Consider the following 140,869-nt stretch of genomic DNA (forward strand, 5'->3'; position numbering starts at 1 on the left):
AAATTATATGACGATTATGATGTATAACACAATTCCGTTCCGACTTTACGTCATTTTTCCCGTTGCATGCATCCTGCTCCCGTTGAGTCATGAGATTTTTCTACCAATCTTAATTAATGTGTATGAAGATGAGGTTAATCTGCACCGGAAGTGGAGGCGGTCCTTGTGCTTTTGTGGGGATGCGAAATATTTGGTGAGAAGGGTGAAGGCGACCAGAATTTTAAGGGTGTATTGTGCCGTGTTAGAGTTTAACTTTTATTTTTTGAAAAACTCGACAAAGTTGAGGTACCAGTATGCAATTTTGAATTATACGATATCTGCGGTGTTATCAGTTAAAGAATAAATGGGAGAATGATGGATTAAGTGCAGTGCAGTTTTTTAAGCAAATTTTGTCCCGTGTTTTTTAAAAATATTTAGTCGAAATAGTGCAGCAGGGTTTCACATAAATAACCATCGCAGTTTCTTGATTCAAAGAACTTTGACAAAATACAGTATTTAAAAACAATAGAAGTTTTCTGATTTTGGGGCAAATTTTGTAAAATGAAAATACTTTAAACAACAGTCATCTTGCTTATCTTCTTTCGTGTGTACATACATACCCTAAAAAATTCCACACAGTAGTTTTAATTTCAGAATGTCGCACGGACGCATTTTGTTTATCCTGAAAATGCTAAAAAATTGTAGTGAAATAAAAAAAATTGTGTGAAAGACTTGTTTTGTGTGAAATTCATGTCATGGCGAGAGGCATGCAAAGTGAGATGATGGTCGTCGTCGATTTGCGAAGTACTTTATCCGTGCTTCTCTTCAGCTCGTGATCCTCGGTGGTATCCCCACCAGGGAATAAATCTTGCTCGCACCCGTCCATAAGCGGTGCGAGCAAGCTATGGGCCAGTGCGAGCAACATTTATTCCCTGATCCCCACACAAAACTTGCATTGAAGCCCACAGATTTTATGGTTCATGGGAAAAAGTTCTTATCTCCGTGTGGTTAATTAACTTGGAATTTACATTATATTTTTACATGATTATTTTTTAGGAAATATATATCCTTGCATAATGTGCACAATTTAAATTTATGTATATATGTAGTTGCTACTGTATGAATGCATATATTAAAAAGTATTTAAATTCATTCAACGCTAATTCCAGATTATGGTAAAATTTCGGTCGTATCCGGATAAAATTGTGGTGTGGTAATAAACGGTAGATTGACTAATTGGATGGCACGACTATTCTGTAGTTTGTTGGGTAGAAATTTTCATGCGTAACAAACTTTTATTTACATGCAAATGTACAAAACGGGTTACTTTTGGAAAATACATACATATGTACGTCGATTTTCTGGATAACTGCATATCTGTGTGGAACAGCCCACAACAGGATTTGCATAAATTTTGCAACGTTAATTTTCGGCGATACCGTGTCTTCCATATGTAACACTTGTCCCTCACAAACGAGATAAATTAGGTATGCAAGTAACTATTCTGCCAATAATCGAGAGACAGTAAGTCATTGCATGCATTGTAATTTGACGAACAAAAAACAAGTGTTACAATTTAAGCGTACATATTTTTAGAAAACGGAGTTATGTATGTATATAAAAGTCGAAAAGTAGTTTAAACTCTACTATTCTATTCTTAATTAGCCTAATGTGTCTTTCCGGAATTCATTATGCACGTTTAAAAAATCTAATATGTAGCAGCCAGCTACAATTATGCAGCACATCTCGATAAGATTCTTGTAATAAGGCTTCGTATGTGCTACAGACTTATTTAACAGGAAAATAAGTATTTCTAAAAATATGTGACTGTTACTTCAAAGGTTAATTGCCAATAAAGTTTTTATTTATTTATGTACATAATATGTACATACCTACATATACATACATCCATATATATCTATAGCTCTCCTTGAACTAGCACAAACATATTGTTCAGTTTACCATTGGCTAATATGATTTTCTACGGTGTTATAAACAAGTTAAATTGCATTAAATTCAAAGTCATATTTTTAAAATTTCACTACAAGAGTTAACCCTAGTATTTAAGTTAAAACCGGAAATTACAAAAGCTCAGTGTGTAATTGCATATCCAGTTTGGTGGAGCTTTAGCGAGTTATGTAAATATGTAGATACGTAGTCACGATATCAAAAATTGCTAAAGTCATAAATAATTACGTAATACACTTGAAGGACCGTGCACATTGTATGTGATCTATTTTTGGAAAATTTTGACCCATATTTATCCCCTCTAATTGTACCAATACCCGGCTATTTACTGCATAATTTATTAGCGGGATATCTTAACTAATCTAATACCCTTACATATCTCAAATACATACTACTTGCTCAGCCACCTTAATCAGATTTTAAAAAAATATTTGAATACGAAAAATCTACTTATATCTTGCGCCTCAAACTCCAGGCCTGGCAGATGCTCACTGTCTTTACAAATCATTATACAACCGCCCATACATGTTGAACCCAAAATAAACATATAAAACATCGCATTACAGCGTTTGAACAAGTTTCGTCCCGACTATTAAATACTTGCATCACAGTTCCTGAATTAAAGGAGTTTTGGCAAAAATATTTTTTTAAAAATTGAAATTTTTTGATAAAATTATTTAGTACAGATATTCGTAATGGTTATCACAAATTTAATGTGGCTTTCTTTGGATCGCTTTAAATTTTTGTTCCACTTTATGCCCACCAATCCAATCGAGTATGACGCTAAAAATAGAAAATTTGAGTTTAATCGAATCTCACTTAAAATGTGGCCGTACGTTTGTTCAATTGTTATCGTGTTTCTCTCCACTTTTGCGCCTTGCATGGTTCTCGCCATTTTCAGTTATTTGGCTTGATACACATTCCCTTAGCCAACGTCTTGGTGTTACTCGTAGTCATTCTGGTTAGTGGGATTTGCCTTCTGGCAGAGCTACTCGCAGCCATCCTGGGATACAAATTAGTTGGATTGATAACCCATGTCATCGAGAGGGATAAACAGCGAGAAAAATGTGGTAAGTCTGTGGCACCTGCAAACATACATACATATTTGCATACACACGTAAAAACCCGGTGTTAATCGTCACCAAACGGTGTGCATAGGTGACTTCACCGTACGTAACAATTGGTTTCACCTAATGGCGGTAAAATTAACGCCAGCCAGTGACAATTTGTCCTCATGCGGGTAAGATTTATCACTATGCGGTGAGAAACATTATCAAAATTTTATGAAGTCATACATATGTACCAAGTACCCGCAAAAGAACTGTTATAAGAAAAACTCATTGTAGCGAGCCCAGTTTATTGAATTTCGAAAAAATAAGTACATAAGTGAAAAGCCAATGAAATTTCGTATAAGAAATATTATTCACTTTTCAAAATGTCAATCTTTTAAGGCGACACGAGCCAGGAGTCTTGGTATCCACCACTCGATCGGAGTACGCATGCGTTCCAGGGGAGATTGGGCTCATTTCTTGACCGTTGAATTTTTTGTGGATTCCAAACTTGTGTGGGGTTTAGCACACACATCTAGCTCCAGTTTGGATAATATTTCATAGTTCAGAAGCCCAAGCTTCTGCGACAGTGAATTTTTTTCTTGATCCGAAATGGAGTCAGGAATTTGGGATTTCAACTACCCAATTACCATCTTGACCACTTGAGCAGGACCTGAGCCCTGCTTGAATGTCACTTCGCTCTTTTTTAACAGGTTATGGTTCACGGGTGTCACAATTCACTTGAAAACTGAAAAAAATAATTTTTGATACCAAATTTCACCCCCAGAGTAAGAAAATTCACTTTTTCGACCCAGTCCAACTTATGTCCAATAAAAAACTTGTAAAACCGGAATGGTAAGTACGATGAACATTTTCGAAATTTTTACGAATAGTCTAGACTGGTGGGGTGTAGAAACGGGATTTTTGCTATTTTATTTGGCATCACCCATAAAGTTTGGCTCATTTGTTGAAAATATCCGTTTCCATTTTTCAAACGCGTACCGCATGATCAACGCCCGGGTTCTGTCGGGCCTGTTTTTCCTTGCCGTGTAGTTAGTGGGTATTTCTCTTCATATCTTGATGGGATAAGTCCAAGGTCCAGTTTATGGGCCCGGGAAATGGTTTTACTTGATCCATTCATTTACGAGGGAAATTTTCTTAGGGCTCGGCATTGATTTTGGTGAATCCAGCTTTTTCGCGCCTTGGTGAATTTTGGTGACCTTTTTGGCTGTTCCCTTCCACTCCTTTTGCGGTCGTCGACGCTGCCAGTGTCACTGCATCATTTTATGGTACGGTCGACCATCTTGCAATCAATTCCGATTTTTATTGAACAATTTAAAATTGTCGATTTTTTATGTTCACTAAAATGTTGCTGACAAATTGAAACAGGCCATGTTCGCTGCTCTATCATTTTGACACCTTGGGTCACAAAAATTTTTGAAATATGGTTTCTGACGGACAATTGCATGGAGATTTCAATAAAAAATAGTACAACTTTCTAAAAAAATTGGTTTGCCTGCTTAATTTACCCGGGAAATCTTATAACAGAACTTTAGCGGGTACTAGGTATATGCACACTACGCGGTAATGATTAACACCGGGTTTTTAAGAGTGTACATTTTCGAACAGCAGATGGTACACATTTCATGAATCGATGATAAGTATTATGACGATTCACTGCAAAAATGAGTCGTAAAATTTGCTACCGATATGATAAAACTTTTACACCAAGCTATTACCATACGGTATAGCTAATGAATACCACCTTGGTAGAGTTATATATTACATAATACCGCTTGGTATTATTTTAATGATGGATTTCTAAGAGTGTAATTTTATAGATACTAAAAGAAGTGATTTTCTGGGAATCGCACTGATCTCCGTCGTTACAACGTTCGGCCTCTACCCATACGTTACATCCGCGTTCTTACTGAATTCCGAACTCGACCCGCTGTTCCAATTTCAGCAATTCCTTACACAATACTGGACACAGACAGGCAATTTTCCCCTTCTAACATTTGTCATCATGACCATCCTTCGACCATCAATAACATTAATCGCATTCCTCCAAACATGCCGCTTCTTCGCAATTTTTTTCTCCGCTGGGGCAATAGGATCTCTTTTAATCCTGGATAATATCACTAATATGGATCGTGTTTCATACAAATTCTGGATAATCACTTATGCTCGTGAAATCCTGCATAATCACGCCATAATGCAAATTTTGTTACAATGGTCGTCTGACATTTTACATTCACTCGTAGCAATTATACAGTTTGCCGGGTTTATATCCGTCCCGTTTAATTACATGACGCTTAAAATGTATAATTCGATACCGTTCCGACTCTACGTCGCTTTACCCGTGGCGTGTATTCTGCTCCCGTTGAGTCATCAGATCTTGTTACCGATTTTAATTAGTGTTTATGAGGATGAAGTTAAGCTACACCGGAAGTGGAAGCGTGCCTTGTGCTTTTCTTCAGATACGAAATATTTGGCGAGGAGGGTTAAGGCTACCAGAATTTTAAGGGTGTATTGTGGACTGTTGGAGTATAACTTTTACTTTCTAAAGCGGTTGACAAAGTTGAAATATCAGTATACGATTTTGAACTATACGATATCTGCTTTGTTATCGGGAAGGAACTACAAATTGTATGAAATGTTTAATAAATACAGTATTTAGTTCTGTTAATAATTTATTGACACGCTATGTAATACATTCAATGTATTACATTGTAGGTACATATGTACACATATTGGTGTCCGGTATTCTTTTAAATATTTCCCTACATATGTAGTAATTCTAATTAAGAAATTTATTACATATATGTATGTTTCATTTCAAAATGTAAATATACTTAGAATTGCGAGAAATCTAATAAATGATTTTCTAGCTAATGTAGTGCATATATTAAGTAATTGATAAATTAATAAATACATACAACTAAAGCAGCAAAAATTTGTTGTAAGTTTCGCCTACTTCGATTTTTTGTCATCTACTTTATTCCGATCTTTTTTATTGAACAAATGGTCTTCTTCCTTAGAAATCAGGTTCGACTAATACCAGAAATCTTGTTTGAAATCCTTCCGTAAGTAAGTACTTAGGTTGGTATTTATTTTACTTATCCGTTTTAGACGGTAAATATTATTTATAGTCTTACACCATGCATTACTAAATATGCATATATATGTATGTATGTATCTAGATAAGAATCATGTAGTAAGGCTACTGCGTAATGTAAATAGTACAAACAATTTCTTTACTGCATATAAATATACATATTTTTAGCAATACCCGACTGTTACATTACATATGTATCTCATATTTAAATAGGTCAATTACCAATCAAAGCTTTTCCCTTCTAGCCAACTTGTGCAGAATACCATTACATACACAGGGCCGTACCGTGAAATGGCCAGGCCTGGTATGAGCTTAAGTACCGGGCCCTTGCATAAGTTCAATATACATATGTATTCGATATGTAGTCGTTTTCGCACCATATTCTAGAACGCAATAATATTCTACGGGTATCAAGAGTGCACTATTTTGCCAGTTCTATGGAAAAATAGTGAAAATTTATTGCGTTTTTAACTCAGCCATATTTTTGAAAATATCGGTGGGACGGCGAAAATTCAATTATGAACACTTTAGTTGCAACTAAGGTGTTCATAATTTATTTATCGATAAATGCGCGAATATGACATACTTTTCGGCATCCTTTCCCACCACCCTAAATAGAGCCCAATTAGGTCTAACGCTGACCTCATATGCAGGTCAAACCAAGCCGAGCGCATGGGCTCTAAGCGCACATGCGCTCCATCCTCTGAGTCAACGACCCTTGGGGACATGTTTTATATAGTATTCATTTAAATTTTATTTTTTATAGTTTTTTAAACTTTATTTTCTTATATTTATTTTCAAATTACCATAAAATATGCAAAATATTCCCGTACTTTTTTAGGTTTTAAGGTGCGTTTTTAATTAGGCACCGACTTAAATTTAGAAACATCCCGAAATTCATTCTCACAGTGCAATTGTTTTAGCGCCTTCGACAATTTTATATCTCTAACAACCAGTTTTTTAATTTCGTAATCATTTGGTTAGACGGGGATAACTTTTACCCGATTTTGATCTGACAAATGTTTACCTGTTTTTTTTACGGAAATAAGCTGACCATATTTAGGAATTTTTTAAAAATTACTAATTTTAAAATCAAGTTACAATTAGGGATGCACCGAGTACTCGGCCTGTATTTTCACTACTCGGACTCGGCCGAGTATTTTCTCAATTTTGTTGGTCATTTTAACAAATTATTGTGTCCATGAAACTGATTTCAAGAAGTTTTCCTGCATTTTTGGTTTTACAAAACAAACTTCGTAACATTTTTGCGTATTTTAAGTCGAAATTCATCAGCGACGACGATATTAAGGATTTTTTTATAAACTGCACTAGCAATGGATATCACCAAACGTATTCTCACCGATAATAAGTATCTTCAAAATTAGCTAGAATACGCTGGGAAGTGTCCATTGTTATTAGATGTTGCCCGATTGTTATGTATTACTCGGTACTCGGCCGAATACTCGTTTCAGGAATTTCCGAGTACTCGGGACTCGGCCGAGTCTTATTTTTCACCACTCGGTGCATCCCTAGTTACAATTGGGAAAGTTACAACGCATTGAAAACCTCGGATTTTCGCTGAAAAGAAACATATTTAATAATTTCGTCACATGCAAAAAACGCACATTCAAAAAATCGCAAAAATACGTATCAGCTTATCTTTCTGTGAGCAAATAGTATTTGCCAAATACATAATTTAAAATTAGTTCGCTAGTTCATAGCTTGAAACATGGTTTTCGCTTAGTTGACAAGTTCAAAAACCCTTTTCTATTAAGTACCTTTCTATCTATCATAAACGTTTGGAAAACTGCCAACTACATACATTTGGAATTAGTGAAAATGCAGGTCCGGAAACTCAATTCCAGTTAATTCTTAGAAGACGTATTTTTGATTTCTTGACAAATTCGAAAACGTACAGTATTTTGAAAATCCTACGTTCTGGCTGAAAATAGTTTTAAAATTTCATCCAGCTGTAAGAATAAAAGACATACAATTGTAAACATTTGGACCTGAAACAGGCACACTATATATGTTCACAAGCAGTCTGGTTCAAGTGCCGGGGGATTGGAACTTAGTACCTGGGAAACGTCACCCAAAAGTTCCGATTCCCTGGACTTTTTACTTATGCAAGTTACAGGGAAACGGAACCCACTTGTCGCAGGATTTAGCGGGTTTCGATTCCCCGGTACCCTATTAGACAAAAGTTACCATTCCCCGGAACCCAAGATTTTTTTTCGATTTTTCATAAATTGGATATATTTCAGGAAAAAAAATTTATTGGCTCAAATTAACCTCCCACAAATGAGGAAAATTGGATAAAAAAAATTAGAATTTTTTATAGTCGCGGAGGTTCCTAAAATCACAAATTTCTGACAAATTTGAGGAGCGGCAAGCTCAAAAAGGTACGGGGAATCGTCACCCAACAATTATTTTCTGGGAAAAATACGATTGAAATCAGTTTCATGGACACAATAATTTGTTAAAATGACCAACAAAATTGAGAAAATACTCGGCCGAGTCCGAGTAGTGAAAATACAGGCCGAGTACTCGGTGCATCCCTAATTGTAACTTGATTTTAAAATTAGTAATTTTTAAAAAATTCCTAAATATGGTCAGCTTATTTCCGTAAAAAAAACAGGTAAACATTTGTCAGATCAAAATCGGGTAAAAGTTATCCCCGTCTAACCAAATGATTACGAAATTAAAAAACTGGTTGTTAGAGATATAAAGCTAGCGACCCGCCCCGGGCCCTTGCGGGCCCCGGGCCTGGTATTTGGTACCACCATATACCACTGTTGTTACGGTACTGTACATACACAATAAAATTGGCGTTCTTCTGCGTTGTAGATAAGCACTGTTGATAAGCATAACTGTTTGGATTTTACATAAGGAAGTATTGTAGTGATGTTTGTATATACGTATTTATGCATAGATATGAAAATATGTATATTTGTTTGTTTTCGGACTTCAATATTTCGCATTTTTTTTTACTTTCACTACAAGGCTACCCTAGAATTTAAGTTTATTGTATGTATCTAACTAAAATTAAATACATACGTAAACTCCATAATTATACATACATATGTATGTGTGTACATACAGCAAAGCCAACAGTTTGTGGCAGTTTTATCGAGTTATACATACATACGACATATTATTTATCCTTGATATTTATCAAGAAATAATGCATCCAAGGATATATTACTGATATTTAGTAAATATGTAAGCGTATGTTCGATAAGATTTATAGCTATGAATTATTTATTTAAGTGACCCTGCATAACGTGGAGGGATCGATAAGCTTTTCTTTATTTTTAGTCTATATTCTTACCCCACAAAATTTTACGTACATACTTTAAACGGATATCAACTTATTCATGTACATGTTCGTCAGTTCGTCTCCTTGAAAATACTTTCGTTTTTAAATCGCAAAAATTTTCAGCAATTAGCTCACAATATATTTAATCATGATAAGTCATGTTACATAACTACCATATAATTAAGTAAATATGTAGCTTTGATAGTTTCAACCGAGATAAGAGATAATATTACAAATTTCTCTCAGTATTTATTTATTACGTGGGCGAAATGCACTGCAGTTTTTGCCCGTAAATACAATCACGACTTTAGGGTGAGATCAAATCATAGAAATATTCTAGTACATATTTTTCCAAAAACTATTTATAAAGTTCCCACTTAAACTAAAATCTGTCATGGTGGTGACACCATTAATGTGGCGATCTTTGGATCGCTTCACATTTTTCTTTCGTTTCATGTTCACCAATCCGATTGAGTATAACGCAAAAAAGAGAAAGTTTGAATTTAATCAAGTATCACGTAAAATGTGGCCTTATTGCTGTTCAGTTGTTATTTTGTTTCTTTCAAACATCGTGCCTTGCTTGGCCCTCGGCATGCTCAAGTTATTCGGCTTGTTGCACCTCCCTTTAGCTAACGCCATGTTGTTACTTGTGGTGCTGTTGATTAGCGGGGTTTGTCTAACGGCGGAACTGATCTCTGCGCTGATCGGGTATAAATTACTCGGAATGATTAACTATGCAATCGAGTGGGACAAACTGGGAGGAAATTCGGGTAAGTGATACAGATAGTTACTGTTCGTCCATTATTATTAGTCGCAAAAGTCCGATAATTTTTCTGAGAAGTTATTTGGCCATATATTTATTACTCAAACAAGTTCGTCATGTTTTTGACAGCGAAACTGTTAAGACTAAAAAAGAGGATGGTTTCCAAATTTGTGTTCATAAAATTTAATTTTACCTGCCAGGTAACCTTGTAGAATTTTATGCGACTAATAATATTTACTGGATGAAAAGTAATTTTGATTCAAGCCAGTTTTATTACAACCAAACCTTAGTACACGATTATAACAGCTGGTTTTCCTCTTTTAAGCAAGCCTCACCTAAGTTTTTTTAAATAATTTTTTTATCCTAATTGCATATATTAATCATGTCCTAATTATATTTAGCCGCAAAAGGAACTGACATTCTAGGCCCAGTACTTAACGTCGTTGCTGCAACGTTCGGCCTCTACCCGTATCTTGCATCTGCATTTCTCCTTCTTTCCGAAATGGATCCAATCTTCCAATTTCTACAATTTACTACCCAAAATTGGACATCTATCGCCAATTTCCCCGTCTTAAAATTTCTTACCTTAACCATCCTTCGCCCCATACTAACACTAATCTCAATGCTTCAAATTTGCCGCTTCTTCGCAATATTTTTCTGCGGCTCGGCCGTCGGATGTACTTCACTCGTGGACAACATTACGCAAATGGACCGTATCTCAAACAGATTTTGGATACAGAGTTATGCCCGCGAAATTCTACGTAGTCATGCCGCAATTCAAATTTTGTTACATTGGTCGTCCGCCGTGTTAAACTCACTCGTCGCAATTTTTCAATTTGCGGGATTTATTTCTGTCCCGTTTAACTATATGACGCTAAAGATGTATAATTTAGTACCGTTTCGACTGTACGTTGCTTTTCCGGTTGTGTGCATTCTCCTCCCGATGAGTCATCAGATATTGTTACCGATATTAATTAGTGTGTATGAGGGGGAAGTAAATTTGCATAAGAAGTGGAGGCGATCCCTATGTTTTTGTGGGGATACGAGATATTTGATGAGAAGGGTGAAAGCGACCAAAATTTTAAGAGTTTATTGTGGTCTGTCAGATTTTAACTTTTATTTTCTGAAAAAGTCGACAAAGTTGAAATATCAGTATACAATTTTGAGCTATACGATATCAGCTTTGCTATCAGGCAAGGGTTGAGATACTATTTATTTTCCCCCGCACCTCGGACGCTAGGTTAATATGTAGAGCATAACATAAAATTACATTACATCATATATCTATTTGCATACACATTTTATATTATGTGGTAATGATTATAGATATACAGACAAGTAATTAGTAAAAATATTTATTGTATTAAAATATTGGAGTTATATGCAATTATGGTATTATGTTGTATACAATTATTTCAACAATTCTTTCGAAGTCTTCTTAATGGATTAATTAAGAAGATGAATTAATAAGTGTTTAACTAGCCAATTATACAGGCAAACTTATCGAAATATGTATGTACCTCTTGTGAACTACTCTCAACGGAACTAACGGCCGATTAAGTAACAAAATAAATTTGCTTAATTTTTGTATGTTGTCAATAAAAACTCATACATTATCCTTAACAATTTTATACAAGCATATTCGATCAGGGAGAAAATAATCTGGATTAAATAAACCATTTTAGAGAAACCAATGTATAAAACATATGATGGTAAAATCATTTGTGTCAGTGAATACGTTTACTTTCATTCACGATTAGAGTCAGACTCTCGGCCACATACAAATTAATTGGTATACTGACAGTATACGCACCTATATAACTATATACGAGTATACGGTATGCTCGTATTCGTATCTAATAATGCCTTAAGCTTTTAAGGATTTGGAAATGACATCAACAAGTTCAACGTGTTGTCAAACACACTAGCAAAGAATTCCGCCTTATAGCTTTCCTCAATACGGAACAATCTAGTCGTCGAAATGCCACATTCCAGGCCCCATTTCGGTATCGAGGCAGCAATCTTTCTCTCCTCAGATTTTCTTACCCTATCCGACCTCAAGTTGAAGAGACCATCCTTCCACTTCGTGTGCACACTGATGAACGCAGGGAGCAAAAAATATACCAGCAAGGTCACTATTGCAGAACCGTACGGAGCAACTAGGTATACGACGAGCGGCATCTTTCCGTACATTTTGACCGTGACGTAGTTAAATCCAGAGATCACTATGAGCCAAATAACGATCAAAATTGATACAATTGTCATAACGATTTTTTGCCCTATCGTTCCCACAATTTGCATTTATCTGTAGTTCGAGGCCACATTTTTGAATTGACGCGGTGTCGTGGTGGCTAGATTTGCCACGAGAATGGTGATCCTCTCCCAGGTCAGGAATATCGCTCCGGAGATAGAGGCTGTTAGCATGACCATTTGGCTGCTTTCTAGTAGTCCGACGGTCATGGTTATGAAGCTCACGCCTCTCACGGTCCATCGCAGGATCCCGTTTTTTGTAAGGTATATCCCCAAGTATTCTCTAATCATGATACTGTGCGGACAAAGGTCTACCATCATTCCCAAGGCGGAGTAGAAACCGGAGAGGTAGATCAAATGGTATTGAAGCTTCCACATTGTGATAAGAATATTGTACTGAGGGATTGCTTTCCGGACGTGTGGGAGTGATTCTATAAGGTTTGGTAATAAAATTTGGTTTTACCGTGTATGCATGTATCACAATTAAGTATCAAAATTTTAAAATTATCGTCTTTCGTGTTGATTCATACTTCCACCTGATAAATAGCAACCAAAGTGGAGTTTTCGTTTTTGTTTGTGAAAAAAATGATTTTTTTTTACAAAAAAAACACGAAAATCCACTTGTTAAAAAATTCTAAAAGATCCAGTTTTTACTATCGAGTTGTCCTCAAAATACCAAAGAAATATTCTGTCATTATTTTAACTTGGGTAATTTTTGTATACTTCGTCAGCAAAGGCAAATTAAGTACTGCACAAATATGAGCAAGTAGTTGAGACGGTATTGTCGAGAATTAAATTTAACTTGACCCGGACATATTTATTGTCTAACCATTTAATAGCCGACGTTCCAAAGATACCAGATTTGCCACGAGTTCCACCAATTCTGACGCCCAATACGACGACGTCATCACCGTTAAAAAGATGGCGCTCACTATAAGGCTTCCAAGTACCGGAAAGAAGGACACCATCCAAGCCGTGTTACTGCCATAAAGATATTGCCGCCTGAGAAGAACAGCCGCTAGTGCGAGGTTCATCACCATGACGACAATGCATACGTTAAACCAGTAAAATTTACAGGAGCCGGATACTTTGTGGATGAGATGTTTTTTGTCGCTGTCCCAAGCCAGGGGACGCCGTTCGAAGTACGGCTTATCATAGGTGGAAGAATACACGTCGAGAATCTGGATGGACAGCAGGGGGAATTTCTTCTGTTTAGAATTTTTGTTCATGGTTTTAAATATTTTTAAAATTCAGTGTTTTGTTTCTGCTTAGTGATTCCTAACATTTTTCGATATGTCGAAGGACTTTTGTTGTAAAAATCTGGATTTTATGCAATACGCATACTTTTTAGCAGAGTCAAGCTTGCGCCTGTATACATTGAGATTACCGACAAAATGGTTAGCTGAATATATCGGCTACAGCATGTAATCGTAACACATTTATATAGAGAATCAATTTCTCATTAGTGAGTAAACAAGTCAGTCAAAAAATATTAATCAAGGTAAGGTTGGGCGAATTGAAATTTTTGTCAACTTTGTTTACTCATACTGTTTGATTAAGAGCTTCCTATAGAATAGGTAAAACTTGTATGTAGCAAACATAATATCAATATTCTTGTGAATATTCATAACGATTCGTGACTATGTACGTACATGTGCAATAAATTGAAAGAATTGCTACCTAATTACACATGAAAATTTATATAATGGTCATATGTATGTAGGTACACTATAAGAAATCCGGTGATAAGCGTGACTCTGGTGATCTGGGTTTTTGCCGTAGTGTGCTTCCGTGGTGATTGAGTATCACCGAGCTGGTGGCGGGTTATTTCCATGCAGTGGTCTAGCTGTCACCGAGCGGTGACGTATTCCGATAGTCACATATAGTCACTGGCCGGTGGTAAAATTTCTAAGAGTGTAATAACTTTGTCATTCCACGTGCCCTAATTTTATAAAACTTTTTATCCTAGAGTTCTTAATAACAACGACCTCAAAACAATTGACGTAAACAATTTAAAGACTTTTTTAGTAGATTGAAATATATTTGCCTATTCGGTAACTCTAAAACCTATGATACGTAAGGTTATTATTTATCTTTACCTAGGATGTACATATGTATGTATGTAACATCATTTGCCGAATTGTACCCAATTCCATCATGACTCATTTTCAACTTGAATTTTTATTTATTTAAGGCCCCACGACATGCGAGTTTTGAGCTTGAATTTTTGTGCCTCGACTTTCCCTATTTTAATGTATTTATTCAAATGCGGATATTGAAACCTATTCGTCGCCGTGCATTTTTTTTACGAAATGGAGGTTTTATGTAACGTATTCAAAAATCGATAATTTTTAGGTTTTTTTCAGCCTCTGTTTCAACCAATTTATTCCACCTATTTTTTTCATGAGCAATTATTTGATTTTGGTTTACTATTTTAGTCTATTTTATTCTATTCACTTAAGGAAGAAAAAATTCTAGCTTTGCAGACCTATGAGTTCTAGATGTTTTGACGCAATAACGTTTTTATTTCATAAAGACGCACGACGATGAACAGGTTTCAAAATCCACATTGTATACGTGGAAAAAGAGAAAGGTGAGATGAAAGTTTGAGCTCAAAACTCGTAACGTTAATTTAACTGCGCATGCTAATGAAAACTTGCAAGTCAGTAAGTTAACCCTTCTCGTCACAAAGCATTTGATTTAATACTGGAATTAATGGAATGGTTATTTTCACATGTTATAAATAACTTTTATTCAACTCACGACAACTTATTTCGTATCGAAACTCATTTAGCAAACTTGTGAAGATCAAGATTTTTTCGTCATAAGGGGATTCGTAAAATATGAAATCTCGACAATCTCGAAAATTCACTGAAAACACCTATTTTGGTATTGTCGCCACGTATTTCTTTAATTTTCATTGCTAGCCTAAGAACATGCCCAATTGCTGGGTAAATGCCGTGATTGAAATACCATAGTTTTTACGATATCTCACAAAACTTCGCAAGTTATGTTGCTATTCTCAATTTGCGAAATACGCCAAGTTAACGTGACTACGCTATGTATGAAGTAATGTGTATATCTATGAGATGAATTAATAGTGTTTGACTCGTCAATTACATAAGTTATGCATCAATTATTTCGACCGAATTAAATAGCCGCTACTTAAGTAGCTACGTAAATAAATAAAATTATTCACTTAGCTATTCCTCTAATTGCATATTGTTAAATAATCTTATACAATGAAATTCTATCCAGGATAAAATAATCCCGATAAATCGAGTACACGGGATAAGTCTCCAATTCAAGCATCTGAAAGTGGAAAATTATTTACCATTAAGCTCACCAGTCCTAATAAGTTTTCTGCACGTATTTACATATTTATATTTACCGTTATGTTGTCAAGATGAGAGACGAAATCAGAAAGCTCGATAACCTGGTGTGGTCCAGCCTTTGCATCGATGTAGATGCTAAGCATGTTATTCCCCGTGTGGACATTTATTCTCGGTTCGTTCATCGGATTAGGTGGCGATGAGAAAGAAAGCCCAACTTTTAGTAGCTTTTCCAACGGTAATTTTGTATATCGCAAGTTGTCATAGCTGAAAAGTAGTTGCACTGTGTAAATATAAATACATATCGATGAGGGCGTTACGCTTGCATTGATATCCTTAGTATCGCAAGATACATTGGTACAAAGTTTACAAAAAAATTAGGGTTCAAGCTTCGTAAAAATCGTAACCTTAATAACGCGATTTTCGATGACAAAATCTTACGACAGATAAAAATTTTCATAACCTTCGAAACTTATTTTACGACACGATAAGTACGATAAGAATAGATAAGAACACGAAGGAATAATGAATACACTCAAAACAAAAATTTGTCAAATTAACACCGCCGGTGTTAATATATGACTTAACCGCCTTGGTTACAATTGTGAGTCCGAGTTGTAGCGAAATCTTTTCCGTCCAGTCATAATATTATAACTACCAGTATCAAAATCATCATAACTCGGATTCAAAATTGTAACCAAGGCGGTTAAGTCATATATTGACACCGGCGGTGTTGATTTGACAAGTTTTTGTTTTGAGTGTACCCTCAATATGAAAGAATGAGAGAAACAAGTGAACTCGCCGGAAACTTACCCGCATCCCATCCAAAATCCTTTAGCTCCCGGAAATAAGGTTGGATTAAGCGTAACATTTCCTACATTACATGAGAAATTCCCGACTTCGCTGTATACATAATTTTGGGAGGGCTGCCATCCATTCATATTTTCCGCGGTGTCGGTCACAGTGACATAATTTGGCTGACCAATTCTATCTGGGATCGGGGTAGGAGGTGTCAGCTTCTTGTATAGGACTAATTTGTCCATGGCAGAAAAATGCGAGTTGTAGTAGGTAGACGTTGCCTCAATTTTCTAAATACATACATAAATATAAACACAAATTGTCAACGATAAGACAATTCACGAAGAGAACATTCACATATTATTACCTTAACCCTATCAGGAACTACTCTTTGGGCAAAGTCGAGAGCTTGACTAATTCCATTGCTACTATGGAAGGTATGGCCGAATCTTCCCCTGAGCTGAAATGACGGATATGTTCCATAGGTTTTCGCGTCGATTTCATCGAATTAAATAAAAGAAATTGCAAATGATATAGTGGATACAAGGATAAATGTAACATAACATGTTTTTAATTATGTGCAACCACACCCCCTATAAAAATATAGGAAGAAAATTTGAAAAAATGAGTAAGGCAATGTGCATCCTGTAGCACAAGAGTTAGACCTATACTTGTATTTACCATTTGACTTCCCCCTTGAATACGAACATTTTAATGCATCAAGAGTTTCAAAATTCGAAAATTTGCGGTTTTTTGACCTACACATAAATCCTTAAAAAACTCACGGTCCCAGCGTTTCCCTTCGGGCAACCAGAGGCCAGATTTTTCTACTTGGGAAGAGCTACATTTTCAGCTTTTGTTGCCCGAAGGGAAACGCTGGGACCGTGAGTTATTTGGGGTCAAAGTTTCTGAGGGAGTGGCTTATACGGCAAGTGCCGTAACAAACGAGGGCTAATGGTATACTAACATTTAATTTTTTTGTATTTTGATAAGCCAACGTTTAAGTAACCCAGTATAGTTAATTAAATGAGACGCATGATTGAGTGAGCCTGACAAAGTGCGACGGATACGGCACTGACGCGCGAATCAGCGCTATGGTGGTGGATACCCACCAGGACCCGAGTTTAACACTTTCTCTTGCGAAATATGGAAAATGCTTTTGTGGAACGCTTGGTCTGGTTCCCCTCCCCTGTCAAGTTCCACCATCAAGGACATACTGTAGTAATTCGGACGACTGAAATACTCGTCGAAACCGAATTTGATCAAGATTTCGTTCTCTTTCCGCTCATAAGTCATTCTGCACGTGGTGAAGCCATCCGGCAGCCAATAACCGGTACCGTTTTGAGGCAAATTGGGAATTGTGGTCCCGTTGAATTCCACAGATCCAGCGTCCTCGACGTACCTACAATATCGGGTCGTCCACCCGTTTTCAACCATATTCTGTGCCACATCGGTCACCTCTATCTATGACTGAAATTAGTTAAAAAATGTACTATTTAATGCCAAATTCAATAATCAATACTAATTTCGAACAGAAATCAAATAAAAAATACCAAATTAAAAACTAAAAATCTTATATGGACAAGGTTATACACTCTTAGAAATCCAGTATTACCAAACGGTACGGTATTTATACATACATACTAACATTTTACGGGAAAGTAAGACGTTGGTAATAATAGCTCCTTATGAAAGTTTTGCCATATCAAATTATCACATTTGTAGATACATATGGACCGGTATAATTCTAGCAACTTTAATTCCGAGAAATAAATTCCTACCGGACTAGACCAGATTTCGAACAATGCACTCACCGGTTTCGTCATCCGACGTAATAATGGTTTCGCTAGTGGTTATGAACTCAGCGATGAGGATGATGAAACTTATCTTCACTTTAAGCTTCATCTTGTAGGGTACAAATTTAGTGGCCGTGCTATTCAATTCTATTGTGGAACAGGAATCAACCGTAAATTTGCTGTATCCAGCTTAAATACAGTCTGGTGGCCCACCAGTGGTGGGTTATGAGATTTTACGATTTGATACTCCTGAAGATGATAAGTACCATACTCATTCCCGTAAAGTAATCATGGTTTATAACTACGTTTTTTCGGTAAATGAATCATGATGTTTTTACGAAAATGCGCAGTTACGCAAACATTATTCTGTGCAGTATTGGATGCACATATTCCAACCCGACAAACGTATATACATATTTACATAATTTGTTTTTATGTAACTATTTAAAGTAAATACGTGCCGTATTAAAACGATAAATGAGCTAATCACTTTTATCGTGAGTTAGATAGTGTCGGAGAGATATCAATACAACTGTTACCGCCGGGCGGCCTAATTTATTTTTCCAGGAATGCAAACGTTCTGGTGTGTGAAGATTATTTCCGTTGTCCATCAGTATGAACTTAATGCCGTCGTACCTCATACATATTTATATGTATAAATGTTTATGTGTAGCTATGTAAAAATCTGCTTCTGCATGCAATAAATGCATAATGACTCCTGATAATGCATACTCCATTTATAGTCGCTATTATAGTTCGCTGAAGACCGGATGTTTATGAAGAACCAGGCTAGTAATTTCATAGGGTGTGATTTTTAATGTTAAGACCACAATGATATTTCTAAGCAGCTCAGTTCGTGGTTATTCAAATCGAATGATATTATGCATAGTGGTGAGTGATATCACTACCAGTTTTGGTGGGAAGTTTGGGCTGAATAAGTTTGGAATTACCGGAGATATGGAGGAATGCATGAAAAGTAGGTGAGCCAAAATGATAAGACCACCTTAGAATTTCAATTCTCACTCATTCCTCCGTTAGTTCAGACGCTAAAACTAAACTAATTCCACGATGGGAAGGTAAAATCATTCAAGTACTGCAACTTGACGCCCAGGAAAAAACCGTAAGGGAGCTTTCAAGACGTTTTTCCCAATTTAAAACGGTCATTCATCATTATATCACACAAGGCGCAAATTACGGGACCAGAAAAATTGGTACGTGTCCAGAAGTCACACCTGGACCTGACAAACGGTGAACTATGAAGTTTGCCTGCGGTGAATAGCCATTAGCCCGAGATATAATGCACATTTTCAATGACAAACTCTCCGGTTGCACATTTTGACGCGTTTTATGGAACTTTCCTTGCCTTAAGTGGTACAAAAAAAGTCAATCAGCCACCACCAGCGAATATGCATAAGCGGGCGAGACCTGAATTTGGTCGATAGCATACTTTTTCGGATAGGCAGTTGCATAAGGATTGTTACAATTCATAATAAACCATCGCCGATCAGCTACTTTAATTGTGTACATTATTACAAGAAGGCAGTGTAGCATAGACGTGTGACTAACGGTTTAAAATTTGGTATTAAGTCTTTGTAACAATTTTCCGTCTGTCGATGCTTGAAATATGAAGGTTCTTATCGCAGATCGTGCCAATAAAACTTGTGCCCGGCAGGTCCGGCAAAATTACATTTCTATTTACCAGTGAAGATGACCTTACGTCCCCGTTTTCCAGGAAATATGTTTTCGAGCAAATTAAGGTGTCGCCCGCTGATGAATATTCGTTAGTAGTGGTTTACCGAACTACGCATACAACTTAAGGCAAGGAGAGTTCCATAAAACGCGCCGAAATGTGCTAATGGAAATTTTGTCATTTGAAATTTGCACTATTTCTCGGGTGAATGGCAATTCAACTCAAGAAAACTTCACAATTTACCGTTTGTCAGGTCCGGTGTGACTTCTGGACACATACCAATTTTTCTAGTCCAGTAATTTGCGCCTAGTTTGATATAATGATGAATGACCGTTTTTAATTGGGAAAAACGTCTTGAAAGCTCCCTTACGGTTTTTTCCTGGGCGTCAAGTTGCAGTACTTGAATGATTTTACCTTCCCATCGTGGAATTAGTTTAGTTTTAGCGTCTGAACTAACGGAGGAATGAGTGAGAATTGAAATTCTAAGGTGGTCTTATCATTTTGGCTCACCTACTTTTCATGCATTCCTCCATATCTCCGGTAATTCCAAACTTATTCAGCCCAAACTTCCCACCAAAACTGGTAGTGATATCACTCACCACTATGCATAATATCATTCGATTCGAATAACCACGAACTGAGCTGCTTAGAAATATCATAGTGGTCTTATCATTAAAAATCACACCCTACGATCCGACCGGATTAATGGACCATGTACATTGTACAGTAACGTTGATCCGATCAGGAATTAGGATCGGATCGGATCTTATCCATATTCTAAGAAATGACATGATATTAGCTAAAAATACGATCCGGATCGGATCAACCAACACTATGAGAAATGGTCAAAACTGAACTGTTATTTTGCTTTGGTAAGGATATGTTTCCACTTACCCAGTCTATTCAGATAAAGTGTTACTGGTATTAACGCGTAGAACGCTTTTATTTTTGGAAATTTAAATTTCGCTATTATTTCATTGGAAAGCCAGTTAAATTTTGAATAGAAAACATGTGTCACACTTCAAACTTTGATCCCCTTGTGCTGACAAACTTTTGAAGACGCGAACGCCAAGGACCCACCCCGGCACGAACGAAATTTATTGACAAATTGTCACATTCCCGGGTAAGAAATTTTTTCTGACCTTGACGCATATACGGGGTTAAGAACACACCTTTTCCTCGACTTTAATCAATATTTGGTGTTGACATCGATTTCGGTTCGAAAATGCTAGGTCAAACCTAAAGTAGAAATAAAGTCAGAAATATGGATTTCAATCCAGTTTTTCACGAAGTTTGAGATATTTATTTGTGTAGAGCCCTGCGCTAAGGTCAGCGGCTTTACACCCAATATGGACTGGTTAAGGGGGTGTTCCCTCTTCACCATGACGTTAACCATATATTTTTTAAACTATCTCCACTCCTTAATCGAGGAAATTTTGTGATTTTTCCCCAATTCCGCCGATTTCCGCTAAAAATCATGAATGGTTGCCGATAAGATGATATTTGAACCTTAATTTTGTAATTTGCTAACCCTTAAGATTATATAATGTAAAACTAGCTAGTTTTTGGTTCAGAAATTTATCCGTCGTAAAGAAATTCTCATCGATAAATAGAGATTTTTTTTGTTTTTTTCCCGTGCCGATTGAGGAAGGAGTTAATTTTTTTGAGCCTAGCGTCTTTCCGCGGATGGGTGACCGTGTGGTACTTACTGTAAGCTTGAAGGCCCTTGTGTGTGGGTCATTTTTCAGTACTCTTCTGATAGCTGAAGTTAGAAAGTCATTTGTATGGTCAAAGTTTTTGCCGTCCGACGAAGATTTTGTGATATTCTGACGTCAAAAGCTTTGGATATCACTGGAGTCCTCCATGACCTTTGACCACCGAAACTTTTATACCATAGATAGGCACTGTCTCTAGGGATACTTTAATAGTTTAGGTAACCAGATCGTAGCTGTTACTGAATTGCCAAACTACTCAAATTTTGTGATTTTTCTTCTCACGAAAAAAGTAAAAAATTACTGTCGCGCGCGCATGGTAAAGCTCCTCCATCTTTTGACATAGTGAGGTCAGCTAAAAGCGGTTGACATCGATGATAGCCATTGAATGAACGTACAAAATTCAACTTACCTTTTAATTTTATCTTATCGGGTTGAAAAGTACGGGACGAGTAACACTTTATATGAATAGACTAGGTATAAAAAAACTCGGATTTGCACATTTTCATTTTTAATAGTTTCAAATGAAATCCAAGAACAATGAAAAAAGAAACCAAATTTATTTATAAACATATCTACTCAATTACTTCATCTTAAGGCTTAAATCATACCGATATTACCAAAGTAACCGTATAATAAAGCAAATGCGACATGAACAATATTCTCGAACTTTTCTTTAAATAAAAGAAGGGTCCAATCTCAATCCTCAACACTTTACAACTGATCACCTCCTTCCGATAGGATACCGGCAGTTCCTGATTTTTCCAATATCGGATAAAATTCTTGGATTTTGCAGTCACATTCGTAGCCATCGGAAATGCCGAATGGGCTGCAAAGATTATTCCAAGAAATGCACCAGCTCCAAAAATTTTGAAAATTATTGGCACTTTAGGGCTCATTTTGACCACCATATACCCCAAGATTGAAGAGACAGCCAATGAAGTCATTAGCCAAAGGGGAAGGGCATACTGAGACAACCGATTTTGTACCCCGTTCAAAATTTGAAGCTGGCGGTAATTCCGTAAATACAGAGGGAATCGCGCGATACGTCCCACTTTCCTGAAAATTAGCACGGTTCCGACCAAAGTTGCAAAATTGGGGGTGTTTGCCTCCGAAAAACCGGTCAGGCCGTTTCCCCCGATCCAGTCCGTAACCCGGGTATCTCGAGACTTAAACATTTCCGGGTTTGTCATCGATTTTAAGCAATGCTGAATCGGGATAAGTGCATTGGACATGTAGACGTTGAAACTTAAGATAATAATCATTCCGTGCAAGACGACAAAGGAGGATAAAATCATTCTAAGCGGTACTTTCCAAAATGTTGGGATTAAATGGACGTCCTTAAACAAAAGTAGGTGGGATCAATGTCTTGAAGCAGGAGGGGCACCAGGAGACTGCTGATAAAACCAATCAATGGTGCTGGAACACATGCATTCAAAAGGAGTCCGAAGACATCGGATTTATCGAGATTAACCTCTGTAAAAACAAATAATTGAAATAGTTAAAACGTGACAAAAAAGCTTTAATTACACTTTTAGAAATTTGGTAAAGTCAGGCAGGTATTAATTTCTCGGTATTAAAATTGCTACCATTTGGTATTAAAATTACACCGGTCCGTAAAATTTGTTGCTGATATTGTAGAACTTGTTAGAGAGAATGTCAACTTGGGAAAGGCGTAAGGAGGTGAGCCAAAAGCTCAGTTGAACCGAGTTTCGTGCTCGGTTAAACTAATCCTTAGCTGAACGAGCAGAGCCTTTCAGAGTCGAGGTTTTTCGAGGTTTTGGCGAGCCAAACTTGTTTGAGTCGAGCTCGAGCGAACCGAGCTTTTAGCTCGCCTCTACTTAATACTGCATTTCGAAGAGCTTAATTCTAAAAACATTTATTTAGCCTACCTGCAGAATTTTGCAGAATTTGCATATTGTTCATAATAAAACACAACTCGTCCACGTGGAAAATGTACGTAACGGCGCAGGATACTCCGAAACTTTGAAATATGATATATCCCAATAAAAGCAAGACACGTGCCGCTGAAAAGTCGGGATCTTTGTTGTAAATTAGTAGCTGTCGGATGATAATGCCGATAAAACTCGTGGCCGAGATTGTAAGCAGGGTGGACATTAAGTACCACGGAACGAGTCGTATAAATCGCCCGGTTGGTCGTGTCGTCCAGTTTGTTCGATTCCACGTAATGTATTGTGGGTAGAGGGTTTCACTCAGGGTTACATATCGTTTTAAGGCATTGTACGGGGTCAGAGATGTCCGCAGGGATTCCGTTATTCTACCAATTGATGGATATTTCTTTACAAGTTCTTGGAATGAAGGAGTTCGAAGAAGGCGGGCTTTTTTCATGTTGAATTTGTACAACATCTTGACAAAGGACAGATGCAGTTTAATTTTTATATAAATATATATAAATTTGTATAAATCTAAGGACTAGCGCATTTGTACGCAGAAATAAATTTCAACCCGTACACATCAAGTGTTTACTTGATGCAACTAGTGCAACTCAAGTAGTAAAACAATAAAACCTTCCAAAGTTTGTACAAATACGTCAATATATCAAAGGTTTTTTGAAATTAATTATACAAATTTTGAAAAGATAAAGTATCCAAGCTCAATTTGCTAGATTATTGAGCATTAAATATATGTGTAGCCAAAAGTTGAGATGAGTGCATGTGTGATAGCTTAAATGAGAATCATGTTCTGGAAATGCTTACGAATCCTAACTTTGACAAATATGTATCACCGCACCAGCCGCCACTGTAGATGGTCAAAGTAATCCAATTTTAATTAATTGGAGTCATTATGCTTTCATGAAAGGCGAAACGATAGTTTAATATGTACGTGCATATGCATTTAGTCTATTTGTGCCCTTGAATTTGGATTAGCTGCGCATTTAATAAACTCAATTAAGTTTTAAAGTTCAGAAGTTTAATCATGCATAAAACCTTGGCACGACATGCAATCAGTTTTCTTAATTAGGTAAATGTAAGGAATGTAGGATCACCGACTTCGGCCCGAACAGGAACGCGGGGGGACCCGTAAATGTACTTGAGGTTCCCTATCGGTGATTCCCGTTTACCGGGAAAACCGACAAGGAAATATGGAAAGTTCTGTTCTAAGTATGTACATACATATTTGCACAAGTCACTGACTTCAAGTTAGTGCCAAGTACACTACACTTTCCGTTCGTAACGTCAATCGAAAGGATTCCAATTTAAAGTTACCCCGCTTTGGAATTAAATGCCCATTGACGACAAGGCCAAAGATCTGTGGTTTAGAGGCTGGTCGGGGCGGACAAAGGAAAGGGGGGAAGGTAATGAGTTATCGTGTCATTCCTGTACCGAAATATTTATACCAAAGGATACTGACAGTCTGGTTCAAGTGCCGGGGAATTGGAACTTAGTACCTGGGAAACGTCACCCAAAAGTTCCGATTCCCTGGACTTTTTACTTATGCAAGTTACAGGGAAACGGAACCCACTTGTCGCAGGATTTAGCGGGCCTCGATTCCCCGGTACCCTCTTACGCAAAAGTTACGATTCCCCGGAACCCAAGATTTTTCTTTAATTTCTCATAAATTGAATAAATTTCCTAAGAAAATTTAAGTTATCTTAAATTTACCTCCCACCAATGAAGAACATTGGATAAAAAATTAGAATTTTTTATAGTGGCGAAGGTTCCTATAAGCTATGCGGTAAAACCGCTGAAAACTCTATTTTTTCAATAATATATTATGGGCAAATTAGAAAGAGAGAAAAAGTACAAAACAAGATGCAGTACCCATTATTTGAAACTAATATTTCGGGGAGAAAATAGGAGCATATCAGAGGGCCGGAATTTGCCAAATTCGCATTCGCCATCTGTACCAGTCGTCGGGCAAAGTGACCTCTCATTTGCTCCTATTTTCTCCCCGAAATATTAGTTTCAAATAATGGGTACTGCATCTTGTTTTGTACTTTTTCTCTCTTTCTAATTTGCCCATAATATATTATTGAAAAAATAGAGTTTTCAGCGGTTTTACCGCATAGCTTATTTAATTCTTTTCATCTTATCTGATTTATGCCAGCCTTGTGTATGCCAAAAATTAAATTAAAGTTATTATTGTCAACGTCGTTAGGTTGACTGTTCCAAATTTCACCAGTACGATGTAACTTTTTAACATATCTATTTTTATCAACCTTTCTGCGCTTTTGTGGTTTTTTCGGCATTTTTCACACGATTCAGATATGTTAAGCTCGGATTTTATTTCCGTATAAATTTGTAATCACATGTGAAATTCAACTCGTAGACTGGGCGGACTGAATTTCGCGCGCCAGTGGGTACCGTGAGACTTGGCTTTATTTACAGTTAAAAATATAAGAAAAGTATAAATCCCTAACACCACATAATATATAATCAATTAGTATAAAGTAACTTAGAAGTAAAGATAAAGGAAATACAATTAATATAGTACATATGTATGTATGTATGTCTTTATTAATATAGTACATATAATGGTCATGTTCACTTTTGACTTTCATGGTTTAGAAATGGTCCAGAATTCATGTATATCTCACATATAAAATTGTGAAGCATAAATTTTTGCACAACACTCATGATCCTATCCATATTAGATTATACCATCTAAGGTAGTACACGTAACCTTATGAAAAATTAAAATTTCAAACCGTTTAAAAAATCGCGCCATAACTCAGAAACCATGACCGAATTCAAAAAAGTATGTCCTCTGAGGGTCATAAGTTGGACCCTCTCCTACATAATTTTCTTAAGGTCCAAGTCTCTAAAACGTAACGCTTTGGCTGTAGGTCCGCGAACAAATTGACACTTTTAATCACGAAAAATCACACAAATTCGAACTTTGCTCCAAACTGAAGCCTTAATCAAAAAAAAGTTTCAAACTAACGTTGTAGCTGAAGTACTTCTGGACATATTTGTAATTGCATGTATGTCTCTATCATGCACCCAACCCATTTGGGGTAGCTTTTAAGATTTTTGGCGCGAAAAAACGTATTAACGTTGATATCTTTGGTATGGTTCGAGATACTGTAATTCTGAGAAATGTCATTTTAAAGCTCGGTGAGATGTATCCAACGCCGCTTAGTTGAAACCTGTAGGTCAAAACGTTTCGCCATACGAGCGCCCGACATTCTCCATAAGAATTAGGAACAACATACTATATGTTTCTCATATAGCGCGAACTGCCTCACAATGCCCCACATTGCAAGACAGTTGCACTTCATGGGGAAAAAATAGAAAAATCACAAATATCTGACAAATTTGAGGAGCGGCAAGCTCAAAAAGGTACGGGGAATCGTCACCCAACAATTATTTTCTTGGAAAAATACGATTATTTTACAGTTATTGTTACAATTATTAGCTTACTATTATGTTACAATTATTTTTCCGTAAAAAAACTCCAGCCTTGAAATTTTTACATTTTTAGCTCCAACTCCTAAATTTACCATATTTTTTCCCAATAAAAAATCTGATGTGTTTGTTTCTACACCCAACTTTTCTACCTCTTTACATATTACATCAATTTCATTATCATGCGACTCTGAGTCCATTACGACGTCCGTATCAGGATCGTCTCCTTCTACAATTACATATTCAACAATACCATCATCACATTCAATACTCTCACCCTCGACAGTTATAATTTCAAAATTAGAATTTGCATTACATTCAACATCACAAATCATATTTTCAATTGACATACTGTTATCATTTACAATCTTATCAGATAAACATATTTTAATTAAATCCTCCTGCTGACTTTTCGACCAAGTATACGAACAATTAACAATATTACACAATTCTTTAACCGATTTTGGTAATTTCAACAATAACAATTTTAACTGGTGTACAAGTAACAAACTTTTTACTCTTTGATCATTGTCTTTGGCAGTTTGCATACGCCACTCAAATAATTTAACAAACAATGGAAATCTATCCCTTATAATTGATTTTTCATCACCTTGTGCCAAACTTAACAGCTCATTATATTCAGAATGAAGACTTAATTTACGTCTTGGAAAAACATATGACTTAAAACACATACTTTTTGACTCTCCCAAGTGAAACCACTTATAATCGAAACTTGATTTAAGCACATTCCATGCTCTTAACACATAATATGCATCTTTTCGCGCATATTCCAGAGCTTCTAATGGTAATGGTCGTAGTGACCACGGGAAAAACTGAAACGTTTTGTCTAACTGAACATTAAGTAAATGTGTAACTACTTGATTTAAATTTTGTTTTTCTAAATACCCATGTGCATGCATACTAATTGATTGAATGTCTATAATTCCAACACAATTAATGTCAAAATCTCGCTGTAATGCATAAATATCGTGTTCCGAAAATACTACTTTAACCTTATAAAAACTAATTAATTTTGACCTGGATACCATTTAAAAACGGAATTAAAAATGGTTTCTATTGCATTTGGGGGCGGATTTACTGGGGGGCAGAATACCATTGAGACCGACTTGTGGGGCGGTGATAAAATCAGTTGGGGACTGAATTAATGCAAACCGATTTTGAATATTCTACTGATGCAGTTATGATTTATTAGAGACCTAGAACTGATTCGACAACAAAAATTAGAACATAATACATTTTTAACATGAAATTGCAACTGAACCAAATGAACACACGATACTAATTTTGATAAAAAGATCGGATTTGATTTTGATAGTACTACATAAATAAACTAAACGAATAAATCGTCATCATTCATGTCATCAATTTGATGACACTGATTTTGGGATGCATTTTATATTTTAAACAAGTTATTAACTATAATTTTGTCCTTCAGTGTTCTGTGACTTGTTCCGACCGGTGGTGACACTATTGCGAATATATTAGCTAAAGAGAACGTTGTGATAATTTTAAAAAATATGAACTGTATCATATTTACAACATGATACAGGTCAGAGGTCAACGCCGACCAATTTATTAGCGGCGCCAATGTTGGATAATTTTTCGGGGGCGCGGCGTGACCTCTGATGCACTTCCTCCGAGTTCCTCCCCCCACTACAACTACAACTCTAAACTCTAAAAAAATTAGTTCAGGCTTGAAGAAAAACCAACGACAAATAAGGAGGAAAGAATGGAACTGAGAAAATTTTCTCGGTCATTTTATTTTTATTTTTTCCTACACCTTATTGATGTAGCCCGGTCTCAACGGAATTCTGTAACCATACACCTTATTGGTGGAATCCGTCGCCAACGAGAAAAAGTTGGCCTACACCTTATTGGTGTAGTCCGTCGCTAAGGCGAAAAATTTGGCCTGCACCTTATTGGTGTAGTCCGTCGCCAAGAGATCGAAATCGCCCTCCACCTTATTGGTGGAATCCGTTTTTAAAAGGTTAACAATATTCGGATTGACAAAAATTGGTTCCAACAACAGTTTAACAAATGGAAAAGTTAAATACGGATCGATTACAAAATCAATTTCGTGAGTAGAAATTTGAATAAGCGCTGTACAATCATGATAGAACAAAGTAGAATCAAACTCAAGATCAACTCCAATTTCAACCTCCTGACTCAAAATATTACACATGTCAATAAATTCATTCTCATTATGTACATACATTAAGCGACGATCCTCGACGAAATCAAATACGGTGACCATGTGAGTTGATAATTTCCATTCGAAAACGGTGTCGATGAAACGATGCGGACTTCCGACGAATCTCTCCATATTGTTAAGACGTTTGCGGTACTCGATGTACTCCGGATGACGCGGTGGATGACGAACGATTCCATACTGCTGAGTAAACGAGTTTTTTGCTTCAAAAAATTGTTTTGCACGAGAAAACTTTGTGGGAGTGCGTGGACACTTCCCGCAAGAGGAGGACTGTCCTGTGACGTTCTCCTGTGAACTGAAATTTAATGAAACGAAACGAAATATCTACCTATCTATATTATAATTTCCAAAAGTCCGTCCCGTGGAATTTTCCGTGACATCCCTGCATTCTGATTGGCTGTTGAAATTCTGGCTCCACCAATCAGGGTTATAATTTCGGTTATGATTTCGGTTATGATTTAGGTTATCACTTCGGTTATGATTTCGGTTATGATTTAGGTTATGATTTAGGTTATGATTTCGGTTATGATTTAGGTTATGATTTCGGTTATAATTTAGGTTATCACTTCGGTTATGATTTAGGTTATGATTTAGGTTATGATTTCGGTTATGATTTAGGTTATGATTTCGGTTATGATTTAGGTTATCACTTCGGTTATGATTTAGGTTATGATTTAGGTTATGATTTAGGTTATGATTTCGGTTATGATTTAGGTTATGATTTCGGTTATAATTTAGGTTATCACTTCGGTTATGATTTAGGTTATGATTTAGGTTATGATTTCGGTTATGATTTAGGTTATGATTTCGGTTATGATTTAGGTTATCACTTCGGTTATGATTTAGGTTATGATTTCGGTTATGATTTCGGTTATGATTTAGGTTATGATTTCGGTTATGATTTCGTTATGATTTGGATTATGATTTAGGTTATGATTTGGGTTATGATTTAGGTTATGAAAATAAACCGTCGTAAACGCACATAAGGAAGTAGCTTCAGACTCACTTCACCCCAACCAGTACTACGACATCGCGGGAACACTTAATTTTGCAATATTTCATCTGTAGATTCAATTTCAGTGAAAATCCCATTTTACCCCAGAACGCACCCGCAAGCACCAGGGGGTGTGGCACAACTTGGGAGCACTTAATATCACTATTTCACCTATATGTTGAATTTTTGGTAAAATCTGATTTTGCCCCAAACACACCCCCTGGAGGCAAGGGAGTGTAGCACAACTCGGAAACACTTAATTTGACTCTATTTCACCCATGGATTAACCTTTTAAAAACGGATTCCACCAATAAGGTGGAGGGCGATTTCGATCTCTTGGCGACGGACTACACCAATAAGGTGTAGGCCAAATTTTTCGCCTTAGCGACGGACTACACCAATAAGGTGCAGGTCAAATTTTTCGCCTTAGCGACGGACTACACCAATAAGGTGCAGGCCAAATTTTTCGCCTTAGCGACGGACTACACCAATAAGGTGTAGGCCAACTTTTTCTCGTTGGCGACGGATTCCACCAATAAGGTGTATGGTTACAGAATTCCGTTGAGACCGGGCTACATCAATAAGGTGTAGGAAAAAATAAAAATAAAATGACCGAGAAAATTTTCTCAGTTCCATTCTTTCCTCCTTATTTGTCGTTGGTTTTTCTTCAAGCCTGAACTAATTTTTTTAGAGTTTAGAGTTGTAGTTGTAGTGGGGGGAGGAACTCGGAGGAAGTGCATCAGAGGTCACGCCGCGCCCCCGAAAAATTATCCAACATTGGCGCCGCTAATAAATTGGTCGGCGTTGACCTCTGACCTGTATCATGTTGTAAATATGATACAGTTCATATTTTTTAAAATTATCACAACGTTCTCTTTAGCTAATATATTCGCAATAGTGTCACCACCGGTCGGAACAAGTCACAGAACACTGAAGGACAAAATTATAGTTAATAACTTGTTTAAAATATAAAATGCATCCCAAAATCAGTGTCATCAAATTGATGACATGAATGATGACGATTTATTCGTTTAGTTTATTTATGTAGTACTATCAAAATCAAATCCGATCTTTTTATCAAAATTAGTATCGTGTGTTCATTTGGTTCAGTTGCAATTTCATGTTAAAAATGTATTATGTTCTAATTTTTGTTGTCGAATCAGTTCTAGGTCTCTAATAAATCATAACTGCATCAGTAGAATATTCAAAATCGGTTTGCATTAATTCAGTCCCCAACTGATTTTATCACCGCCCCACAAGTCGGTCTCAATGGTATTCTGCCCCCCAGTAAATCCGCCCCCAAATGCAATAGAAACCATTTTTAATTCCGTTTTTAAATGGTATCCAGGTCAAAATTAATTAGTTTTTATAAGGTTAAATTGCACTAAAAATCTCATTTTGACCCGACCACACCCCCTGGCGTCAAGGGCGGTGGTCCGGGTGACCACAAAAGATGATATGATCCTCCCCGTAGGGTCACATGGATGATGCCGCAAACCGATTTCGATTATCTCAATCCGTTCTACCGTTATCCTGCTGACGGACGGACGGACAGACAGACAGACAAAGTTTTCGCATAAAGTGGCTGAAGCTACTTAATAATTATGTAATGAAATTATAATATAGGTAAATAGATACATGAATATTTAAGACGCATAATATTCACCACACAACCAGGATATACATAAGTACGTAATTGCGCACAAGCTGGACAATGGTCTTCCTCTACGAATCTTTCATTACCTAATACGTGTATATACATTCATGTATATACATATATTGTTTGTTTTTTAGTGTGGAAGTATAATTATGTTGCTACGTAAATGCAATTAAACTGTCGGACATAACGGTGACAAAATCATATTCGAGCAAATTAGGAAACATTTTACCCCAAAACCGCGCTGGACGTTGATTCTCAGGATCTATTGTTTTCCATCTCCTCTGCCAGTCGTAATCTACTCTTTCGACTCGCATCATCTGCTTCTCCTCTCGATACTTTTTTTGTAAATAATTTGTATATTTTTATGTAAATATGTCTTTTGTCGAAGATAACTTAAGTGTGGTGTCGTCATCTTCGGTACGTAAACATAAGTCTCGCAATATTGTCGTTACATTTGAGCACAAATCGGATAAGATTGCAATGACGTTTGAATGGATTATGGAGAATTATCAGGTCGCACATAAGCTTGCCGGGCTTGCAAATTTACCACCGTGTAAGAACCTTACTAATTTTTTATGAATTCGCTATACACGTAATAAGCAGCTTGCTAAATTAAACCCTTTTAACATACTAATTAAATATATATCAATTTTAGGGAAAGTCTGCCTGTACGGAATCCTGGATATTACGTCACGAAATTCGATCTCAAATTGGGGTGAACTTTGCAGAGTTAAGTCACAACAACTTCAAAATTGGAGCAACCAATCAGGCGTGGGAAACGCCTGGCGTGGATCGACGAACATTAATAACTTTGTCAGAACGTTTAGTAATTTGTTCGTCACAGGAACATTCAAAGGTCACCCAACAAGTGGAGCGATCAAAGCATTTTCTTGTTTTCTGGTAGCAGCCTTAGTGGGTAATTAATATGGTTTTCGTATATTATAACTATGAGTGTAATTATTCTTTGCGTATTGAACTATTATGATAACATTGTGATTTTATGAAACGAAAAAATGAAAATGGCATTTGCATATTTGCAGATTCTAAGCTTGGGACAGGTGGAGAAACTTTAGTGGAATCTAATCGCCTCGCCTTTCTTTTTGAAAACAACGCATCGCTGAAGGAAGCTATCGATTTTTGGAAATTATGTTGGCCTCAGGTAGCGGAAATTTGGTCAAGTTATCGACCACAGCTGCCCGGAATATTCGCCGGATACAGATTTTCCCTTCCAAACATTCCAACGGTTGATAACCACTACCGTGGGTTATTTAAAATCAGCACAGTTGAACAGTTGAATTCGAAAATGGTAATTTAATATTTACGAAGTACTCCGTTTCACTAAAAGTGTACAAAAAATCCAAATAGTTTACATTTTTATACAGTGGCCATTCGAAACCTGGAAGAAATTGAGCAAGATGCCGGTAAAGATGACACACGTAAGGATCCTCTTGGTGTTTGTCACATAAACCTGGCCATTTCAAGCATCGACAAGGTGCAAAAGTTACGTGAACAGAGGAAGATACGCTTGCAAGAGGAAATGGATGAGCTCGACTCGGAATTGCATTCAATGGAAGATCGAAAGGACGATCTTCACGTTCGTGCTGACAATAATTGCCTATATTACAAAATGGTCGGAATGATGGCTGAATCATTCTGTAAGCAAAAGAATCATGAATCTATTTCGATGACTATACATGGCGAAGCTTTGCTTCATTGGATTTCTCAGAAATTGGACGTCAAGGTATGGTAACTGTTATGAACTTATGAAATAGTACAACCCTTCTAAATGTTAAAGAAAAAAACGAATGAAGACCTCTTACAAACAAATATACCTAGAATAATTTGTGCTCAGATTCCAAAAGGAGTGCCCATTATTGATGATGAATTCTTCCAAGGAAGCATGTACACACCACCGGATCCTGATAACAGTGATGATGACAGCCAGGATCCTCAACAACCACCCGAAACTCTGAGTATAGTTCCATTCCAACGGGGAAGCAATTCGAAGACAAATCAAGCATTCTCCGATGGACATGTTATCGTCGACAATATCGATCAAGGAATTTCAAATAAGGAATATGCAAAAGTTTTGGCCAAGGGTGAAAAGTCAGCCACCAAGAGAAAGTCTTCACCTCCGTCACTAGAAGAAATTTTTGTTGATTTCGAATTGGATAAAATGGTTTCAGCAATTCACGATAAATTCGATACGCTGAATTCTGCTAGCCGTTCCGCAGATACTGAATTGGATTAGTTTAGTTCTAAACTACTGAATGAGATATGTGTACGTTTCTAAACAAATTTTTGTGTCCATAATTTACTTTATATTGTTAATCCGTTTTTTAATTATCGAGTTGTATGCATGTATGTATATAAGTTTAATTACTAAACTCTTTCGGGCGCAACTAACATAGAGTTACGTGATATAATGTATATGCTGTTGAAATATTATGTAAGTATCGAGTTTTATAATGTTTATACTTGAGTTGTATGCCCGCAAATTAAATCGTACATGTGTAATTCCCAATTTCTAATCTGCATGCGCATTACCTTGGCTTCTCAACTCATGATTATTATATTTGTTTATTAGCAATTTGTTGATCAGTTTTTTTCACAATTATTTAATATCAAATAATTCTAATCTTACATATTTAGCTATATTTAACTAATCCATTTTGCATATACTGTAATGCCTTTTTACAAATCTTTACCAATGCTAAAAAGTCTCCCCATTGAGTTTATTATGAAGGAAAGTGATCGAATTTATACACATATGTTATATACACTCAATGTTAAAGTAAGCTATAGAAAAGTGAATTAACTTATGAAGCAACTATGTAATAATTAATATATAATATGTATATGTACATATCACCATGGACGCCAACTTCTGCTCAATAAACTACTCCGCCATTTTACCTTAGTTCACATTCACATGGATTTTGAGTCTTTTCTGATTACTAAATATATTTTTCTTAACTTTTAACAATTTTTACGAAAAAATACTCCCTGTAACTGGTAAATATTGTATTTAACAGCGATGTACTATTATTATTATTACATTGATTGGAATTCAATTGACTTAAATAATTCGTATTTAAGAGTCTTACTTATAAAACACACCATTTTATAAAAAAGTCATTACTACATTATACATTTCTCAATAATTTAATTGCAATCTTAATATTTTTGCTATTATTTTATTTATATATTTCTGTAGCCTGGGGAAACATTACGAAACCGGTCGCCAGTGAAAAATTATTCCAATAAACAAACATTTACATTAGTTTGAAGTGTTTTATTTCATTCAAAAGGTAGTTAACATATTGATTAAACTGTTTACATACTTATCCCGGCCTTCCAACGCCCGATTTCTTTACCTTGTTGATTTGATTTTTTACATACTTATATATATTACGTACGACATACTTTGCTTTTACGCAATGTTTATGGCGAGCAGCTCCTCCTTTTAAAATTCAAACCATAATCACATTTCTTAAGTTAAAGCGTTGCTGTGCATTTTATTGGAGCATGCGATTAACCTTATAAAAACTAATTAATTTTGACCTGGATACCATTTAAAAACGGAATTAAAAATGGTTTCTATTGCTCTTGAGGGCGGACTTTCTGGGGTGCAAAATACCATTGAGACCGAGTTGTGGGGCGGTGATAAAATCAGTTGGGGACTGAATTAATGCAAACCGATTTTGAATATTCTGCTTATGCAGTTTTGATTTATTACGAACCAAGAACTGATTCGCGAACAATAATTAGAACATTATACACTTTTTGAACATGAAATTTCAATTATAAATCAACAATATAACTGAGCCAAATGGCACACACTATAAATTTTTGATATGACAGTGGGATTTGATTTTCATAGTAGTACAACAATTAACTAAACGAACAGTAAATCATCATCATTGATGACATTACTATCATGATTTTGGGATGCATTATATATTTCAAAGAAGTTATTGTAATCGTAATGTGGTGAATTTTGTCCAGTGTTCTGTGACTCGTTGCGATCCGCTAGTGGCACTACTTGCTGCGATACCTGCTGCTGCGATAACTGGAACTATTTGTGAATACACTACATAAATTCTCAGCAAAGATAAACAGCATGTTCTCGACTTACCATTTCGTCATGATAAAATTTGAAACAGTTGAAGACGCTGCTACCAATGCACAAACGTTTCTCGCAAGCAAGGCACTTGAACTGCGTAATCGTCCTCTTCCCCAATTTTGTTTTGCAGTGGAAACAATCGGATTTGCTTGGGTAACCGTTTTCTTTCATAACTCGTTCTGGAATATGCATATTCGCTAAGGGTACTGAGACACGGCTTTGGGAAGGTCTTCCTCTTGGCTTCCGTGCTACGGGGAACTTCGTGAGAATGTTGTGGATTATTGATTTGACGAACGCTTCGTAATTAAGACGGCGGAATCCAACTTGATCGTTTTGGGTCGTATTGTACATAATCATTGAATTATATACCGAGAGCTCGACCAAATAAAATGCGACCTTTTTATACCACTTGTATGACTTGCGGAGACTTTGGTTGGGTTTTATCGTTTTGTCGACATTGTCCACCCCACCCATGGTCTTGTTGTAGAGTAAAACTGTATCTGGCTTCATTCGTTGGTTGTTGGGGTTGGTGGAGGGCCATTCCGTCATTCCATGGGGCATGAAAGTGTTGAGGATAAGCACTTCCCGCCTGTCCTGCCATCTTGTATGTACAAAGAGGTTCTAAATTTTTGAAAAAAACAATAAATAGAAATATTTCACCAACCTTTCTATCAAAACGTCTCCATCACTAAAGGTTTCAACCTCTCCTTTTCTGAGTTTTCGAGTCATCCTTGCACCTCTTGGAATTCCTTTCCGTCTTTTTTGTACAGTCCCCAAAACATACGTGAGACGATCTTTCAACATCCTTGCTAATTTGAGGCTGTGGAACCAGTTATCGATTATGATGCGACGACCAGCATCTAAGTATGGCTGCAAAAGAGTCAGAACGGCGGCTCCCCCGAATCCAACAAGAGAAATCCACGAGCGGTCAGTTATCTGCGTGCTCTTGCCTTGATATGGAAGAACATCGAGAACAAATTGCATTGCGCTATCCACGACGAGGAACAACTTCACTCCAAATCTTGACCTTTTTTTCGGGTTATATTGTTTAAAGGATAACCTGCCTTTAAATGGAATTAAACTTTCGTCTATACATAGAACTTTTCCGGCATGAATTGCGCGTTGAAAATTCATCAGCAGGTCGGTCATAAAACTTCCGAGTTTAATGAAGCGATCTTGGCTGGTTTGTGGCACGGTTGCATTATTTACGAAGTGGAGAGCTCTCAAAATGGATATAAATCTAGTACAGAATGAAAAATGTGTGATAAATGCATATATTGATATGTACATATTTATATAAGATTACCTATCTCGACTCATGACAGAAGGAAAAAATGTGGTCGAAACTAAGGGGTCTGTGGACCAGTATTCTTTATAAGATGATTTTTTAACAAGCGTCATGGCCAAAATAAGAGATAGAAAGCGCCAGATATCAGCAGCAGTGACTGGGGTCCAACCAATAAATGCACGGGGAGAGGTTCGCTTCACTTGCTCAGCGTATCTGTTCGACTCCATAGCTATCTTTTCGACCATGGAGTCATCAATGAATTTTCTGAGAATGTCTAGAGATGTTCCAAAGTGGTGGCGAAAATCATCCTTGATTTGATCATCTGGACCTTGGAAATTATGCACGGGTGGACGAAATTCTTCATCCCAGTTTATGGTTTCATCCTAATAAGTAGAGCAAGGTCATAATCCGAGGAATGGTCACAAACGAAAAGAATATTAAACCTCGTCAATATCGCTGTCAGACTCGTCCTCAGCTTCAAAATCATTTTCTGAAGCAGCGTCGTAGTAGAGGTCGTCGTCATCACCTTCCGATATTTGCATAGCCATGATTTCGTAAAGTTGAGAGTACCTGTTGAAACGTGAAATACATTTGAGTCGATATTCGAGGAATATTTAACATTTATGCACATACATACATATTACAACAAAATATACAACACTTACTGGATATTTTCCTATCTTTTCTGGAATTTTGGCTGGCTGTATGTTCAGCACGATGCAATTACTCCCCCAATTACAGCTCTCCCCTCAAAAATTGCAGTTCAAGCGTGAAGAAAGTCCAACGATAAATAAGGAGGAAAGAATGGAGCAGCTGAGAAAATTTTCTCCGTCACTTTATTTTTATTTTTTTCCTACACCTTATTGATGTAGCCCGGTCTCAACGGAATTCTGTAACCATACACCTTATTGGTGGAATCCGTCGTCAACGAGAAAAAGTTGGCCTACACCTTATTGGTGTAGTCCGTCGCCAAGAGATCGAAATCGCCCTCCACCTTATTGGTGGAATCCGTTTTTAAAAGGTTAAGGAGTAAAGGTAATTCAACTGCGTTTGGATTATTTCTAAATGATTATTAATCCTTCATGCCAATCTTTAATCCACTAAGTACGATCAATTAGTCACGTATTTCTATGAAAAAACTATAACAAATTGTTTGAAAGTATTATTATACCAGGCGTAAATTTAGTTTGATACTAAAGAATATTTATTTCTGATAATAACAGCACGTCGGAATAATTAGTCATGTCGAAGCACTTATTAGCGCCTGCCATCAAACTTGCTGACCGATATTGCACGCGTTGCGGATTTAAAATAGAAGACCAACAACATCTTCGTCATGGTAACTAGCTTCAACTGTATTAATGTACTCTAAGGTAGTATACTTTATGAAAAGTATATAATTTTACAGCGGTTTGCCCAAATACAGTCTGGGGTAGGAGGATCCGGCTTGACATCGGGAGCTATGACAAGAACGGCTATGGTCGATGCAAAGGATGTATTAGCATTATGCACAGTACGTTTTGTTTCCCGAAATATCCAAGCTATAATAGTTTCATGTTAGATATTTTACATTACCTTTGGCTCTTCTATAGCGGTGGATTTGTTCTGCGAACATTGTGGACTGACAAACGAATTACGAGTTGAAAGAAATCAGAACCTCAAATTGAAGCGACAATTGGAGGACAAGGAGGAATTAATTTTATTACAAGCAAAGAAAATCCAGGAATTAGAAGAATTGCCACGAACAATCAGAAACACTGAGCCATTATTAGGAAATCTACCACTTGGATTACCGCAGGCCACATCAGCAGTTGAAGAACTATTCAAACGCACCGATTTAGATGACGACAACTTTGTGAGTGAGGTGTCAGCATTAGAGGAAGGTATGTTGCGCACCAGCCCAACAGATTCTCATAAACGAATTCATGGTGATGAGAGGACTGAGTGCTATGAAGATCACTGTGAATGTGGTTATGGAACAACAGAGGATGAAGATGATATTCACGAGTAATTAGTTGTAGTCTCATATGATTCATGGCCCTTGTGGGTCAAAAAACATGCTATCGCCATGCATGGACAAATCAGAATGCACGAAGGAGTTTCCAAAGGAATTTCAAGAGGTTACAGTGGCTAATTTAAACGGCTATCCAAGGTATCGACGACGGGACAATGGAATATCCACTACAGTGGGAAGGCACGAAGTAAATAATCTTTGGGTTGTCCCCTACAATCCATACCTTCTATTAAAATACAATTGTCATATAAATGTTGAAGTTTGCGCAAGCATCAAAAGCGTCAAATACCTCTATAAATACGTCTACAAGGGATACGATTGTGCCAGAATTGTTGTAAAGGAAGGAAATGTTCAGCATAACGAAGTCGAATCATTCTTGGAATCTCGATGGGTGGGTGCAGCTGAAGGGGCATGGCGTATTTTTGGGTTCAATATGCACAAACAGTCTTATACCATTGTTCGACTGCAAGTGCATTTGGAGGACTTTCAGAGTATCGTTTTCGACCCTGAGAAACTAGCCGATGAAATCCTCGAAGTAGGTGCTAGACGAACTACTTTGTCAGCTTGGTTCGATCTTAATACAATAGATGAAAGCGCCAGGGAGCTACTTTATACCGAGATCCCAGAACATTACCGATTTGTTAAGGGGAAGTGGATAAAGCGCATACAAGCAGGAAACAATGTTATTGGCAGAATGTATGCCGTAAACACGAAAGATTCTGAAAGGTAGTATACATAGACTTAATTTACCTTGCCTAAAGTTCTAATCAAATTATTCATCTAAACTAATCAATGTATATAAATGTAGGTACTACCTGAGATTATTACTGCTTCATGTTCGCGGTGCAACATCATACGATGATATTAGAACCGTTGACGGAATACTATGCCAAAATTTTCAAGATACGGCAAAGAAATATGGTTTGCTAAACGACGACTCAGTTTGGTTGCTGACTCTAGAAGAAGCTGCAGTTGCAAGTATGCCAAAACAAATGAGAGAACTGTTTGCCTTAATCTGTGTGTTTGGTCTCCCTAATGACGTCAACACCCTCTGGATGAACTTCAAGCAATCGCTGTGTGAAGACTTTGCCCATCGAAATAACCATGAAAATTTAGCCTTGACCGAAGTCGAAAGCGTATTACGGCTTCACGGAAAGCGATGCATTGAAATCGGCCTACCAGCACCAATTTGGGTCCCAGTGGATTTTATATACGACTTTGATGTTTCTGCTGAGGCATCCCGTGGAATGGAACTGGTGTGCTCTTTGAACGAGAAGCAGCACGAATCATTTTCTGTCATCTGGGACGCTATTTCGGACGCCGCCCTAACATCAAAATGCTTCTTTCTTGATGGTCCGGGTGGAACAGGAAAAACTTTCGTTTATGAGACTTTGATTGCGTCCCTTCGTGGGGAAGGAAAATTGGTGCTCCCCGTTGCTTCAACTGGAATAGCTGCGAATCTCCTTCCAAATGGTAGAACATATCACTCCCAATATAAATTGCCAGTTCCTTTAGTGGAAACATCTGTATCCGATATTCGTCTAACTTCTCAAGATGCTCAGAACTTGCGAGAGGCGAGTTTACTAATTTGGGATGAATCAACAATGGCCCCATCGCATGCCTTGAATGCTGTCGATCGCCTTCTAAGGGAACTTATGAACAATGAAATACCATTCGGTGGTAAAGTCCTGCTACTCGGAGGGGACTTTCGCCAATGTTTGCCCGTTGTCGTGCACGGAACTAAAGCTGGAATAATCGAAGTATGTCTAAAGTCTTCACGACAATGGAAGGAGTTTAGGTTTTTGAATCTTACCGAAAATGTTAGATCAGTTGATCCTGAATACAGCAAGTGGATATTGTCAATCGGCGACGGAACATTGACAAATGCCGACAATCTTCCGGACGACATAGTTGAAATTCGACAGGACTTGATTTCCTCTGGCAATATTGTTGAAGAAATTTATGGAAAATCACTCTCAGCTACAACAATTCATCAATTCACTAATAGAACTATTTTGTCACCAAAGAATGAACATGTCGATGGGATTAACGCGAAAGTCCTGGATATCTTGCAAGGGGATATAGTGACATGTGAGTAGGGTTGCCGCGGGTAACGGGTCGGGTACCCGTTACCCGCATACCCGCACGATTCTTGCGGGTACCCGTTATCTGCGGGTAGTGAGAACTACCCGCACGGGTAACGGGTAGTTCAGTTTTTATTTAATTTTGGACATAAATCAGTTCACAAAGAAAGGTAGCATCAAGTTAGTCTATTTACCAACAACAGAGTCAGTTTATTGTCTATGCATTTCAAAATTTGTCATTTGCCAGCAATTAGAGTTTGTAACGAGCGTGTCTTTTCGGAAGCCTACGGCAGCCTCAAACACTTTTTGCGTTCAGATAATTTAGAGAAATTATTGTTTCTCAAGCAGAATTCATCCTTTCTTAAATATCGGTACTAATTTGGCTTGTATTTCTGCGTATTTATGTAACACTGACGATATCTTAATTTTTTCGGGTGAAAATCGTCGATAATATTGAAGGCAAAATTGGAGGCAATTTTTTAAAATGAAAACTGAATTTAAATCAAAATTTCAAAAAATCAAACTACCAATGGAAGCTTTTCTCAAGCTACACCAGGATTGTTAAGCGAGTTATATCAAAAAGATAAGTCAAAATTAGAAATCACGTGATTCTTATCTTTCGCTGACTAGTCACTTTGAAGCAAAATGTCGCTGCAAAGTTCAATTTTTAGGTAAATGTTCTTTTTTTTCTTCACTGGACGTAAACCATGCTGGACTTTGACCTGCCCTCCCCCACATAGTTTTCTTCAAAGGGGCCATTCACTGGAAAGATAAGTGTATGTAATTCCTAATTGCTGGCTTGATTTTTTGATACAGCTCGCTAAGAAACCCGGTGTAGCTTCAAAAAGGTTCCATTGTAAGAAAAATGTTATGTATTAAATGGAAATAAATAATGACATCTACCTAGCAAATTACGGTATGCGTTACTTGCTTCACGTTATCTCAAACTACATATCAACCCAAATGAGCAAATAATTGATTAAGCCAAATTTATTCCGAAGCTTGGTTGGGTTTTAGCTTAATTCTCATAACGGGTAGCGGGTAACGGGTACCCGCACAGGTACCCGTGCGGGTACGGGTAGTTGGACTGCGGGTAACGGGTCGGGTAACGGGCAGCATTTTTGCTACCCGCGGCAACCCTAAATGTGACCAAGATGTCAATAACTATCCTATTGAATTTCTAAATGGGCTAAATCCATCGGGAATGCCTCCACATTCTCTTCATCTGAAAGTTGGTGCTATTATCATGCTCCTCAGAAACCTTAACACAAAGAGAGGTCTGTGCAATGGCACGCGCCTGATCGTAAAGGAGTTGAAGCCGAATTTAATTATTGCAGAAGTTATATCCGGAACAGCAAATGGTCGTTTCGTCTTCATTCCTCGAATTGACTTGGCACATATAACTCCGGATCTTCCATTTGTGCTTCACCGGCGACAATTTCCTGTCAAATTAGCCTTTGCGATGACTATCAACAAATCTCAAGGGCAGACCTTCGACAAAGTAGGACTTCATCTACCGGAACCAGTATTCTAACACGGACAGTTATATGTTGCGGTATCAAGGGCACGTCGATCTTCTGATGTAAAAATTAATATCATCACCGGTTCAAAACAAGGCAAACTTCTTGAAAATTGTGATAAAATGTTTACCGTCAATGTTTTTTACAAGGAGGTATTAAGGAATTAATGCCAAACTTAGTTTGTATTTGTAGTTAAAAACCATGCTGCACGAGTTAAACTAAGAGTTAAGAGAAAATAAACGATTTTTCAGATTACGTTGTTAAACAGACCTATTATCATTTTAATGTATTTCAAGCTGTCTGTAGGGTTATTAGTTCAATGCTTAGGCCCGTCTTGCGACGGGCTTATTTGCTAGTACTTTATAATTAACAACTTTTCGAGCTCTTAACTGTCTTGTTACAGAGACTTTAGGTTTTAAATTCTTTTGAACTGTACGCGGCGGTATAATTTCCTTTTTAACCGGTGTACATATGGTTTTAAATCAGAAATGTGTCTCTTCGGTATTAATGCCGACTCTACGTCAATTATATATGTATCACCATACTTTTCAAGGATTTGAAACGGACCCAACCATTTTGCTAAAAATTTCTTCGAAATATTTCTAGATGCATCAGAAAGTTGATGATTTCGGATCCAAACTTTCTCTCCGACTTTAAATTGAACATCACGATGTTTTAAATCAAAATACTGATTATTTTTATTATGAGCACGTTCTACGTTAACTTTAACGAACGAAATAACGAGAGAATAACGAGAGAATAACGAGAGAAATAACGAAAGAACGAGTTCTGCGGCTAATTTCTCTATATCAACATTCTGAGGACTTATCTGCAATGCCCTATCTATCGGAAATGCAATTTCACGACCTAAATTCAATAATGCGGGTGAAACTCCCGTTGTATCATTTACCATGCTTCTCAACACGAGTGCAAATTTTTGAATGTGAACATCCCAACTAGAATGACCCCCTTCAATATATGTAGCTATCATTCTAACTAAATCTTGATTTGTGCGCTCAGAACGATTTGGATTTGGGTGATAAGCAGATAATGTGGCATGGCGAATACCCCACTCTTTACACATAACTTTCATATTGCGATTAACGAAATGTGACCCATTATCACTAATAATGGTCTTTGGTGCACCGAATCTACAAAAAATTTGATTTTCCAACACATTGACTACATTTTTACTGGTCTCAACTGTCATTGGGAAAAGTTCTACCTAACTTGATAACTGATCAACGATAACTAAACAAAATTTATTACGGCGATACCGACTAGCTGGATATGGACCAATGAAATCAATGAAAATATTTTCAAATACTGCGTTCGCTTGACGAACATTTCCTAATAACCCTTTCGATTTTGATCTTTCAACTTTATACTCTTGACATTTCTGACAGCTTTTAACATATTCATGAATATCCTTATTCATACCATCCCAGAAAAACCTACGTTTTATTGCTAATTGTGTTTTACGAACACCCATGTGACCCGCTTCAGTGGCATCATGGAACAAGTTTAAAATTTCTCCTCTCAAGGAAATTGGTAAGACTGGAACCAACATAAAATCTGAAGGTTCTGTGAGCGTGTGAGCTCTGAAATTATCATTTGACAAAACTGATACTGAATTTGAAAGTTGATTGGGTGAGCAAACCCTACCGTTAGATGGACCTGGATTTCTCGCTACATCTTCCTGTGATGACCCCGACGAAACCACTTCATTTTGAACAATTCTATTTAATGGACCCGCATTCTCCGCTACAAATGTACTCGGCAGAATCGCTACATTTCTGCTATTCTGAGCAGTTTTATTCCGGAAATTTAAAATTCTACGGTGTAAAATACCGTCTTGCATGCAATAATTCACCAAAATATTTCTCTCCTTATGCGACAAAACTATATGAGACGAATCTTCCATGGCCAGTGGAGGATTTGTGAGTTTACCCACAATTGAAATGACGTCTGGATCTTGATTTTGAGCAATTTTTAACCTTTCTAAAAACCCCTTTGCAACAAATGCAGTGAAAATTGGAGTATAACAATCTCTAGCCCCATCGAGGTGATCAAGCTCTTCTGGAGTAGGAGAAACAGGTGCTCTCGACAGACAATCAGCTACAACATTATGAGTACCCTTAATATGCATGATTTTACAACCCCATTCTTCAATTTCATGCGACCAACGTGTAAGACGACGATTTTTATGCTGTGTCTTTAAATATGATAATGCATCGTTATCCGTGAGACCTGTGAACTCTTCTCCCCACAGAAAATCTCTAAACTTATTTATTGCCCATACTATTGCAAGACATTCTTTATCAGGAGTACTAAGACGCTTTTCTGGCGGTGTGAGGCTCTTACTAGCAAAATAAACGACTCTTTCGAACCCATCTATTATTTGAATTAAGACAGCCCCTAAACCAACATCACGCGCATCTGTACGAATGTATAACGGATAATTGTAATCTACTCCTAAGAACTACGTCTTCACAAAGTGCCAATTTCAATGCTTGAAACGCTTTCTCCTGCTATAATCCCCATTTAAATGTAACCCCTTTCTTTAAGAGTTTATACAAAGGAGAAGCAATTAATGCGAAATTTTTAATGAATGAAGAATACCATACACACATGCCAAGAAAACGAAGTAATTTCTTGACTGTGGTTGGTTTCGGAAATTCAGTAATAGCCCTAATCTTTTCTGGTTGCATTTTAATACCAGTTTGCGTAATAACATGACCCAAAAATGAAATATCTCTCTTTGCAAAGCGTGATTTCTCTAAATTTATGCTTAAATTCGCTTCAGCTAATCTTTCAAGAACTAATCTCAAATGAATCAAATGCTCTTCAAAATTACGTGAAAAAATTATAATGTCATCGTAATAAATAAAACAAAATTAGTACAAAAACCCATGTAAAACGTTATGACCCAAAGAAACAAATGTCATTGGAGCGTTTTTTAACCCAAACGGCATAGCTAACCATTCATACAAAGAAGCATTAGCATAGAATGCAGTTTTAGGAATACTATCAGGATGTAAAGGAATTTGCCAAAATCCCGATTTTGCATCGATAACAGTATAAAACCCTCCAGTAGGTAATAATCTAAGAATCAAGTTTGCTTCTGGCATCGGACGTGCATTTTTGACCGTAATTGAATTCGACATTTTATAATTAATTGTCATTCGAAACGTACCATTTGCTTTTGGACGAAGTACAATGTTTGCCCCATACGGAGATTTTGAAGGACGAATTAGACCATATTTCAACAACTCCTGTATTTGCCTATCAATTTCCTCTGCATATTTAGGTGGATACCAACGCGGTGTTTCAGCAAAAACTGGATGATCAGGAGCTTCGATTTTATGGACTGCAAAACCTGTACGCCCTATTGTTCCGTCTTTTCTAGCAACTGTTGGAAACTCATCTAACAAAGCTTGAATTCTACCTTCTTCTGAATTTGGATCAAAACTAGGATTATTTTGAAGATTAAAAAGAATGGTACCCTCTGCACTTCCTAGAGGATAATATACACCTGGTGCCTCTTTAAAAGAAAACCTTCTCTCACTATATTCAGGATTAATGCCATGAAAAAATATGATATCCTGTCCAATAATAAAATCACAGAGTAAATTCTCTGCTACTTGAAATTTATGCTCAAACAATTTATGACCAATCTTAATTTTTAAATTAATACAACCAACAATTTTTAATTCCGAATTGTTTCCACATTTAATTGAAATTTCTGACTTTTCGAATTCCCTATTAATTTTACGCGCAGATTTCGAATTAATTAACGAATAACTAGAACCACTGTCCAAAATTGCTTTAAAAATAGAATTAAATTCACCAACTGTATAAAATTCTATTGTAGGGATGGGAGGTTTCCTTAATGTTGGGAGAAGCCTCGGTTGGAGGATTCGTAGGTTCTCCCCTGGTAGTTTAAATTATCATTTGAGAAATTTGAACTACTAGGATTTGCATTAAACTGATTCGAATTAAAAGGATTTTGATTAAAATTCGTCATGATAATTTCGCTAACAATGAGAATTGTTATCGATGCCAGGCTCCCAGACCTGGTGGTCAGTTGTCATTCATCATACAGATACATTTATTATATGTAATTAATAACTACAACATACCATCTATTTCTTCTAGGGAGAGGTAATAGCGGCTGGCCTGGGGGTCGCGGAGGATATGTGTACGTTAGCAAAATACATGACTTATCACAATTATTTGTTTAATTTTCCACTTTTAAAATCCAGTGACCGCGGTAGAGGTGGCCGAGTAGGTGGGGGCGGAGATCGTGGCCGTGGATATGTGTATGTTTTCAAAATAATTATGTAGCTTATTTATTTATATACCACAATTATTTCTGATCAATTAATTTCCTACTTTTACAATGCAGAGATCGTTGTGGTTCTCGAGGAGGCGGATTTCGTGGTGGTAGCCGCGTCGCACATGGACCCCCCACCTGGACTCGTACTCCCCTCCTAACCTACACAGCCGCCGACCTGCCTCGTATCGACGCCACTTTCGGCGGCGTTGGATGGGCCGACTACCCCTTCACTTCTAAAGAAGACGTCGTCCTCCAAACCTACACGGGTCCAAAACCCATCCTCGCCTCCGAGATAATTCCCGTCTCCGTGAACCACTTTCCCCTCAAGAATTTCAAACTCCCCAACAACATTTACCACTATGAAGTCGCTATGGAACGCGTCCGACGTGACCCCGGCGGGGGTGACGATACTTCTAAAAAAGCGGCCCCTCTGAAGCAACAACAACCTCCTCCCACAAAACGAGGAGGTACTCAACCTCTTCCCGATGGTGGCGCTAGTGACACCGCCGCCTTGCCCCCGCGTTGCCTCCCCAAACCCATCCCCCCACTAATCCTTACCGTCCTGCTTCAGCGCATCCAAGAATCCTCACGTCACTACGGCATCGTCTCCGACCTCTCGAACAACATCTATTCGACCCAACGCCTCGAACTATTAGGCGTTCCATGGGTGCATCGCATCTCCATGAAGGATGTGGATCAAACCATCCTTCAAGAAGAGGACGATGGCGAAATCACCGTAAAAATTACCCCCGACCGGACAAATTGTAAATTTATCAAATTTACAAAATTTCATCCAAAGTAAATTTCTATTTGCGAATTATTCCAACTTAAAAAATGTTTAATTTGTAATCAGGCAATGCTCCCAGGCCTTTATAACGTTGTAAAACTCGTAAATTCTGCAACTTTTACACATATTTGCAAGGAAAATTATGTAGCTTGGATTTGGTAAACTTTCCTAGATCAATGACCTTTTTATTTTGTAAAAATTTGTAAAATCATGTCATAAAACTCACGGATTTTACGAGTTACCAAGGACTGCATGAATTACCTCGCTTTATTAGCTCACCCTGCGAAGCATGAGAGCTATTGAATTCCGCTTGTCCGTCCGTCCGTCTGTCTGTGTGTTCACGAGTTTTTTGCATCAATTGATGCTAATTAATAATCCCCTTGACCATTATTGGATACGTTAGGCGCACCATTGGTATCGAACAATCCGTGGCGCAAATGGTGCGAATTAATTGTGCAAATGGATCGATAAAGGACTACAATTTTGGAATAGGTAGCACCGTTGGTATTGAACAGTTGGTTATCCAAGCTGATGCGAAACAATTGGATGAGCATCAGTTGATACTCACTAGAATGGATCAGGTCCATTTTTTAATAAATTAATAGCACCGTTGGTATCTAACAATCGGTAACACAAAATGATGCGAAATAATTGGGTTAATTCATGCAAAACGCACCAATGGTACAGAATAGCCGGGAGAATTTATTATATAATTTTGACACAAATTTTTTGAAATTTTATTTGACCCACCACGGTTAATCTCCAACAGTGGTGCAAAATACTTTGCCATCTTCCTCGTTTTTCTGCATCATTGATGCATAATTGCATAATAATTATTGATCTATTTTATGCCTCGTTTTTCTGCACCATTGATGCATAATTGCATAATAATTATTGATCTATTTTATGCTTCGTTTTTATGCACCACTGGTGCATAATTGCTTAAAAATTATTGATCTATTTTGTTGAACTACTATAATTTTGCACCCAAGGTGCAAAGGTGCCAGGTAATTATATATTACAGGGTGAGCTACTTCTAACGTTACTACGGTTTATTGTTACTCACAAACATTATAGTTCCTGTAAAATTATCAAAGGTCAAATTATGTAATTAGTCAATATGTTTTCGCTAAAAATAATTAATTGTAATTTCATTGCAATTGCAAGAAAAACTAAATAAAATCTTGTATATTGAATGACAAAATGTCTATTTCGGATCACGATTGTATCGATAAACGCTTCAAAATTACCTGTTCATGTTCTTTGGGTATACGATGACCTCCCAGACTAATCAAACTTATATTTGGATTTTTTAAAATCTCAATCGCGTCATTGTATCCCACTTTACCACGTTGGTAAATTTTTGCCGCTGTTGTATCAGAGTCTTCAGCGTTAGATGATGTCGTCGTCTCTCTTTCTCCTCTGGAATCGCTTTCGCTTTGTTCACTTACTGTTGTTGTATTTCCAGACTGATTTAGTGGGTGGTCCCCACTACCTGAATCGCCCATGGTAAAAACTTCAATTTCCTGACACTTTTTTCAGTTTTGTTGTTTAATTTTAAACGAAAAGACTCAGGCCTACAGAGGAGGTAAGAATATTATGACTGATGTGAAACTTAAATACGTATGCACTAGCAATAATTGTATGCATGAAATTTTGCTTCATAGTCTTTTTATTTCAATAACAAATAAATTCCATTGCATGTCACTAATTCTCATTGATGAGTTCCAAATGAGCATAGTGCAACCTCATGCAATTATTAATGCAAATAGTAATATGATTCCTTCGTGTGACTCGTACATATTATGACTCGTATATTATGCTCGACAGAAATATGTATGAAATTGTTTTAACATGCAAATTTTTATTGTCATACATAACTCAACATATTACTTTTTATTTATATAAACTTATATAGATATTACTCCAATTTTAGAAGAATTTAAGCAATAATATTTTGTGCAGTATCCTACAGAAAAATCATAAATGTGTATTTAATTTTAATTCAAATTGTTCTAAAAATACAAAAAAATTAGATGAATCACGCGTCGCATCTTAATTGTTTATGTATTACAAATTGTCTACGAATTATAAAGACCGTATCAGATGATTGCGTTGCATATTGATGAAACTGTCAAAAAGTCCAAATTAGATAGATAGATTTATTTCTCATTTGATATGGCCGAGGCCCTCATCATTACAAGTTTGCTTGTTCAGAAGTAATTACTAATTAAACAATTAATTAGATCAAAATTTTCGAAACTAATTACTAATTGCTAACTAATTAGAAAGCCCTGCGTGGCAATCATCTCAATAATGATGCCCAGCACGCGAGAGAGATAATGAACACCACGCCAGAGATGAGGGGGATAATTTTGGCAGTATTACTTTTGCACGTACTTATTTATTAAATATGTGGTTAACCACCAAACATGGGAATTCTTCCCAAAAATGGCATGCAATTCCAACTTTTTATTTTTCGATCTTCCTTGCACCACCCACTCCGTGTCCGTGGAGAGACCACGGATAACAAAAATTTTCATGCATCCTGACATAAGTAATTCATACCCATTAATGACTTCGCGACATTTATTTGGACACATCCTATGGTGTCCTTAGAGTCCATGCAAATCTTCTCAGGATTGATTGGTCTCGGTACCTCGACCTCAAACAGGACGGGATAAGTGAACTTAAACTTCATTTCTGCGGGTCTGTGCTGTGTAAATGCCATTATCAGGTGATCACTGCTTAAAATCTCAGGAAATATCCAGGTTCCCGAGATCACCCATGGCTGGAGCTATAAGAGCACGCTTAATTAGAGAGCAGAGACAAAGTATCAGGACACTTGGTAGTTTCAATAGGAAAGTGGTGAAAAATGGTCGTAGGAATCTGAAATTTTTATAGAATATGCTACATATATCCAGCCACACCTGACAAAAATTTCATACGTTTTCCTGGAACAATAAATTTCCTACATAAGTTCAAAGCGAGGAAGTCGAGAAACGATTTTTTTGTAAGTACCAAAATTTGAGTTACAAAGACTCGGAGAAGACCTGACTACATTTCAAGGAAGAAAGGTCTGGCCGTGAAAAAATTAAAACATACACAAAAAAGTATGGAGAATCCGAAAATGTCAACTTCAAAAAGCCACCACAAGAAAAAATCACCATACTGACCCCTTGAAAATGAAAAACGATTAAGTTTATTTTTGGAAAATGCCGCTCCACGTTTGTGTCTGATGCGGCCATGAAGTCGAAGATTAATCCAAACTATGCGCATCATATGAAGGCTCCTAAGTTGTGGGTCAAAGCGTATTCAACAAAATCTGCAGCAAAGAATACGGAATGTCAAGAAAAAAATGATGAACACAAGCCCTTCCAAATTTTACAACAAAATTTCACCAAAACATTTGGCAGTTGGCGACGAGTCTTACGTCTTCAAAAACGTGACATAAACTCCGGGAAGGCAATTTTTTCATGGGAAATATATGTCTCAACTGAAAACCGAAGAGAAATAAAAATGTTTTTCAAAATTTATGAAGAAATCTTAGGTTTGGCAGGCGTTGGGCCAATTTTGGCATTTTTCGGACCCTTCAGTTCAAAAGGGCTGTGAGAACGCACAGGTTTATTTTCAGAAAAATGTGATAGGCCGTCGGATTCCTTTCATCATGGAGTACAATAAATTATAAATTGCAATTTTTTGGTCCGACCTTGAACCAATCTACAATGCAACAACTACCAACAACCAAGGAAGAAATCGAAAAAAATTCAGTTTGACGTTGAAAAATGAAAGTCTCACATTCAACACTTATTATAGCCCAATAAAAAAAATTGGGATATATGTAAGAAGACATACTCCCAGCTTTGTGAAACAGTCGAAATTTAAAGAAAATTTTGGTTACGGAGGGAGAAAATTAACAATGAAGTTGCAAAGTCTTCCGAAAAAGCATAAATGGCGGGCGCGACGAAAAATACTAAAAACAAAGTGGGTAATGTATTAAGGTCTCGTTTCTTCACGAATCCCTAACGTTAGTAATGTTTACAACATCATACAAAAAATTGAGATTTCAAAAAATCATTTTTGACCATTTTGAGGCCGAATTACCTATTGTCCTGATACTTTTTCTCTGCTCTCTAATACCTATACATATATATATATCACAACTATGGCACTAAATATATTAAATTACACTTACCAAACTCAAGATCAATAGTTTGATATTCATGATGGATGGCTGATAGATCGATGATTGATTAATGGATGACAAATGATAAATGAATGAGATTTTTAATTCTATTCTGAGTTAAGTTCCTGGTATAGAAACCCTATTATGGGAACGCCTTGTCCGGCCGTACTCTAATTATTAAATGCATTCGAATTTCAAATTTCCAAATGCGGTTTTCGCCAACGTGTTTATAATTTTCTAAATACGGTACATTTCGAAGATGGGTGGCATAGGTCATAAGGTCACGACGCCGCGGTGATGACGTCAACGGTTGAAGGTGAATAATTTTTTTGTTTCAACCGCTTTCGAGTGAGGATTTCAGTAATTCACATCATTCCGATTTATGATGACCCTACGACCGTTAGATGATGACACATGTCGATTGCGACATTTATTATTATTATTTATTTAATTTGTTTCGACCGTTTTAGACATATTTTGGGGTGGGGATTTAAATAATCGACATAATTGCGCCGGTAAACGACCCCATGACCTTTTGGTGTGGGTCAAACGTCGGAATTTTGCGTGCGTAGTGTCAATCGAAAGTTGCAGTCGAATAATTCCAACCTACGCAGGGTTGAATTTCGTAGCAGGACGAAATGTGACGTGGGCGTGTGGATGTGATAAGGACACACTTCCTTGTAGCTTCGCCGTATTGCTACATTTCGTTTGCAACGGTTTATTTATTATAAAGTTAATAATAAAGTAGTGATTAAAGTTTGTCACTGACCCACTATTGAGCAAAATTGTGCTTATTCTGTACTTTTACGAATTATAAGACTATATGTGCCACAAAGAGTGATCATGCATTAAATCAATAAAACCAATTCTATAATTTGAATGATGAATAGCAAATAACTTTAAACAAAACGACAAGTTAATGAGAAAGATTTTGTTAAACGAGTCAACTGTTTGATGAGTTATCGTAATTATTATGAGCACACATTGAATATTTACATATGTTGGTATGTATGAATATATTCAATCATTATTCTGGAGATGGGGTGACAAATGTGCAAGACATTTGTGCATACGATAAATGTGTAGCCTGACAAATATGCAGCCCGATAAATTTGCAAATGATAAATGTGCAACCAATAAACCGTAGAAGTAGCTCACTCTGTCATAATGATATAGATATAACTTTGCACCCAAGGTGCGTAATGTAATAAGCCGACAATATAAATCATAATTGTTACATATTCTTGCACCAATAAAAATGCATAAAAACGGAAGAAAAATTAAAAGCGCCGGATAAGATTGCACCAGTTGTGCAGCCTTAGCGACCCAATTGCATTTCCCAATTTCGAAAACTGTATGTCAAAATTGTATTGTTATTTCTCCTGGATATTCTGCACTGTTGGTGCGTTTTGCATCCCTTCCACCAATTACTTTGCATCATTTTGTATCACCGGTGTTTAGAAGCCAACGGTGTTATTAATTTGATCAAAACTGGAACAGGGGTAGTCTAATTAGCATCAATTAGTACAAAAAATACATAATTTTGCACCAATAGTGTAGAATTAGCTGACAAAATAAATATCTAATTTTGACATAGTTTTGATTTTTCTCGCGACGCAATGAAATCGTGGTGTCAAATTTTTGTATTTATTTTTCCAATTATCCGGCAGTTTTGGTGCATTTTGCAACGATTCTCCCAATTATTTCGCATCACTTCGGATAACCGATTGTTCGATACTAACGGTGCTACTTATTCCGAAATTGTAGCCCTTTCTCAATCAACTTTCCCAATTGATTTGCACCATTTGCGTTCGGACTGTTCAATACCAATGGTGCGACTAAACAATTCTATAATGGACAAGGGGATTATTAATTAGCATCAATTGATGTAAAAAACTCGTCAACAGACAGACGGACAGACGGACGGACACGAGGAATTCAATAGCTCTCATGCTACGCAGGGCGAGCTAATAAACGTGTAGAAAATTTTCAAATAAATAGTGCAACATACCTCGATATAATTTAATCAGCAGTATTAAGTTATTGTTAATTTAATTAATATTTTGCTAAACTATATATTTACTGTGCATAAATTTTCCAACATCTTGCCTACAGCATTTCAACTTTTCATGATTTTTTCTTAAACTAGGTCTCACCTTGGCAAAAAATCGAATCTACTTGAATTTGTAAATTTAATGCCACCCTGCAGCTTCATGCAAAATTTCAATGTTGCACAACCGCTTAGTAAAACTGGTGGCGGTAACCCTACTGGGTCAACCCAGGCGACAAATATGACCTATTTCGTAAAGTTTCTATTGTATAGGCTGAAATTATGTATGTAAATGTATATAAAAATTTTAAACTTCAGTGAAATACTTCGGGATTTCTTTGTCATTTTTAATTTTGTCCCAGAGGGGTGTCACTAAATTTAACACTGCATAAATGTGGAAATTTTATGGAACTTTTATTACAAAATTGAAAGGGGTCAACCTCTTTATAATGATAATTAGTAATAATGCATTTATCGGCTGCACATTTGTCATTTGCACAAATGTCTTTGCACATTTGTCGGGCAACCATTCTGGATGATGAACATTTTGATACGAGTGTATATAGATTATACGAATGTGGCATCCGGATGACACTCACAATAGTTTGTTTTGCATGACACAAATTGTCACGCAAATTTGACTATGATTCAAATGATTCAAATTAAATTGGGGAGATTAGACTGTGCATTGGTCATCCCAGGTATGAGTACAGACTACAATATGGGAAAAACATTATGTGACCCATTATATTATAAAGACCATCCAAAAAGAATTTAAACATTTTGTACTACTTTATTTTGTAAAATTTCGACGATATGACCGGTATGCAGGTATACCTCCTTTACAAAAGTGGCCTAGAAACTGCACAAAGGTTCATACACACCATAACACACCACTGTCTCTTAAAATGCACAGTCATCAATGTCGTTTCCCCAATTCATGCTGGACATTATAATGTGGATATAAACTTATCTGAATAACCTGCGTATCTTTATTAACCAATGCATGCAATACCAAGCAAATACATCCGAATCATACAAAATACAACATTATATTACTAGCAATTCTGAAAAATTGTATTTGTTCACTAAACCTACCTTTGAATTTGATAGTTTCATTCTACGGGCATACATTTCTGCAAAACTTTGTCCAACATAATGTGATGCAGAGAGACGAACAAACCGGTTGTATATGCAAATCCTAGCTTTGCTTAAAAGATATGAAGGGTCCTTCATCAAAAGCTACTATCTATCAACCTATACGATTGTTTAGTCTATATTTTTAAACCAAGCATAGATGTGATTAATGCCTGGCACTAAAGTTGACACAACAAGGGATCACATCTTCGTGTTCGGCAATTTCCAATATCTCGACGCCGAACTCTTATGGCCTGAAGAACTCTGAATTCATGTCGACGTTATCAAACATTTTTGGTGAATGTGGAACGGGCTAACCACTCAAAAATCACTTACAATTATATGAAAATCAATAAATAGCTAACAGCGCATAAAATTAACAGTCAACAGTAATAATTATAACTTAATAAAACCTATCAGTACAGCTTAGCTTAGCCCGAACTAGGGGTGATTAGTAAACCCATGTTTGTCAGTAGTGTTCTATAAAATTATGTGCTACTATTTTGCACTAATTCTTGTACCAATCCTTCGTATTATTAATACTAGGCTCCAAGTTCTAAAAAAATATTTATTATCCATTCCCCTTGACTTCTACTTCCCAGTGGAGGTCACCCTAGTGCCCCTGGTTAATTTTTGGTTAATTTTTGTTCATATTTGACCTCATATTATTTCATGATAAAGCAAAATTTCAGCTTCTTACGGCAATTTCTAAAAATCGGTATGGGTCCCCCCATAGGGTCGCCCTAGATAAAAATTCTACCAATTTCCTGTCATATTCTTCCACTAGGACCCAAAAGCAACCTCTCCACCAAATTTCAGCTCGAAATAAAGATTTTGAAAAATCAGTATGGGTCACCCGCTAGGGTCCCTCAAGATGAAAATTTTTCCAATTTCACTTCATATTCTTTCATTAAATACCATTAGCAACCTCCGTGCAAAATTTCAGCTTTCTACGACAATTTTGAAATTTTGGTGCATAAGACCCCACCCACTCCGATGACCCCCACCGGTCAACCACATGACCGATTTGGCCCATCTTCGAACTCGTTTCCTAACTTTGTCCAATATACATATAAAATTTCAAGTCAATCGGTCAACTCGTTCGAGAGTTATCGAAAGATAGACAGACGGACGGACGGACATGACGATTACATAAGCCCTGGTTCGGGCTAAAAAGTATAACATACTGATCAAGATTTAATTAATAGCCTCAACTTATATCACCTTCACCCACGGTCACCCCGTGACTTTTTTAACCTCACTTATTTGAACCCACGGTCAACTTACATGACCTTACGGTCACTTATATGACCACACGGGCAACTTATTTGACTATACGGTCACTTATTTGACCCCACGGTCAACTTATCTAACTATACGGTCACCCACGGTCACTTATATGACCACACGGTCAACTTCTTTGACTATACAGTCACTTCTTTGACCCCACGGTCAACTTATCTAACTATACGGTCACCCACGGTCACTTATATGACCACACGGTCAACTTCTTTGACTATACAGTCACTTCTTTGACCCCACGGTCAACTTATCTAACTATACGGTCACTTATTTGACCCCACGGTCAACTTATCTAACTATACGGTCACTTATTTGACCCCACGGTCAACTTATCTAACTATACGGTCACCCACGGTCACTTATTTGACCCCACGGTCAACTTATTGGACTATACGGTCACTTATATTGAACCACGGTCAAATTTCTGTAATCCACGGCCACGGTCCGTGGCCGTATTGGCCGTGCATTTTATTATCTCCCGCAATGTAGCTACATAATGTAGGCTACATTGCATAAAATATTTACTTAAGACGCCATGCACATGCACAACAAAAACATACCCTGGTTTGCGTGCATTCATCCTTCTTCAACAAAGGAAAATTACATGCATCTGATGAATCAACGTGTTGCGTCACGCAACTTGCGTGGTAGATTCACAACATTAATGTTAAATAGTGAACAGGTGATTTGGTTGACGTCTTAATTGGGGCTACTTTTCTTTATTAATTTTCTGTCCAGCCCTTTGTGTACCTGTTAATTGGTACTATAGTGTTCTACATTTTCTGCAAATAATTCAAATAACCTTAAAGCAAACTAATGCAAACATTTCACTTTTAACGACACACTTGATCAATTCCAAATTCCTTTTCCTATCTCTTAGAATTAACATTACAGCGATACCTGTATGCTTACGGGTGCTAATTTGGTCCTAAAATGACCACGGACAAAACATCAAAGGTACATAAGTCATATTTCTGGCGTGTCGAACTAATTCAATTTAATTTAAAAATTCTGTCCAATAAATTTACAGGATCTCGAGCTAACCATTCGTCAATTGTTGAACAAACTCAGTCACTCCAATTTCGACGAGGTTTTGCAAGACTTTACGAGCATAAATGCCAATGATATCAATCACGTGGCAAGTCTCGTCGTTGACATTATGCTGAGTAAGGTGGACCGGAATCCATGGAGGGCCAGCGTATTTGCACGATTGGTAAATGCACAAAGTATGCTAATAAATTTCGGAATTTTTTTCCCACGTTAAAATCATTTCAGATATCCAAATGGCGTCGTCCTAAGTTGAGAAAAGTAATCGTGAAGCGATGCAAGGCAGAATTCCTACTATATGCCAGCATATTTGCCAATAATATGGACACGTTTAAAAGATTGGGGGATAGCTTGGAGTCCACTGATATGAGCACATTCAAGGCAATTGTTCGACTACTTGGGGAATTGTACAACTGTCACGCATTAAGCAATAAGAAAATTATGAATTGTGTCGATGTTGTTTTACGTAAGTACATACATATTTAGAATTTCAACATAATTGTTACAGTTTGTTCAGAATGATTTATACATATTTCTATGCATGAATTAAGAGAGGTACGATGATTTGAACGTGACGATCCTGTGCATCTTGATAAGGACGATTGGACGAAAGTTGGATAAGACAGTTAGAGAATTTAGCGAAGAAATGAAATTGAAGAAGGGTAAAAAACGATTGAAAAAGAAATTCATACAACGTGTCGAACACCTGTTTGAGGCCCTGGCTTCTCGAAGGAATAGTCGATCTTTGTCTTCAAGTTCAAAAACTGATCTCGAGGTTAAAAATATGTAACGATACATACATAATTCATCAAAATTAGACTTTAGCTAAAATTGAGTTGAATTTTTAGGAGATTTTGCAACTTCGAAAGAACAGTTGGAAAACGGGGGAAGTTTCAAGCACTTCAAGATCAGGAAATAACGCAAATTATGTGTATTTGGCGAGTGACCAGGTAAATTTAAGTTTCCATTTTCATATTAATCCGGATTAAATTTATAAATACGCTCTAAAATTGTCTATAATTTCAGGATGTCGAATTAACCATTCGACAAATGCTGAACAAGCTCAGCCATTCCAATTTCGACCAGGTTTTGCAAGAGTTTACAACCTATCACTACTTAAATGGCGGCGAGGTTAACCTGATAAGTCTCATCGTTGATATTATAATGAAGAAAGTGGTCAAGAAACCCACGTCGGCCGGGGTTTTTGCAAGAATGGTGCATATTTACATCTTGCGATAAGCTTCTGCAAATTATTAACTTTTTAAACTAATTTTCTTCTCTTATCAGATATCCATTAGTGATCGTTCATCCGAATTGAGAAAAAGAATCTTGGACCGATGTCAATTCGAATTCCACTCAATTGTTGCCGATGTGGATAAGATTAATGAATCGGAAGATAATTTATTAGATAACGATGGAATTTCAGAAGAATTTGACAAAACCAAGTCAGAATGTATTAAACGAAGTGGAGGTCAGATTCGACTAATTGGAGAGCTGTACAACTACGAAATACTCAGCCAAAGAACAATCATGCGGTGTGTCACCGTTCTTTCAAGTAAGTTGAGCTTCAATTTTTTTTAAATTGTGAGTGATAGTTAATTATGGAAAATTAATATAAATATTTTTGTGCATTAAGAGAGGCACGATGATGTAAGCGTGGCGATTCTTTGCGCCCTGATAACAACGATTGGTCTCAAGTTGGATAAGGCAGTCAATCAATTTAAGGAAGATAAACAAACGAGCCTAAACTTTTCAAAATTGAAGGATGACGCAGAATTCGTGCACTGGATTGAAACCCTGTTTCGAGACCTGGATGATCAACTTACTAGTGGATGTTTTTCGTCGCTAAATTCGGAAACTGCAATCGAGGTTGGTAGCTGCGACTGTAAATCTGTAAAAATTAATCCATGGTCGAAATTAAAGTATGAATATTTCTTTAGGAAATTTTGCAAGTTCGAGAGAACAATTGGAAAACTGAAGACGCTCTGACGACTTCAAAATTAAGCGATAACGTAAATTTGGACTTGGCGAATGACGTGGTAAGTTTTCAATTTGATGTGAAAAATCCGTACTAAATACATAAAAAGATAATATAGGAGCATAAAATGTTGTTAATTTTCTATTTAACAATTATTTCCTAGAAACTTGTACCTAAATTTGCCATTGTTTAATTTCAGGATTTCCCGAGACTGTGTAATAATGATTTGGAGTCGAGTAATATTCCAAAAACTTCAAGCCGAATGTCCACATCGTCAAATTCTACTTCAGATGCATTCTTCGGAGAGGGAGATGTACATGCTGCATTTTTATTGAGATTTTTGCAAATAATTGAAACCGTATTTTTTGCAGGATTTTGTATCCAAACGATTTGCAGAATTGACCGATGTCATGTCTTCCGTAAAATTGAGGGCTTACTTGGCTACAGAAAAGGAGGAGGGATTCGACCCCATGAAAGCGCAACTAGAAAACTCGAGAGATTCGATATCTTGTTGGAGAGGAAAATCCAACGTGGTAATTTTTCATGTCAAGAATTTTTCCATATTCATATTCATGGGACGTTCACGTACGCATATATGTACAGATTCGTGGGGGGGCAAATGCAGGACCTCCCCGAAGTGTTAGTTCAATCGAAAACGGCGAAATTGAAGCTTCGTTGCCATCATCGTCATCTTCTCCGCCCCAGCTCAAGTATTTATCCATGTACACAAATTACGACAGAATGCTTACACAGATGCCTCCCGAAGTCGTGGAAGATATAAACATGGAAATTTCTGCGATTATCTACCAGCGATTCAAATATTACAAAGAACGCGAGAGCTTTTCTAGGAGCCAAAACGAATTTGAAAACGACATGTTTACGTACAATAGTTGAGATACAGACTAAATTTCAAGGTTTGGAAATTTAGTGCACCACCATCAAAATACAAAGGATAGGAGTCGCGTACCTTATTTAAGTGGAACATATCTAATTTTCTGTGATATTGATTTAGGTAAATAGTCCCATGTGAAATTGCATGATACCCTTATTAAATAATATTTATGAATGAATGAATCAATATTTATTGGTATCCTTTTTGAGGCCGCTTACGGGCCCATGAAGGTACAGTCGTATACAAGCGTATGTCAAGTTAACATGAGTTCATAAAATGTTAATTGCATAAGTAATAAATGTTTAGAATTCCAGTGTAGATTTGAAAATTAAATTGAGAATTGGTGTAAGGGACCGTTCACAAATTACGTAACGCAGGAGGGAGGGGTCTAGGGCTCCAATGATATCGTGCCTACGCTACACATGTTAAAAGAGAAGGGGGTCTAGAAAATCGCAATTTTTGTGTTACGTAATTTATGGACGGCTCCTAAGATATTAAATAATATTTGTTGCATAAACTCCACCTAGCAAGATGAATTTTTTACGTAACTCGATTTCCGGTAATAGCCAAAACTCTGGCCGTAAACAATTAAACATGCATACGTACAAAAACCAAATGTGACAGTCTCCATTAATGTCCTGAATGTACATATGTACATATGAGGTAGTTTGACTCCAAGGCCACATTTACGCCCGCCCCAGGCCCCTCAAAGAAGCCAAATAACACGAAGTTGGCGATTCTACTTGATCTAAACTATTAAGAGCTGGTAATTCGGATGTTACCACTATTTAAATGCGTAAAATGCGTAAAAATATGCAAATGCACTATGCGAAATATGTCCAAATTATCACTCAAAATTTCCCGAGCACATTTCTGATGATGCATATTTTTGCATATGTATTCCAAGCTCATTCAAATGAGGTGGCACGCACAAATAATTCCACAGTATGTACACTCTAAATACATGCAATAAGTTTACATCTCCAGGTATTGATTTTTTTACGTAGTAAATAGAATGCTTTATTTCTGAGCGGTAAATAATTTTTCATTACTTCCCATCATATTTACTACCTAAGCCATAAAACTCATTATTAAGATACCGGGTAGAACCATTAAGATAATTCAGCCATAATGATAATGATATTATACCAGTTTTCAAAGAGTGTACATACCTATTTACTAGAGAAAGGCCATGCATATTTAAAAACAAGTTTTCTCTTGATTTCTCAATGAAATCGTTAAGTAATTCATGTATTTTCCAAGTTTGACAGGTAAGCCTCCTGTAAGTATCCTGCGTGGGGAGTCGTTAGCTAATTTGAGACACGTGTAGGATACACGTGTCGTGTAAGAATTCTAAAAAAGCATACATTCAGAATCAGCATTATCACATTACATATTTCGTCGGCATGTCAAATACTAAATGACCTCAGTAAGTCACCAAATTCCTTCAATTAAACTCGTTTAGCCCACAGTTCTCCATTGAAATAAATAAATTTCCGAGGAAACATAAATTCTTTATTGTATTTAAATATGCCCACCATTTTCGACTACTTGCCCCTAATCCGCGCCCAGTTTTTCATCAAGAACCTCTTTTTCTGCAACTTTATCACCTGGTCGGTTAAAAAGCATCAATTGTCCCAGTGTTTTGGGCCAATTTAAAGTACACGTTGCCCCTCATCTTCAACACGACGCAATGTGCGATCGTCCTGGCGCGAATGCGCTCACTGATTTACAACGGTCCCAAAACCGTCTTCTTCACCCAGATCATTTCATGCTGTCTCTCTCTCAGCAATATTGGCCACTGGGCGATGGGTCTGGCATGCAGGATAAAGTCGGCCGAAATCGCGGCCTACTTTAACGGAATATTGGTGACGCATGCGCAGTATGGTAAATTACCACTTCCGACCCGACGAGGAGCTAAACTCGGCCTACTACGGGACATCGTTTCGACCGGGAAACGAATGCCGGGCGATGTTGCTCGCGGTGAAATGGGTCGGTTTGCCCTCTGCATTGGGATATTCACCATGATCGTGCCGACCATCTTGTTAAACTTGTTGGTTCTCATGTTGCCCTGCGCAATGCCGCACCTGCTTCGATCTACTTTCCCAGATTGTGCGGCAGAATTCGTGTGGGACTGGGGCATGGGGAAAAATTGGGCTTGGGCGGTGACCCTGGTGGACATGTTTTCTTCGGGGTATGGAATGTGTCTAGCCTGTGTTGCGGAACCGTTCGTGTTTCATTGCGGGGTAACCTGTGTGGCGGATCATTTGAAAAGGTAGACGCTGAAGAGTTGGATGTTTAGGTAGAGGGATTTACTTGTACAGAGTAGACTAGGGTAAAGTCGGACAGAGTTTGGGGTACATTGAGACCGAATTTAGTTGAAGTGTCTTTCGCCTCGAATTCTTTCAACGAAAATTTTTTAACGCCGTATCGACTGTCCATAATTATCCATATTTCCTTGTTTAAATCTGATCATGTTTTCTCGGAGTAACTCCCTATACCTAAATTTACAACTCTGTGGCTGGCTAAATTTGAGATATGACTTGGGGATGGGAAATGAGAGAATATTGATTTTATGCTAATTTTTTTTCTTTCAGAACTCGAAATTCCCTCAACCTGCAATCAATCCTGGCTTACCGACAGGCCCAAATTCTAACCACCGCGGTCAACAATATCAACCAGGTGGGAAACCTACCCATTATGATCACCGACCTGACCTGGGTGGGCGTCACGTGTTTGTACGCCGTCATCCCGCACAATTCCAAACTCTCCGTTCCCGCCTTCCTCATCGCCATCGTTCTCGGGATTGACTGCACGGTAGTCACGTCCTTCATTCTTTACAAGGCGGGAGCAGACCTGCACCAGCTTTCGCGGGATATCCTGCAAAATTGGCGGGGTCGAAAACGTATGATGCGGGATGGCTACTTGAGAAGGATGAAGGCGTCCTGTAACGCGCTAAAAATCAGGATAGGAAGTTCAGGAAATTTCATCGAGAAGGCGACCCCACTCATCATATTTCAGTTTAGTATGGAGCAAGTAGCCAGCCTGTTGTTAATTTCGGTTAAACAAGAGAGAAATTTGCATGCGTAAAATTGGTCTCGCACATTTGGACGTATGTAATGCACCCGACCATAATAAATACTATGTACTATGTATGTAGTTACAAATATATATACTTCAGAAGTTGAAATGCTTTCATGTATTATATATTTATTACCAATTCGGTGCATCGTACATGCATATGTACATTATGTATACATGGGTAACTCGCTCAAGTTTTAATTAATTTTTGTCCAGCCTTTGTCTTAAAAGTATGTATGCATTATGCATTCATGTACTTGCATATGTATGTACATGAATATATGGTACATACATTTTTGTAAGTATTTAGGGAATATGTACATAGGAATTCATAGGATGATGCATACATGCATTATGTATGATACATAATGCATGTATGTACATACCTGTATCGGTTTATTTGCTATGAATTTACACCTGCAATAGACAATGCTTCATACTTCATATCATACAATGTAAACCGGTACATATGTTACATACGTATGACAAACAGGTGAAAATCTTACTCTCTTCGTAAATGTGTACAGGTGCTTTTTATATACATACATATGAATGTACATCTGTAAGTCTGTCATCTGTAGCTCTGCTCAATGAAAATTCTTTCATAACAAATAAATTCTTTTGTCCACAAATTATCCGACGAAACGTTTGCTCAAAGTTTAAAATTTCGGTGTTAACAGTGTCGCCAGTTTTGATACCATTTTCAATTAATAATGAGAATACCTGTAGTATTAAATTCATAGGAATAATTATGTACATCGTTGTTGAGATTTTACATACCTACATAGGTCAAATTCAAATTCAAATGTACATACATAAGTCAAATTCTCAAATAAAGTGTGTACTTACACAACGTTGTTCTTAATTCGCTAACTTAAAATGGCCACAAACGCGATGACCGAGGTAAGTACACACATACATACATGGCTAGATTTTAGTTAACTGTGGATACAATTGAATAGTTAATGTCCTAAATTTACATGAAATATGTATGTGACAATAAAAATTCTCTTTACTTAATTTCAGGATATTGAGTTAACAATTCGTAAACTGTTTAACAAACTCAAGCCCGAGACTTTCGAGCAGGTCTTGAAAGACTTTACAAACATAGAACTAAACGGAAAGGATAACTTGATCGGGTTCATCGTCGACATTGTTATGAACAAAGTGGTCACAAAGTCGAACACGATGAAGGCCGACTTATTTGCAAAATTGGTAAATACAATTTTTGCGAAATTGTAGCAACATTTTCTATCATTTTAAACCCCATTTCTTTTTTCAGATATCCAGACATGATAAATCATTCAAATTGAAAAAGGAAATCCTAGCTAGATGTCAGGCCGAATTTAAACTGGGCATTGAAAATGCGGAAGAAATTAAAATGTCGGAACATAATTTGAAAGTATTTCAAGACGTGGATGACCTGACAGCAGAATTGGACAGATTCAAGTTCAAATCTATTAAATGCAGTGTAGCAAATGTTCAACTAATTGGAGAATTTTATAACTACGATGTGGCCGGAACTGGAGCAATAATGGAGTGCGTGGACGCTCTATTAAGTAAGTTTCCATTAGTAATTGCTTAATTAAGAGCATACTCGACACAGTTAATTGAAGAGAATGAGGCAATTCACGTAACCATTAGTAACATTGCAAATTTTGCAAAATAATTTTACAAAATGTTGCGAACTAAAAAGACGCCTCTCTTGATTTCATTAAGCTTGCAAAAATTTGTAAGCGAGAAAGCTAGAAAATTTTTCTGAGATATATTTAGAAAATTTTTGTAAAAGCTTGTAAGTTTACAGAATTTACGGAGTTTACAAGGTTACCCAGGACTGCGAAAAATGCCTCAATTATTAAATGCATTTTATGAATCTGAAGTTAGGAACGATGAAGTAAGCGTGACAATCCTTTGCGCCCTGATGAAGACGATTGGGCCCAAGTTGTACGCGATAATGGAATTGTTGAAGAAGGATGAAGAAAAACCGACCAAAGTAAATTTGCCAAAGATGAAAGAAGATGCAAAATTCTTAACTTGGGTTGCAAAAGTGTTTGCAAACCTTCATACTCGAAGTTATAGTGGGTGGTATTTGTCTTTAAGTTCGGAAGCTGCGGTTGAGGTCAGTATTAAACTCGAAAAGTGTGAGATACCGTGTTTGATCAAAATTTTGTTTAATTTTTAAGGAAATTTTGAAACTTCAAGAGAAAAAATGGAAAACAGAAGAAATTATAAGTACTCCTCCGGTAATAACAGCTCAAATGCCGGTAGTAAATTCGACGATACCCAACAATGGTGCGGTAAGTGCTCAAAATTAATATGACATTGCTGTACAAAAAATAAGTTAAATTGACGAAATATTTTCTAGGATTTTTTGCCAATCTTAAAGCAACGAAAGATTGATGCCGATGTCGTCAAATTTCTAACACAACTAAATTCCATCAATGCTCCACAAATAGCTCAACAATTTTCCAGTCAACCTATGGATTGGTATACTGAACGAATCGTTTCCATAATTTACACCATGTTCGACATGAGCGTTGATTCGTTAAGAAAAAAGTCATACCCAAAATCATGTGCAAATTTGGTGAGAAAATTGTTAGAAATGTACATATGCAAATATATTTCACGAGCATGGAATATAAACATGACTCTTTTTCATTGCCAGGTTCAAATTTTGTGTTGCCAATCTTACCGAGCATCAAGAATTTTTCGAAAAAGTCTTACACCATTATGTCAGATGGAGATAAAACACCACAAATCTTACGCAATTTGGTTGAAGAGTAGAGAGGACAACTTAATAAACCAGCAGTCTTCCGATCATCTACTCCGCGAGCAACTTGAAGATACAATTTCGCTTGGAAGGAAACGATTCCGTGGAAATGTAATGTTCATCGGAGAGTTATTTAACCTCGGAATTTTAACGTATCTATTTGTCAAAGATACAGTGGAAGAACTGATGAGTGAGAAAAATTTGTGCATGTGAACATTAAGGCAATTCACGAAGTCTTTGGTAACATCCTATTGTCTTTGTGCATGCATACCTAGGTGCAAAATTAAAAATTCCGTTAATTTAGAAACTTTTATAAAATTTTAAAAATATTTCCAGGGAAAAAAATAAGCTTACCAATTCTTGCAGACTTACTCAGATTAAAGGAGCATTTTTATTTCGCAAAAGTTGTACCTACTGCGAGACTGCGTGAATTGTGTAACCGTCTTAATTATGACCTGTTTATTCTTTTAAGGTTCGAGGGATGATGGAAACCTGGAAAGTCTTTGCATGCTGTTGAAAACTACGGGGGAGAAAATGCACAAAACAAGTGCAAAATGCACGCCAAAAATGTTTAAATCGATGGCGATTTTGGCGAATAGCGGTCAAGTATCGGTCGCCATGAAGACTGTGATAATGGTTTGTGCACTTATTTTTACCCGACTTTATATATATAAATATAAATTGAGTAAATAGAGGTCTCTATTAGAGGATGACCCGACAATCGGGTAAAATTTGTTCAACGTTGGTAACATTTTACCCAATTTTTGTGTCATCCTCTACTTTATTCAGACTTACATAAATTTTACGCAACTTCATTAAGAATATGTATATAAGTGTGTCTATCTTGATCTAGAAATTGGGCGGTACTATATATAAAATTTCTCTATTTCAGGATGTGGTAAATCTAAGTGCCAAAAACTGGGAATCAACAAGTAACATTTCAAAAAGTCCAAGCGTAATATCCATATCGTCTAGTTCTACTTCGGGAGTGTTACTGCAAAACGTTTGTCATTTTGTATTTAGTTTTTGATCGAAATTTGTAAATAATGAGGAATATTTTTTAGGATGTCACGAAAGAACTTGGAAAATTAACCTTGGCCATGTCTTCAATGTCAGTTTCAAAACCTAGTCCTGTTCTAGAAAATAAAGAGAAGGAGTTTGAATTAATCAGAACTCAACTAGAAAAATCGGTAGATATGATGTCATCTTCAAATGGGGAATCCAATATGGTAATTTTTGTTAATGGATAAAATCCGCGTTTTGGATTTATCTCGGTCTATTCGTGGTTCGCTACAACACCAAAAATATTTTTCCATTTTGAAAATTAAATGTTTTCTGGATTCTAAATTAGGTAAACTATCCGAAATCCAGAATAGTGTTAACTTGATAAAGTAAAGTTTATCTAATTTATAATTTAGCGACATTTATTTTTTCAAAAGGGTAACATTATTTTTCAGAATGAACAGTGTAATGATCTTCATGCGTAACTAACGTTTTTTCTGCAGATTCAAGGAGTAACTAGTGGAGCTTCGGGAACTTCCCGAAGTGTAAATTCGATCGAAAATAATAGAAAAATTGAAGTTTCCTTCCCACCATCGTGTCCACCTCAACCTCAGCTCAAATATTTATCGATGTACACAAATTACGACAGAATGCTGAAGCAGATGCCTCCCGACGTCGTGGAAGATATAAACATGGAAATTTCTACGATTATCTACCAGCGATTCAAACATCAAAAAGAGCTCGAGAGCTTTTTTTCAGCTGACCAAAATGACTTTGAAAATGATATGTTCACAATTATTTAAATCTATTGTGCACGAGAAACCGGGTACACGAATGTAAATGCAACCTTATTCGTCTTGTGCTTAACATTATGTTAATAACCGTGCTAAATTTCGTGTGATATTGACTGCCTTACATAAATAAATCGTTACCCTTAAATTTTTAATTCACAGGAACACATATATACAGTCAAGAGCAAAACTTTACGACATATGGAAGAGACTTTTGGGACATGTTATTCAAATGGGGAATTAAAGGCCGTAAAGTTTTGCACCGCGTACCTTTCCGAATAATTTTTTTAACGCTGTGATATAATTTTTATTGAATAAAGCGTGCAAAAGTAGGGGGTGACGTGGTAAATTATTTTTGTCGCCGAATTTTTTTCAAGGAACTACAAAGAATTGAAAGAATTAATTTTGGAAGAGACTTTTGGGACAGCCATAAGCACAATGTGTTGTCCCAAAAGTCTCTTCCAAAATTAATTCTTTCAATTCCTTGTAGTTCCTTGAAAAAAATTCGGCGACAAAAATAATCTACCACGTCACCCCCTACTTTTGCACGCTTTATTCAATAAAATTATATCACAGCGTTAAAAAAATTATTCGGAAAGGTACGCGGTGCAAAACTTTACGGCCTTTAATTCCCCATTTGAATAACATGTCCCAAAAGTCTCTTCCATATGTCGTAAAGTTTTGCTCTTGACTGTACTTCGTGCGTTTTTTAATCTAAATCTTTCATTTTACCTCCATCCACAATAAAGTAAATATATATTTTGCTAATATTTTAAATTAAAACATTATTTACATGTCTCATCTTTCTCTTTGAACAATCTATTTGTCTGCATATATGTGCATGTATCTATGTATCTGCAACAAGCTGGCGAAATGTCGAGTGGCGATGACATAACATATATGTATGTATTCCAAATGCTATGCATAATGTATCTAATATAAACCAATATAATTGTCTGGTCATCAAATTTTTAAAATTTAATTTTTGTTTTTTTGCGAAACTTTTTCTTTGCATCAATATGTATATACATACCTACGTATTTATTTAAATGTTTTTTAAAACATAAAAAGCTGTATGCAATTCGACTGCTCCAAATGCTTACTTTGGATGTGTGTCGCATTTCATTGAAGTTGTAACGTTTTTCTGAGGTGAGGAAAGTAACCAAGGGCTACCCTCACGACAGAAAAGCACATGGTTACGGCGAAGCCAAGGTATGCTTTCAAGACAGGGTCCTAAAACTTCTGTCAACGCTACAGCTTGAACGGTTGAATTTAGTGAAAAATTGTTGAAACAAAAAAATCAGACAATTACAAAATCTAGTGTCTTTTCATCTTTCTCGTTACAAAAGTCTAATATTACAAGAATTTTAGCACCTTGGAAAATTTAAAATGAACCCCAAATTCAATTTTGCCATGCAATGATCATGCCAGTAGCTGATTTTAGCGTGCGGGCATCAGGGTTTCGTTTTTCCCGTCAAAAACGATTTTTTACCACGGCAGGTGGGAAAAAGTGGTAAAAACCGGGAAAAACGGTTTTTACCGTCCAAAATGGGAAATATGGCTGCCCATGTATTTAGTTATGGGGAAAGCTATCTTCTTTAATAATCAATATTTCCGGAATTGGACTTCATATTCGTCATCTCCACGAATTTCTGAAAATTTTGATATGTAATACGGGCACTTTTGATCAGTTATAATTATTTTTCCAATTTTCCCATATGAATACATGTTAATTTTAGAGATTGTTCGAATTCAACCGTATTACCAACTAATTTTCTCAGAATTCGATGGAGAATACGAATATGAAGTCAAATTTTGAAAATCTCAAGTTTTAAAGAAGTTGTTTCGGATTGCCCCAAAACCAGAGTTTTTCCCATTTCTTCCATTTTTCCCATTTCCCACCCATTTTGGGTGGGTGGTAAAAATGCCTTTTTCCCACTTTTTCCCGCTGCCCTGGTCAATTTGGTTTTTACCAATCGAAACCCTGGCGGGCATTGATTGCGCATCATTTAAGATACGTTCGAGAAAAATCGGTTGAAAAATGAGAAAGTTTTGGTGGTGGTATCTGCAGCCACTTACGCTGCTTAAAAGACTTTTCATAACTGCACCTAGCTGGTTGCTATTGGTACCCAATAAAAAAATTCCCACCCAAAAACCAGAAAATAAAACTACATTTAAAAAACAGCATTCTTCGGTGAGGGTGCGACTAAAAACTTTAAAACAAGAGTATTGAGCAAATTTTAAAATTTAATATTACCAACTTTTGCCTCACCGTGGGCCCAAATTGATTTTGTATTTAAGTAAATGCTCACGGTGAGGCAAAAGTTGGTAATATTAAATTTTAAAATTTGCTCAATACTCTTGTTTTAAAGTTTTTAGTCGCACCCTCACCGAAGAATGCTGTTTTTTAAATGTAGTTTTATTACATACATACACAGATACTTATCGGCGAGCTCATCTCAGCATGACGATAAATATTCTCTAACAATCGTGTAAGCAGCTAATTAATAGTCACACCTACAAGGTACACAAATTACACAAAGTGTGTCCTCATTATTCTTCAAGTCTAAATATTTCATCAGTTTGATGGGCTTAATTCTTCGATTTAACATTACATGCAATCTATGCGAATTACAAAAAATACTTGGACAAAACATATTTTCCCCGATTCTTTCACTTTCTCCAAATCGACTCGATCATGCTTCCTACATTTTACCATTTTTTCCATTTTCCCTAAACTTTCACCCGGACATGGAGCGTGCCAAAAACCAACTGCACAAAAATCAACTACAAATCAATTGCATACCTTCCGTTTCCCTCTGGTATTTCCGAGTCTCACAATTTTTCGGATTTTTCCCCCTTTCCATAAACCCCTCCAAAATTTCGGAACCATATATTGAAATATTTTCCTTGTCCCCGATTTTCCGTACTTTACCCTCAATCTATATCCTAATTTTAATCGGGCTCGCAATATTTCCATTCTTCGTAGTGGAAGCAGACATTTCCCGATTTGAAATTTTTTCAAACTCTTTCCACTCCGTGGGACGAGATTCTTTCCGCATCATAAATTTTTTGGGGGTAACGTTCGGAAATTTATCGCCAATGTTGGCAAGAGTCGATGTGCTGTTTCAGCGCGGAAAATTTGTCCAATTTTGGCATAATTTTACTCAAATGTGGGATCAATTTGAGTCCAGAGGAATCACAAATTCGGAAAGATTGGAAATTTATTTAAGGAGAAGGCTTATCGGTCACGTAATTGTGAATGGATTTTGTGCCGTGTTAGCAATTTTCGGTGCGATCCGGTACGGCGGATGGGATGGAAATTTCGAAAATATTTCGGTCACAAGTGTGCTACTTGTTGGCCTGGATGTCGTGCAAAATTTTACCGCTGTGGGGCAAGCATTTGGGTTGACGCTGCTCATATTTTTCACTCAAGTTTATAACCATTGTTTGGACGGGATATTGGACAAAGTAGGAAAATTAAATGTTCCCGAATTTGTGAACCTTTATAAACTCCTGGACGACCAAGTGGTCGAATTTAATGACGTTTTTAATCAGAAAATAATCCTGGAAGTTTTTTATAACATGGTTCTCCTCCTGTTTTTTGGATATTTTACGATTCTGTTTTATAAAATGGGAGAAATTATGTATGTCTTGTTTAACCTTTATAATGTGGTCGTGTTGTTCGTGTGGTTTTTCTGGTTGGGGAAATTGTGTGGCGATATTACGGTGAAAAGTGGGCGGATCGGGAAATTTTTGATGTATCAGAGTTGCTTAAGGAGTGGAGATTATCATGGATTTGGGAATTGTTGTGGTGGGGACAAGGTAAGGAAAAAAAATGAGTGTAAATTTTTTGGTGGATAAAATAAGGGAACGCCCATTTATTAAAATGCAAATAGGAGTGAGTAAGATAAGCGATCCAAAACCGAGCACGCACAATTTTAATTACGTTATTTATGGACGTCCCTTAAACGAATTTTAAAATTATTTTTTTTAAATTTTATTCCTATTTTAGATTAAATTGTTGGCCGCATCGATACAAAATGGTCCCTTGGTTGTGGAATGCTGCTTGTTTGAAGTCAATCTAAAATTGCTGGTTTCGGTAAGAGAAAAATTTGTGGTGATTTATAGTAATTCATAAATTGATTGAAATGGATGCTCTTGAATTTTCAGGTTGTTGCAACAGTTACAATGTATCTTATCATAATTGTACAATTTTTGTTGGTGGATATTTCGCAGTGAATAATGCAAGGAAAAATAAAGTGTTTTAAATTTCGATTGAAGATCTACAATGATACTTAAAGTATCATGCTTTACCCAAGTTAGACGATTTTGAGTAAAAAAGAATGGGGTCTCTTTATGGATATATGTATAACTAAATACGCAAATTTTAAGCTGTCTTGCAATAAAGTCGTTGGAGTGCGAAAAACAATATTTCAGTGATCACATCCAAAATGTGTGCAGAATAAATCGAAAATTTGTTGGCCAAGTTGCTATTATTAATTTGGCCGTAAATGCATAATATGCAGCCGGAGTATATTTTGTTACCTACATAAGACAATCATATATGTAATTAGCTTTCCTTTCATGTGGTTTATCTGCATACAAATTCAAATGCGTAGATACAAATTCATGTTTTCTGCACATTAAAAACGTTGTATGTAATCACTGCTATTAAACCAGATCTAAAGAGATGAAAGGTAATTATTGATGGGATGAGATGAAGATGAGTTTACACATGAACCATTTTTTGCCCCACCCACCCACACACACAATGTCCAAATTTGAGTCGCAGATTACATGCAAGCATGTATCAACAACAAGATCTTCCAAATCTTGTGTAATACAAATAGAAGCTTTTCTCTATACACGATAAACGCATATGTACGTATGTATGTATGTGTCATTTAAAATGCATTATGTTTAAACAACTTTGCCACTTATCCTTAAAGTAACAAAGTAAGTTTCCGTTTTGCAAGAAATGTTGTTCTTAAGTTGGACTTGGCTGTAAGGGTTAAATTCATATTTATTGATTTATTCTTCGTATTCAATGGTAAAGAACTTGTTAGACATTGTGATCACTATAATATACGCTATACAAATTTATAGTCAATATGTGAAGGATTGACCTTGACCTCTCTCAAATTTAGCACATGCTTTATGCGCGGTCTCCTATTTTATTTTAATACTGTATTATTTACAGAATATGTTGATCTTTGTCTTGGAGAAGCATATTAAACTTATTTAACAGTCTCATGCTTGATCCTGTCCTCGTAGACGTTAACTCCCATTGCGTTCATCGGACTCCAATCAACTTTTCGGATGGGGACGAATAATCCATATTTTTGCTGGCAGCGGAAATATCTATTAAAAAATAAGCATGTATTTGTCAAATGAGTAATTAGAAAAATTGGCGACAAGGTTTGTCCTCACTCTTGTCCTTCCACACTGCCATCATTCTTTCCCTGTGGATAAAACAGCTCCACGCCGGCCCAACATCCTGAAATAATTGATCTCAAATTATGCAATTTTAATTCTAATTAAAAATTAATGAGGCAATTCACGCAGTTTTTTGTACCTCTTAAAATCCGTACGTTTTGTAAAACTATTTTATATTTACAAACATTGCAAATTAAAAAGAATCCCTTGATCGGAGTAAGTTTATCAAAATCTGTGAGCTAATCTTCGTCACAAATATTCGTAACATTTTGTTCACGTTTGTATGATAAGTTGGCAGAATTTACGGATTTTACAAAGTTACTAAGAAATTTTACCTTGTGCAAATTTCACGTCTCCAACGTATCGCAAAATCCCTGTTTTCGCCTCACCAACCTGACTCCGAACAATGACACGATTTCCAACTTTGGGATGAGTATCAGGAGGAAATATATTCGGGCTTCCCTCCCGACTTGACTGCGGCGATGGCGTTCTTCGGAACATGTTGAAATTTAATGGTCGATACCTCCTCCTGCACAAATGGTAAATATTTCTCTGATGTGGTGGAAAGTGTAGCTAATCGATTAAATACGACGCTGATTTGATTTTAAAATGTCATCATATTCACCTTTCTACCCACACGGGTAGAAATGTTTAAAGCACGGGTGGGATGTCCATGCTTTTGACGGGGAGAGTGAATAATGTGCAATTTTTTGTGGGTGAAAGCCTTAATTGGACATTAAGGTAAAAAATCTGGCTAATAAATGTCGATAATTATTGAGTGGTTACATTACATGAATGGTTGAGTTGAGACAGGTATTTATTCAGTGAGCCAATCGGTGTGGGTTTAGCGTGCATGGTTTTAAGATCAGTTTAAGTAAGTTATGTAATTTTGGGTGGTATTCGTAACTGCATGACTTGATCGCATCCTTGATTAATTGTGGACCTTGGGGGTCGTGCATGAAGCACATGATTAAGCATATGGTTAAGATCTTATCCTGTATGGAAAATATTCATTGCTCAACGGATACTCATATACCATTAAGCATTCTTAGATACTTTATCGCTCAAATCCTTTATGCATCGCCGCTTGGATATTGTTTTCTTACAAAGAATAACAATGCTGGGTGGGCAGCTAAATTATTTTTAATTATCACGCTGAATAATTAATGCAGGATTTAGTAAAACATTAAATTCATGCATAAAATTAAATTGTTAGCCTTGTAACCCATTCAAATGCGCAATTTTAAGGTGGTAGATATGTGTGCATGTATGTATATTTAAATCATAGATCGTGCATATTGCTCATAAAGATTTATTAATAGTCACTTGGTACAAATGCATCCTATTGATCTCTTGTTAATTTTAGCATGATTCGCATTTACGTATTTGTTCCAGGGGAACATGTATACATGTATGTACATATACATGTATATATATGTGGGTCAAAATTATTTCTAAAAATGAATAAGTATGTAGGTACAAGTTTAACGATTAAATGGCATGAAAATACTATCTAAAGCGATCTAATACAGGCTCATTCCATCATCATTCGTGTACACGAATGATGATATAATATACATATTACAGAGGGTGTCCCATTTATCTGTGCGATGATTGAGCAATTTGTCTAACTTATAACCAGACATTTTTTAAATGGAAGACTTGCTGGATATAACGGCCCTTGTTCTTAGCTTTAATGATAAATCTAAATCGCTTTTTACCCGATAAAAATACTTCCAGGGACTTTTCTAGGCTGTCTTTCTTCCACTCATTATTTGGAGCGTTTCAAAGTACGTGAAAATCCGTAAATCGTCGAATGTAAAAATTATCATTCCACGATGAAAAATCCGAAATAATCCCATCGGTCAATGTCTGATGACTACCCAGGGACGCCTTGATTTTTTATGACTGCAGAACTAAAATTATCGTCGTCCGTTTTTGCGCACTGGTGAGATTTCTCTACAGTTAGCGGAAAAAAGTTTGTTGTTTCTGAATGCGTCGACTGCGTAGGTCATTTGTGTTATAATATTTACCCAATTAATTTTAATGGCTCTCTTGATAAGAAGTGTCCACATATTGTAAGTGTCAGGACGTTTAGGCCTGCAGAAACTGAATGCATGAATCCAATCTAATGAAATTTTTGTACAATACTAATGATGAGCATACCGAAGTTTTTCAATCTTTATGTGGTTCAAATACACCGTCCCTACCTTTGTAGCGAAGACTTTGTCGCGCACCTAGCGCTTTGCCACCCGTTTCACCAACGTCTATGACGAATTTCTCTATAACCCGCTGATATTTTTCCAAATTTTTTGGTGTCCTTTTTTTATGAGAGTATTACTTCTTAAGTAATGCCCAAAATCTTTTAATGTTTCGACAATGAAGTACTTTTGGAGCGCTGTCTTTCTTATCGACGAAATCAACTTTTTTTCCTCCATTGTACTCAATCACTATTTTGGCATTCTACCACGTAGCCATATTCGACCAAAATAAAACGTGTTTATTTTTGATAGAGGGGGTCAATCTCCTGATGATACACTCTTTGAAATAAATCCAAAAGTTCACATTCTTGCAGGAGGCGAATCGATTTGAGACGCTCCCATTTTTGTCGATTTCCAACCATTTTATGTTTCATTGGAAATTTTGTTTGGTTTTAAATTGATATTTCGAACGAACGTCATTTTTACCTCTACATGAGTAGAACTTTATACGATTGACGCTTCGAGGTCAACGGGGCAGTAGTTTTAACAATTCACGACATCAAACTTCGGGGAGTCAGTTTTCAGAGGTGGGCAAGATCATTATCTCAGATAGCAGATCAAGATCAAAGATCAAGATATTATCTTGATCTTTGATCTTCGGCTGGCGCTTTTGATCTTGATCTTGATCTTGATCTAGTTCGGTAAGATCTTTTATCTTGATCTTGATCTTCAAGGTCAAGATCAAAACCCCAAATATGAAAAGTAGCATTTTGAAACATTGATAATTTCTAAAAAAAATAACGCCTTGGTCGGTCAATTACTCAAATTGCATTCAAGCAAATGAAAAACACTCGTACGAGATTTATGTTTTTAACTGATTAATAGAACCAGTTCTTCAAACGCCGATGTATTTCATACATGCGAATATTATTATCCCGTCAACAATTTGGGTCAAATTGTGACGACCTGGTACTTCAACTATTGCTTAATTTACCAAGAAATATAAGGGTAACTTAGAACATCACAGCAAAAGTTTTGTGAAGTATTATATAACTATACGAAAAAATTCTAACGACGTTGATGCTGTCAACTTTGAATAACTAAAATTCGTTAGACAACCAATTTTGGTTACTTATTTAGTATTAGTAGCGTGCACAATGCACACAACGTAGATTACATATAATTGAATTTATCGGTTTATGTATAAAAAATATTTGCAACATAGCTGGAATTTATTTGATCTTGTGATCTTGATCTTGGATTTGATCTTGATGTTGGATTTGATCTTGATCTTTTATCTTTAGCATTCGGCAGATTTATCTTTATCTTGATCTTTATTTTATAGGACGCAAAAATTGATCTTGATCTTTTATCTTGATCTTCGAAAACTTTGATCTTGCCCACCTCTGTCAGTTTTAACATTTTCTCAACAAGTTTTTCACAAATAGCTTTGGCCCCTCCTTATTTATCTTGATTGTACTTTGGCGCGGTTTTAGTGTTATGCGTTTTGAAGCTTATCTTATTGGCATTGATCCTGCGAAGATAGGTTTTTGAAATTTTTAGTTGTCTGGGTGGAAACCTCACGGATATGTTGGTGTTGCATCAAAAAGATTTTTTCACGTTTCGCGTGAGTATGTCGGTGTCCTGGCGGACAGGTTGACAAGGCCAAATTTTATAATTTGCATTTTCACGATCCTTAGATAGGTCTAATGCATGACTGATTTTGTCCGGCCCATCCCTTGAACAATGAAGTGGTGCTGAGCCCTTTTCCGATCCGAGAAATACACTTTTTTGACGGAGTGGCAAACTAGTTTTTCCATTTCCTCTAAATTTTGTGCTGTCATTTTTGAACGAAAAGAGATAATCAAATTCTGTTTTCGGTTTTAGAAAGCTTATCAAATTTTACCAATTTTTACGCCATTTTACATATCCCAAATTAATTTTGAAGTAGTAGAAAAGATAGGGGGAATCTTGACACGTTCAATATGTGGACACTTTATAGTTGAGTTATTGTAATCTAACAGTTGGACCGTGTTGCATTGGAATGGGTTAAGTCAGCCAATCGAATTTTAAGCTTTTTCAGGCGTTCAGCAATGGGTAGTTTCTCGGCAGTGACGATGATGTTAGGCTCTTAGATTGACCTTGTACATGCCTATAAGGCATCATTCTATAAACTAATTGCAAATTCATTCCATGACAACACAATTTAAGCTCTTTTTATAACGCTTCCCGTGGAAAGACTGGAAAAGCCTTTCACTAGCAGCTTTACATCATCTGAGCATCGTGGGGGTCCCTATCAAATTAAGTTTCCGAAAAAAAACCACAAAACTATTTTTTGAGTTGCTCTACTCGATTTTGACAACAAATTTGAATTTTATTGTCCCGCCATTGAGCCCCGGTGTCTCAAACTTTCACACAGATAAATGGGACACCCTGTAAACTTCATGTTACATGTAAATACTTTATGTATCATAATTGGGAAAATAAACAAGCTGCTATTACTGTTAAATTTGTGATTGCATGCACAAATGAAAGTTTTTGTTTTTTCGGATCATCATCGTAGATATCTATCCTTCTGTCATCTGAGTGCTAATCCTGTTAAAAATGCAGTATCTTCTCAAGCCCTTGAGCGCATTTGGAGCTGAAATCTAAATTTCCACCGTCGTGATAAGTATCCTTTCGGGCGAGGTGCTCAATTCTGGTCCATCTTAAGTTTCGAATTTCGTCCAGAAAATTATGTTCATTCGGCTCAACTGGCGTATTCTGGTAAAGTTAATGATTCAAATTTTAAATCCGACGCAAAGTAATACTGAAATGAAATATTGAGGAAATTCACGCAGTCATTGGTAACTTGTCAAATCAGGTAGTTTTGCATAATAATTTTGCATAGTAATTTTACAGAGTTTTACAAATAAAGAGACCCCCTTGATCTGAGTAAGTCTATAAAAATGTGTATCCTTAGAAATATATTAGTAAAATCTTGTAAAACTTTGCAAGTTTACAGGATTTAAGGATTTTACTATGGATTGGGTGATTTTTTTTATACATTTGCATACTTATTTACCACTTTTTCGGCACTTCCTCTGTACACTTGGTACAATAATATGGCATGGACAAGTTTCCAAAAGCTGAACTCGGGCCAGGTTTCCGGTACGAAGTGGATATAAGCTTGGCTAGTCTCCCACATCATAAAGTCCGAGAGTCGCAGATTGCCCCCGGTTCGAATCAGCATGTCGACCGGACTCATGTCAACGAGATGCTGGGCCTGCGCGATCAAGTATTCGGAGGGGCGTAGATTGTCCATAATTTCATCCTTGCTGTCGGGGAAGGCATTTAAACTCTGTAAAATTCCTTGACGCCCTAAATTAAAATTTTGATGATTCAAGATTTTTGTGGCACAGACAAATTCTGTAGTGAAAACTTTTTTGAACTTTTGTTGAAATTCAACACTTTGCGCAAAATTTCCAAGTCTAAAGCCCTTTAGAGAACATAGACTACGTTAACAAAAAGGTGGGTGGGTGGTTTACATATTATGTATAACCGCTAGAAATCTTGCTAAATATATGTTCATATATGTATACAACGCTGCAAACGAAATGTAGCAAATGGGTGAAAACGCATAGAATATGACTTCCAATAAGTAACTTATATAAAACGGTCGAAACATAAACTTCCAAATTTGCGATCTTTAACCTCCTCAACACAATCACGAGGTAATCATGTCAAAACTATTTATGAAATCCTCGCCCCAAACTCTTTGTAAACCAGTCAAAACAAAAAAAAATCGAGATTTCTGACCGTGGCGCCGGGACCCTACATATAACCTAAACCACCCTTGCCTGAAGATAACTCCAAAAATGAGAAACGTGTATGTATGTTGGTGAAACCCATATGTCGAAATTCGCATCTGGGCTTCATAACCTTATCCTGGATAACGTCGTGGTCTTATCTGTCTGGCAAATAGTCAGAGTGATAAGACATTCCCATAAAATGGAATCAGAAATCGCGTGTGTACCCGTATATGCCACCGCCATATTGAATCGATAAGGTTTGAAATGTCTCGTCTTGATCATCAAATGAGCCATGCGATGTTGCAGTTTGACTGGGAGGAGACCCTCCCAATTTCCTATGACCTGGAAGCTGGTGTCCATAATCGTTCCGGCGTCTCTGGGACAATTTTCCGAAAAATTTTAAGAATGCGAAACAAACATGGGAAATATCTATTTACAGGAACATACACTTGTTTCATTAGGTTTGTACACATTATGAAAATAAGCTCCATCAAATCATCCACTTCTTCTTTGGCCCGTTTAAAATTCTCGATTGAAAAGAGGAACACCGTCAACTCTTAAATGTTTAATATTCTCTGGCACTGTTGCAACTTGTGGAGGGTGGTAACCCTAAAATGCAAGGATGTATGTACTCTAAATCCTCGCAGGATTAAGTTTTTAAGGAAATTGAGAATTCTGAGAGACTACGCTCCTGTCAGTCTCGGAAGAATTTTAATTATGCTGACGGGGAGTTTGAAACTGACAGGAGCGTAGTGTCTTAGAATTCTCAATTTCTGTAAAAGTTCAATCCTGCGTGGGTTTAGAGTACACTCTTCGAAATATATAATTCAAGTAATACCAAGCGGTATTATGTACATATGTATGACTCTATAAAAATGTGATAGATAAATAATACTGTATAGTAACAAGCCGGTATTACAGGTATATAAACACTCTAAACAAAGTTGAGCAAAGCTGGTTGAGTAAAATGAAGTTGATCAAATTTTGCTCAACTTTGGACAAAGTTTAGACAAACAGTAAAAAGCAAAATTTTTACTGTTAGTATTACTGATGTGTTAAATCTTGTATACAAAATCTCGTCACATTATTTGACTTGTAGAAAATCTGGGGGTGGTCCCAGACCCCACAAAGTATACATATTCTGAATCCACTGGCCGAGACCTTTCTAACGCTACCCGATTTATGGGGCCATGTGATACTTGAAATTGCATATATATTTGCAACAACATGGGAAAATCAAGATGGCGAAAAGTGACCTGTTTTAAGGTCATTTTCGGCATCCCACCTTAACGCCGAAAATGCCGTTTAGAGACACTCAAGTCGGCTAGGATCCGAAATTTCAGCTTCCTAACTCGAAAACTGACATAGAAATCTCTACCCAAAACTCACAAAAATTGCCATAGCAGAAGGTTGGGTCCAATTTTTTTCAAAATTTTTTCTCTATTACCTATACACTGATTTCATGCCCTGTGAAATATTTTTGATAGAAATTTGAAAATGTAAAATCCAGCTGCCGAAGCTTACCTATTTGATACGGACACCGTCAAAGGGCTTTCATCCCTTATAAGTGAGATTTATGCAAATGAGGTGACTCAAAATAATAGTTCTACGGTATGTAATTAAGCAGTTTTAAAATGAGTTGGAATTATACATATACTTGTGTTACGTAATACTTAATTTATACACAAAATGCGTACCCAGCCTGGTGTCCTTTTAGCGCAGGTAACCCTCGGCTTTTGGCGTAGCGTCGATTCCTAAATAAAATCGAGTGACTTTAAAAGCGTTTTATAGCTGTAGTTATTAGTTATATATAGGTAATTATAAAACTAATTGTAGGTTTTAGGTGAAATTTTTTCCGCCATAATTCAACTAATTCTACTCACCCGTCAAGAATGAGGGCCACGTGGTCAGGAATTTTTCCAATTTGAGTCATCGGAGCTGCCAATATTTCCAGAACGGACATCGTACAGTTTTATGGTTCTAAAAATTTTCGAGATGGGCAGAAAATTCGTGTTATCGCTTCTGTATTTTTAGACAGAGTGAGAACTTCACGGGACAGTTGGGCTTAATTTATAAATATGTATGACGTATGTATGATGGAAGATTAGTTCCGACAATATTAATTCTGTTCTAGCTAATCTTAATTAATCTCCAATTAGGGAAATATTATAAAACTCAAAAATACCTATTTAGTTTATTCTCTAGAGAAACCGTACTTGTTCCTTAGCAAAAAACAGTTAGCTACACAGAACTGTAAAGAATATATAATTCCATTTTCCTTACTTGCATGCTAGACTTTGGAAATAAATACATGCATGTTGTAACCTGAGTGCACTATACCCAATATCAATGGGATAGTAGCTTCACAGGTACATCATTAGTAGTGAGTTGAGATCGTGTATGTAAGTTCATTTAATAACGAATTCACGAACAGGACATTACAAGAGAGAGATAAATACATCGTTGGTATGTCACAGTGGTGACAACCTTGATGTCCGGATTCTGAGGTTTGGAGTTCATCTCCAGACCAATGCGATATTTTTGCACTCTTGGAATGTTCCTGTTACAATGTGTAACATTGTACTGGCGTAAAGAAACAATTAGATTATTCCAATGACGCTAAGGAAATTAATTACACAAACTCTTCTTTCATGGAGCTTGACGGGTTATCGATGTATGTATATTGAGGAAAGTAATCAAGCACTTATTACATACATAAATAGGTATATAATTAATCTTAATAAAGACAAAGATCGACGTGCTAGATAGATACACAATGTACAATGTACATCCGTCATTATAAATGAGCAAGATTAATTCTGACAATATTAATTCTATTAGTGATTCAGCTTATAAAACCCCGTTTTACTTTTGAGATAACAAGTGTAAGAGACACCTGGGGTTATTGAAATTTAGAAATTGTAAGACAAAATCAGAAGAAAACGCAAATTTAAAAAAAGAAACCAGGGACGTATGTACATATATGCCAATCCGCTCGCTCAAAAGGAATGTGCATAGCAGTCTGAATAGGGTTGGGAATGCTCATAAAACTATGTACTGGGTCTGCTCAGTCAAATCCTGGACTGTCTGTAGCTAATCTTGATTAATCCCTAATTACAAAAATATTATAAAACTAAAATACCTAGTTTATTCTCTAGGGAAAATGATGATGCATTGAGTGACAACCACAAAATATTCAACTGATTGTATGTGCACATGTACCTGTATGCATACACACATATCCAACACGTTGAGACAGAACCTCAAGTGTGAATGTTTAGATTTCCATTTTCGGTTCCAAATCTTACCCGCAAAGTTGAAGGTAAGATTTGGACCAATCTTCTTTCCCAACTTCAATTGGCATGGTACAACAGGTATTTGCTCGACTTTTCCAAATCGTAAGGGAATCTGTGACTCATGGAATCTCTTCTTTCAATATTTCCAGACGTAATTTGTTATAAGGTGAAAATTTTAAAGTGATCATGCCTCCTGGTCCAATTTTCTTGACAATATTGTCATGAATCTAACATATAAATAATGCATGTGTTCATTTGCGTATGTATGATCTCATGAGGGAAAAGTTGTGATAAATCAAATTCCATGAAAAGCACTAAATATTGTGAAATATTTTTATTAAACATCAACGAAACGACAAATGTTGGTCCTTTTGGAAGAAAGCACATACGCAACTTGATGCCTCTGTTGAATTTAAATTGGCATGATAATCATTTACATAAACTGATTTGCCCTCCACGTCAATAAGGTAAAGTTTTTCCATGGATTCTCTGAAATTTGGTGAAAATCCGATATTTATTTTTCACCTTGATTAATCATGACTCAATATGTACAATAGGATGTACACATATAAAATTGCAGCTTTATAATCAATATTTTGTTAAACATGTGACATTGTTGTATGGAAACAAGGTGACACGTTGGTAATACCAATATTTAAATTAAAAGACACTTGTTTATGCAACTTTCCGGTATAAAAGCAAAGTACTCCACGGTTAAAAACTTATCTAGTAACTTGTACCCACTTTTACCTATACTACATATACCAAAAATTTTCGAAATTTCAAAAATTTATTTTTTGAAAATGAACTCTGCAATTTTCCTCGCATTATTCTTTTGCATTACTCTCTCCGCCGGGGAGGTTGTCCAACACTCGTCATGTGGTTCGACCATATATACATACATATTCAAAATATGGACACTCTTCGAAATCCGGTATTAAAATAATACCAAGCGGTATTCATATCTGACTCTATACTAAAGCGGTATTGAAAAGTATACGGGGAGGTATTTAGTATTAAAGCCTTACTATATCGGTAGTAATTTCTACACGTGTCTAAAATTTTAATTCCAAGCGGTAGCAACTTTACTACCGAGAAATCAATATCTACCTGACTATGAGTGCTCTATACTAAATAAAGCTCTATACGAGTCAGGTCGCAATACCAGATTTCTAAGAGTGCAGTAAATCAAACAATTTTCAACAAATGTAAGATGTAACACACCAGAAATGGGTGTTATCATGTGACAATTATTATCTAGGTGGGCTTGGTCAATTCAATCAGGTGAGAATTGTTGAGGGTTCAGCCGGAAGTCTTACCGCGGGACGACAGTACACCATCGAAGCCGACTTTACCACACATCACGCCGCATCCGGTCTTGAAGTCAACGTCGTCGTGAAGGATTCCAACGGAAAAGTGGCCACCATTTTCGACGAGGAGTTGCCCAACTCTGCCGTCGTACCGGAAATCCCCTACACCGTGAGGTTCTACTACACCCCAGCGGCTCACCTGGCTGGGACAAATGTGGCGATTAAGATCCAGGTTGAACACGTCCATACGGCGGAGGAATGGGAAGATCATGAAGAGCATGATGAGGATTGTGCCATCGTTAACGTGAAAATTGTTTGAAAATTTTAACGTGAAAGTTTTGTAAACGTGGCGTTATAGTGAAAATGTTTAGTCGAAATTTTATTTAGAAATATATATTTGAAATGAATAAATATCTATAGCATCATATTTTCTGTAGCGAGTGGAGATGTATCCTATTATTTAATTGTGTAATCATAACTATTTAGAGAACGATATTGGGTAGGACCGTACATAAAGGATGGCAGGATGGCATTAATTTGGGGGTAGATACATATATCCATGTACTTAAATATGTAGCATGTGACTATATCTACCCATCGAGGATATGTATGTATATTGATTGACAGACAGTTTGACGAAGGATAATGTCGCAAAAATAAATTTACGACAAAATGGTAACAAATATCATGAAATTACCACGTGACGAAATTATGAATCCTCACATTTGGCGAAAATAGAAAACTTCTAAAAGCACATTTGAGGAAATATCTGATCTATGCATAAATTGCGCATTTATTTACATATTGATTTCAAACCTTAAAACTGGAATTTCGCCAAACTGTCTGATTTTCAGTGAACATTATTGAAAAAGAATCGCATCATTTATGGAATGCAGTATGCATTTACATTTACATATACATATTAGGTAAATGAAGGAGTACTCATGAGAATATTGTCATGAATCGGAGATGAGCTCATGACAGAAAGTTGAGCTAAATCAAACTTCATGAAATTCACTATGATCAAAAAATTTTATTCACAACAATTATTGATCAGTCGAAATTTAACAATGTGCAGGTGCTGTTAAATTATCATTCAAATTTTAAATTATACATAGCTTTTAATATTTAATCAGGGTTTAATGGATTTCCTGAAATTAGGTGGATTTACATCCACTACTCATTATTAACCATCATACTTCTGTCTGTGTATGCAACACAAATTAATGGGACTACAGCTAATTGCAGTGTTATATTAATTAAATTATTACTAGTGGCATTAATATTTTAGCATAAAAGTAAAATACTCCACGATGAGAACCTACCCAAATCAAAATTCACCAAATTACCGACAATTGTGCCAAACTAAAAAATATATTTCTAAAAATGTACTCCGAAATTTTCTTTGCATTCTTTTACGTCACTCTCTCAGTCTGTGAAGTTGTTAAACATTCATCATGTGGTAAGATAATTGTAGCATACATGCATAAATCAAATAATTTCTTAAAAATACATCATTTTTGATTAATTTGCACAGGAGGAAAAGGTGAATTCAGCCAGGTCAGAATTATCGCGTCTTCCGGAAATCTTACGGCTGGAAGACAGTACACGATCGAAGCTGACTTTACCACCCATCACGCCACAGCAAGTTTTCAAGTCTTCGTCCAAACGGATTCGGGTCGAGAACTAGACATCAGTGCAAATGACGTGTCGCCAAATTCTGTCCGACCCGAAGTTCCGTACACGGTCAGGTTCAACTTCACCCCGGGGAGACACCTGATCGGGAAAATTGTCGAGATTAAGCTCCAAGCCCAACATATTCATGCGGATGAGGAATATGAAGATCGTGAAGAAGATTGTGCCCTGATTTACGCCAGGATCGTTTAAATTATTGCGAGTTTATACAATTCTTTAGAAATTTAATGTTGAAATATAATAAATTAAGATTTGCTACTATACCGATCATCATATTAAGGGTATTCATTTTTAGTTCGCAACTTTAGCAATGTTCGCAAAAATATTTTGGCTTGAAAATCATTTGCGTACGTATGTATGTATGCATTTCCAAGGATAGTAGATTTTTAGTTTGCATTTTTTTCAAAATTATGCAAGCATGCGAGCTCATAATACCCTCAATGAATACCTGGCTGAAGAATACCCTGGCTGAGGACTCCTGAGAGTCGCATTATTCACGTATTTCTACAAAGTTTCATAAGATAATAGTTTACGGGACCAAGGGATTAGCATGTAATTTAATTGAGAGGTCAATGAATATACATTATACAGTTTAAATTATTCATTTCGGCGTATGAATCACTATATAAAAAAGGTTTCCTTGAAACTCATTATATTTTCTGTGCACGGTCTTTAATGGTACAAATAAGTATGGAAAATGCAGACTGGTTTCCATTGAAATAAAAGGTGTATTAAAATAGAATCGTACATAATTCCGGTATTGCCTGCATAATGAATGCGTTATTTTTGCAAATAGGTACCCTTTCTTGGTAAAAATACCTACAAGGAATTCTACTATCGCAAGTTATAACATTCAAATATTATGTGTCCACATTGCAGTTTCATTTGCATACCTATATATACAAATGCAACTTGTTAACAAGGCATTATCAGTTTTCCATCGATCCGACCGTCACCTATATTAATACATAAATATCAAGATACATATGTATGTATGTATTACATACGTAGAAAAGCACAGCTTGATAAGCAATATTTTGTATATACCGTGGACAGATACATATTTCCATACATCCACCAACCACCTTTGTTAAACTTATATATGCATAGAATTTTATGTATGTGTAAGCATTTCGGTCGTTTACATACACGGTGCAAATGTGCAATTACGAATTGCAATTAGACATTCATTCCAGACTAAATATATATATGATGCCCGACACAATGTACATATGCATGGGCAAGATATGCAAATTTGCATGTCATATATATGAACATATGTATTACAACAGTACGAAAAGAGGGAAATATCAGCCGGCTTTTTACTATTGGGAATATTTGGGAGGCGAAACAATTCCGAAAAAGAGAAAGGAAACAAAGCGGCCAGAAATAAACTAACCACGTTTTTGCCCTCCATCTTACCTTGAATATGAAAAAGGGAATCCATGTCAAATTGACCCCGTCAGATTTCCCCGCGACAGATTTCCCCGGTCATATTGACCCCACGTCATATTGACCCCGCGACAGATTGACCCCATGTCATATTGACCCCGCGACAGATTGACCCCGCACCATATTGACCCCGCGACAGATTGACCCCATGTCATATTGACCCCGCGACAGATTGACCCCACACCATATTGACCCCGCGACAGATTGACCCCACGCCATATTGACCCCGCGACAGATTGACCCCAAGTCATATTGACCACGCGACAGATTGACCCCCGGCAACTATTAGTTAATACACAAATAAATAGGTATGTCCCATGGAAATTGTTCACTAGCGTACCATACGCGTGTTCAATCATAATTTTGTTGACAAATTGTTATATTTTTAGCCCGAGTCAGGGCTTTAGGAACCGTCATGTCCGTCCGTCTGTCTGTCTGTCCGGCACGATAGAGCCAAAACGGCTGAACCGATTGACTTGAAATTTTTACCATATGCACATTGGGCAAAGTTAGGAAACGAGTTCGAAGATGGGCGATATCGGTCCAGTGGTTGACCGGTAGGGGTCATCGGAGTGGGTGGGGTATAATGCACCAAAATTTCAAAATTATCGTAGAGAGCTGAAATTTAGTACAGAGGTTGCTTATGACTTATAATGCACAAAAACTCATTCAAGTTGGAAAAATTGTTATCTTGAGGGACCCTATGGGGTGACCCATACTGATTCTTCAAAAATCATCATATCAAACTGAAATTCGGTACAGAGGTTGCTAATGGCTCCTAATAGATAAAAATGACTTGTAATTGGAAAAATTTTCATCTTGAGGGACCCTATGGGGTGACCCATACCGATTTTTAGAAATTCCTTTAAAAAGATGAAATCGGCAAGGTAATGGCTTCTCATTATAGAATATGAAGTTAAAAGTGAGCAAAGTGCAACCAGAGTGACCCTGAAGGCCGACCTACCGTTTTTAAAAGTTGTTATTTCCATCTGAAATTTGGTATGGGGGATAAAAACCACTTCTGGATAGCACACACAGCTTTGAAAATTCAAGATGTTAAGGGATTTGATGCCAAATAATAGAAAATCTAACAAATATGACTCGGGCTATATGAAGTCTACACTGCAGGTTTTTTTAGCATAAAATGAGGATAAAAATAGATCAAGAAATTTGCATCTTAAAAATTAAAATATTACATTATGTATGTATACTTTTGAGTGGAATACATATTTGACTTAAATTTGAATAGGAAATAAAATTAACTATTTGTGTGTAAATACATTAAGTAGTACCTGTATCTATGGCCTGGGGTCAATCTGTCGCGGGGTCAATATGGCGTGGGGTCAATATGACATGGGGTCAATATGACATGGGGTCAATCTGTCGTGGGGTCAATCTGTCGTGGGGTCAATCTGTCGTGGGGTCAATCTGTCGTGGGGTCAATCTGTCGCGGGGTCAATATGACCGGGGAAATCTGTCGCGGGGAAATCTGACGGGGTCAATTTGACGCCCTACCTGAAAAAGGACCTCGTCGTACCCTTCAGTTTGATTCAATATCCTTCATTCCGGCCAGGGTCACGGTCGAGATGGAGAAACAGGTAAATACAATTCCAGATTTTGGTCACTGACCAACATTAAAAATTGCAATACGGAAATACAAAATTTGACTATTGGATATTGCAGATTTTAATGATTCCGTACCAAGTCTGGGAGACAAATATTTAATACTTTACGAACCTGGTTATATATATGGGTAAGTTAAATTTCGACTGTTTATTACCTACGAAATAAATACATACATACATATGTAGCCAATTTGGTAAAATACATAAATACATACGTAAACTTTGTAAAATTCGGAAGAAATATTTCGTTTATGCAGAATGGCTCAATTGAACTTGTTTTGATAATTTGGTGGAAACTTAAATGCAATTAATTAATTATTGTTAGTAAAATTACCTTCCTCTTGTCTAAATAGCTAACTGAATTTCGTATTTTTCTAAATAGAAAACTTAATGTGTACGTGTTCGATAAGCCTGAACGAGAAGATGAATGATGTGTGGATATTGCAAGATAAGACTCTGCTCATCCCATGGAAATGTTAGTTGGCGACGGATTCGAGAAAATTGGTGAGACAAGAAAAACAGGTAATAAAGCTATTAAAAATGAAATACTAGCCTTGAAAATTATATAATATTGAATTGAAGCAATTCAGGCAGGGCTGAGTAACTTTGTAAAATTCGTAACTTTATAAGTTTTTTAGCATAATTTTACAAAATACAAACTTGACTTTTCTTTGAAATATTTCCAAAATTTTGTAAAAGTTTGTAAGTTTACAGAATTTACGGACTTTATAATGTTACCAAGACCTGCGTAAATTGCCTCATTACAAAGGATGCTCTCTGTGGTTTAAAACTACCAATGTAAATGAATGCGATGCAAAATGTATGTATGTATGTATGTACATCTTTATTACTGGGTCTTTCCCAATTCATTGCATTTATCGTACAAGTACAACAACAATGGTCTACCACTGGTGACACACTGGTCATATACCATATATTTAACTATTCTAAACAATTTATAAATAATAATATAATCATTAGTACACTGATCTGAGGATAAAAAACCAAAATAGAAATCCAAATTGTAGCCAATACACAAACAGAATTAATAGTGCAATGTTTTTATCCTATTCCATATTCATTAAAATTATTCATACATTCTTCATATTTCAAATTAAAACATTTAACTGTATAGTACATTTCATTAAATTGATTTCGTAAAGGATTCAAAATTTTCGCTAATTTGCGCAATAATTTTTCACAAGTATCATGTTTGTTAATTCTAGGAGAATCTAATCTGCTTATGAAAACGGGAACACATGTAGGACACGCCCAGTTTTTATGAAGGAAAAAATTAAAAAAAGATCTATTTGAAAGTGTAATGTTGCACTCATGTCTATGAAAAAAATTTAAACAATATACACATTGAAGTAGTCCACTATATCCACAACACTCGGCGAGGTCATCTTGGAAGAGGACATTGTACTCGGTCCCTTTGTGCGTGAACGGGGTAGAAATGTCGACAATTTCTTTGCCGCAAAGATGACAGTCCGGTCCCAAAGCTTGGTCGTCGTCCCAGTAAATAAAATCCAGGTGTTCACATATTTCACTATTTACTTTGTCAGCCATCCCACCAGTCAATAAAATTGAATTGGTTGTTGGATGGGCGAGCAATATGGCATCCTCGATGGACATCATTTTTTCACGTTGCAGGTCAAGTTAATAGTAGATAGTGCTCCAAAATCCGTTTCGCCGTCACGATTTCTTGTTGCAGTTACTGGACAAATTTCAAAAGTTAAAAAGTGACAAATGAAAATTAAAACTGGAACAATTGACCTGGGAAGGATCGAAATTTATATAGCGCCATCGGTCAAAAAAACTAAAATTTAACCATAATTTTCAGGTGGATGAAACTTGAATTAATCAAAAAAATTCTAGCCCTGCATTTTAACTCGGTAAACATTCTTTCACTTTTTGTGTACATACGTAAGCAAAATAGTGAATTTGGTGCATATTTTTGATTGATAATTTATTAACCCAATTGATATTTCCTTAATTCGCAGGACACAAAAATGGAATTTGGCGACCCCATCAATCAAGCATCAATTTCTACCCGTTTTTCTTTACTTGAGTCCAATAACCCTTGGTCGTGGTGAAAGGAAGTTAAAGATTAAGCTATTTATTTCGCCAAAATACCTAGTTTTAAATTCAAAATTAAGCAGAAACATGACTTAAAAAACTATGTATTTAGTCAAAACTCCAAGCAGTCCGTATGCGTTAGGTGATCTGTAATGGGAGACAGTTTTTTTGCGTTGCAAAACTTTTAAAATTTCTTTCTGAAAAGTTTCAAAATACTTTACAAGTATTTTTATTTACTACGAGACTTCTTTAACCGTTTCGTGGCACGAGGTAAAGCGCCACGTAAACTTGTAGCTTGATTAATTACGAAAAATACGCATTGAAATGGAAAGTTTCATGGAAAATTCGAAAAACCAGCGTTAGGCTAATCATCAAAATAATGAAGTTAAATCAAATTCACTTCGTGACCATATCATTCTAGAAAATAATGAACTTATGTATAATTTTTCCCTGATTACTTAATTTAATTGACTAGAATTTTCTTATTTTCGTAAATTTGATCCAATTATCTGAACGCTGAAGTAGTACATAAGTATTTATCAAATTTAGTTTATCAAACTTTTAATGAACGAGTTCATTTCAAAATGTTTAACCGTTTCATGGCACGAGGTAAAGTGCCATGAAAACTTGAACCTTTATTGCCTATGAAAAACGAATTTAAATGGAAATTCATAAAAAATTTGACAAACTTTCGTTAGGCTCTTCATCATATAATGAAGTTATATCAAATTCACTTCGTTACCGATACAGCAGTCTGAGGGGATGATCGTTGTGGGGATGAGGGGACTTGCGGCAATATATTTCTGCATAGATACACGATTCTTTATTTTGTTTAGCATTGTTATTTGACTTTGTGTTCAGTTTAGTTATAAAAATAATAGTTAATGGCTCGAGGTAATGTGTCATAACTTAGGATTTAGTGGAATAATGAAGTCCTTCCGAAATTGACAAGTTGTAATTTCAAAATAAGATAGGTTGCGATAGGTCTCTTTTAGGACCCAGGTTGTCCTTTTTAGCTTCGTCTTCGTTGAGAAATGTTTGAAAGCTGGTACGTTTCAAATTAGTATTTCCCTTGTGTATCTAGATATGTGCGAATATGTAAAAGCCAAAATTCTATTACCATACATATGTACATATATATCTAGGAAATATTGGTTGTTTAGTGTTGGCAAGAATATTTGAATGTTTTTTTTGTACTTTAGGAGCCTTATCATTATATGTTTTGTCCGTTTGTGAAATTCTAGGCTTTTTAACGAATGCTTAATGAATAATGTTAGTAACCTACCCACCAAGATAATTTAAATATAATAATGAAAACATTATTTAATTTTTTTTACTTCAATGTAATATTCCAAATTGTTAGTGACACGCGGTGATGTGTCACTATCATTTAATATGAAAATTATGAGAAATTTGCGTTCTCCTGATGCTGAGAACATGTAGGTTTTATACGAACCTGTTAGGAAACTTATATACAAGTTGCTCGGCGAAGCCAATACCTTGAATCCGAGCAAATTGATTTTTCATCTTCCAATTGCATCCGTCGGGAATGCAATAGTTCGATGAATATCTTCTTATTTAGGCTATCGGAGTGCTGGCAATTGATTTCAGAAATTACGGTCCTGCTAGAAAAAAAACATATTTTGTGTAATGCAACCTTTGGAACGCTGATGCAAATGTGACATCAGCATTTCAAAGGTCAAGGGATTCAAAATACATAGATGTAGTTTTCATAAGTATCTCGCCTCTCATGTGTGTCCAAACCATATTGTGTGCAGGAGGAGATCATGAAGGGGAAGAGAGGATAGGAATGAGGAGCACAGAATGATGCCTACGTCATCATGATCATCATGATCATGAGGGCGTAGTTTGTGCATATGTAGCGTAAGTAAAGGCAGTGATCAAGAAGGCGTGGCTTATGTGATCACGTATATATAGAGTAAGCAGAGAGAAGAAGAACGGAGTGTAGTTTTAGATTCAGGATCAGCAGGTTAGATTTAGTGATCATCAAGATCAAGTTCAAGGTTTAAATCTTCGGAAACTTAATAATAAGTTCCTGTCTAGATAATTAGTTAAAATTAAAATAATAGCATTAGCTCTCCCACGTATTCATAATACGAGCATTTCTGTAAAGTCAATATTTTTCAGTCGGTATTGATGTAAATAAATTTAATCATAATTCTTATAAAAAAGTGAGTTTCTACTACAAATTTCTTGCACAACATCACAAAGAAAAGGGGCATCCGCGAAAGTGGATGTGAATCAGGGCACGCAATCCCATAATAGAATAGGGAGCGTTACAGTAATGATTGATTGACCACCGTGGGTCATCTACATACATGGAATTTTTGCTGGTGACACGTGGTACTGTGTTATTCGCATTCTTTTGTTATCAGAATTACGTAGTTATTTGAAAGACTAGAAAATACGTTTTAGATATTTAGGTGTTGTACGAAAATGTTAGGAAACTAAATACAAGTTGCTCGGCGGAGGAAAGAATGTTGCATTATTTTGTACGTGTGTGTACACAATATGTAGTACACATATATTTTCAATATAATGTTCAGTTTAATAATTTGGAAAAAGTTTATATTTTTTCGGATGTGAAGTTCTGGTATTAAATCACATCTTTGCGTCAGATAAGATTGCGTTTATGGATACTTTGAGATTTGTATTCATACTTGGTTATCGAAGATGTACGAATAACACTTCAACAATTAGTTGTATAGGTTTAGCAATACATTTCATCGAACACGATAATTTGTTCTTTTACTTTTAAATTAAGTTCAACATTAATTGTCTAAATACAGTAGGATAATTAATTTGTCTTGTGATAATGAAAACATAGATATTGTTAATCTGTGTTATGTTTTAAAGCTATTATTTAAATTTAAGTGTATAAAATTTGAATAAATAATTATATTCGTACTAACTTATTCTATTCGAGGTCAATTTGCTCATTTTTTTAATGTTGCGTAAATTTATTTCATGCTGTCATCCTTCAAAATTAGCATCACTTATTAAACTTGATGGATATATTTACATACATAGAGAAGAACTAAGCATAATTGGCAATCGTTAATTGGCACGATTGACAATTTCACACTTTTTTTGCATGCGCATGGAAATTTTACAAAAACAAAGATCTCTTACAATGAGTGACCATTCGTGAGATCTGTTCATTTTGCATTTGAGAAAATGAGACGGAAACCTTTTGCCGAGTTTCTCCTCCGTGCATTCCGTTTCTCAAACCACATTTGGATCGAGAGTTGACGTGAACTCGTTTCCCTAACCTTCAGCTCGCTCCTCCGTTTGCAAAATACATATGTCAAAATCAGATTCTCAGCTCAATGTGCTAAGGATACTATAACGTATATGTATTGAAAAAATACGTATGTCAAAGTCAGATTATAACTACACATTATTTTCTGCATAATTTTGGGTACTATGTATTTCGGGTTTATGTTGAGATATTTATTGTATAACCAGGCAATAATGTACCTACATTCATGCATATGTACATACATCTTTGGAGTGGAGAATAGGAAGATAATCTCAATAGAAATTATATCCGAAGGCATACATTTCTATATTTTTTGTAACCATGCAATGATGTAAGGACACCTTTAGAATTCAGGATGAGAAGCCAATATTAATGTGTATATTGGCATATATACTCATGCATATTTACTAATGGTAAGCTTGAGTAAGCTTTAGCATAATAATGTGTACTTCAAAATAACTTATGTAGGTTATACAGAGACAAAGGGATTGCTTTCCACATAAATATTTATGTGCATAGGTATACATTTGTGTATACATACATACAAACTATAACATTTCTGGCATGTTTATGTACGTATATGCAAAAATACGAGAAATGTTAAAGTTCGCCATTGAACATTGTCCATATTTATGTACATACTTAGCAACTGTCCTATTTTCTGTGAGGTTTACACCTTTACTTTTCTTCCCTGACCGAATTATGCATGTATAAATTACACTTGAGATAAATCCATAAAACCAATTAATCAAATATGTGCATGAGTATGTACTTATCGGGGTATGCATGCAAACCTATCTGAACGATGTGAAGGACAGCTGAGCGGGTTATCTGCCAAATTTTCTAAAAGTCGTTGCTAACCAGAAGTCTTAACAAAAATGCAAGTTTTCCATAAAATCATCTATCAAATTAGATATGTGTGGACACTCCTTTGTCATTTGCATTGTCAATCTTCCTTCTTTCACATGAGACACGCAATTTTTCGACTACTTATTTGTCTCGATAATCAATAACTCACTCATCCTTAGTGTCCATGTAGATAGACACTTTTCGCCACGACGTTTATTTATTCGCCACCTGACACAATTCCAAAAGACAAATTTCATATTCATTACCCTGTAAAAATCTGGTGGAGTCGCATATATACTGGTATAGATTTGGTAATAAATTCCTACCGGATTTGTAGTAAGTTCTCTCTGAGTAGTAAATTTTTCATTATTACAGCCTTACTAAACGGTAATGTTCGTTGTGTCCAGAGTCGGTGCAATGTACCCCGGCCAGTAATAATTTAATACCAGTTTGTAGACCTTCGTATCAATTTTTCTTGATCAAATCTGTCATAAATGTTGCCTACAAAAATTTCCCCTGAAGTTATTCCAAATGGGGATCAGTTCTCAGTTGAACTTGACCCAATCAGACTTTTGGAAAAATTAGAAAATAATTTTGCTCAAAATGTTAATCCGAAAATTTTACCGATTCACGATTGTGATGTGGAGAAATGTGAATTAAAATATTCGATCCATTTCGCCGCTCAGAAAGATGATTACGTCGAATTTGAAAACTTGTTGAGCAGTCCGGCCGCAAAATTTGACTTTGAAGGGAGTGATTGTCAAGGAATGACGATACTTCATCGATTAATTGCCAAACATCATGGTGAGCTATTCCTTAAAATTGGGGGTATTCACGATTGTCTGGGTATTTTCAGTATCGTAAAATAGTTTACGAAAAAATAAAAGGGTCAAGTTTCGTGAAAATCGTAACGTTAGTAAGTAACGAAATTTTAACGACAAAATCTTACGACGCTTACAAAATCTAGTGACATTTGTAGCTTATTTTACGATACAATACAATCGCAATCCTAAAGATACGAAGGAATCGTGAATACCCTCATCATTGTCTTGGTGATGTCTAGTGACTTGTGTGTCATAATTTGGTAATAAACAATGTTTATTACCAGTCCGAATTTATCTACCTATCTTATGCTCGGTATATTTTATTTTACCTTGGATTAGTTGCAAATTTGAATTTTGCGAAAGTGTTTAAGTGTCACTGGCTTTTCGTAAATTACGACAAATTATTGTCTGATTTACCTTTAGTCACCACCAGCTAACAATTTGTTTGAGTTATGAAATTATTAAAATATTTCTTTCCCTCTAGCCGACAATGTCCAAGTTATCAAACGAATGGAAGAAGTAATTTCTTGGTTCGTTAGCACATTTATGAAGTCGAGTCCGGCGCTAAAAACTTGCGTCAATAAGCAAGATAGCGACCACAAGACTGCGCTACATTACGCGGCAAGTTTGAACTTACATGGCGTAATAGAACTATTGCTACTTTGGGGAGCAGACCCATCAATGCAGGATGGCGATGGGGCGACCCCACTACATGTGGTATCAATGGGTAATTATGCTAATCAATTTAACTAATTACTGATATTCCGATGGTTAGAAATTTGAATGCAAATCTTTTTTTATAGCTCGAGCCGAGGCGGACGAAAAGCTTCGTCAAAAGTAAGTCAAAGGAGGAGGCACTCTCCTTACGTGAAATTCCCCGCCGTGATATTCGCCCCAAATTTTGATATGTTGTACATCTCGAGATGCTGAACAAAAATGTATTGGTCCCTAAGCCCTAAGTGACCTGGTTCGACCGGAAATAGAGGTCAAAGGTCAGTGCAGTTTTCCGCTCGAAGCCCCACAAACCGTATATTTTTGGAAAGCTACGGATCTCACGAGTTTGAATAAACACCATAATAGGGTCAAAGGTCAACCCTTGACCTTTTGGGGTCAAGAAACAAAGTTGCAAATGTGTGTTGCTGTTGCAACACAGTTGCACATACTCACTACAGCGATAGAGTCGTCGACTCAACTTATTGTCATGCAACTCGGCTGACTAGAGTGCTGCGGAAGTCCGTAAGGTCCGCAGAAGGTCACCTTACCCCCAAAATACTTGACCTCGAAAATTAAGGGTTGACCTCTGAACCTATTATGATGTATATTCGGACTCGTGAGGTCAGTAGCTTTCCAAAAATATGCGGTTTACGGGGTTTCGAGCGGAAAACTGCACTGACCTTTGACCTCTATTTCCGGTTGAACTAGGTCACTTAGGGCTTAGGGACCAATACATTTTTTGTTCAGCATCTCGAGATGCACAACATATCAAAATTTGGGGCGAATATCACAGCAGGGCATTTCACGTAAGGAGAGTGCCTCCCCCTTCAAAAGTTATTTTTATGGTAATAATTCAATGTCTTGAGAATTTCTGAAATGGTACATACAAATTTTCTTGAGTTCTGAGACAAATAGCACTTTCATACTTTAATGAAAAGCTAATTTTTGGTAGTGCAACGCTCGATTTGAAAAACAATAGTGAATTCATTTTTAAGGAAATTATTCTCAAAAAATTCTTGAATTGCAAATTGAAATCAACCACCGTTTTTGAAACGTTTAACACACAAATCATTTAACAAATTCAGGGCAAATCCATTAACCTGTGCGAAACAATTGATGGACGCTATGCCGTTCAAGGACATTGCAGACAACGAGGGCAGAACATCACTCGAAGTGGCTGTCACCATGGGATGGAATCCGCGACTTGTCCAACTTTTGCTTGACAATGGGTGTAGTCCATGCCCGGAAATTTATGACAAAAAATCTGGACCATTCAGGCGACCAATTTTACATCACGCCATAGATAACTGTAAATTAATAAGTATCCATAAAACATATTGAGACAAATCACGTATTCCTTGGTAACTTTGAAAAATCCGTAAATTTGTAAAATACATAATTTTACAAAACTTTACCAAATAAAAGTACGCCCTTGATCTGAGCAAGTTTAGAAATAGTTGTAAGCTAATTTTCCTCAGAAATATTTGCAAAATTTTGTAAAGGTTGGTAAGTTTATTGAATTTACGGATTCTACAATTTTACCAAGGCCTGCGTGAATTGCCTCATTTTGAAGAGGCAAAAATTAATATTTAACGTGATTTTTAGGTTATGACGAAGACGTCGAAAACGTCGACTGTGTTCGTAACCTTATAAAAGCAATGACAAAGGAAGAGCTAAATTTAAAGTCTGAGCGCGAACCGAAATGGTTGGGGCGAAGTGCGATCCACATGGCGGCGTATGACCTGTCTCCTAATGTGTTAAAGGCTCTAATGGAACGCGACGAAACGGACGTTCTTGCCGTGGACGACTCTGCCGAGAAGCGTACGACTCTGCACATTCTGGCGAATTTGGGTTGGAATGCGGGAACCGGGGAGTGCGTGGAAGTTCTACTGGATAAGAAGGGGAAAATCCGCCCATCTTTTGGGGAAGGTGCGAAACAACAATTTTTCGAGATGAAGGATGCCAATGGAGAAACCGCGCTGGATATTTCGATCCGACGAGATTCTGCGCCATTGTCGAAAGCTTTTATACAGAATGCGCCGTACTATGCGCCAAGCATCTGGTGAGTTAAGAAAATATTTTTTGAAAAATTTGCCATGAACTGGAAAAAAATAGGCGACTAAGCTGCACGAAATTCGGCTGCTTTAGTGCCCGCCAAATTACTGATTGGGTGGCATGCTACCCAATGTTCATCAGTGACATGAATGCCAATTTGTCTCTTCATTTATGCTAATATGTACAGGATGGACAGAGATTTGATGGAGAAAATATATCACAAAGTTCCCGAAGCGTTACTACCCGTGATGGAGGAATATATTAACTTTGACAATAAAAACTATGAGGCAAACGATGAGACATTTACGGCTCATATCGGGTTAGCATTTAATTGATTATTTTTGCGCTGAAATTGGCCAAAAATAAATTTTATTAATTTTTTCCAGACCAATAACCGGGTTTAACGAAAATGTTTATGAGGATGACCAATTCCCAGATCATTTTGTGAGAGAGACGGATTTGCTCGCGATAATGATGGATTCTCCATTTGTGAAGGAATCCGAGACAGCAAACATGCTGCAATGCCCACTTTTGAGGGTTTTCATCATGGAAAAGTGGAAACTGTTGCGACCAATGTTTTGGATCGGCCTCTTCATTAAGGTTGTACAATATGTTAATCGTATTTACATATACATATAGTGCGAAAATTTACTGGTACGTTTGCAAACTGTGCAAAATCTCGCATAATTGCATTGCATGTAAATATGTACAAGTTATGTATTTATGAGTGTATAAGCTACCTATGACTGTGTGAATGGCTTCATTAGAAACTGTCACCAAAAATTGGTCTAATATTGATTTAACTTTGCAAAATTGTAAAGTTAAAGAAAATGTGTAATTTTACAGATTTTCTGGATAGTTTTGTACCTGTATTTTGTCATCGATGTATTTTGGATTCAATTTCCATACGAGGGAAAGCCAACCACCAGTAAATTTATTAATTCAATTAGATTTTTGTACTGTTGTACATAAGAGATTTAATTTGAATTTAAACTGAATTTATTTACTTTCAGGCGAACAAAACCTCAATTTTGTTCAGCTCTTTTGTGCCATTTTGATCATATCCATGACAAGTTTGCTCTCCACGGGAAGAATCGTCGTCTCAATTTTGTCGATCGGGATCAAAAAAGCGTTGGATTTTTATGTCGTGATCCACCTCGTTTTTAGCGTTTTTACCTGCACGGTGATCATCCTCGTGTGTGTTAATGGGGTACAGGAGTGGAGTTACGTCGCCACAGCGGTAATTATTAGTTTTGTTTACTCGGGTGTTTGTTATACGGGAAATTTAGTCGAATTTTACGTATTGTATCTCAAAATTACGCTGGATTCAAAATGAGTGGAAAAGGATCAAGAGCGTGTCTTGATTTTCGGACCCAAATGCAAAAAAAAGAAATAAGTCACGAAGGCACTGGTAACTTTGTAAAATTCGAAAATCTTGTAACATATATTTACAACTTTTTACACAATGAAAAAATATCCTTGATCTTGATCTGAATAAGTTTTAACAAAAATTGTATGTTAATTTCCCTCGACAATGCTTGTAAGTTTACGAGTCTATAGATTTTACAGAGTTACCAAGGACTGCGTGAATTGACTGTTAGAAATATATCAAATTTCAAATTAGTCAGATTCAGAATTTGACAAAGTTTATACAGTTTCTTGGGTTGCAGAGCACCGTTCATTTTTCCATGTTCAACACAATTTATATAATGAATTTAGATTGTTTCACAAAATTTTTGTCCAGGATTATATCCACAATTATGTACATACATATGTCTCATTTGCAAAATTTTAGATTAACATAATCTTCGCATCCTTCCTGGGAATGTGGGAGTTACGAAACGTTCCCGTGATTGGGATTTATGCCGATGTTTTTTTCACGGTATGTACAAACATAATTATTTGCTGGTTTCTTTATAATCAAAGGTATGCATGTACACACATTTCAAATAATTATTAATCTGCTACATTTTATAGGCCACTAAAAATTTGATCCGGTTAATGATTGCGTTCACCCCACTTTTTGTGGGATTCACTATTGCCATTAGTCTCATGCTGCGAGGGGTGAGTTGAGAATTTCTACTCTGGTAGACTATTAGAAATCTGGTGTAGTCAGGTAGGTATTGATTTCTCGGTATTGAAGTTGCTACCGCTTGGTATTAAATTTATACCGGTCCGTCAAATTGTACTACCGATACGGTAAAACTTTAATACCGAGCTATGTATCAACACCACATATGTGTGTACACATTTTACATGTATGTACGAGTCCCACTTGGTATTACTTTAATACTGGATTTCTAAAAGTGTAGCCAAAATTGGAATGACAAACTACATATTTATTTTGGGTTTTAAGATCATTCGTTATCGGAATCAGAACCAACAAATTGTTTTATCTAGGACAAGAATTTTCCAGAATTGCACTGGAATTTCGTCAAAATGTTAGTCATGATGTTGGGCGAGATTAATTTTAACGACTTGTTCTACGGATCGGACCCTCAGTCACCGTTTAGGACGTTTTCTATCCTGATGATGGCCCTGTTCGTGGTCACCGTGCCCATCGTCATGTTCAATTTGCTGCTCGGATTTACGATAAGTGATGTCCAGGTGGGATTATAAATAAAACTCATTTAAAATTCATTTAATTTTTTAAATTTCTGAAATTTCTTGAAAATTCTTTACATAAACGCAGGCACTCGAATCTGAGAGTGAGAACAAAGTGTTGCTGTCCCAACTGGAAGAAATAATCCTGCTCGAGAGACTCGTCCTGTCACGTGGTGCGCAAAAATTGTTGCCACAGCGACTACTCTGGAAGGCCATGCTGGCGACGAGAAAATGGACTACAGAATCGGAGTATTTTGGACAGAAATTGGAAATCGAGACGCCAATGGAACAATTGCCGAGCAATTTGAAAATAAAAATTTTGCACGTGGCGAATATACGGAAAAGCAAGAAAGAGAATAATTAATTAATCGAGAGATAATTAATTCGAGTGGTGTAAAGTATGTACATAAAACTAAAATAATATAAAAATATATATCTAATATGTAATTAATATGATATTTTGAATTATACACACTTAAATAAATCCAAGAAAAATTCAAATCATGGGTCAATTAAGTTAGTTTTAGGGTTCTCGTGTCAGATGAGAGGTGTGTTGTTAAAACTTGATGGACAAATTTCATTTTCATATTTATTTGCATATACCTAATGGATAATCTCTGATAGCATAATTGACAATTTCACACTTGTTTTTCATGCGTATGACAAATATTCAGAAACAAAAAGCGTCCCTTTGTGAGATTTATTCATTTTGCATTAGAGAAAATGAGACGGAAACCTTCTGCAGAGTTTCTCCTTCGTGCATTCCATTTCTCAAACCACATTTGGATCGAGAGCTGACATGAACTCGTTTCCCTAACAAAATTCACTCAGGAGGGGAGGTTGTGTACTATCAACTCACGGATCTCGATGCCCTTTGGATATGTTGTAGTGTCCCATGAATGTACAAGAACCCTGAAGTGGTTTGATTCCATAGCCACATTTTCGCCCGCCACACCCACTCAAAGGTGCCCAAAAATCGCTTTCACTCCAGCTTTCACTCATTAAAAACCACGTCAAAAATCCAATTTTACTCCGATTTTGAAATTTCTTTCACCATTATACTCCCAGATAGTTGCTTTCTTGTTTCCAACATCATACTCAACTTTTTTGATTATTACTTCGCAGGCATAATTTGTTTTGTTGATTACTACAACAATGCTCATTAAGAATTTTAAATTTTAAAAATACTAAGAATTTCAAAAAGTTGAGTTTGATGTTGGAAATAAAAAAGCAACTATCTGGGAGTATAATGGTGAAAGAAATTTGAAAATCGAAGTAAAATTGGATTTTTGACGTGGTTTTTAATGAGTGAAAGCTGGAGTGAAAGCGATTTTTGGGCACCTTTGAGTGGGTGTGGCGGGCGAAAATGTGGCTATGGAATCAAACCACTTCAGGGTTCTTGTACATTCATGGGACACTACAACATATCCAAAGGGCATCGAGATCCGTGAGTTGATAGTACACAACCTCCCCTCCTCAGCTCGCTCCTTCTCCTCCTAAAAAATATATTCAGACCAGCATACAAATATTATTCTTTGTATGACTTTATGTACACGTCGGGCTTTTGTTGAGATATTTATTTTATAACTTGTAACCACGCAATAATGTAAATACATCTTCGGAATGCAGGATGAGAAGACAGTTTTAGTATAGAAATTATATTTACGGAATAACTTTTAATATATATGTATGTATGTACATTCATATTTATTAAGTTTGAATAAGCTTTAGCATAATATTGGGTACTTTAAAGTTTCTGAGGTTATGTACATTTATGGAGACAAAGGGATTGCTTTCCACGTATTTATGTATATGTGTATACATTTATGTATGTATACAGACTATCTGTATAAGATTTCTGGCATGTTTGTATGTAAAAATGCGAGAAATGTTAAAGTACATTGTACATACTTATTTATTTATACCTAGCAACTGTCCTATTTTCTGGGAGGTCTACACCTTCAGTTGTCTTACATATTCGTATTTTTCATGTATGAATTACACTTGAGGTAAATCCATAAAACTAATTAATTAGATATGTGCATGAATAATATCATGAAGGTATCGGGGGATCCATGCAAGCAGGGGCTTACATATCTGTTAAATTTTCTAAAAAAACGTGGTAATAAAAATCCGTGGCAATACAAAAATTTAAGTTTTTTATAAAATCATGTGTGCACTACCTTATTTGCATTGTCAACTTCTTTCACAGGGGACACGCAATTTTTCAACTACTTATTTAAATAAACTGTCGTAAACGCATATAAGGAAGTAGCTTCAGACTATTTCATCCCAATCACTCCCACGACATCGTGAAAACACTCAATTTCACTTAAGTTTATCTTAAATTAAATTGCACGAAAAATCTCATTTTGCCTCAACTACACCCCCTTGCGCCAAATGGGGAGGACAAATGGGGTGACATTACAAAATTTACTTAATTTTTGAAGGGTGTGAAATTTCTTGAAAATTCTTTACATAAATGCAGGCACTCGAATCGGAGAGTGAGAACAAAGTCTTGCTGTCACAATTGGAGGAAATAATCCTGCTCGAGAGCCTCGTCCTGTCACGTGGTGCGCAAAAATTGTTGCCACAGCGACTACTCTGGAAGGCCATGCTGGCGACGAGAAAATGGACTACAGAATCGGAGTATTTTGGACAGAAATTGGAAATCGAGACGCCAATGGAACAATTGCCGAGTAATTTGAAGAGAAAAATTTTGCACGTGGCGAACACACGGAAGAGCAAGAAAGAGAATAATTAATTAATTGAGAGAAACTGTTTAATGCATTAATTAATATATATTTTGAAATATATACATTTGACATTTAAATAAATCTAGGCAAAATTCAAATTACGAGTAAGTTCAGGTAGTTTAAGGGTTCTCGATAAATTGTGTCATATAAATGATCGGTGTTAATTCTTCGCAGGGAATTTGTCATGCAACACGTGGGTTTTGCACCCATACTAAAAATATGTGTGACACGTGACATGTACATACTTACTTGTATGCATTTACATGTTAAACATGTACTACTTCATGGCAGCAATAAATATGTATCACAATGCAAAGAGAAATACATATTTAACCAGTTGAAAAATTGTTGTCAATTCTTTTACATTAATATCGAAATATTTGTGTGGATTCACTGGTCAAAATTCTTTTTGAATTCGTGGAAGTGTGTATTTATTTATGTACAAACTGTAGGATTGTTGGTATGTGCATGTGTATATTTGAACATTAAGGGCTAAGCGAATGTATGTAAAGAGTGGGCCAATGACCCTTTCCCCTGCTCTTGTGTGGATGGATAAACACGTTAAATGTGTTTAGTATTTGTGGATATATTATGCACAAATAGGTAAATACACATATACATATTCAAATATCAAATATATGTATGGAGAAGAAAATCATGTCTATGTAAATAAGTACAATAAGAATGTGACCCAATTAAGTAGAATTTTGTCCCCAAATTCCATACATAGGATTATCCATTCTATCTTGCAAATCATCTATCCTAAATCCTGTCATTATTTGTACGGTCCCAATGCATACAAAAATATTGTGAATGTAAATGCATAGGGGCCCTTCATAAATTATTTAATGCAAAAATCGCGATTTTCTAGTGACCCCACCTTTAGCATGTGTCACATTGGAACGATATCATTGGAGCCTTAGACCCCCCTTCTCCCTCTCGACTTAAAGAACGTCCGGGAATGGTCTGAAAATGTGGTCATAAAATCACAATGAGTTATCGGAATTTTAAACTTTTTGCATATGTATAATACCAAATACGTACCTACATAATTTAATTAATAGCTAAGGCCGCCACACCCCCGTTGGCGACTAGTTCGATTTTCTTGCGAAGATTTTTCATTAAAGTTTTTGCCACTTCCGAGGTGATTTTCTTCCATCGTCCTTTGAATTTTCGAAAGGTGTCAGGCACATCTTGAAGCCGGGAGTATACTGACTTAGAACGTGCCCAGAATTTTTCGATTGGGCGGAGTTGGGGTACATTAGGTGGGTTGATATCTTTTGGTACGAAATCAATATTTTTCTTTCTGAGGTACTCGGTCACTTTCTTTGCATAGTGACAAGTGGCGAGGTCAGGCCAAAACAAAACTTTATCATTTTTGTGAAACCTATTAATAAATGCTTCCAATCCAGCCTTGACGCAATTTTTCAGATAAATATCTTGATTGATATTCCCTTCGAGAACTACCGGGTCTGATACATGTCCGTGACTGGAGATGCATTGCCAAATGCAATATTTCTTTGGAAATTTGTCTTTTTTTCGTACTTTTTCTTCATAAGCCACTTCAGAGGGATCCGAGCTATGAAAAAAATGACGCCCTGGAAGATTTGAAGGGTCAACCGGAACATACGTTTCGTCATCCAGGATCACTACTTTTCCACGCATTTTCTTCAACAATTTTTGACAGCAATCCTTGATCCGACTTTCTTGTACGGGCTTGTAATTTGGTGCAGGTTTTTTGGTCCTTGCTTTGATTCCTAATTTATGGACCTTAATTTCCCCCAGGTAGCTTTTGGAAATTTTGACTTTCCTGGCAGCTACAGCTACTGACGTTGATGGCTTGGTTTTGAAAATTTTTTCAATTCTATTTTTCACTCGAGTGGTCGCTAGCTTCGCCGGACGACCAGCTGGCTTCTTGAATTGCACATTTTCGGAATCCTTGAACTTTTTTATGTAGGAATACACATTTGAACTTGGAATTCCTTCCTGCTTAAAAAAGTTCCAGGTCACCTTGGAGTCTCGGTTGGCTGTCGTGTTGTAGAACTCCATCACTCGTTTTGCTAACAGCTCCCTTTCAAACAAGCTTCTTCTACCCTTATCCATTTTTGAAATTTAAGAGTGATATACCAAATTGACCCTAATGAAGTGGGCTTTCAGAAATTTAAATTATTATAGTTCGCGGGTTTATTGATTTGTCAATATACTCGCTAGAGCGCGCATTCCCATTCATTCCCGGACGTTCTTTATAAATAAGGGGTGTGATGTCCTGTCTCTCTAATTTCGTCTTTCTAATCTTAATTATAAATAGTGAATATACATAGTCTCAACTTAAAAAGTGATAGTAGAGTAGATGACTATATTAGCTTAGTTTTAAGGAATTTCAAATTTATTCTTATTCCATTGAAAAGCCAGTTAAATTTCAAGTAGAAAACATGTATTAAACTTGAAAATATATTCCTCCTGTGACCATGAACAATTGGTCACGAAAGAGAAAGCTCCATCAAAAATACGCACGAAATTAATTGACAAACTGTGTCATTCCCGGGTCAGAAATTTTTTTGTGACCTTGACACTTATATGGGGCTCAGAACAGACCCTTTCCTCAATTTTAATCAATATTAGGTGGTGAAGTTGTCTGCGGTTCGAAAATTCCAACGTTAAACCTAAAGTGCAAATGAAGTCAGAAATATTGATTTTAATCCAGTTTTTCACGAATTTCGCTGTAAATGCTACTGTAGACGCCTTCACAAAGGTCGGTGGGTTTTCATCCGATATGGACTAGTTCTGGGGGTGCTCCATCTTCATCAGAACGTTTATCAAATATTTTTTTAAACTATCTCCTCTCCTTAATCAAGGAAATTGGGCTGTTTTTGCTCAATTCCCCCGATTCCCACCAAAACCATGAATGGAACCTGATAAGATAACATTTTGACCTTTATTTTGTAATCAGCTAACCCTTAGCATATTTGACATAAAATGTGTTAGTTTTTTGTTGAAATATGTTTCTGTCCTAAAGAAATTATCATCGGTAAACGGTTAGTTTTTTTGGTTTTTTCACCGTACCGTTTGGGGAGAGAGGTCGATTTTTTAACCCTTGCTTAGGCTTGGGAAATCTGTAGCATGTGACGCTTTCTAATCTAAAAGACCTTCATCTTAGGGTCACTTTTCAGTGCTAATCTGATCTCTAAAGTTGAAAGGTCATTTCTATGGCGAAACTATTCGGTGTCAGACGGAGATTTTGTGCTATTCTGGCGTTCAAAGCTTCGGACATCACTGTTGTCCTCCTTGACCTTGGACCACTGAAACCTTTATACCAAAGATAGACACTGTCTCTAGGATTACTTTAATAGTTTGGGCGTCCAGATCGTAGTTGTACTTACTTAGACTGCTACACTGCAACAAACATCGTGCATTTTTTTCTCGTGCAAAAAGTGAAAAATTATTGCCGCGCGCGTGTAGCTAAGCTTCTCCTACTTTTGACCTAGTGATGTCAAGTAAAAGCGGTCAACACCAATGATAGGCACTGAATGTATGCACAAACCACAACTGACCTTTTAATTTTATGTTGACCCGTTCAAAAACTACGCTCTACTATCACTTCTTATGGTAAGACTATGTATTTACGTATTTACATACATGTAGGGTTGCCCCGGGTAAAGGGTAGTTACCCGGTACCCGGCATACCCGGCCTGTTTTGGGATACCCGGTACCCGGCCGGGTACACTTAACTACCCGGTCTACCCGGCCGGGTAATTTAAATGTTCAATTTCTTTGTAAAACTTGTAAAAAATTTAGAATACGATGGATTTCATTTTTGTGCTTGGCATAAAACACTATATTTTGAAAGAATGCGTAAAACCTAGGCCAATTCTTAGGTGGAAATTATTATCCAGATTTTAAAATGCACTCACGTCAACCCTTGCATATCTCGCACATGAAGCATCACAATATAACTTGCGGTGTTTTGCGAAACTTGAGACATTACTCAAAACTTTTGCTAGAAAACAATTGGTTTTGCAAATTTATCCAGCAATTGCGTACGTTATAATTTCTCAAACTGTTCCTCCCGATTATCAGCGAGAGACACGCAAAAATCCATGAAAACTAGATCAAAATAGGCATCTTTAATAAAGCTGCGAGACTTTCGAAGGGATACTTTGCGCAAATTTTTTGAGCTTCACAAGTTTGCTAAATTAGTGGCAATGATAAATAAGACATAGTCGTGAGTATGTACGCTTTATGTATGTCCCACATAATTTTTTCATCTATTTATGGCCCATAGAGAGTTTTTTTTGCAAATATTACTTTTATATTAAGTTGGATATGGAGGTCAAAAATTACTTATGCTTAACGGATATAACTTGACAAGTCCAAGATTTTAAAGACGCTAACCTCACGTGTCCTGGCAGTTTCAGTCAAGGAGAAGGATTAGTAAAAACATTAAAAATTGGGTGGCAAGTACATACCAGGAAATATTTTCAAAAAATTCGACCAGCCACTCCACAAGGGGTGATGGTCCGGTCAACTCGGACACAAATTTAGAATGGGACTTTGTCCCTTATTCGGGATAAATGTAGTCTGTCCTGCATGTTTTTAACTTGCAATTTTTTAAAACTTGTAAAATTGTTGCAAATTCTACAGAAAAGTAGAATAATTCCCGTTATTTTTTATATATAAAGATTACCGGGTAGCCGGGTACCCGGCGAAATTTTAGGCCGAGTTCCGGGTAGCCGGGTACCGGGTAGTGTCACTACCCGGGGCAACCCTACATACATGTATATATTTATTTACATGCATGGTCCGAATGCGTAGTGGAAAATTTTCCTAAAATTTCAGATTTCACACCCATTATGCAAGGTCCCTTATCGGCTGAAGGTACATATCAACCTCACTCTACAACCCAGAACAAAGAGATCGCCGCTTTCTAATCTATTTAAGTATGCATGAAAATACATGCTAAATGCTTCACCCTACGGGGCCCTTCATTGCAGGCTACCTTTTCCAACATATACTTCACGTCCCTTTATTTAACCTAGTGTCCTTCAATCACTTTGGTTCCAGTCACTGTTCGACCCTGACCCATTGCACAAGCCCCCTTCCGCTGCTTGTGCTCCGCGACAAAGAAAAAATTTTCAAGGCTATACGAATCTGTGAACTTTACAAGTTTTGACTTATCTGAAACAATTCGAAGGTAAAAATTACTTTAATATTAAACATGTTATCAATTGTGTCCTATTTTGATAATCAAATCACCTTAATTTTGCATAATTGAGTATCCAATTTCGTGTCATTATGGAGTTATTAAAGATTAAACAAAGATTTTTATATTTAAGTGTAGAATTTTGGTCAGATATAAATCTACAATTACAGAATAAGTATGTACACTCTTAGAAATCCAGTATTAACATAATGCCAAGTGAATTTCATTTATGACTCTGTCAACGTGGCATTGATAAGTAATGAATAAAATAGCTCGGTATTAAAGCATCACCATAAAGGTAGCACATTTTTACGGACCCGTATAATTTTGATACCAAGACCAAGTGGTGGAAACTTTAATACCGAGAAATCAGTCCTTGCCTGACTACACGAAATTTCTAACTAAGAGTGTAGCTTCGTGATTATGTAAATATCTTGTACATAATTCAGCGTTATTTCATAATTTCCGTGTTTTAAATTATTTCAGAACTTCTAATAGAATGGACATTTTGGGTCTAATTTTCGTGGTCGCGACGTATTTTACTCTTATCCTTTGGGGGTGCTGGTTAATCTGGCAAATTTCAAAAGACGGCAAAAAGAAGAAAAATAAGGGTGTTTTCATTTCAAAAGCAGGTAAACATACTTAACATTGACTTAAACATTTACATAGAAACCATTGAGTTCAATTAATTTATACTTTATTCACATACTCTTGAAAATAACGGTACTTTATGGAAAAAATAATTACTCTCTATTCGCACACACTTGAACTTTTACAGAAATTGAGAATACTGCAAAACTACGACACTGTGAGTCTTAAATACCCTTAAATTATGCTGAGACTTGGAGACTGACAGTGCCGTAGTTTCTCAGACAGAATTCTCAATTTCTGTAAAAGTTCAACTTTATGTGAATGGAGAGGACATCCTAAATTCTTCGATTTGTGTCTTTGTCCGGGGAAACTTGGGAAAAGAAAATCCCGGAAAACTATGGCCAAAAAAGGTCCCCAAACCGCAAAGGTTCCTCACGGTTTCATGTTTTCATCCCCCGGCAACCACGTTTGCACTTACACACGCACTTGTATATTTAGTAAACTACATACTTCTACATACTAATTCCATAGTAACCTTATTCTTAGCCAACTTAACATTACTCTAAATTTAGTTAAATTTATTTAGCGTGCATTTACTTTCAAAACGGGTAACATTATTTTTAAGTGTGCCCGCTAAACTAAACTTAACCATATTATTCAGGCCGCTCAATCATCCAAGAGGAACAAATCGAGCTGCTCAGATCCCCTGGAAGTAGGTGGACCACGCGACTGGGTCTCGCTATCTCCCTATCTGACGACCTTATCGTGACGCGCCTCCATCCCGGCGTGGCGGAGCGGGACGGCCGGTTGAAAATCGGAGACCGCATTATCCAAGTGACCACACCAGCGGGGAAGGACGTCAACCTGATCGGAATGGAGAAATGGATGGCCGTCAATATAATGAAGGCGGGGAGAAGGGTCAAGTTTCTGGTGAGACGGTTGGTAACCAAGGAGGCGCCAAGGGATCGAGTGGAAACGTACATCAAGGCAGCCGACGGCGTGACGGTGGAGATCATGTCGAAGGGTAAACGCGAAAATAAGGCGGACCTTGGTAAGAAAGTAAGGGAACAAAGCGAGAAACAGGATGATGCTACCATTGAATCGGATTATACTGACTTGACCTCTGAATCGAATTCGGATGATACTGACCTGACCTCTGAATCAGATGATTCTGACGTGACCCCTGAATTGAATGATACTGACCTGACCTCTGAATCGAATCATAATGACTTGACCCCTAAATCTGAGAGCGATAATGTGTCCTCGGGGTTGGAGGGGGACAGTGAGGTCCTTAAGGCCTGTGAGGCGGAGAAGGAGGAAGCGTATGAGGTCTGTAAAGAGGAAGGGGAGGATGTGACCCTTGATCAGCCTGAGGATCTTCAAGAAATCCATCACGATTCCGACTCTGAGCTGAGTGAGCTATGGGATATCATCACGTGCGACGAGTAAATAGTGGTTCTCACAGAAACCACAAATATCTAGCTATTTACATACGTATGCATGTATGCAGTTGTAGAATTATCAATAATATTTCAGCGCATATTTCGCAAATATTAATCTTAGTAGGAAGCATCGTATTTAATTTAATTGTTAAGCAAAATATTCGAGTAGAAATAATGAACTATTCGAAATTACATATGTATGAGGAGTTAAATTTAGACCTAAATTTGACTCAATGTTTACAAAGAAAATATGCATGGATTTGCTTATCCCTCCCTAGTATTTTTGTAAGTTTGAAACATTTCAGAGTTGTCATACATATGGTTGTTTTCATTATTTATTCTTGTGTGTATTATGGAAAATAAATAAGTGGATACTATTCAAATGTTGGTCAAATACATATCAAAATTGAATTTTCACAGTTGACTAAAAAATTAAACTTGTCATCATCATTCATCTATAAACCGCATATTTTGGCTAATGTTGTCTAATGGTAAACAATGCCAATACCATTATCACTTATTTTGGATTACATACTTATTTGGTACATTTATTTCATTATATGGTCCGTAAACATTGTGAACATTTTTAGTCGTCATATATCAAAATTCTCAGAATAATAATCAAAAACACTTTTTCAGACATTTTTTCCTTCATAAGTTATATGTGTACAACAGTTTGTTTATTTACTTTAATTTTGCCAGTTTTTATTATTACACTTGTTACTAAATATGTACATAAATCAACAATATGAAATCCTATATAAATTATTTCCATATGTAAATGGATAAACGCCCACCAGTTCATATTTCTAAAAATTGGGTTATAAATATCCCAATGAAGTATTTATCTATGGAAGCTATGTTCTGCCAAAATATGTAAGACAACAGTCTGCCAATATTTGAGACCTTCACGATAGACATTTCATATTCACATTCATTTTTGGCCAACTACACATCGTCACTTCTGCTGATCAGATTTATTGACTCGTTCGTATAACAATATTAACTTGTAAGAATAACCTAGCAATTCTAACACTCGCGGATTAAAAGTCACGTTGAACTCGACTCTTAAACCCATTCTCCTTGCTAATGAAAGTTTTTAAAAAGCTGCTCCACTCCCTCGACACACGACGAACGTCCCTCCCAAGCGGAAGCAAATTATAATTAAACTCTATTGCCAACAAAACCATGGAAAATACGAAGCCACCGAGTAACACGGAAATTGGGGTGTGCACATCGCCAATGTCCATGGCTTGGGTGGAGTGCTGTTTAAATTTTTTGGGACATTTTCTCTCCGCCGTGGACGACCATTTTTTCTCAAGCCTTTTTATGAATCCGTACTCGTAAAAGGTGACAATCCTGCTTGGTGGGAAAAATAAGGTCGAATTGAAAAAAAAATTAGTATTTACTGTACTCACGTCAACGTTCACATCTCTCGCAATTGAGTATAGCAACATAATTTGGCAAGTTGTAAAAATTTGTGAGATTTCACACAACATTTTCTAGGCAACCATAGGATTTTTTTTGCAAATTTGGGCATGTTTTTATTTCGCAAACTCAACCTCTCTGTAAAAGTCTGTAAGTGCCGTAGAACTTGCAAATAATCCATGGAAGCCAAATTAAAATAGGTTAGCAGAACCGTTTTTTCAGATTTGCGAAATTTGCGAATTCCGTAACGTCACAAATTTTTTGCGCTTCGCATGTTTGCTCAGTGATTTACGATGCGAAATTAGACGCTATCATGAGTACGCTCATTAAGTGTGATTGTGTATGTACCATGGATTAAAAATCTCCCGCAAAATGGATCCTTTCCGAACAAACATCCCGGCTGAAATAGTACTCCCAGGAATTTTGATGACGCGAATTTTATTGCATACGAAATCATCACTTAGCCCCATCGCGCGGTAATTGACGATTGGTGCGCCGTCAAACGTTACGTATGCCGCGGGTTCGGACAACGTCCTCTGTAAGCCGGTGTTCAAGTCGAGGAATCGGGACGAACTCAGGTTGCCCCCGGTGTTTTCGGCGTATCCTTTACTTTGGCGGCGGCGGTCGACAATGTCCTGTTTCAGACATACATGAGACATAATTTTATATTGGGGGAAATTGACTCAAACACTTGTGGTTTTTTACAGTGCTTTGTGTCTTTCTTGGGTTTGCTACATTTCTTGCTCTGCAACGCAAGAACTGCAAGGTACAAAAAACTGCGAAAAATTGGAAGAAATGTCCGACATCTAGCAACGCACCCAATGAACTATGCCGGTGAACTATATACATATATAGTTTCTTGCTAATTGTTACTCGCACCTGAGACATTTGTTTATTTATTTATATGCCGAATTGAATGTCCGAGAAATTGGTTGACCAAATGGGAATGAATGTACCATCCAATGGGACAGTTGAAATGTCATCGTGTCCATAAATATTTACGTAATCAAGCATGCACTTTTAGCGATATTTTTTGTATTATTCACTACCTGCACAAATTTGTGAGTAAAAGAGGCCGATTCGTCCCCATAAACTTCAATTTTGCTCGCCACCAATTCCGCAAACGATTTAATAGGATCCACTTCTATTGATAGGGTTGACATTAGCGTAGCTGATAACGCCGTATATGCCACGATGGAGGTAAGTGTTAACGAAATGTAAATAACTCTGAGCGGCGTGGCATTCGGGCTTCCAACGAAATCTGTTAAATAAATAAACAATATTTACAAATTGTCTCCAATTCCCTCCAATTTGGACTAACTTCGTTGGCAGAACGTCACCAAAACCCAGTACCCGGCTTCGTCACCATGTTTAAAATCATGGTCCCCGCCATAGCTATCCAATTCACTATACTTCATCCCAATCCATGCGGTAATCTTGACCAATAGAAAAACGCAAATGGCTAAAACTAATAGCGCAATCCACAATTCGGGGTGAAGTGAGGAAGTCAAGAGATTAGTGTCAGAATAGCTTGGCGGCTGCCGAAACGATGCGACCAGGCTGCCCAGCGTTACTGGGGTAAGAAAGAAAAAATCTGCGACTCTGATGTCCACAAATGCAGTAATTGTGATGGAAAAGTCAGCCTCGTGATGAGCCACTTGACCCGCTAGACCAGTCCAAGTTCCGTTGGGGAGACGGTCAGGCCATCCTTCGCCTCGGAGGGCAATGTGGCTAAGAAAAAATGGTGAAATGTGGATTCAGTTATGACTGCAAAATATTCGGGATAATTCACTCCAATGTTTGTAACTGGGTAAAATATTAGTAGGAAAATTCACCGAGGCCTTAGTAACATGGGAAAATTCGCAAACTCTGTAAACTTTTAAAAATATTCCGAATATTTCTAAGGAACATTAGCTTACAAATCTTTAAATTTACTTAGGTGAATGGCATGGATAACTTATGGATTTTACAAAGATATGTACCAATGAATGCGTGAATTTTCCTCTATTAAAAATACCTATGTATTTTACGAAATAAAAAAAACTTTCACATGCATAAATTTACAATGGTGGTCAGCCAAATTTCAGAAGTCTGTTTGAATAACTACTAATTGTAAGTATATAGTTACATACATACATAAGTACATATGTTGTATAACTATTGTTTTACATAATTGAAATTACATAAGTGGCACAATTGCACATAAGTGACATAATTGTCACTTATGTAAAGCGCAACATTACATAATTACCAATGGATATATATCAATTTATTTGCTGCTAGTTTAGCATGCTGTTATCTTAAGGAAGGTATGTAACAAAAATTCTGCCGTATATACATGTATGTATCTACATATATAATATGTAATCATTTAAGTGTACATTAAGCGTACGCAAAGTAACAGGGGATTTGTACAAGATTTGCAGGCTAATTTGCACTCGTAACTTTATGCACAAATGTAAAAATATGCATAGTCTCCTTGGCTAAAAAACTTCCGAGTGAATAATGAAAAGTGATAATTTTGTAAGGAACAATAAATTACGAAAAATTAAGCGCATATTCCAAGAGGTGGAGGACATCGTGGGAAAATCCTGAAGTAAATTCGACACTTCCATCCGGCAAGGTGACCAATGTAAGTTGATCCGAGTAGTTTGGGTCATCCTGTAAATAGATAAGAGTAAATATTTATCTAAATATGTATTTATGCATGTCCAAATTGACAAAAATTTGTAAATAAACTTCACGCAAAATTAAATCAACTAAAATTCTACATGGTTTATTTAGTACTGTGAGGCACAAACTCTGTGCCCACGGGAAACACAAAGGGTTGAATAAAAAACAGGGTCTGTAGGGTACCACCTAAAAAATTGAAACTTTGCCAGAATTTAGAAATCTTTTTTGTTCCTTTTTCAATATCTGACCTCTCTTACCGATAATAACTGGTCAAAGGTGAGATATCCAAAAATTTTACAGGGAAAAAATTGTCCTTTGATGTGTTCTAAATAAATTCAGGAAACGTTTCGATTTTTTACGTCGTACCCCGCAGACATTTTTTGCTTTGACCCTACCTGTTTCTCACGGGCGCAGAGTTTGTGGTGTACAGTAACTTACCAAACCAACGACTCGAATTGTTTCGCCCGATATGGAGTTACCCTCTGAACTTGTACGCAATTTGGCTGGAGCTCTTGTCATGTTCTCTTGTCGTGAAAGGTTGCTGGTCAGTACTGAAGTGGATTATTGAAAACATGTGAATATTTCTGCACATGTGAATGAATTGGTGGCAATTTAATGAAAAAATACGTATTAAGACTGGCTGAGGCATATTTGCTCAGAAAAAGTACTTCAACACATACTCGAGTACTAATCGTGTGTCAATATTGACACTGGAATAAGTCATTGATTTACGATTCCATAAATGTGTTGCGATTGTAAGTTGCCATTGACAACGACACGTAAAATGAATGCAGGCAAAACCTTGTATGGAATACATAATTATTAGCTGAACACGCTTTATTATTAAGCATTTAGAAGAAATAGCACAGTTTGAAGATCCCGACACGTGTCAAAATTCGCATAAAAATATAGACATATGGGGTTTACGTCGAAACAAAGGAGTGATGGAAATTAACTAGCATCAGTACGCAGTTATGTAAGTATAAATTTGATGCACAGTGGCCTCGTGTCTCTTATCGAGTTTTAAAACTTTAATTTTGGGTTATTCACATACCAGACGTAGGTGAATACGATATTCTGAACAATACTAACTTTCAGCCATTTTTAGGCTTCCTCCTTCGAATTGCTAGCATCATTTCACTTAAAAGATAATGATTTTCGAATTGATGTACATATGCATGTGCATCTGATAGTGAAACACGTTCAAAAACTGGAATATGTACAATCGTGTTGGTCATTACATACGTATTGTACGAGAAACTATACACAAATACTGACACGGTGTACTTAAATTCGACGTATCGTTTTCGTTATTGTATTTTCCTATCTGCCCTTGCATACATATATACCTATATACATATATGTATATACATAGAAATATGCAGATACGTTCATACCTTGGGTCACAAGGAAAATTTTTTGTGAGTATAGACTTAAGTTCTGGGCACCATTAAAAAGTGTAGTCGGCATTCTAATGCATGCATACAGTCAATGGAACAAGTATTGGCAACACCCACACAAGCTAAATAAAATTGGCTATAACTTTGGCATGCATTATCAAATTAGCATGAAAATTTGTACGCAATTAGCAAATCTAATGTAGTTTTCGATTATAATCATGTTTTATTGATTAAAATTGGATAAACACAGTTTTTAAATAATTTGTTGGAAAATATGTAAAATTAACCCGCAAAAAGTATTGGCACCCTATAACTTATAAAATCATAAATCAAAGAATCGCCAATTTTATTACGTCACACTGCTTCTAATGTTACGCGGCACCTCCCCTCGACGCAATAAGAGCATAAATAGGCCGTTGAATTGATTCGACAAGGTTCTTTATAACGTTTTTTTATATGGTTGGCCACACTTGTTTCGAACTTTTGACAAGCTCGTTTTTCATCGAGTGGTTTCCCACCGGTCTCTCTTTTCGCAGCCCAAATAATCAGAATGACATCAGGAGACTTTGCAGCCAACGAAAGAAGCTTAACCTTTTCGGTCTCCAAAAACTTGCATCCTTAATTGGGGTAGCTGTTTTGGGTCACTGCATTTTTGGAATATAAAATTCCTCCCCAGATCAGGTTTTTATCAAATAATTTCAAATTATCGTTTGGAATGATTAATTAGACCTCCCTGGTCATGATTTTATCGATAATGACCAGGTAAACACGCCGCCACCTAGTCATTTAACCCCAAACCATAATCGATCCTCCTATGTGTTAAACTGCCATACGAACGTTTTCGTATTTCTGAGCCTTTTATGGCATCCGCCAGACTTGAACCAATTAATGAGCTCCGAATAAGTAAAATATGCCTATGTCGTACCAGTAGATTTTATTTCATTCATTGGAAGTCAATTGAGGCTTATATTTAGCCCATCCCAATTTATTGAGGTGGTTCGCTTTGGGGACTCTCTCGTCGGTCGGGCTACTGGAGCCTGAAACCCCAAGGCATAATTTTTTAGTGAACACCAAATTGAATGATATGTTTGCCCACAGTTAGTACTGCAATTCAACATGGATTTGGGGGCTAAAATCTTCCGATCTCGAGTGATTTGTTGCTTGATTCATCAGTAGATTTTGGGCGTAGGTGACCTTTTTCCTCCGCATCGTCGAAAAGTAGAAACTGAGATCGTCATTTTATATTTCTTTGCTACGTTTTCAATAGTGAATATGGAAAAGTATGTTTTCTCTTTGATTTTTTGATAACAAAGCATTTATATGGAAGAGGCATGAATATTTCTCGCCGCGCCAAATACAGCTGGTTTAGTGCCGCCATTTTGGCTCCAGACAACACAACTGTAGACTTAAAATGTCGCTAACGTTATATTTTGTCACTTAATTACCTTACCGTAACGAAATGTGGAAGATGGTTAAGAAAATTGTGTCTAGTAACTAATTTAGCCACATGTTGCCAATACTTTTTGCAGGTTCGTACCTGACTAGTTAGGGTCAAAATTTGGATTGCGTTATGTTTACTAGGTTTAAATCGGAAACACGATTATAATCGAACACTACATTAGATTTATCAAATGTGTTCAAAGTTTCACGCTAATTTGATAACGCATGCCAAAGTTATAACCAATTTTATTTAGCTTGCGTGGGTGTTGCCAATACTTTTTCCATTGACTGTATATTCATAACGATACATACATACCTATTTATTTTTCGTGGTACCCTGAATTCACCCTTATTAGTTTGCAACATGGACAAATTCTAGTTTTCAGTCCCTTTGTCTGTCTCTTTGAAATAATGAACCTTTCTTCCAATGCCATCATTTCCAAAAATAGTCATGGGGTCGTTTACACCAAATATTTAAATTCCATCCATTTACTTCACTACCCCTGCCCTTTGCACACGTACTTTTGCAAGCCCTTGTATTCTATTGTGCACATCAAACTAGAAATTTAAAAGGAAAACGTTGTTTAAAAAGGTACAATTTTCTTCAACTATTTTCCATATAACAAATCAGATTTTCAAATAGTAAGTAATCATGTCATACATATTTATTTAAATTAATTTTTACCACTAATTTTTACCAAATTTCCTTACTTTTTAAGCAACTTTTTTTTAAATATTCAGCTACTGTAAATGGGCTTACGTTGTTTCAAATTGTGCATACGAGTTGTCGTATGTTATGGGGTTCATTTTAATTACAACTTGCTTAGTATCAAATTATAATGAGGGTACATATTCATTATGTATTTCTTCGTATCGTAAAATACATTGCGACAGTTACGAGATTTTGTCTGCGTTGTAGGGTTGCCGCGGGTAACGGGTCGGGTACCCGTTACCCGCATACCCGCACGATTCTTGCGGGGACCCGTTATCTGCGGGTAGCAAGAACTACCCGCACGGGTAACGGGTAGTTCAGTTTTTATTTAATTTTCGACATAAATCAGTTCACAAAGAAAGTTAGCAGCAACTTAGTCCATTTACCTATAAAAGTGACAATTTATTATTTATCCATTTCAAAATTTGCTATTTGCCATTTGCCAGCAACTGGCGTTTATAGCGAGCGTGTTTATTCGGAGGTCACAGAAGCCTACGGCAGCCTCAAATGCTTATCACATCCCGAAAATGCAGAGAAATTATTGTTTCTCAAGCATAATTAACCTAAAATATCAATAATAATTTGTCCTGTATTAGTGTCTATTTATGTTATACTGACGAGATTTTAATTTGTGCTTTGAAGGTGAAAACCTCAATCCGACTGAAAGCAAAAATTTTATTCGTAGACAATTTTTTATTGAAAACTTCATTGAAATCAAAGTTTAAAAAATCAAACTAAAAATTTAACCTTTTCTCAAGGTATACACGAAGATTGTCTAGCGAGAATATCAGAAAGTAAAGCCAAAAGTTTGGAATCGTGTGATACTTTCCGTTGAATGTCCACTTTAAAGAAAAACATTGGAGCCAAAGTTCAATTTTTAAGTAAATGATCTGCATCTTTTGCCTCCACTGGACGAAGACCATGGTTGATGGTGGACTTTGAACTCTCCCCCCCCCATAGTTTTCTTTAAAGGGAATGTAACGGAAAGATCAGTGATAATTCATAAGTTTTGGCTTAATTTTTTTATATAATTTGCTAAGAAATCCTGGCATAGCTTGAAAAAGGTTGCATTGTAAGCCAAAAAGTCTGGTTTGAGAATCATCTAATGATATCTAGGAAATTATGGCATTCGTAACCTGCACAGCATTATCTCAAACTACTGAACATCCCAAATTAGCAAATAATTCGTTAAATTTAATTAATTCTGAAAGTTGGTTAGTGTTTAAATTAATTCTCATAACGGGTAGCGGGTAACGGGTAACCGCACGGGTACCCGTGCGGGTACGGGTAGTTGTGCTGCGGGTAGCGGGTCGGGTAACGGGTAGCGGTTTCGCTACCCGCGGCAACCCTACTGCGTTGTAAGATTTGTCACAAAGAGTCAAATTTGTCGCAAATGGTTGTCAAAAGTCACGTTACTAACAATACTATGGTGTGAAGTGTAACCCTCCGATTTGGTTGAAATTTTGAAATTATGTGGTCCATGCCAATTCAACCAACGTTTCTTGAGGCAGTTTGTGCGATAGGCAGAATTTGCCAAAATATTTGGATTACGGTTGAAAAATGTGCTATTTTTAGCACGGTAAGAGAAAGGAAGTGGGGTTTGCCTATGTATTTTACGGGAAGTGGGGTCCGCCTGGTAAAAATGGCCCGTTTTTTAACTTTGCCCTCAAATATTTTGGCAAATTTTGACCATCGCACAAACTGCCTAAAGAAACATTGGTTAGATTGGCATGGACCATATAATTTCAAAAGTTCAACCAAATCGGAGGGTAACACTTCACACCATCGCATTGTAAGCTTACGATTTTTACGAAGCTTGCCTTTGCTTTTTTAGCCTATTTTACTATACTAAGGATACGAAGAAGGAACGAATACCCTCATTATAACGTACACATTTACATACATACATATGTAATACTCAAGCATATGTAGAACGTGAACTTCTTGAGTTGAGAGTAAAGGTGCTATATGTACATAAATATGGCCCCATCTTCAAAAAATGTAACAGTTCGGTTAAAAAGGATAATACGTTGCATGCAAATCTAAACGTTTCTTGAGAATGTACATATGTATGCACCACCTTCGTGAATTTTAATTACTTTAATTGTACAGTTGCTACATACAAAATTATTTATGCATTTTAGAATCTTCGCAAGATGCCCGACGATGGAGCTTTCCTTGTTATAGCATCTTTTGTGTGGTTTTTGGTTTGCTACTTTCTGAATGTCGCTATTCAACAAATAAACCAACTAAGTCCAAAAACTCAGCAGGAACATGAGGTCCCCAAAAGCCCAGGTATTTTCATACAACTTATCATGTAAAATCTAGTTAAATAAATAACCCTATACTCACGCCGAACTTCGCATGTCTCGCAAATTGAGAATACATATATATGTACGTAGTAACGGAATTTGTAAAGTTTACGAAATTTTCAAATTATATTTCACGAAATTTGCGAAATCATACTTTGAACAGAGTGTGCAAACAGGCGCCTTTTTGAGAAAAAATTCACGCCTTTTTGCCATTTTGCCTGTTTCAATGCCGAATTGCCTTTTTGCGTGCCTTTTTGCCCGTTTGATGCCTTTTTGCCTTTTCCCATATGTTCCCATTGGGTATTGCCTGAAACATTTTAAAAATTTTCTTATGGACAAGGAAGTGTGACAACAATTGGTTTACATTTCATTGAGGTTGTATTATTTTATGGGTAATTTCGTGGTTTGACATGCTACATAAATAATGCGAAGGTTGGAATTGGCGGAAATTATATAGTGGCAATTGGTCAAGAGTGGCAATTGTTGGATGACAAAGTGCACAATAATACCTCAAGATGTGCATACATTTTTTAGTGGTGTCGACGATTATCCAAATCGGCTTAATAAACAGAACTTAATGATTCACGTGTGGTCAAATCCGGTGGACAGTAAAAGAGTACAACTAACAAATCATGGGATCGTATTGTCATATTACCCCGATTTCACCAAAAAGGCAAAAAGGCATTTCGGGCAATCGGGCATGCCCAAAATTCACGTGCCTAATAGGCAAAAAGGCATTTCAGGCACGGCATGCCTTTTTGCCCTTGCACACTCTGACTTTAAACAATTTCCCAAGTCATATTTTGCGAGTCCACCCACGGCACATTTTTTTTTACTTATTTACTTATCTGTAGTTTCGCATGTTGCATGGTAAATGAGCTGTGATGTTTATACATATCTAATAAGACGTTTAATGTATCTGTATGTATCCGAGTGTGATAACAAGCTGAACCCTGTTTTTTGTAGCACATTTAAATAAGTATGTACATATTTGTATTCAGGTCATGCAAAAATCGAGGAAGAAGAAATCAACCTTGCCATGTCTGAAGGGGGAAAGAGAATACCGTTACTGGACATTTACTTATCCGAGAACTTGGTCGTGACGAGTATCACACGAGGCGGTGTGGTGGACCGGGACGGCAGGGTAAAAGTGGGGGACCATCTTGTCCAACTGACCAACCAGGAAGGGAGGGATGTCAATCTGATCGGAATGTAGAAGAGCGAAATTTGCCCGTTAAGAAGGCACTTTGGCGACCATGCTAAATTTAGGGTGAAACGGTTAGTGTTCGTAGAGGAAGATGAGGCATCTCCAGAGGAAGGGGAATCTTCGCAATGTGAACGTGTGCTGGCCTCTTTAGTTACGAAAGTGGACAAAATTAGGGACGAGATGCGGGTGATTTTGGCAAAACTTGATACCAAAACGGTTGAAGGTGTGACGATGGTGGGAGAAAGTGTGACGATGGCGGAAGAAGGTCATCTTCCTATGGGAGAAGTGGGGGAAGGTGAGATTACACGTGTGAAAGACGGCGATGATAATGAAACAGCACACGTGGTAGGATCTGACCTCGCATGGTTAGATGGTGGCTGGGTTTTACTGTCATAAAATTATTACTGCTTGATTTCTTACACTTTTTCGGGATTTCGTGAACTGCACTGTTAAACAACTTTATAAAAATGCTAAGGGTAAGAAATAGAAGAAATAGAAGACACTATTTAAATGGCTATCACTTCGTAATACAGTTAATTGTGCGGATTTTCGGCTGTATTTCGTTCATTCCTTTAACGCAAAAAAATTTTGATTTTTTAAAAACCAAATTTTAATGTTACTACATTCAATTCATAGATATGTGTGCATTGCTCAATTACAAATTAGCGAATATCTGCAAATAAAATTTATTATAATACTTTAATGAATAAAAAATAAAAATTACAAATATAGGCAAGCATTTTGTTGCATATTGATAGATTAGTTGCAAAGTGTTATTTGATGAAATTACATAAACACGTATATGTGCATGCAAACTTAAAATGTCAGTACGTGCATATATCGTTGTATATATTTTCGCACGTTATTGACAACGTGCGAACGTGCTCTGCTGTCTTATCTGTCACAAGGACCGATGTTAAGTCAGTCGCCCCGATTTCTGACTGAAGGTTTTCATTCGCATTCAGTAATTTTTGTTCAAATCCATTCCATTTCGACACGCAAGTTCATTTCACTTAATCGGATTTCATTTCGATCTGCCCCATGTATTTATTAAGCATATGTAGAGTGAAAAGTCATTCATTCATCTGAAATGATGGAATCCTTCAGTTATTTGCAATTCATTTTCATGCACTATCATAATCAGCAAAATTAATAAAAGTAAACAGGTCGATTTCACTCGTCTATTAATTGCACCGATTTTTTACATGAAAAGCTTAGCATTCTATAAATTAACCTCGTAAATATCTTATGGGTACAATGCGTATATTTCTTCATTTATTTGCACACCCAGACTTCACCTCACAACTATATCCATGGAATAATCGAGCATGGACTTGAAAACAAATACTTTCTTCTCTCTGTCCATGAAGAGCAGAGTTATCTCTCCAATTCCAACTTCTAACACGAAAGGCTGCAAACCTTTAATACATCTGACCATCTCCCTTCTCTTCCTTACATTCCTTACCATTGCCAACCCTGCTTTGTATTTTTGCAACAACGTCTTGCACTTGTCATTAATATATTCGCTGTAGTTGCAAATCAACAACTGAACATAGCCAGTAATGAAGACTCCCAATCCACACAGGAATAAGAAAGCTGTCGGAATTACGGAATGCATTCGTACCACGACGTACACAAATCCCACCGAAAATATGCCAACAGTCATAATTCCGATGAACGACCCCAATTTATTTATCGTAGCAGCAATCCGATTGAAGATCGAGAAGTGTTGCATGCCAACTTGTTGTCCTAGGGATTGCACGCAGTCGAAGTACGCTTCCGCCAAGTCGACAAGACTCTTACAGAATTGGGCAGCCATGAGGGCAACAATCGCCAGGAGGATGAAACAACGGAATAAATCCATTGTGGAGATGACAAACCCGAAATAACTGGCCATAAATCCGGCTAGTTTGAGGACCGCCATAACTGGGGGTGGTAACCACGTGTGCAGCCATGGGGATTTTGAAACTATGAAGGTAGCTAGGGTTTCACTGGGACCCATTCCGAGTAGGACGAAAATCAGAACCATTGGTGGGGGGAGTATGATACCCGCCCAGACGAAAAGTCGGAGTGTGTAGTTGAGCAAGTCGGGACGACATAGGATCTTACTTTGGGCGGGGACGGCTGTAAGAAAGACGGCATAAGAAAGTTTCAAATGTCACATTTGATGGGCAAATTTGCAATTAGTTTAATTTAATTAATTCTGAAAGTTGGTTAGTGTTTAAATTAATTCTCATAACGGGTAGCGGGTACCCGCACGGGTAGCGGGTAACGGGTACCCGCACGGGTACCCGTGCGGGTACGGGTAGTTGTGCTGCGGGTAGCGGGTCGGGTAACGGGTAGCGTTTTCGCTACCCGCGGCAACCCTAGCATCGACCACAGCGCTTTGGGGATGAAAACCGCCCCCTCTGGGCAGTTGGCTACACAATTTGAAAAACTTATGTCAGGGCAATCCATTTGCACCTAAAATAACGATATGTTTCATTCCAGATTTCACTTAATTTCACTGAAAGCCTAAATATTTACACATTTATTTTTCGATATTGAAATTTTCGGTCTAGATCACCTCACTTGTCTTTGAAAAATGATGAACAATTTTAATTATTACATCGGGATCTCCTCATCAAGCTGAGAAAAATGACATCTCGCAACCCATGTTTTGACAAAAGTCGCCAAGAGCCATACCCGCTGTGGGTGTGGTTTGTGAATTTTAATTATTGCCTCGGTATCTCCAGATCGTGCTGAGAAAAATGACATATCACATGCCATGGTTTCGTTAAAAGTGAAAATTTATTGAAACCACACCCACTGGGGGTGTGGTTTGTGAATTTTAATTATTGCATCGGTATCTCCTGATCGTGCTGAGAAAAATGACATATCACATGCCATGGTTTTGTTAAAAGTGAAAGTTTATTGAAAACCACACCCACTGGGGGTGCGGTTTGTGAATTTTAATTATTGTATCGTATTCTCCTCATCGTGCTGAGAAAAATGACAGATCGCAACCCATGTTTTGACAAAAGTCGAAAAGTCGCCAAGAGCCACACCCACTGGGGGTGTGGTTTGTGACCGCTTCAACCTTGTGGAGAATGACCTGGGTGTCGGTTTATTTTTTCGCCATGCAATCAGAAATTTGCGCTTTGAAACTCAATTGCATGACTAAATTGAATTTTACACATTTTTTTAATTTGTGACCCTCATTTCAAGGGGGTGTGGTCGTATTTCAAAATTCTGAAAATATATATTTCGTAGAAGCGTTCAAAGTTTCGAAAACGGTCAAAACTTTTAAAATCGGTCGACAACTGACAAATTGGTGACAACGTCAATTTCCAATGTATTTGGAATTAGACGGTCGGCCACTTAACCTATATACCAAAAAAATCAAGAAAAAAGTTCTAATTATAAAATACATACCGTAAATAGCTGTCACAAATTCTTACTCATTTCATCTATCAACCCAAATTCAAAATGAAACATATCAGACAGAAACCGTTCGATTGTTTAACCGCTTATACAATGCGAAACCCTTTTTCTGGTACGGACTCCCAATGCAAGTTACCATGAATGGGAACAATCTCCATATAAAAAAATCGGGAAAACTTGCTCACACGACATTTCCGCCTGTCTTCTCATTCGGAGGAATGATATATTTGGGGTTTGCGACATTAGTGAAAATGTCAAATCCCGTCATCATTTCGATAGATCGGCTTACTATCCTAGCTTACAAGTGGTTCATTTTAATGGAAGGGATTTATTTTTTCTTGTTTTTAATGGATATTCTGGGGTACAACGACATCATGATACAAATTTGTAACTGGGCGGACCAATACATCGAACAATTGGTAGAAGGTAAATAATTTTCTGATCTTTTGTACTTTATACACAGCGTGATTCAGATATTCAACTGACTTTTATATATTTTCCTATAGCTTTAATATTTCATTAGCGAGTTATGTTAATTTTGTTAATATTTAGGTTTTATATCGAGGGGTAATATATATTTCTACGATTGCCATCGTAACATTTAACACCATTTTTGAAATAATTTTATCCCATCCGTGCCACTAACAATGGAACCAATATTTTCCTTCAAAGGGGCCATTCAGCGGAAAGAGAAGGGTCACGTGACTCCTAATTTTTGGCTTGATTTTTTGACATGACTCGCTAGTCGATCCCGGTGTAGCTTGAAAAAGGTTCCATTGTAAGTTATATTCACGATGCAATTCACAACCAAAATTAAGCTTATACTTAGGTCTTAAACTAATTGCAAATTTGCCCATCAAATGTGACATTTGAAACTTTCTTATGCCGTCTTTCTTACAGCCGTCCCCGCCCAAAGTAAGATCCTATGTCGTCCCGACTTGCTCAACTACACACTCCGACTTTTCGTCTGGGCGGGTATCATACTCCCCCCACCAATGGTTCTGATTTTCGTCCTACTCGGAATGGGTCCCAGTGAAACCCTAGCTACCTTCATAGTTTCAAAATCCCCATGGCTGCACACGTGGTTACCACCCCCAGTTATGGCGGTCCTCAAACTAGCCGGATTTATGGCCAGTTATTTCGGGTTTGTCATCTCCACAATGGATTTATTCCGTTGTTTCATCCTCCTGGCGATTGTTGCCCTCATGGCTGCCCAATTCTGTAAGAGTCTTGTCGACTTGGCGGAAGCGTACTTCGACTGCGTGCAATCCCTAGGACAACAAGTTGGCATGCAACACTTCTCGATCTTCAATCGGATTGCTGCTACGATAAATAAATTGGGGTCGTTCATCGGAATTATGACTGTTGGCATATTTTCGGTGGGATTTGTGTACGTCGTGGTACGAATGCATTCCGTAATTCCGACAGCTTTCTTATTCCTGTGTGGATTGGGAGTCTTCATTACTGGCTATGTTCAGTTGTTGATTTGCAACTACAGCGAATATATTAATGACAAGTGCAAGACGTTGTTGCAAAAATACAAAGCAGGGTTGGCAATGGTAAGGAATGTAAGGAAGAGAAGGGAGATGGTCAGATGTATTAAAGGTTTGCAGCCTTTCGTGTTAGAAGTTGGAATTGGAGAGATAACTCTGCTCTTCATGGACAGAGAGAAGAAAGTATTTGTTTTCAAGTCCATGCTCGATTATTCCATGGATATAGTTGTGAGGTGAAGTCTGGGTGTGCAAATAAATGAAGAAATATACGCATTGTACCCATAAGATATTTACGAGGTTAATTTATAGAATGCTAAGCTTTTCATGTAAAAAATCGGTGCAATTAATAGACGAGTGAAATCGACCTGTTTACTTTTATTAATTTTGCTGATTATGATAGTGCATGAAAATGAATTGCAAATAACTGAAGGATTCCATCATTTCAGATGAATGAATGACTTTTCACTCTACATATGCTTAATAAATACATGGGGCAGATCGAAATGAAAAATAGTCATGGGGTCGTTTACACCAAATATTTAAATTCCATCCATTTACTTCACTACCCCTGCCCTTTGCACACGTACTTTTGCAAGCCCTTGTATTCTATTGTGCACATCAAACTAGAAATTTAAAAGGAAAACGTTGTTTAAAAAGGTACAATTTTCTTCAACTATTTTCCATATAACAAATCAGATTTTCAAATAGTAAGTAATCATGTCATACATATTTATTTAAATTAATTTTTACCACTAATTTTTACCAAATTTCCTTACTTTTTAAGCAACTTTTTTTTAAATATTCAGCTACTGTAAATGGGCTTACGTTGTTTCAAATTGTGCATACGAGTTGTCGTATGTTATGGGGTTCATTTTAATTACAACTTGCTTAGTATCAAATTATAATGAGGGTACATATTCATTATGTATTTCTTCGTATCGTAAAATACATTGCGACAGTTACGAGATTTTGTCTGCGTTGTAGGGTTGCCGCGGGTAACGGGTCGGGTACCCGTTACCCGCATACCCGCACGATTCTTGCGGGGACCCGTTATCTGCGGGTAGCAAGAACTACCCGCACGGGTAACGGGTAGTTCAGTTTTTATTTAATTTTCGACATAAATCAGTTCACAAAGAAAGTTAGCAGCAACTTAGTCCATTTACCTATAAAAGTGACAATTTATTATTTATCCATTTCAAAATTTGCTATTTGCCATTTGCCAGCAACTGGCGTTTATAGCGAGCGTGTTTATTCGGAGGTCACAGAAGCCTACGGCAGCCTCAAATGCTTATCACATCCCGAAAATGCAGAGAAATTATTGTTTCTCAAGCATAATTAACCTAAAATATCAATAATAATTTGTCCTGTATTAGTGTCTATTTATGTTATACTGACGAGATTTTAATTTGTGCTTTGAAGGTGAAAACCTCAATCCGACTGAAAGCAAAAATTTTATTCGTAGACAATTTTTTATTGAAAACTTCATTGAAATCAAAGTTTAAAAAATCAAACTAAAAATTTAACCTTTTCTCAAGGTATACACGAAGATTGTCTAGCGAGAATATCAGAAAGTAAAGCCAAAAGTTTGGAATCGTGTGATACTTTCCGTTGAATGTCCACTTTAAAGAAAAACATTGGAGCCAAAGTTCAATTTTTAAGTAAATGATCTGCATCTTTTGCCTCCACTGGACGAAGACCATGGTTGATGGTGGACTTTGAACTCTCCCCCCCCCATAGTTTTCTTTAAAGGGAATGTAACGGAAAGATCAGTGATAATTCATAAGTTTTGGCTTAATTTTTTTATATAATTTGCTAAGAAATCCTGGCATAGCTTGAAAAAGGTTGCATTGTAAGCCAAAAAGTCTGGTTTGAGAATCATCTAATGATATCTAGGAAATTATGGCATTCGTAACCTGCACAGCATTATCTCAAACTACTGAACATCCCAAATTAGCAAATAATTCGTTAAATTTAATTAATTCTGAAAGTTGGTTAGTGTTTAAATTAATTCTCATAACGGGTAGCGGGTAACGGGTAACCGCACGGGTACCCGTGCGGGTACGGGTAGTTGTGCTGCGGGTAGCGGGTCGGGTAACGGGTAGCGGTTTCGCTACCCGCGGCAACCCTACTGCGTTGTAAGATTTGTCACAAAGAGTCAAATTTGTCGCAAATGGTTGTCAAAAGTCACGTTACTAACAATACTATGGTGTGAAGTGTAACCCTCCGATTTGGTTGAAATTTTGAAATTATGTGGTCCATGCCAATTCAACCAACGTTTCTTGAGGCAGTTTGTGCGATAGGCAGAATTTGCCAAAATATTTGGATTACGGTTGAAAAATGTGCTATTTTTAGCACGGTAAGAGAAAGGAAGTGGGGTTTGCCTATGTATTTTACGGGAAGTGGGGTCCGCCTGGTAAAAATGGCCCGTTTTTTAACTTTGCCCTCAAATATTTTGGCAAATTTTGACCATCGCACAAACTGCCTAAAGAAACATTGGTTAGATTGGCATGGACCATATAATTTCAAAAGTTCAACCAAATCGGAGGGTAACACTTCACACCATCGCATTGTAAGCTTACGATTTTTACGAAGCTTGCCTTTGCTTTTTTAGCCTATTTTACTATACTAAGGATACGAAGAAGGAACGAATACCCTCATTATAACGTACACATTTACATACATACATATGTAATACTCAAGCATATGTAGAACGTGAACTTCTTGAGTTGAGAGTAAAGGTGCTATATGTACATAAATATGGCCCCATCTTCAAAAAATGTAACAGTTCGGTTAAAAAGGATAATACGTTGCATGCAAATCTAAACGTTTCTTGAGAATGTACATATGTATGCACCACCTTCGTGAATTTTAATTACTTTAATTGTACAGTTGCTACATACAAAATTATTTATGCATTTTAGAATCTTCGCAAGATGCCCGACGATGGAGCTTTCCTTGTTATAGCATCTTTTGTGTGGTTTTTGGTTTGCTACTTTCTGAATGTCGCTATTCAACAAATAAACCAACTAAGTCCAAAAACTCAGCAGGAACATGAGGTCCCCAAAAGCCCAGGTATTTTCATACAACTTATCATGTAAAATCTAGTTAAATAAATAACCCTATACTCACGCCGAACTTCGCATGTCTCGCAAATTGAGAATACATATATATGTACGTAGTAACGGAATTTGTAAAGTTTACGAAATTTTCAAATTATATTTCACGAAATTTGCGAAATCATACTTTGAACAGAGTGTGCAAACAGGCGCCTTTTTGAGAAAAAATTCACGCCTTTTTGCCATTTTGCCTGTTTCAATGCCGAATTGCCTTTTTGCGTGCCTTTTTGCCCGTTTGATGCCTTTTTGCCTTTTCCCATATGTTCCCATTGGGTATTGCCTGAAACATTTTAAAAATTTTCTTATGGACAAGGAAGTGTGACAACAATTGGTTTACATTTCATTGAGGTTGTATTATTTTATGGGTAATTTCGTGGTTTGACATGCTACATAAATAATGCGAAGGTTGGAATTGGCGGAAATTATATAGTGGCAATTGGTCAAGAGTGGCAATTGTTGGATGACAAAGTGCACAATAATACCTCAAGATGTGCATACATTTTTTAGTGGTGTCGACGATTATCCAAATCGGCTTAATAAACAGAACTTAATGATTCACGTGTGGTCAAATCCGGTGGACAGTAAAAGAGTACAACTAACAAATCATGGGATCGTATTGTCATATTACCCCGATTTCACCAAAAAGGCAAAAAGGCATTTCGGGCAATCGGGCATGCCCAAAATTCACGTGCCTAATAGGCAAAAAGGCATTTCAGGCACGGCATGCCTTTTTGCCCTTGCACACTCTGACTTTAAACAATTTCCCAAGTCATATTTTGCGAGTCCACCCACGGCACATTTTTTTTTACTTATTTACTTATCTGTAGTTTCGCATGTTGCATGGTAAATGAGCTGTGATGTTTATACATATCTAATAAGACGTTTAATGTATCTGTATGTATCCGAGTGTGATAACAAGCTGAACCCTGTTTTTTGTAGCACATTTAAATAAGTATGTACATATTTGTATGCAGGTCATGCAAAAATCGAGGAAGAAGAAATCAACCTTGCCATGTCTGAAGGGGGAAAGAGAATACCGTTACTGGACATTTACTTATCCGAGAACTTGGTCGTGACGAGTATCACACGAGGCGGTGTGGTGGACCGGGACGGCAGGGTAAAAGTGGGGGACCATCTTGTCCAACTGACCAACCAGGAAGGGAGGGATGTCAATCTGATCGGAATGTAGAAGAGCGAAATTTGCCCGTTAAGAAGGCACTTTGGCGACCATGCTAAATTTAGGGTGAAACGGTTAGTGTTCGTAGAGGAAGATGAGGCATCTCCAGAGGAAGGGGAATCTTCGCAATGTGAACGTGTGCTGGCCTCTTTAGTTACGAAAGTGGACAAAATTAGGGACGAGATGCGGGTGATTTTGGCAAAACTTGATACCAAAACGGTTGAAGGTGTGACGATGGTGGGAGAAAGTGTGACGATGGCGGAAGAAGGTCATCTTCCTATGGGAGAAGTGGGGGAAGGTGAGATTACACGTGTGAAAGACGGCGATGATAATGAAACAGCACACGTGGTAGGATCTGACCTCGCATGGTTAGATGGTGGCTGGGTTTTACTGTCATAAAATTATTACTGCTTGATTTCTTACACTTTTTCGGGATTTCGTGAACTGCACTGTTAAACAACTTTATAAAAATGCTAAGGGTAAGAAATAGAAGAAATAGAAGACACTATTTAAATGGCTATCACTTCGTAATACAGTTAATTGTGCGGATTTTCGGCTGTATTTCGTTCATTCCTTTAACGCAAAAAAATTTTGATTTTTTAAAAACCAAATTTTAATGTTACTACATTCAATTCATAGATATGTGTGCATTGCTCAATTACAAATTAGCGAATATCTGCAAATAAAATTTATTATAATACTTTAATGAATAAAAAATAAAAATTACAAATATAGGCAAGCATTTTGTTGCATATTGATAGATTAGTTGCAAAGTGTTATTTGATGAAATTACATAAACACGTATATGTGCATGCAAACTTAAAATGTCAGTACGTGCATATATCGTTGTATATATTTTCGCACGTTATTGACAACGTGCGAACGTGCTCTGCTGTCTTATCTGTCACAAGGACCGATGTTAAGTCAGTCGCCCCGATTTCTGACTGAAGGTTTTCATTCGCATTCAGTAATTTTTGTTCAAATCCATTCCATTTCGACACGCAAGTTCATTTCACTTAATCGGATTTCATTTCGATCTGCCCCATGTATTTATTAAGCATATGTAGAGTGAAAAGTCATTCATTCATCTGAAATGATGGAATCCTTCAGTTATTTGCAATTCATTTTCATGCACTATCATAATCAGCAAAATTAATAAAAGTAAACAGGTCGATTTCACTCGTCTATTAATTGCACCGATTTTTTACATGAAAAGCTTAGCATTCTATAAATTAACCTCGTAAATATCTTATGGGTACAATGCGTATATTTCTTCATTTATTTGCACACCCAGACTTCACCTCACAACTATATCCATGGAATAATCGAGCATGGACTTGAAAACAAATACTTTCTTCTCTCTGTCCATGAAGAGCAGAGTTATCTCTCCAATTCCAACTTCTAACACGAAAGGCTGCAAACCTTTAATACATCTGACCATCTCCCTTCTCTTCCTTACATTCCTTACCATTGCCAACCCTGCTTTGTATTTTTGCAACAACGTCTTGCACTTGTCATTAATATATTCGCTGTAGTTGCAAATCAACAACTGAACATAGCCAGTAATGAAGACTCCCAATCCACACAGGAATAAGAAAGCTGTCGGAATTACGGAATGCATTCGTACCACGACGTACACAAATCCCACCGAAAATATGCCAACAGTCATAATTCCGATGAACGACCCCAATTTATTTATCGTAGCAGCAATCCGATTGAAGATCGAGAAGTGTTGCATGCCAACTTGTTGTCCTAGGGATTGCACGCAGTCGAAGTACGCTTCCGCCAAGTCGACAAGACTCTTACAGAATTGGGCAGCCATGAGGGCAACAATCGCCAGGAGGATGAAACAACGGAATAAATCCATTGTGGAGATGACAAACCCGAAATAACTGGCCATAAATCCGGCTAGTTTGAGGACCGCCATAACTGGGGGTGGTAACCACGTGTGCAGCCATGGGGATTTTGAAACTATGAAGGTAGCTAGGGTTTCACTGGGACCCATTCCGAGTAGGACGAAAATCAGAACCATTGGTGGGGGGAGTATGATACCCGCCCAGACGAAAAGTCGGAGTGTGTAGTTGAGCAAGTCGGGACGACATAGGATCTTACTTTGGGCGGGGACGGCTGTAAGAAAGACGGCATAAGAAAGTTTCAAATGTCACATTTGATGGGCAAATTTGCAATTAGTTTAATTTAATTAATTCTGAAAGTTGGTTAGTGTTTAAATTAATTCTCATAACGGGTAGCGGGTACCCGCACGGGTAGCGGGTAACGGGTACCCGCACGGGTACCCGTGCGGGTACGGGTAGTTGTGCTGCGGGTAGCGGGTCGGGTAACGGGTAGCGTTTTCGCTACCCGCGGCAACCCTAGCATCGACCACAGCGCTTTGGGGATGAAAACCGCCCCCTCTGGGCAGTTGGCTACACAATTTGAAAAACTTATGTCAGGGCAATCCATTTGCACCTAAAATAACGATATGTTTCATTCCAGATTTCACTTAATTTCACTGTATGTAGCAACTGTACAATTAAAGTAATTAAAATTCACGAAGGTGGTGCATACATATGTACATTCTCAAGAAACGTTTAGATTTGCATGCAACGTATTATCCTTTTTAACCGAACTGTTACATTTTTTGAAGATGGGGCCATATTTATGTACATATAGCACCTTTACTCTCAACTCAAGAAGTTCACGTTCTACATATGCTTGAGTATTACATATGTATGTATGTAAATGTGTACGTTATAATGAGGGTATTCGTTCCTTCTTCGTATCCTTAGTATAGTAAAATAGGCTAAAAAAGCAAAGGCAAGCTTCGTAAAAATCGTAAGCTTACAATGCGATGGTGTGAAGTGTTACCCTCCGATTTGGTTGAACTTTTGAAATTATATGGTCCATGCCAATCTAACCAATGTTTCTTTAGGCAGTTTGTGCGATGGTCAAAATTTGCCAAAATATTTGAGGGCAAAGTTAAAAAACGGGCCATTTTTACCAGGCGGACCCCACTTCCCGTAAAATACATAGGCAAACCCCACTTCCTTTCTCTTACCGTGCTAAAAATAGCACATTTTTCAACCGTAATCCAAATATTTTGGCAAATTCTGCCTATCGCACAAACTGCCTCAAGAAACGTTGGTTGAATTGGCATGGACCACATAATTTCAAAATTTCAACCAAATCGGAGGGTTACACTTCACACCATAGTATTGTTAGTAACGTGACTTTTGACAACCATTTGCGACAAATTTGACTCTTTGTGACAAATCTTACAACGCAGTAGGGTTGCCGCGGGTAGCGAAACCGCTACCCGTTACCCGACCCGCTACCCGCAGCACAACTACCCGTACCCGCACGGGTACCCGTGCGGTTACCCGTTACCCGCTACCCGTTATGAGAATTAATTTAAACACTAACCAACTTTCAGAATTAATTAAATTTAACGAATTATTTGCTAATTTGGGATGTTCAGTAGTTTGAGATAATGCTGTGCAGGTTACGAATGCCATAATTTCCTAGATATCATTAGATGATTCTCAAACCAGACTTTTTGGCTTACAATGCAACCTTTTTCAAGCTATGCCAGGATTTCTTAGCAAATTATATAAAAAAATTAAGCCAAAACTTATGAATTATCACTGATCTTTCCGTTACATTCCCTTTAAAGAAAACTATGGGGGGGGGAGAGTTCAAAGTCCACCATCAACCATGGTCTTCGTCCAGTGGAGGCAAAAGATGCAGATCATTTACTTAAAAATTGAACTTTGGCTCCAATGTTTTTCTTTAAAGTGGACATTCAACGGAAAGTATCACACGATTCCAAACTTTTGGCTTTACTTTCTGATATTCTCGCTAGACAATCTTCGTGTATACCTTGAGAAAAGGTTAAATTTTTAGTTTGATTTTTTAAACTTTGATTTCAATGAAGTTTTCAATAAAAAATTGTCTACGAATAAAATTTTTGCTTTCAGTCGGATTGAGGTTTTCACCTTCAAAGCACAAATTAAAATCTCGTCAGTATAACATAAATAGACACTAATACAGGACAAATTATTATTGATATTTTAGGTTAATTATGCTTGAGAAACAATAATTTCTCTGCATTTTCGGGATGTGATAAGCATTTGAGGCTGCCGTAGGCTTCTGTGACCTCCGAATAAACACGCTCGCTATAAACGCCAGTTGCTGGCAAATGGCAAATAGCAAATTTTGAAATGGATAAATAATAAATTGTCACTTTTATAGGTAAATGGACTAAGTTGCTGCTAACTTTCTTTGTGAACTGATTTATGTCGAAAATTAAATAAAAACTGAACTACCCGTTACCCGTGCGGGTAGTTCTTGCTACCCGCAGATAACGGGTCCCCGCAAGAATCGTGCGGGTATGCGGGTAACGGGTACCCGACCCGTTACCCGCGGCAACCCTACAACGCAGACAAAATCTCGTAACTGTCGCAATGTATTTTACGATACGAAGAAATACATAATGAATATGTACCCTCATTATAATTTGATACTAAGCAAGTTGTAATTAAAATGAACCCCATAACATACGACAACTCGTATGCACAATTTGAAACAACGTAAGCCCATTTACAGTAGCTGAATATTTAAAAAAAAGTTGCTTAAAAAGTAAGGAAATTTGGTAAAAATTAGTGGTAAAAATTAATTTAAATAAATATGTATGACATGATTACTTACTATTTGAAAATCTGATTTGTTATATGGAAAATAGTTGAAGAAAATTGTACCTTTTTAAACAACGTTTTCCTTTTAAATTTCTAGTTTGATGTGCACAATAGAATACAAGGGCTTGCAAAAGTACGTGTGCAAAGGGCAGGGGTAGTGAAGTAAATGGATGGAATTTAAATATTTGGTGTAAACGACCCCATGACTATTTTTCATTTCGATCTGCCCCATGTATTTATTAAGCATATGTAGAGTGAAAAGTCATTCATTCATCTGAAATGATGGAATCCTTCAGTTATTTGCAATTCATTTTCATGCACTATCATAATCAGCAAAATTAATAAAAGTAAACAGGTCGATTTCACTCGTCTATTAATTGCACCGATTTTTTACATGAAAAGCTTAGCATTCTATAAATTAACCTCGTAAATATCTTATGGGTACAATGCGTATATTTCTTCATTTATTTGCACACCCAGACTTCACCTCACAACTATATCCATGGAATAATCGAGCATGGACTTGAAAACAAATACTTTCTTCTCTCTGTCCATGAAGAGCAGAGTTATCTCTCCAATTCCAACTTCTAACACGAAAGGCTGCAAACCTTTAATACATCTGACCATCTCCCTTCTCTTCCTTACATTCCTTACCATTGCCAACCCTGCTTTGTATTTTTGCAACAACGTCTTGCACTTGTCATTAATATATTCGCTGTAGTTGCAAATCAACAACTGAACATAGCCAGTAATGAAGACTCCCAATCCACACAGGAATAAGAAAGCTGTCGGAATTACGGAATGCATTCGTACCACGACGTACACAAATCCCACCGAAAATATGCCAACAGTCATAATTCCGATGAACGACCCCAATTTATTTATCGTAGCAGCAATCCGATTGAAGATCGAGAAGTGTTGCATGCCAACTTGTTGTCCTAGGGATTGCACGCAGTCGAAGTACGCTTCCGCCAAGTCGACAAGACTCTTACAGAATTGGGCAGCCATGAGGGCAACAATCGCCAGGAGGATGAAACAACGGAATAAATCCATTGTGGAGATGACAAACCCGAAATAACTGGCCATAAATCCGGCTAGTTTGAGGACCGCCATAACTGGGGGTGGTAACCACGTGTGCAGCCATGGGGATTTTGAAACTATGAAGGTAGCTAGGGTTTCACTGGGACCCATTCCGAGTAGGACGAAAATCAGAACCATTGGTGGGGGGAGTATGATACCCGCCCAGACGAAAAGTCGGAGTGTGTAGTTGAGCAAGTCGGGACGACATAGGATCTTACTTTGGGCGGGGACGGCTGTAAGAAAGACGGCATAAGAAAGTTTCAAATGTCACATTTGATGGGCAAATTTGCAATTAGTTTAAGACCTAAGTATAAGCTTAATTTTGGTTGTGAATTGCATCGTGAATATAACTTACAATGGAACCTTTTTCAAGCTACACCGGGATCGACTAGCGAGTCATGTCAAAAAATCAAGCCAAAAATTAGGAGTCACGTGACCCTTCTCTTTCCGCTGAATGGCCCCTTTGAAGGAAAATATTGGTTCCATTGTTAGTGGCACGGATGGGATAAAATTATTTCAAAAATGGTGTTAAATGTTACGATGGCAATCGTAGAAATATATATTACCCCTCGATATAAAACCTAAATATTAACAAAATTAACATAACTCGCTAATGAAATATTAAAGCTATAGGAAAATATATAAAAGTCAGTTGAATATCTGAATCACGCTGTGTATAAAGTACAAAAGATCAGAAAATTATTTACCTTCTACCAATTGTTCGATGTATTGGTCCGCCCAGTTACAAATTTGTATCATGATGTCGTTGTACCCCAGAATATCCATTAAAAACAAGAAAAAATAAATCCCTTCCATTAAAATGAACCACTTGTAAGCTAGGATAGTAAGCCGATCTATCGAAATGATGACGGGATTTGACATTTTCACTAATGTCGCAAACCCCAAATATATCATTCCTCCGAATGAGAAGACAGGCGGAAATGTCGTGTGAGCAAGTTTTCCCGATTTTTTTATATGGAGATTGTTCCCATTCATGGTAACTTGCATTGGGAGTCCGTACCAGAAAAAGGGTTTCGCATTGTATAAGCGGTTAAACAATCGAACGGTTTCTGTCTGATATGTTTCATTTTGAATTTGGGTTGATAGATGAAATGAGTAAGAATTTGTGACAGCTATTTACGGTATGTATTTTATAATTAGAACTTTTTTCTTGATTTTTTTGGTATATAGGTTAAGTGGCCGACCGTCTAATTCCAAATACATTGGAAATTGACGTTGTCACCAATTTGTCAGTTGTCGACCGATTTTAAAAGTTTTGACCGTTTTCGAAACTTTGAACGCTTCTACGAAATATATATTTTCAGAATTTTGAAATACGACCACACCCCCTTGAAATGAGGGTCACAAATTAAAAAAATGTGTAAAATTCAATTTAGTCATGCAATTGAGTTTCAAAGCGCAAATTTCTGATTGCATGGCGAAAAAATAAACCGACACCCAGGTCATTCTCCACAAGGTTGAAGCGGTCACAAACCACACCCCCAGTGGGTGTGGCTCTTGGCGACTTTTCGACTTTTGTCAAAACATGGGTTGCGATCTGTCATTTTTCTCAGCACGATGAGGAGAATACGATACAATAATTAAAATTCACAAACCGCACCCCCAGTGGGTGTGGTTTTCAATAAACTTTCACTTTTAACAAAACCATGGCATGTGATATGTCATTTTTCTCAGCACGATCAGGAGATACCGATGCAATAATTAAAATTCACAAACCACACCCCCAGTGGGTGTGGTTTCAATAAATTTTCACTTTTAACGAAACCATGGCATGTGATATGTCATTTTTCTCAGCACGATCTGGAGATACCGATGCAATAATTAAAATTCACAAACCACACCCACAGCGGGTATGGCTCTTGGCGACTTTTGTCAAAACATGGGTTGCGAGATGTCATTTTTCTCAGCTTGATGAGGAGATCCCGATGTAATAATTAAAATTGTTCATCATTTTTCAAAGACAAGTGAGGTGATCTAGACCGAAAATTTCAATATCGAAAAATAAATGTGTAAATATTTAGGCTTTCAGTGAAATTAAGTGAAATCTGGAATGAAACATATCGTTATTTTAGGTGCAAATGGATTGCCCTGACATAAGTTTTTCAAATTGTGTAGCCAACTGCCCAGAGGGGGCGGTTTTCATCCCCAAAGCGCTGTGGTCGATGCTAGGGTTGCCGCGGGTAGCGAAAACGCTACCCGTTACCCGACCCGCTACCCGCAGCACAACTACCCGTACCCGCACGGGTACCCGTGCGGGTACCCGTTACCCGCTACCCGTGCGGGTACCCGCTACCCGTTATGAGAATTAATTTAAACACTAACCAACTTTCAGAATTAATTAAATTTAACGAATTATTTGCTAATTTGGGATGTTCAGTAGTTTGAGATAATGCTGTGCAGGTTACGAATGCCATAATTTCCTAGATATCATTAGATGATTCTCAAACCAGACTTTTTGGCTTACAATGCAACCTTTTTCAAGCTATGCCAGGATTTCTTAGCAAATTATATAAAAAAATTAAGCCAAAACTTATGAATTATCACTGATCTTTCCGTTACATTCCCTTTAAAGAAAACTATGGGGGGGGAGAGTTCAAAGTCCACCATCAACCATGGTCTTCGTCCAGTGGAGGCAAAAGATGCAGATCATTTACTTAAAAATTGAACTTTGGCTCCAATGTTTTTCTTTAAAGTGGACATTCAACGGAAAGTATCACACGATTCCAAACTTTTGGCTTTACTTTCTGATATTCTCGCTAGACAATCTTCGTGTATACCTTGAGAAAAGGTTAAATTTTTAGTTTGATTTTTTAAACTTTGATTTCAATGAAGTTTTCAATAAAAAATTGTCTACGAATAAAATTTTTGCTTTCAGTCGGATTGAGGTTTTCACCTTCAAAGCACAAATTAAAATCTCGTCAGTATAACATAAATAGACACTAATACAGGACAAATTATTATTGATATTTTAGGTTAATTATGCTTGAGAAACAATAATTTCTCTGCATTTTCGGGATGTGATAAGCATTTGAGGCTGCCGTAGGCTTCTGTGACCTCCGAATAAACACG

General features: G+C 36.8%; 17 protein-coding genes and 3 long non-coding RNA genes across 23 annotated transcripts; 14 read left to right on the forward strand and 6 right to left on the reverse strand.

The window, feature by feature from the left end:
- Positions 1 to 9,701: 9,701 nt before the first annotated feature.
- Positions 9,702 to 12,856, forward strand: LOC118435691. Its single transcript, XM_035852080.1, has 2 exons — positions 9,702 to 10,203; positions 10,598 to 12,856. Exons 1-2 carry the CDS (start codon positions 9,828 to 9,830, stop codon positions 11,398 to 11,400), a joined length of 1,179 nt encoding a protein of 392 aa, XP_035707973.1. The 5' UTR covers positions 9,702 to 9,827; the 3' UTR covers positions 11,401 to 12,856.
- A 2,261-nt stretch (positions 12,857 to 15,117) lies between these two features.
- LOC110849730 lies at positions 15,118 to 17,084 on the reverse strand. Its single transcript, XM_035852037.1, has 4 exons — positions 16,944 to 17,084; positions 16,592 to 16,866; positions 15,838 to 16,045; positions 15,118 to 15,758 (listed from the first exon to the last, which is right to left on the reverse strand). The coding sequence occupies exons 2-4, from the start codon at positions 16,819 to 16,821 to the stop codon at positions 15,672 to 15,674; spliced, it is 525 nt and encodes a 174-aa protein (XP_035707930.1). The 5' UTR covers positions 16,822 to 16,866; positions 16,944 to 17,084; the 3' UTR covers positions 15,118 to 15,671.
- Positions 17,085 to 32,330: 15,246 nt separating this feature from the next.
- LOC118435642 lies at positions 32,331 to 35,310 on the forward strand. 2 transcript variants are annotated; one of them, XM_035851985.1, is made up of 5 exons: positions 32,331 to 32,580; positions 32,683 to 32,943; positions 33,068 to 33,333; positions 33,410 to 33,768; positions 33,880 to 35,310. In XM_035851985.1, exons 4-5 carry the CDS (start codon positions 33,565 to 33,567, stop codon positions 34,276 to 34,278), a joined length of 603 nt encoding a protein of 200 aa, XP_035707878.1. In that variant the 5' UTR covers positions 32,331 to 32,580; positions 32,683 to 32,943; positions 33,068 to 33,333; positions 33,410 to 33,564; the 3' UTR covers positions 34,279 to 35,310. Both variants share the same exon structure in this region; 1 of them encodes a protein (XP_035707878.1).
- A 419-nt stretch (positions 35,311 to 35,729) lies between these two features.
- On the reverse strand, positions 35,730 to 37,197 carry LOC110849859 (piggyBac transposable element-derived protein 3). Its single transcript, XM_035851983.1, has 3 exons — positions 36,818 to 37,197; positions 36,166 to 36,754; positions 35,730 to 36,105 (listed from the first exon to the last, which is right to left on the reverse strand). Exons 1-3 carry the CDS (start codon positions 37,135 to 37,137, stop codon positions 35,926 to 35,928), a joined length of 1,089 nt encoding a protein of 362 aa, XP_035707876.1. The 5' UTR covers positions 37,138 to 37,197; the 3' UTR covers positions 35,730 to 35,925.
- A 258-nt stretch (positions 37,198 to 37,455) lies between these two features.
- Positions 37,456 to 38,356, reverse strand: LOC118435581. The gene is made up of 2 exons (XM_035851861.1): positions 37,885 to 38,356; positions 37,456 to 37,824 (listed from the first exon to the last, which is right to left on the reverse strand). The coding sequence occupies exons 1-2, from the start codon at positions 37,987 to 37,989 to the stop codon at positions 37,456 to 37,458; spliced, it is 474 nt and encodes a 157-aa protein (XP_035707754.1). The 5' UTR covers positions 37,990 to 38,356.
- Positions 38,357 to 39,498: 1,142 nt separating this feature from the next.
- On the forward strand, positions 39,499 to 41,554 carry LOC110849860. The gene is made up of 2 exons (XM_022097324.1): positions 39,499 to 40,181; positions 40,264 to 41,554. The coding sequence occupies exons 1-2, from the start codon at positions 39,499 to 39,501 to the stop codon at positions 41,552 to 41,554; spliced, it is 1,974 nt and encodes a 657-aa protein (XP_021953016.1).
- A 1,189-nt stretch (positions 41,555 to 42,743) lies between these two features.
- Positions 42,744 to 43,073, forward strand: LOC110849861 (ATP-dependent DNA helicase PIF1-like). The gene has a single exon (XM_022097325.1). It carries the CDS (start codon positions 42,744 to 42,746, stop codon positions 43,071 to 43,073), a length of 330 nt encoding a protein of 109 aa, XP_021953017.1.
- A 4,029-nt stretch (positions 43,074 to 47,102) lies between these two features.
- Positions 47,103 to 48,274, forward strand: LOC118435582. The gene is made up of 5 exons (XM_035851862.1): positions 47,103 to 47,148; positions 47,218 to 47,260; positions 47,325 to 47,381; positions 47,468 to 48,162; positions 48,252 to 48,274. The coding sequence occupies exons 1-5, from the start codon at positions 47,103 to 47,105 to the stop codon at positions 48,272 to 48,274; spliced, it is 864 nt and encodes a 287-aa protein (XP_035707755.1).
- A 9,234-nt stretch (positions 48,275 to 57,508) lies between these two features.
- On the forward strand, positions 57,509 to 61,110 carry LOC110849863. The gene is made up of 12 exons (XM_022097327.2): positions 57,509 to 57,817; positions 57,891 to 58,073; positions 58,136 to 58,373; positions 58,459 to 58,682; positions 58,756 to 58,857; positions 58,934 to 59,122; positions 59,195 to 59,462; positions 59,544 to 59,776; positions 59,848 to 59,946; positions 60,085 to 60,198; positions 60,257 to 60,418; positions 60,489 to 61,110. Exons 1-12 carry the CDS (start codon positions 57,794 to 57,796, stop codon positions 60,777 to 60,779), a joined length of 2,127 nt encoding a protein of 708 aa, XP_021953019.1. The 5' UTR covers positions 57,509 to 57,793; the 3' UTR covers positions 60,780 to 61,110.
- Positions 61,111 to 64,405: 3,295 nt separating this feature from the next.
- Positions 64,406 to 68,586, forward strand: LOC110849671. 2 transcript variants are annotated; one of them, XM_035851931.1, is made up of 11 exons: positions 64,406 to 64,761; positions 64,885 to 65,073; positions 65,141 to 65,417; positions 65,739 to 65,977; positions 66,042 to 66,155; positions 66,224 to 66,442; positions 66,524 to 66,818; positions 67,101 to 67,264; positions 67,521 to 67,631; positions 67,693 to 67,913; positions 68,134 to 68,258. In XM_035851931.1, the coding sequence occupies exons 1-10, from the start codon at positions 64,738 to 64,740 to the stop codon at positions 67,876 to 67,878; spliced, it is 1,818 nt and encodes a 605-aa protein (XP_035707824.1). In that variant the 5' UTR covers positions 64,406 to 64,737; the 3' UTR covers positions 67,879 to 67,913; positions 68,134 to 68,258. The 2 variants fall into 2 exon arrangements, with proteins under 2 accessions (XP_035707824.1, XP_021952795.1); XM_022097103.2 differs by having other exon boundaries at positions 64,409 to 64,761; positions 67,693 to 67,857; positions 68,134 to 68,586.
- Positions 68,587 to 70,941: 2,355 nt separating this feature from the next.
- LOC118435713 lies at positions 70,942 to 72,826 on the forward strand. The gene is made up of 3 exons (XM_035852109.1): positions 70,942 to 72,246; positions 72,437 to 72,523; positions 72,595 to 72,826. Exons 1-3 carry the CDS (start codon positions 71,008 to 71,010, stop codon positions 72,661 to 72,663), a joined length of 1,395 nt encoding a protein of 464 aa, XP_035708002.1. The 5' UTR covers positions 70,942 to 71,007; the 3' UTR covers positions 72,664 to 72,826.
- A 601-nt stretch (positions 72,827 to 73,427) lies between these two features.
- LOC110849999 (CAP-Gly domain-containing linker protein 4) lies at positions 73,428 to 74,434 on the reverse strand. Its single transcript, XM_022097487.2, has 3 exons — positions 74,196 to 74,434; positions 73,855 to 73,921; positions 73,428 to 73,785 (listed from the first exon to the last, which is right to left on the reverse strand). Exons 1-3 carry the CDS (start codon positions 74,359 to 74,361, stop codon positions 73,662 to 73,664), a joined length of 357 nt encoding a protein of 118 aa, XP_021953179.1. The 5' UTR covers positions 74,362 to 74,434; the 3' UTR covers positions 73,428 to 73,661.
- Positions 74,435 to 76,635: 2,201 nt separating this feature from the next.
- LOC110849864 (dehydrodolichyl diphosphate synthase complex subunit Dhdds) lies at positions 76,636 to 81,921 on the reverse strand. Its single transcript, XM_035851863.1, has 6 exons — positions 81,736 to 81,921; positions 81,537 to 81,606; positions 80,300 to 80,406; positions 80,077 to 80,228; positions 79,126 to 79,421; positions 76,636 to 76,788 (listed from the first exon to the last, which is right to left on the reverse strand). Exons 1-6 carry the CDS (start codon positions 81,813 to 81,815, stop codon positions 76,636 to 76,638), a joined length of 858 nt encoding a protein of 285 aa, XP_035707756.1. The 5' UTR covers positions 81,816 to 81,921.
- Positions 81,922 to 83,866: 1,945 nt separating this feature from the next.
- Positions 83,867 to 84,885, forward strand: LOC110850200. Its single transcript, XM_022097668.2, has 2 exons — positions 83,867 to 84,030; positions 84,410 to 84,885. The coding sequence occupies exons 1-2, from the start codon at positions 83,952 to 83,954 to the stop codon at positions 84,775 to 84,777; spliced, it is 447 nt and encodes a 148-aa protein (XP_021953360.1). The 5' UTR covers positions 83,867 to 83,951; the 3' UTR covers positions 84,778 to 84,885.
- Positions 84,886 to 89,059: 4,174 nt separating this feature from the next.
- Positions 89,060 to 94,243, forward strand: LOC110850219. 2 transcript variants are annotated; one of them, XR_002547953.2, is made up of 6 exons: positions 89,061 to 89,203; positions 89,289 to 89,358; positions 89,613 to 89,752; positions 90,457 to 90,763; positions 90,884 to 91,125; positions 91,234 to 94,243. It is a non-coding gene; the product is annotated as an uncharacterized LOC110850219 (long non-coding RNA). The 2 variants fall into 2 exon arrangements; XR_004835018.1 differs by having other exon boundaries at positions 89,060 to 89,203; positions 90,457 to 91,125.
- Positions 94,244 to 95,697: 1,454 nt separating this feature from the next.
- On the forward strand, positions 95,698 to 102,120 carry LOC110849865 (transient receptor potential channel pyrexia). Its single transcript, XM_035852258.1, has 13 exons — positions 95,698 to 96,245; positions 96,750 to 96,992; positions 97,069 to 97,102; positions 98,065 to 98,288; positions 98,585 to 99,041; positions 99,222 to 99,353; positions 99,421 to 99,634; positions 99,881 to 99,962; positions 100,048 to 100,274; positions 100,830 to 100,916; positions 101,012 to 101,098; positions 101,435 to 101,641; positions 101,727 to 102,120. Exons 1-13 carry the CDS (start codon positions 95,936 to 95,938, stop codon positions 102,000 to 102,002), a joined length of 2,580 nt encoding a protein of 859 aa, XP_035708151.1. The 5' UTR covers positions 95,698 to 95,935; the 3' UTR covers positions 102,003 to 102,120.
- A 7,320-nt stretch (positions 102,121 to 109,440) lies between these two features.
- LOC110850148 lies at positions 109,441 to 112,010 on the forward strand. Its single transcript, XM_022097629.2, has 3 exons — positions 109,441 to 109,585; positions 110,081 to 110,226; positions 110,847 to 112,010. The coding sequence occupies exons 2-3, from the start codon at positions 110,094 to 110,096 to the stop codon at positions 111,632 to 111,634; spliced, it is 921 nt and encodes a 306-aa protein (XP_021953321.1). The 5' UTR covers positions 109,441 to 109,585; positions 110,081 to 110,093; the 3' UTR covers positions 111,635 to 112,010.
- A 559-nt stretch (positions 112,011 to 112,569) lies between these two features.
- Positions 112,570 to 114,803, reverse strand: LOC118435718. The gene is made up of 4 exons (XM_035852113.1): positions 114,377 to 114,803; positions 114,105 to 114,316; positions 113,404 to 113,690; positions 112,570 to 112,986 (listed from the first exon to the last, which is right to left on the reverse strand). Exons 1-4 carry the CDS (start codon positions 114,471 to 114,473, stop codon positions 112,671 to 112,673), a joined length of 912 nt encoding a protein of 303 aa, XP_035708006.1. The 5' UTR covers positions 114,474 to 114,803; the 3' UTR covers positions 112,570 to 112,670.
- A 4,266-nt stretch (positions 114,804 to 119,069) lies between these two features.
- On the forward strand, positions 119,070 to 123,444 carry LOC118435770. The gene is made up of 3 exons (XR_004834999.1): positions 119,070 to 119,160; positions 121,425 to 121,575; positions 122,594 to 123,444. It is a non-coding gene; the product is annotated as an uncharacterized LOC118435770 (long non-coding RNA).
- A 4,837-nt stretch (positions 123,445 to 128,281) lies between these two features.
- LOC118435769 lies at positions 128,282 to 132,656 on the forward strand. The gene is made up of 3 exons (XR_004834998.1): positions 128,282 to 128,372; positions 130,637 to 130,787; positions 131,806 to 132,656. It is a non-coding gene; the product is annotated as an uncharacterized LOC118435769 (long non-coding RNA).
- The last annotated feature ends 8,213 nt before the right edge of the window (positions 132,657 to 140,869 follow it).

The sequence above is a fragment of the Folsomia candida genome, unplaced genomic scaffold (genome assembly GCF_002217175.1).
Source record: "Folsomia candida strain VU population unplaced genomic scaffold, ASM221717v1 Fcan01_Sc005, whole genome shotgun sequence".
NCBI classification, from domain to species: Eukaryota; Metazoa; Arthropoda; class Collembola; order Entomobryomorpha; family Isotomidae; genus Folsomia; species Folsomia candida.

Excerpts from the sequence above, each read along its gene's own strand:
- LOC118435691 (XM_035852080.1), top strand. The coding sequence starts at position 9,828 with ATGGTGGTGACACCATTAATGTGGCGATCTTTGGATCGCTTCACATTT. Across the intron at positions 10,204-10,597 it reads CAAACTGGGAGGAAATTCGG|CCGCAAAAGGAACTGACATT; the intron begins GTAAGTGATACA and ends AATTATATTTAG.
- LOC110849730 (XM_035852037.1), bottom strand. The coding sequence starts at position 16,821 with ATGGACAAATTAGTCCTATACAAGAAGCTGACACCTCCTACCCCGATC. Across the intron at positions 16,046-16,591 it reads GGATTTTGGATGGGATGCGG|CTATGACAACTTGCGATATA; the intron begins GTAAGTTTCCGG and ends ACTACTTTTCAG. Across the intron at positions 15,759-15,837 it reads CTCATCTTGACAACATAACG|ATGCTTGAATTGGAGACTTA; the intron begins GTAAATATAAAT and ends TTCCACTTTCAG.
- LOC118435642 (XM_035851985.1), top strand. The coding sequence starts at position 33,565 with ATGGATGAGCTCGACTCGGAATTGCATTCAATGGAAGATCGAAAGGAC. Across the intron at positions 33,769-33,879 it reads CTCAGAAATTGGACGTCAAG|ATTCCAAAAGGAGTGCCCAT; the intron begins GTATGGTAACTG and ends ATTTGTGCTCAG.
- LOC110849859 (XM_035851983.1), bottom strand. The coding sequence starts at position 37,137 with ATGCAATTTGTTCTCGATGTTCTTCCATATCAAGGCAAGAGCACGCAG. Across the intron at positions 36,755-36,817 it reads GGAGACGTTTTGATAGAAAG|ATGGCAGGACAGGCGGGAAG; the intron begins GTTGGTGAAATA and ends TGTACATACAAG. Across the intron at positions 36,106-36,165 it reads AATTTTATCATGACGAAATG|TTCCAGTTATCGCAGCAGCA; the intron begins GTAAGTCGAGAA and ends ATTCACAAATAG.
- LOC118435581 (XM_035851861.1), bottom strand. The coding sequence starts at position 37,989 with ATGGCTATGCAAATATCGGAAGGTGATGACGACGACCTCTACTACGAC. Across the intron at positions 37,825-37,884 it reads CTGACAGCGATATTGACGAG|GATGAAACCATAAACTGGGA; the intron begins GTTTAATATTCT and ends TCTACTTATTAG.
- LOC110849860 (XM_022097324.1), top strand. The coding sequence starts at position 39,499 with ATGCTATCGCCATGCATGGACAAATCAGAATGCACGAAGGAGTTTCCA. Across the intron at positions 40,182-40,263 it reads AACACGAAAGATTCTGAAAG|GTACTACCTGAGATTATTAC; the intron begins GTAGTATACATA and ends ATATAAATGTAG.
- LOC110849861 (XM_022097325.1), top strand. The coding sequence starts at position 42,744 with ATGCCTCCACATTCTCTTCATCTGAAAGTTGGTGCTATTATCATGCTC.
- LOC118435582 (XM_035851862.1), top strand. The coding sequence starts at position 47,103 with ATGAGAATTGTTATCGATGCCAGGCTCCCAGACCTGGTGGTCAGTT. Across the intron at positions 47,261-47,324 it reads GGGGGTCGCGGAGGATATGT|TGACCGCGGTAGAGGTGGCC; the intron begins GTACGTTAGCAA and ends TTTAAAATCCAG. Across the intron at positions 47,382-47,467 it reads GATCGTGGCCGTGGATATGT|AGATCGTTGTGGTTCTCGAG; the intron begins GTATGTTTTCAA and ends TTTACAATGCAG.
- LOC110849863 (XM_022097327.2), top strand. The coding sequence starts at position 57,794 with ATGACCACGGACAAAACATCAAAG. Across the intron at positions 58,374-58,458 it reads TTGTGTCGATGTTGTTTTAC|AGAGGTACGATGATTTGAAC; the intron begins GTAAGTACATAC and ends GCATGAATTAAG. Across the intron at positions 58,858-58,933 it reads TGTATTTGGCGAGTGACCAG|GATGTCGAATTAACCATTCG; the intron begins GTAAATTTAAGT and ends CTATAATTTCAG.
- LOC110849671 (XM_022097103.2), top strand. The coding sequence starts at position 64,738 with ATGGCCACAAACGCGATGACCGAG. Across the intron at positions 66,443-66,523 it reads CAAAATCATGTGCAAATTTG|GTTCAAATTTTGTGTTGCCA; the intron begins GTGAGAAAATTG and ends TTTCATTGCCAG. Across the intron at positions 67,632-67,692 it reads CGGGAGTGTTACTGCAAAAC|GATGTCACGAAAGAACTTGG; the intron begins GTTTGTCATTTT and ends AATATTTTTTAG.
- LOC118435713 (XM_035852109.1), top strand. The coding sequence starts at position 71,008 with ATGGGCTTAATTCTTCGATTTAACATTACATGCAATCTATGCGAATTA. Across the intron at positions 72,247-72,436 it reads ATTGTTGTGGTGGGGACAAG|ATTAAATTGTTGGCCGCATC; the intron begins GTAAGGAAAAAA and ends TTCCTATTTTAG. Across the intron at positions 72,524-72,594 it reads ATCTAAAATTGCTGGTTTCG|GTTGTTGCAACAGTTACAAT; the intron begins GTAAGAGAAAAA and ends TTGAATTTTCAG.
- LOC110849999 (XM_022097487.2), bottom strand. The coding sequence starts at position 74,361 with ATGTTCCGAAGAACGCCATCGCCGCAGTCAAGTCGGGAGGGAAGCCCG. Across the intron at positions 73,922-74,195 it reads AGACGTGAAATTTGCACAAG|GATGTTGGGCCGGCGTGGAG; the intron begins GTAAAATTTCTT and ends CAATTATTTCAG. Across the intron at positions 73,786-73,854 it reads GGCAGTGTGGAAGGACAAGA|ATATTTCCGCTGCCAGCAAA; the intron begins GTGAGGACAAAC and ends ATTTTTTAATAG.
- LOC110849864 (XM_035851863.1), bottom strand. The coding sequence starts at position 81,815 with ATGTCCGTTCTGGAAATATTGGCAGCTCCGATGACTCAAATTGGAAAA. Across the intron at positions 80,407-81,536 it reads AGGCTGGGTACGCATTTTGT|TTGACGGTGTTCCTCTTTTC; the intron begins GTATAAATTAAG and ends AACATTTAAGAG. Across the intron at positions 80,229-80,299 it reads ACAAACCTAATGAAACAAGT|AGACGCCGGAACGATTATGG; the intron begins GTATGTTCCTGT and ends AAATTGTCCCAG.
- LOC110850200 (XM_022097668.2), top strand. The coding sequence starts at position 83,952 with ATGAACTCTGCAATTTTCCTCGCATTATTCTTTTGCATTACTCTCTCC. Across the intron at positions 84,031-84,409 it reads TGTCCAACACTCGTCATGTG|GTGGGCTTGGTCAATTCAAT; the intron begins GTTCGACCATAT and ends ATTATTATCTAG.
- LOC110849865 (XM_035852258.1), top strand. The coding sequence starts at position 95,936 with ATGTTGCCTACAAAAATTTCCCCTGAAGTTATTCCAAATGGGGATCAG. Across the intron at positions 97,103-98,064 it reads GACGAAAAGCTTCGTCAAAA|GGCAAATCCATTAACCTGTG; the intron begins GTAAGTCAAAGG and ends TAACAAATTCAG. Across the intron at positions 99,042-99,221 it reads TACTATGCGCCAAGCATCTG|GATGGACAGAGATTTGATGG; the intron begins GTGAGTTAAGAA and ends TAATATGTACAG.
- LOC110850148 (XM_022097629.2), top strand. The coding sequence starts at position 110,094 with ATGGACATTTTGGGTCTAATTTTCGTGGTCGCGACGTATTTTACTCTT. Across the intron at positions 110,227-110,846 it reads TGTTTTCATTTCAAAAGCAG|GCCGCTCAATCATCCAAGAG; the intron begins GTAAACATACTT and ends CATATTATTCAG.
- LOC118435718 (XM_035852113.1), bottom strand. The coding sequence starts at position 114,473 with ATGAAGTATAGTGAATTGGATAGCTATGGCGGGGACCATGATTTTAAA. Across the intron at positions 114,317-114,376 it reads GGTGACGTTCTGCCAACGAA|ATTTCGTTGGAAGCCCGAAT; the intron begins GTTAGTCCAAAT and ends TTTATTTAACAG. Across the intron at positions 113,691-114,104 it reads TTACTCACAAATTTGTGCAG|GACATTGTCGACCGCCGCCG; the intron begins GTAGTGAATAAT and ends TGTCTGAAACAG.